This window comes from Mchenga conophoros, linkage group LG1 (genome assembly GCF_057382185.1).
Source record: "Mchenga conophoros isolate Kocher_MC1m ecotype Shallow Benthic linkage group LG1, M_conophoros_male_GT1.1, whole genome shotgun sequence".
Lineage (NCBI taxonomy): Eukaryota > Metazoa > Chordata > Actinopteri > Cichliformes > Cichlidae > Mchenga > Mchenga conophoros.
In genome coordinates this window covers 40,087,398-40,220,248 of record NC_140526.1, presented here as the reverse complement: position 1 = coordinate 40,220,248, position 132,851 = coordinate 40,087,398, and the positions used below count along the sequence as shown (strand labels likewise).

Here is a 132,851-nt window from a genome sequence, read left to right as displayed (position 1 = left end):
AGGATCCCATTTTGGAGCCAAGTTTCCAGGAAAAGTGATTTATTTTTCTATAAAATCTCTCTGTTGTTCCAGATGAGGTATTTGTGAGGTGAGAAGTTGTGTTTATAAATGAGGGTCCACGCTAAGAGGACCTGCTTATGGAAGGATGAAAGCTTTACAGGGAGTTTCTCAACATTGTAATTACAATTTGAAGTAAAATTAAAGCCACCAAAACGAGAGAAAATATGGTATAAAGTTCCAGACAGAGGTAGGGTTTTAAGAAAATGTTTGCGACGTCGAAAATAGCGACGTCCATCTGGGACTTTCTAGTGGACGACTTCATGGCTGTGCCTTCACCTGGAGACTGGCGCTCCATCACAGAGGGATTCCAGGAGCGCTGGAACTTCCCTCTGTGCTGTGCAGCTCTGGATGGGAAGCACGTCCAGACAAAGGCACCCCATATATCATATAGGAGACACACACTTTGATATACACTAAATTTATGCACCTGCTTGATTTTGTTTAAACAATTATTGCACACTTTCTGTAAATCCAGTAAACTTCTTTTCACTTCTCAAATATCACTGTGAGTCTCCTGTATGATATTTAACTGACATTTTTTATTGTAACAACCAACGATTTATACAGGAAAATAATGTCTATTAACAAGGTTGCCCAAAATTTTGCATCCCACTGTATTAGTATATTTTGTCATTAGTATAATATGAAATAACTTCTACATGTGTCAAGTCGTGTGCCAACATTTGCTGTGTAGTAGAACTGAGACATTAGTCATTATAAAAATTTATTTGAAATAATATTAAAATTCTCAAACAGAAAAACATTAAACATAAATATATAAAATATAAGAATTTACAGAGAGACAGGAATAAAAAGGACCAGCTGCTCTCCAGAGCAGGAACAAGGCTGAGGAGGAAATGCTCCATTGGAGACTGGTGTGGTCTCTTCAGGGACTCCAGGATGGCCAGCTCCACCGCCGATGGACCGTCCTGGGACCCGTCCCTCATCTGCCTCGGAGCCGTCCTCCTCTGTGGGCCTGTAAAACAGCACAAAACACAAAGAAATGAGAAGGCTGCTACTAGATTTTAATTTCAACAGTGAAAAAAAACAAAAACAGGATATAATCAGATTGGTTGTAGATATTTAGTAAAGGTGATCACAAGGCAATCCCACCGACTAAAAAGGTATCAGTGCTTGCTGTACATACCTGTGGGTGCAGCAGCAGGAGCTCAGGGACTGGGGAGCCAGGAGAAGCAACAGGGGATGCTCTGCTGCAGAATCAGTTGGTTCTATCAATACAGTATTAAATGCTAACAGGTTGAATATGATCAGAGAAAGTATATACAGTGGTCCCTCCTTTATTGCAGCAGGGGTTCTCAGAATAACTAGCCCCTGGCCACGCACTTTATACACTGTTTTCCCCACACACATGAACATTGGTCACAGTTCTCACAATTGATTCTCAAAGTGCAAACCTTTGTAGATTGCAAAACGTAAAAGTATTATTATGCCGCGTTTTGTCTTCATCTGCCCGCCACTTTCGTGCACCTTTTTCCCCTCGCGGTGCAGGTGTCTATTTCCGAATGAGGCTCATAGTTATGGGTGTTTTTGTGCTGTTTTTTCTATTGGACGTGATGGTTATCAAAACCAAACATGATAAATTTGGCAAGCGCAGGAGACACGACACGGAGCAGATTTGTCAATCAGGCTGCAGAATGCAATGCTGTACGGTGCAAAAAAAAGAAAAGAAAAAGAAAATCAGCGGAAAAGCGAAGCAGTGACAGCGGGACCACTGTGTGCTGCTTATTAATAAAGAAAATATATTCCTATATGACAACATGCATGAAAGCAGAACGGTATTTGTACGTCAGTGGGAAAATAGCGGTGGCTTGCTAGCTTTTGTGCGGCTTCCCCGGGTCAGCGAAAACTTAAGAGAAAACTTAAGAGAAATGAATGAACCAGGTTGCCCTTCACATATCTTCCTCCAAGCTCGTCCTTTATATTCCTGTCTCGGTCCAGAAAGCAGCTGGTGTCGTACAGCTCCAGGTTGTTTGCTACGGCGTTGATTAGCCTTCCTTCCATTGAAGAATGAAGGGGTTTGGCTGGATCTGCCCCTTTGACCTAGGTCACAGCCACGTCACCAGGCTCCTGATTGGTTGTCGCGGCACGATTTGACGCTGGAGTTCAGATTTTTCCAACTCCAGGTAGACGCGTAACGCGCGTATGCACAAAATGCAACACAAAAACTCACGCGCGTGGTTTTATTCGCGAGTCAAACGCTCCAAACGCGCTAGACTGACGCGCGTTTCAGGCGTTTTGGCGACACAAATCTGCTTCCGAATTTTCGCGGGAGCCGCAATCGCGGGTCATCGCGCTTTTCCATTGACTTTACATGTAAACCTGACGCTCTGTTCGCGTCTATCGCGTTCGGTGTGAACACACCGTAAGAGCTTTTTATAGAATAAATTGCATGACTGCAGTGAGAAAGCAGTAACATCACGACAATGTCAGTAGGGAGTGGGGAGAGGGTTTTAGGAAAGATTCGAGTGCCCGGTCTTACAACTGCAGCACAGATCATAATAAAATTGCTATTTGCTTGGGTATTACCTTCATGAATGACATCCATATTACTAGGAAGCAAATTCTGCATCTTCAAGTTAGGATTTTAAGGGGGATAAGGGGCGGGGACACCAACTGATGTGCAACTTCTACTAAAGCTTTAGCATCATACTAATGATTCTTGACGCCAGCGAGGCTGACAAAGTGGTGTGACAATTTGGGTTTTTTTAAAGATAGAATTTCCTATTACTGACATCATTTAGAAACTAGGGTTTGACTCCTGTGTGAGACCGTAATTTTCTTTATTTATGTAACTTTTGTTTTCACTGGCAGTTTAGTGTTAGGTTAGGACAAAAAACAAATTAGGAAGGTTAAAGACAGAACATTACTAGATTGTGGTTTTAATTAAAATGTAGCCTGTGACAATGCTGAACACATGACAAGCTACTTTAAGGCATATCACCCAGTTTGTAATATTGCTAAACATTTCTGAAGGCAGACGAGTCATGCTGGCTGGGTCAGTGTCATTTTTGTTGTAATTGATGTCTGGTTTGTTCTGTTCCCTAGTGATGGGTAGGGATGGGTACCAGTATCCGGTGCCATAATGGCACCGGTTCTGACATAATCCTTGAAATAGTAATAACACAGTATCCTCAGCAAAGATGAATTAAACAAGTTTTATTTTAATGGAAGTTTACTTCAAGTCTTCAGATTTTTACTGTTTTTTATTTGATTACTTTAAAGTATATGATTACATTTGAGTAATTAAATAAAGACAGTTTTGATGGAGCTCCTGAGCCAGCCCAAGCTCTCTATGAAGACGAGGAAAAACTCCCCTGGGGGGGCCAGATTGACGGGAAGAAACCTCGGGAAAGCCCATTCAAAGAGAGATCCCCTTTCCTGGGATGGCTGGGGGGGTTACAGGAATTCCAAAACACTGAAATTTAAAGTGGGCCAATTAAAAAAATTATTTCCTGAAAAAAAGAAAGGTAATTCATACATCACACATAAATGATAACGTCTGAATTGTGTGTGTTTGTGTGTGTGTGATAGGCTTATCTCAGCCAAGTGTGATGCTGTAGGTCCTCCAGCGTCGGCCGCGTCTCCGGGACTTTGGTTAAACACGCGTCCAAGAAATCCCGGCAGTCTGGAAAGAAAGGAAAGAGAAAAAACATGAAGATGATAGTTCCAGTGGTCCAAGCCATCAGTCAGTCTTGAAGTGTGACGTTTTCTTACTTTTGGACAGATGTCTTTTGAATTTCAGGCGCTTTTTGAGGAAGCTCGTGGTGTCAAAGTCCCCCGCATGAAACGCTTCGTACAGAACCACTCCCATTTGCCATACCGTGGTGGGTCCACACCTGTAGCAACTGCGCCCGTACCACTCGGGAGGGGAGTAAATTTCTGTACCTAATAAACAGACACAATTGCAATTTCTTCTAAAACAAAAGGCGAAAACTGTGACATCTGTGAAGAGCAAGAGCAGAATATGTTACCATAGAAGAGGCGGTACTGCGACCGCTCCTTAAAAAAGCAGCTGAGTCCAAAGTCGATGATACGAACACGCGGTACATCTGAGCCGGTCTCAATTAGAATGTTCTCACTCTTGATGTCCCGGTGAAAGATGTGTTTATCCTCCAGGTGCTTCGCAGCATCAACCAGCTGCTTCAGAATGACCTGGAAATAGAGCAGGGCGATATGACCAAAAATATTCATCACGATATACATTTGAAAAGTTGCGATAACGATATAACTGACGATATAACTGACACTAGACAAAATACTTTACAACTCCACAACTTTATTAGTGCAAAAAACCCCATCAATGTATTTTCACTTAAACAAGCAGCTGTTTTTTTTATGTCCATTAAAGTTATATAAAAATGCAAATTCCTCGCTGACAGTTTAACCAAAAGGCATTTCCAGTGGAAACTGGCCGACATATCCTCAGCATAACCATGTATAATATCCACAAAACTTAAAAAGAGGTTATACACACACAATACGGTAATATTATGTTGAGGTGCAGTACGTATCACTCCGCGAGGCGCCTGCCTACGATAGCCGTAATGCTCCGACAATCCATCGAGCGGTGCGGCTTTGTAGCTTAGCAAAGTCGCCGTGCACATAAAACCGTTTCGAGGTCAGTAAACACAACCAGAGTTCATACATAAGGCGCACGGGATTATAAGGGGCTCTGTCGAGTTTCAGAAAATTCAAAGGGTTGATTTTAAGTGTGCCGTATTTTCCATACAACACGGTAATAACGACGGCCTGCTAGCATGCGCTACCAAAAATAGTGCTTTGTTGTGTATCTGACGGACGAAAGCTAAACCAGTTCCACACCACTGAAGCTGCAGCATTTTTACAAACCAGAAACTTAAACAACTGAGTTAAATCAACACAACTTTTTCATATTCAATAAACCTGTGCATTTTGTGTTCATAAAATGCGATTGAAACATGTTCAGATGAAGTAAGTTGAGCTCTTGGAATATTTTAATCCTTCACAATTTTGTCATTTTATTTCAACAGTATTCAATAACTTTTACCCCAATACTACTTGGTCACTTAAATACTACATGCTGTCTTCATAATACATAATGTTCAACAAAGTCTAGATCCTGGTTACCATAAAAATTGAATGGGTCTTCAACAACTACCATCCTTCTATCTTTATCCTGGTTGCAGGAGGGCTGGGAAATAACCCTGAAGTGATAGGTTACAAGGCACGGTACACCCTGGACAGCTGACCAGTCTATCACATAGAAACAAACAACCATTTGCAACAGCACTAACCACCATGCCAACAATCTAGGAAATGTAGGAAAGCTATGATTTCCTGTATTTGATGCAGAATTGTTTTGTTTTGTAATAATACACAATAAATAGCAATAGCAATAGCATGCACGTGGTGCGTGTGTGGTGCCTCTTATAACTCCTGCAGTTTGAAATCTTGTGCGATCTTGTGAATTTCATGAGTTCAGCAACTAACCACTCTCACTAGATTGTATCAGCTCATCTCAACAAGAACAAATTAAGTTGTTGAATTTCGTACAGATTCTTCATGATTTAATTACGTTCATAGAAACATGAAATTATTGTGTTCAAATTACAAGTTAGACTTTTTTAATGTAACAACCACCCAACTTACTTTTTTTGGTAAAAAACAGTAGAGGTGGCTGCTCGACTTGACTGAGATGGATGCCTTCCTGAAACCACGATCTAAAGAGCGCGAGTCTGAAACCCGTGCAGTGTCGTGGGATTTAACATTGACATATTATTGACTTACTTCACTTGAACATGATATAAACAATTTAATCTAGCCTCTCTGCATATCATGTAGTTTCTACACTATGTAGTTACACTTAACTTTAAAGCATGAGGCAATTGTGTTAAATACACGCAAGATGCTTACGTAAATCCAAGAGCTGGCCAATCCCTTTTTTTCAGTGTACTTACCTGGATGATTGAGCATGTATCAAGACAATGAGTCATTTACTTTAGTAAAACTGTGTAATGCAACAAGAAAAGAAAAAATATCCGAACTATAGCACCGACTTTTAAATAGCAATCAAGCCCAATAAACAGTTTCTTTTGTTAAAAGAGGGGCCTAATGTCCTCCACAGTTATGTGAGATGATAAAGCCATACAGAAAATGATTACTTCAAGATATAGCTGCTAAAAGTCGTTCTACTACCGAATTATGTGTATGTATCCTCTCCTGATTTATTTCCAAAGTTTACTCACTTGATTTGGATTACTGAATGGAACCTAATCATTTTATTAATCTATACACACAGAAATAGCCACACAAACTAAATTAGTTGGTCAAATTTTATTCAGACACTTGGTGAAATAATCACACAATGTGGTCCTTCTAATGACAGCAACATAATCTTGTTAGGAGGTGGTGGGATTGTCACATGCAGTGAGCTAGCATGATTTACTTAAAGCTGATGTGATTCCCAGATTGGACGAACTATTTGCATTTTCCTCATCATTATTTTTATTTTTGTTTTCTGATTGCTGATTGGTAGTGGTTGCCAGAATTATGCTTTCGCTTAAAATACAGTGTTAGCTACTAGTGCCTCAATTTCTTGGTTGTCTAAGAAATTCATCCTATCAGAGCCTTCAAAAACAAAAAATAAAAACAAAAAATATATTTTACAAAACATAATTCCAATTAAAATAGTTAGCTGGGTAAAATGCCACATTTTTTATGTCACAGTTAGTGCGATTCTTGATTCTTATGATAAAATGTAATTATATTTTAATCCCACAAATTTCTTTTTTCTTTTTATGAGAGCTCACACACTTAAAGGATATCCCAAAGTCACACATTTTACAACAGCAACCTCATTTTATAAATGCAATACACTACAAAACAAGTGGAATAAAAGCAAAACATTAATAATATGCTTTAGTGGAATTACTACAGTATCTTGAAATTTGCCGTTTCCGTTCGTGCTTTTATTTTGAAGGCAGCCCATTGAAACGGAAATCGTTGCGCTGGGTCACCTGGCTACCGTTTAGCGTTTACTTTCCGTTAGCAAAGTTGTAGATTGCAAGAAGTTTTTTGCGAGTATACATTTGAGCACACCAGAACAAAGGGATTACACACATATAAAGCACGGTATGTACACCGAGTTGTTGTAAAGAAAACAAAAACAGGCTTGTAGGCTTGTGAAATGGGACGGTCTAGCCTCCCTCGCGCTGCCCAGGTTGCCTATCAACCGTTATACTAAAAGCGGGAAACGTTTCATACAGCTTTGTTTGACAGAAACGGAGTAGAACATATTTTGTTCATTTGTTTCTACATGAGCTTTGTGTGATGTGATAAGTATCTGAGGCTGAGACCACACGACTGTAAAACATGATTGTTGGGCTTCATTTTTGTACTGAACAGTCATTTTAAGATTAGCTAGTAAATAACAATTAGCTCATGTTGTTCATGAGACTAAAGTAGGGCTGAACGATATATCGCATTTGCGATAATATCGCGACATGATCAAGTGCAATTTTCTAACCGCAAAGGCTGCGATTATACTGCGATTATATTATACAATTCATGGGCTGCATCCTCCTGAGGCCGCATTTGTAGACCGATTACGTCACAGCGACGCGCCGAAGGCTGTCCAAATTACTACCATATCCCAGAATTCATAGCGCGGCCCAGCCAAACTCCAGTTTCCAACAATGGCGGCCGCTACTAAGTTTTAAAATTACTCATACTAATCTTTCTGGGTCACAAAATAAACTTTTAACATATTTTCAGGCGAGAAAGTAGCAGTGTAAACATCAAATATCTGCTCGGTTTATCAAGATATCCCATATTTGCAAAAGTGCTTCGACGTTTTCAGAGGCGTCTGCTACCCACCAGCTCGACAGCTAGCCGGGAGCTCGAGGGTTACTGATGCGGCCGAGAACGGCACAACTCCCGGCACATCATTTTCAGATCACCGCGGAGTTTCGCTGCTCGGGTTAAACGTAATATATAAGTCACTTAGACAACCTAAAAATGTTATTGTTGGGCTTTTTTCAGTGTTTTGTTTGTTCGTGAGTAAATCGGTTTGGCTGAGATTAAAGTTATTAGATTAGATAAAATAAAACTTTATTAATCCCCCGGGTGGGTTCCTCCTTGGTTTTCACACAGCTGACTAAACGTCAAACAGAAAACTTATTAAACAGAAGTATGAGACAGTCGAGAATTTACACCAGTGTCTGGTTATATTTTAGATAGCAAGAAGCAGACGGCCGAGTTTATTAAACTCCACCGAGACAGCGGTGACGCTAATCAGAACTAGACCGTCCAATTTCACGCCTTTAAACTTTAAAGGCGTGTTTGTGTGTGTGTTTATACAATTGCTATTATGTTTGCACTTTATGTGTAATGTTACTGACTGCAGAGATCAGTAAGATGTGTGTATTTTTTATTTATTAGTTTTATTTATTTAATATTATTTTTTAATTGAATGACTGTCTAGTAGTTCACAGATGTCGAAAAACTGAGTGTGGTAAAGCCACTGATTTTGTTTATGTATATTTCTGCAATCTGCACATTGTACTGACTTTCATTTTAATGTTTACACCAGGGTTCCTTGTCAGCACTTTATGCTCAGATGTTTGTAAGCTAAAAATAAACTATTGTGTATGTTCAAATATACTGTTGTGATTGAAGAAGTTAAATAAAAATGTCAGTCATCAGTTCATGCATCACCTCATGTCATCATAACAGAGGTCTGTCTTCCAGGAAAGAACAGTTTAAAATTTATGTAATATAGTATTGGCCATACTATATGATGTATTGCTTGTCTTTGTTTAATAATACAGAAGACAAATACCTTAAAAAATAATCGCATATCGCATCGCAATCGCAATATTGGGGCAAAAAATCGCAATTAGATTATTTTCCATAATCGTTCAGCCCTAGACTAAAGTCATCTTACTTTGGTAATGTAAATATAATATGGCCAATATGATAGTTATTATCTTAATCATTATTAGTTATCACAGCAGTGAGTTCGAACTCTGTGTCAAATACTGAGCTTCAGTAAAGATTCTATGGCGTTATTTTAGTGCCACTATGCTCAAATTCTTTTTACTTGCGCTCAGAATAGTGGCACAAAAATAACGCCATAAGATTCAAGTTACAATTATTTATATTTCCTATCTCCTTAAATCTTCACTCAAAGACAAGTATGTTTGACAGTGTGTATATAGATGTATCATATAGAAAAGACAAATATTGTTCGTTTAATATGCTGGCATTACTAAATTTGGCTCAATGCTTACATATATGTGTAAAAAGAAAATGTGCGAGCTGTGGTAACTGTGTCTGATAGAATGAAGAGTAGACTGATACATGAAATATTCCTTTATTGGGTGAGAAAATCAGACCATGTCATAACTGCTTTAAGTCATACAGAATAGATATCAGAGCCTTAAACAGGCTGACTTCTGCTAAATGGGTCAAACTGGGCAGAAAGTCTACAAACACATAACATCCTTATAGAATATGATGTAACACTATAGATCAACTTAGCTCAGAATATATAAAGCATATAAACAATTACAGCAATATGATGCAACAAACACAGCAGTGCTACTGATCCAAAATACTCAAAGCTTCATAGAACTGAAACAAACATTTATTTTAGCTCCATTCTGCTGCTGATACATACTTTAGGTTTCTGAACATTAAACTTGTTGCTGCCTTTCATAGTGTGTAACTTGAAGGCCCTGAGTACTTTCTCCCACACTGAAAACACTGGGATGATAACATTATTTGAACATTACCTAATAAGACTGATTCAGCACAGACAGTTATGTTAAACTTTCCTAGCAGTCCTTCACAAACAGGGAACAGTCTGTCTATTCTCTCCATCTGTCAGCTGCTGCTGGCTCTTCCTCCTCCTCTTCCTCACACACTGCTGAGTTTGTCCTGGTGGATCATCAGGGGTGCAAAGCCTCACAGATGATGTGCAGCAGTGGGTCCCTCAGTCTGTCCTCACTCTGGACACTTGCAGTTGTCACACATGGAAATGAAATGTGCGATAAGCTGCAGGATTCAGACACAAGTGTAACTTATAAACACACGTTCATACTTTTATTCCACAATCAGAGAGAAAGAAACAGAGAGAGAGTGCAGGACAGACAGACAGGTGACAGTCTCAGGTGTACACACTGCTACAAAACAGCACCAGAGAAGGAGGATTTAGTGCTTGTGTTATTACGAGTGCTACACAAGAAGAGTTCCCAGATGGTACAGTGGACACATGTGTGACTGCTGTGATTAAAGCATCTTTCTTTCAGCTTAACGAGTGAACAATAGTGTGTTTGGTCCTTTATTTTATATCAGTAGGCACCTTGTTTTTGTGTTATACTAATTTTCTTTGCTCATACTTTAAGTTAGTGTTTCGGTGTCACAAGACTTTTACTACCACAAACATAAGCACCCTGGGCGCAGCGCCCAGTCATGAGCTACACAAGCACCAGCTTTAATTTGACTGATTGTTGAATCTCTCTTTATGGATGTGCCTTCCTTTGCTGCACCAAATTTCACATTTGGGCTCTTCGTCAAAGAAACAGCGCCTTCCTCTTCTGGCCTATTTCAACATCATCTTCCTGTCGCTACTCTAACTGTGATCAACATAGGTGGTGCATTTTGTCCTAATCCAAACTTGGCCTCTCCTGAGACGACCTTCTTGGAACCTTGGGAAATTTTGATGCCATAAGAAGAGCCTGAGTAGGGCTGGGTATCGTCACTGATTTCTAGAATCGATTCAATTCCGATTCACAAGGTCCCGAATCGATTCGATCCACGATTCGATTTAATTCGATTCGATTTAAATCTGGGAAATTTTGACAGTCAGAAATATTATAATTCAGATCAGTACATTTACATATTTTTGTATCAATCAAAAGGAAGCTGACACACGCAAGACTTTATCACAGGTGTAAGCGTCACAGCAGATGCTTTTGTGTCAAAGTAGCTGAAGATAAAACACAGAAAAACATGAAGGTGATTTTCCTGGCCTGGGATTTTATAAAAATATTCTGCAGTACATCAAAAACGAAAGAAAACCATTAATCAACATATGAACATCACCTCTGACATTACAGCGGTTTTATTAGAGACACGGTTAAGCGTTTTACATTTTGAATAATTTTAAAAAGTTTTAATTTGTTCAGTATTGAACAGCAGAAATGAGGTTTTCTTTTCGGAAGAATGTAAAAGGGAAAAAAACAGCGGCCGACAGCCTGTAAACAGCGGTAGACTTGTGCGTAACAAGCAAGCGAATAATGAAGAAAGGGAAACTGTTCTTGAAGTACAGAGAGAGGGAGAGAGAGCTGTGCATCGCGGTGGAAGCAAAACAGTAAAAGTCAGAGTGAATTCATGATGATGTTTATGTGAAGCGTTTGGATCTTCTTTTGCTGCTGGTTCGGTCAATATTGTTTGGAGAGAGATCAAACTAACAGCTTTAGAATCGGCTCATAAAGGGCGTGAACACACAGCGCGGACCCGCCGACAGATCAAAATCAGCGAGCTGTCGGCTTTCAGCCCCGACCGTGAGAAAGGCGACATCTCACTGATTCTGATCCGCGGGTCGCGCTGTGTGTTTAAGTCTATGTGCAGAAGCCGTGTTCCTGCTCTCATTTACTGTCTTAACTGTTTGGTGGTTCTTGAAATTTTGTGAGATGTCACCTGAGATTCTGGCATTTTGGGCAAAATAAATTTATATTAAAAAATCGATTCAGGATTTTAATGAATCGATTTTACGTTATCCAAGCCAGAATCGATTTTAATCGATGAATCGATTATAAAAACCCACCCCTAAGCCTGAGAGTCCAGAATCCAGAGCCTAAGATGACCCTTTTGTTTTGGTTGTTTGTAGTCAGATGTTTGACTTGTGTTTTCCATATATACTAAATAATTTCATCTTTAAAATTGTATCCCAGGAGAGGTATAATGTGTCATGCTTATTTGTTCCTGTTTTGTTTTTGGCCCATGAAGGTTTCTAAGTGCAATCCAGGCTCCTGGCTAATGTTATAATGCTTCTCCGTTCAGTGAAGGACTAACTGTTAATATTTTAAGATTTTTTTTAAGGCCACTGCAAAGTTTAGTGACCTTTTTATCAGCAAGTGATGTCAATGACAAACATTGCTCCTGATAATAATGAATCTGGTCTAAATGTTTGTTTTTTGTTGTGACCACTAGGATTGGGTCTCCCACCAGAATACCAGCCTTCACATCGAGAACTGCAAACTTCTGCGAAAGCAGTCAGTCTTTCTTCTCTGTACTTCGTGATTATGAACCGATATCTTTGGGGCAGCGCAACCATGGTTGTGCCGAAATGATGTCGGGGTTGTAATGCTAGGATAGCTTCCTAAGAACTGTTCATTTGTATTTTTTCATTTTTCTTTGTCATATTTGTTGCGTTCCTGTAAAGCACCTTAATGATTTATTGTTAAAAGGCTGAATACATTTCTAAGTTTTTGAATTAATGAACAATAATATATTTTTAAGGACATTCTACCTGGCAACATCTGACAAAAATGTACCTGTGTTTTTCCACAGATACCCAGAGTGGAACGGTGAAATAGCATCACCGCGAGGGTAAATATCTTCATTTGAAGTCATTTGGCGAATAAAAAAACATGCCAGCATTGGAGCCTTTCATTTTCTTTCATTTAACTGTGCTTTTCTTTTTAATGCACTTGTTAGTGCGTCAGGTGCCAAGCCCTCTCCCGCAACGTCTGCTAAGACTTCCCAGAAGAAAACCAGACATGAGAGTCGTTCCCGTTCCTGCAGCCCCCGCAGTCATCGTGACTCGGAGCAAAGCAGCGACAGGCGAAGAAGGCTTTCCCGCTCTTGCAGACCCCGCACTCATCGTGACTCGGAGCGTAGCAGGGACAGGCGAAGCAGCCATTCCCGCTCCGGCAGCCCACGTCGCCACCGTAAGTAAGTAAGTAAGTAAGTAAAATTTATTTATATAGCGCTTTTCACAGATAAAAATCACAAAGTGCTTTACAACACAGAAAATGGGAATATAAAACAATATAACAGTAAATAAAACAATGTAAAACAATAAAACTATAAAAACAGCATAAGAAGAAATTAATCAAATGCTTTTCTAAATAAAAATGTCTTCAGCTGTTTCTTAAAACAATCAATGGAGTCCGTGCAGCGAAGAGACAGTGGGAGAGAATTCCACAACCGTGGTGCCACAGTCTGAAAGGCCCGATCACCACGAGTTTTAAAACGAGTGCGTGGTACCACCAACAGTCTCTGATCTAATGACCTTAAAGCCCGAGAAGATGTATGTGATTTCAGCAGGTCAGATAAATATTGAGGAGCCTGACCATGCAGGGCCCTAAAGGTTAGAACTAAAATTTTAAACTGAAACCTAAAATTTACAGGCAACCAGTGAAGGGAGGCCAAGACTGGAGTGATATGCGATCTTCTCTTGGTGCCTGTTAAGAGACGTGCTGCAGCATTCTGCACAGTCTGAAGACGATTTAAGGCTGATTTGTTAAAACAAGTAAAAAGGCCGTTACAATAGTCTAAACGAGAAGAAATAAAAGCATGAATAATCATCTCAAGTTCAAGCTTTGATACCATTAGTCTGAGTTTAGAAATATTCCGTAAATGATAAAAACAGTTTCGGACCAGCTGCTTAGAATGCTGCTCGAGCGACATCGAGCTGTCAAATAAGACACCGAGATTTCTAAGGCTTGATTTTACGTAAGGGTCTAAGAAGCTGATATGCTGTCTAATTTCTGGGACCATATGGTCTGGAGCAATAATTAGAGTTTCTGTTTTATCAGAGTTTAGTTGGAGAAAATTGTCATATAACCATTTGTTGATTTCTGTCAGACAATTACTTAAATTAGACAATTTATAAAACTCAGACATTTTGAAGGAACAGTATAGTTGGATGTCGTCAGCATAGAGATGATAGGAGATATATTTATAGCGCTTAATAATCTGGCCTAGGGGAAATACATAAAGTAAAAAGAGAATTGGACCCAGGACAGATCCCTGAGGTACCCCACACGGCAAAACTGTTGATTCTGATGTGACATGATTCATGCAAACAGTAAAAGATCTCTCAGACAGATATGATATAAACCATTTTAAAACAACACCAGTAATCCCAAACAAGTTCTCGAGTCTGTTTATCATGATACTGTGATCTACAGTGTCAAAAGCAGAGCTGAGATCCAGCAGGACCAGCACTGTGTATTCTCCGTGACTTGCAGAATAGGAGGAACAGTCATTCCTGTTCTCAATTACGCAGCCGCCGAAGGGAGAGACACAGAAGCCAATCACGATCTCTGTACAGGTCCAGACGCAATCGCAGGTCTGTCCAACAAACATTTTGAGAACTAGGATCAATCAAGAAGATTTAGCTCTCCAGTGGATTGTTAAAGGGTGAAATATAACATATATATAAAAATATCAACTTGAAAAAACTTAATTGGTGGACAGCATTTACCTTTTGTATCCATGCTGGGTGTGTGCTTTGAGATGTTTCTGAGTTATTAAGTTCTTTGATCCATACTTTTTTCAGGTCCCGGTCTCATTCTGACTCCTCGTGGTATGACCGTCCTTCCTCTTCACGATATCGATCACGCTCAAGGTGCCGCGAGAGACGATCCTCACTGAGAAGAAGAGATGAGAAACGTTCATCACCGAGGAAAAGCTGGGAGAGGCGATCGTCGACTGAGAGGTCATCTCCGAGGCGAAAGAAGTCAAGCAGCTCAAAGATCTTGGCAAAGAAACTGCTGGAAACATCAGGTTTGAAAATTGCTTCATGTTTTATTTTTTTGTATGTACTCATTAGTTTTTCTAAGATCAAAGTTCTCCTCCCCCCTCACAACCTTAACTTTACTAATGTAAAGGATAAATAAAGACCAGTGCCACCAGAAATGTCAGCATAGTTTTTTCTACTATTATAAAACTTTCAGAAACGGTAGATGATTTTCGAGACTTGGCACCCACCAAAGTGTGAATCTCTTTTGCACCTGTGGTCTTTTAGCTCTCCAGTCCTTATCAAACCAGTCTGACCTGGAGACTGTCGTCAAAACTTTGGCTCCTGCCCTGCTGGCTGAGCTAGTCAAGATGAAGTCGTCCCCATCAACATCATCATCATCGTCCTCACGTTCTGCATCTCCAGAAACAACTAAAGGGACGCCTAGCACAGAGAAGACAGAGGTGACTTCATATTATGCCTTTTTTCATGAATGCACAGTTTTGGACAATTTATAATGTGATCAGTGACAGATGACGTGATTGTTGATGCCACACAACCAAGATTAAATCTTTCAACACAGATTTATACAAGCAGATAGTTTGAGTCAAGTTGTCATGATGAAATCTGCATTTGGTTTGTTCATAATTTTCTTCCCTGTGTTTCCACAGGCTGGCAAATCTTCCCCTCCGACCATGGTGAGGCTACAAGGGACTGTAAGTAGTCTCTGTCACAGTGATGTGATTTCTGCTATGGAGAAAACATTTTGAAAAACTAAGTCAGTTGTTTTGTTTAGGTCAAAATTACAGGTATGTACACTGAAATTTGTTCACTGTTCAGGGGCGGATCTAGAGAAATTTTCTTAGGGTGGCAAAGAAATCAAATAGGGTGGCAAAATCGAAGCCTTTTTATTTTTCAAACACATATGCAGGTGGTTACATATGGTTAGAATAATTCAAATGCAGTAAGTATGCACGTTTTTCATATAAATATAGTCTAGAACTTAATTATTGTCTGTAGCCCACATAATTACACACTTTAGTTACATAAAACATGTGAGTTTCTGTATAGCCTGTATAATAAATAAATATGTAGCCCAACAAGTATAAAATCCAGACACACTGTTAGAAAACAGTCACATTGTTACAGCTTAAATGACACAAAATGTCAGAAATCTGCACTGTCATGAACAACAATTTAAACCTAATTTTTCATGATTTGTTGGATGAACCCACTGAGGTCTGAAATACAATCGGCCATTTTTGACTCCTTTTGAGTTTACGTTTGTATTTCACCCTCAGATTGTTTCATTTTATTTTGTTCCCCTTGCCTTGTTTGGTGTCATTCTTTTCAGCTCAACTGAATTTAGTTGTTTTTTTCACTGACATACTGCATTAGTATTACTGATCTGAAACCACACAAAGAACGTAAAATCCTAGTAGTATGTTTTTACTGTAAAAAAAAAACACCACAGTATATTTTTATAACTTGAAATGCAAATATAAATTGTACATTTTGTAAACATATACAACTATTTATCTAAAAATGCAGCCGATACACCTGCCGTTTTTTGTTTTTTTTCATTTTGTATAAGAATTTAAAAATATTACTACAACTAAAATGAGAGAACAATTAGGTGTCGCACTAAGATGCCCCACAAACTATGTGTGCCAGTAAAAAAAAAGTTTGTCCACCAAAAGACAGAACAGCACAGGGACAAACCTGCAGGCCTGATAACAGCAGCTGTATCACTCCGCTGGTTTTCTACTTAGTGACAGTGTTTACATTGCAAATGTGCCTTTGTGACATTCATTAGTGCCCTCACTGACACACAAAACAAAACGACTACACAACAGAACTACACAAGACAACACACTAAGTAAACACTCCACACTAAACGTCACAAATCTCCCACATCTAAAAACTCTCTCTCTCACTTGCTTGCTCTGTCTCGCTGCCGTTACCGTCACTCCTAAAACGTTTCCCTCTTCCTAAACAATCAAATCCCACGCGTTGACTGTTTTTTTAATTGGTCGACATGGTACATTTAGGAAGGTGGTGGCTTTTTTTCTTTCTTTACTGTTTTCGTGCTGTCCTTACAAAACGCTTAAAACACACACACACAAAAACGTGACGACAGTATTTAGAACAAAGCGTGGCTTATATATATTATCATAACTCTGGATTTACTGGCCTGTAATTAAAATTTAAAAACTTTGAAGTCCGAATTTTCAATGTGGGCTGAAATAGAAACTCAGCGTGGCTGCAGCTTGTTGCTGTGTCAGCTTACATCAGTCATGTGATTTGGAGGTGCAGCGTGTCCGTGGACCACAGAGGGTTAATAACACTCACCTTCCTTCCATTTCCAGAGTGTAACATCCACCCACCTGTGTAAAAAGCGAAATTCCCATGGTGTTGTTCAGAATGTGCTCTGGCACAATCATAAGCATCGCTTGCTACTGAAAACAAGAAAAAAGCCGGTCCTGCTATGGGCTGAACCATTTGTTAATGGTGGAGGGGGGAACACTATGCAATATTTTCAGTTTTAGCATTTATATTCACTGTTGACTGTAACTACGTTCAAACTGTTAATGCTGTCTTATTTTAATAAACAACACTGTCATATGCAAAACTGGGGTGGCACTTGGGGTGGCAAGGGATCATTTTAGGGTGGCACTTGCCACCCCATGCCACCCTTCTAGATCCGCCCCTGTCACTGTTATAGATGGATGAGTTCATTGACCTACTTGTGAATCGAGAGAAAGTTCCTCTCCTGTTTGTCTCCTGGTTTGCTTCTGCAATCTAAGATAGATATTTATGCACCGTAGCTACAATTCTCTATAAATATACTGTCCGTTCACGGTTGTAGTCCTGCATTCATTATGCGGTTTAAAGTCAGTTGGTTATCCTTACATTTCTTCTACAGTCTCGCACCCCTCAAATTCATAGTTACTTTGGATTATACTGAGCTTTTATATAGTCATCCCCATGTCAGGAAGCTTCCGCTCAAGTCTAATGCTATGAAAGCATACACACTGTACTTTGTTTTTATTTTGCTGTGTTGCATTATGCATTTTTTAAATCTATATATACACATTGCACTGAAAACATCCTTGGAATCGCACTGGTTGCTTGCAAGTTGCCACAGTTGCTTGTGGTTTGCATGGAAGACTCCAACTTGTCTGTAAATACTTGTAAGCTCATGACAAGTGCTCATGTATGATTCTTAGTGTGAATGTAGTAACTTAACAGTTTTGGTAGTAATACAAACTAATGTATGTTCGTTGTGTGTGTGTTTGTAAGGAAGCTGCGGTGGCACCTAAAAATACAGCCAAGGCTACGGAGGCTCAAGTAGGTGTAAATGTAGAAAAATGTTAAAAATTCACTAGGGATGTCGCAATACCAGAGATTTTGTAGTCAGTATAGACACCAATAGAATTGCACCATTCTTGGTTACCAATTTAGTATTGTAATAAAACAATTATCTCATGTACTAACACATACTAAAACTCCTTTATTGAAAAGCTAGTTTAACATGTTCAAATTATATGCACAGTCAACCAGGACATGGTGGTTTTGAGTGCTTAAAAAGGTTTTTCCTTCCCAAGTTTGACATGTGCAATAGTGCTGTTTACACATTGCCTTTTGGGAATCAGTTATCACTGTTTATGGATCCACCTTAAATGAAAAGTACTTTCATAGCTGACTCTTACTGCCTTTTTTGTCAGTGAGTCAAGGTAGAGCTGCACTACGTGAAACAAAGAAAGAAAAAAAGAAGTAAAGGAAAATTAGCATCAGAAACATTTTGTAATAGGTACCTGATTGTGTTCATAGTTGTAGACAGTGCTCAAAGTGAGGTTTATAAGTTAATGTTTGCATTTTTCAGATTTCTGTCTGGAATTTCTTCCATTGCAATTGTGAACTGATCCTGAAATTCTTTTCGTTTGCACAGCTTGTTTCGCTTGATTACAAGGTGCTGTTAATAAGCAACCTGCCAGAGTATCACGATGGCTGTTACGCAGAGGAGGACATCGCCGGTCTGCTCACTCGACACCGATTTGAGTATTACGACGACACGATCTACGTTATACCACAGGCACGCATGGTAAGCACCAGTTTGCATTGGGCTGGGTTATGACCTTCATTTTAATGGCGCTCTAAATCTCTTTTCTAAGACGACCTAACTAACATTTAGTTAGTTAATACATATTTTGTGAGTGCCTGTCTTCATGGTTATTCAGTAAAAATCAGTGTTTGGTTGTTTGTTTTTCCTTCAGGCTTTTGCCCTCATGCCGACAGCAGTGGCAGCTAAAAGCATCGTGCTAGCATCAGAAAATCACGATTTTATTCTCAGTGGTTCTAAACTTCGACTGCAGGTTGAGAAGGGCAACATTTTAATGACGCCGGTAAGCACTGTGTGTAGATAATGCAATCTACTGTTGTGACAGATGTTATTACAATTATTTGAAAATATTTGTTTCTGCTTGTTTATTTAAAGTGTGATTATAAATGTAAAAAATATTTCTTTTTGTAGAAAAAAATACCTTTAAGCTGAAATAAATCGAACCGAATCCGAAGTGATGTAATGATTTTGAACTGTTTTTTTTCTTTCAGCTTGAGTTTTATAAGTCTCTGATGAAACGGCTATGCTATGTAAGTAACGCACATATCTCAGAAACAAAGACTGCACTCGAATACCTTTAGATTTATTGGTCAGAGTATAAAGTCATAACTGGAAGCACTCACATCCAAGTCAAAACACCTTGAAAAATGGGGACATACCCGTTTTTTCAGATATTCACACAGGGCTAGGAAAGGTTTGGAGAACTCTTTTCCTGGAATAGATTAAATCCTCATTTAAAAATGCATTTTGTATTTTTTTTAAACATTTGTTTAACGATTTGAAACTTGTGCAAAAAATTAGGAAATTGGGAACGAGCCAAATGCGTTTTCCACGGCACTGTGTGTACATTAGTTTAAATACTTTTTCAACCAGTGTTATCAAAAACAGCGAGAGCTGCAATTATAAATTGTTTGGAAAATGAAGATAGCTGCCAGGGTGCATACCTGCTGTGTGAATATAAGTGCAAACTTATGGCCTTGATCTTGGAGCTGTAGTATAAGAATGTTTGGAATGTCATACTGTTTGTGGGGTTGTTGTTTTTTCACGTTAACCCGGTTTTCTCGAAGCAGCAAGTGACTGACAATGGAGCACGATTAATCTACATCAGGAACATCTCGCCAGGCGAGTCCCGGCATCTCAGAGAAGCTTTGAAAAAAATGGATTGTGTAAGAAACTACCTGCCTCTTCTCAACAAGGTATAAACACACTCATAAATGCCAACAAGTGCATGTGTTAGAAGTCTGTGAAAGGCTGTGTGAGATATGTGCTTGTGTAAGTGTAATCTTAACCATACAGAAAAATTGACAGATTAACCGCTTGCACACCAAACTAAAGGACGTGCACCAACCTTCATAAATCCATCCTTCAAAAGAGATAATGTGTCTAGATTTGGATGCTACTTATCTTGAGGAAAGCACAACTGCAAAACTATAGCGATAGTAAAGAGAGACTGCCGATAAGCTGCTCGCTGAGCAATTCTTCATATGCTCATGCGCACTAGTATTTATCACATTACAGCATTAGTGCAGGGGTCATGTTGAGCATGGCTCCAGTGCATCATTGAGCCAGGATTTCTGACTCTTGAATCCAGTGAACTCCACAATAAAGCTGTACTTAGTTCACTCTTTCCACGTGTGCTTAGCACTTGTTTTCTAACATTTACAATGTGAAGGTAAAATGTTCAGAATACATTTTCTTTCTTGTGTTTCAGGTGTTTATCGAATTTCAGTCTCTTCGTGATGCTGATCGCCTTGGCGTTTGGTACAGCCTTCTAAAACGGCCCACCGGCCACAAATTGTCAAGGCTGAAAATACCACAGTGTGGATGTACCTCACTGCGTAAGTGTTTTTTAAATGGGATTTTAAACAAATATGATTTAAACGGAAACAAAAAGATGGGTTAAGTTAATGGAAGGTCATCTGGTAAGACCTTTCTTTCGCTTTCTGTTTGTGAAACACTCATGAATAGATTTTTCGGGTCTCCCCTGGGCTGTGGATAAAGTGCAGACAAAACTGCTGATTTATTGTTGTTCACAATCAATCATTGTGACACATTCCCTCAACTTTTATCCACTAACACTGTGATTCTGGTTCCCACAAATCCTTTGATGCTCATTTGCCTTATTATCTCTCTGACCTCTTTTCTGGCCCCTCCAGAAATCTTTGCTCCATCAGTGGTCAATTTCCTTCTGCTTGTCTCTGCCCCAGACACATGAGCCAGAGCCATTACTTAAACTGCACTTTTTCAGTCTGGCATTTGATCTAACCCACTAATCGTTGTTTTTCTGATGTCTATGATACCTTGGGTATCTGTAAAGGTGCTTAAAGTTCAAATAAAAGTCAAAACATTGATATTACTGGATCATTGTAAACATTAAAAACCTGTTTTGCACCACTCGTTTTTCCTTTTCTTTCCCCCACAAAACTTTTAACAAAACTTATTTTTGCTTGTGCAGCACCAAGATTGCCAGACAAAGCTTTGCCAGACAGCGAGGTTGCTGTTGATGGTGCAACTGTCCCAACAGAAGATATTACCATCCCACAACGCAGCACTTCACCATATTGGATCACAATGACAACTAGTCCCTTTGTGTTCCCCACTGTCTCTCCTTGGTTCACAATCCCAGGTGAGAGAAACAGCTGGAAACTAAAATTAACCTCCAGATATAAAGTGTTGACTGTTACTAACTGTGTCTGTTTTACACTTCTAGAGTATTTAACTGTCAGTGAACCTGATGACATTGAGGTGAGTGCATCTTATAAACCCAGGTTTCATGTGTTAAACAGGAATCCTTGAGTAAATACCAAGAGGTGTCCATTTTTCCAAATACTCACCTCAAAAACCACATTTCTTTTTTTCTGCTAAACTTGGTTTCATTTTGTCTTCTCTATGTGCTCAGTAATAATAATATATTTTTTAAAAAGTACCGCAAAGTTTCTCTTCGAATAAACTTTGGTTCTTGAACCTTGTGTCTTGCAGAAAGCCCAATCTCAAGGTTCTACGTTCTCCACCATCATGTTGACCGGTTTGCCAGAAGGAAACTACAGACAGGAGGATGTCACCAAGCTGGTGTGGCGTTACGTCCCTGATCAGACTGTTCAGACTCTGTACTACAAAATAATCGTTTTATCACTGCAGAGGAGGGTGAGGAGTAGACCCAGCAGGCTGATACAGAGAAATTTGCATTTGCAAATTGAATTCAATTTAATGATTGATATTGAATGTTTCCTCTGCATCATTTTTCCCCTCCAGGCCTTTGTGTTTTTTAACAGCTGGGATGCGTGCTGCGATTTCGCCAGGGATTACCTCAAAAATCCAGTTACTGTTGGAGAGTGGACGCTCAGAATCCACATTGTTTTACAAGACATGCTTCCTGGTACAAGTGAGGTATGAAAATGGAGCAATCGGGGGCTGTTAAATCGGGGGCATGCTCCTGTTTCACTCAAACTATTCAGATCCCAATCAAAACAGATTTCTCCTCTAAGGAGTGAGCACAGCATCATCCTTCTCTGGGCTAATATTACTAGAATGAGAATACTCAGAGTACTTTATTGATCCCTGGGGGAAATATATTGGTTACAGTACAAACAATAACACAGACAGATACAAGAAGTAAGGAATAGCACAATATATACAATATATACATACATATAAGTCACTCATTGATAAATATCTGAATAAGAAATGGAAAAACTAAAAATATGCATGAATTTCAAATCAACTATTTATTGTTACTTCGTCTGTATTTGTTCTAGTGATGGGATTTCCGGCTCTTTTTAGAGATCCGGCTCTTTCGGTTCGGCTCACTAAAAAGAGCCGGCTCTTTCGGCTCCGAACCGGCTCTTCAGGTTGTTTTGTTGCTTTAATTAATTTATTATTAACAATAATATAAAATTATGCACAAAAGGAATTACTAACGTAAAAACAAGTGGTTTTATTTATATATGTTTATATATAAATATATGCGGTGGCCCCTAGAGACAAAACACGTACAAACTCCAAAACACATTTCTAGCATGAACTGAACTTCCAAAGCAGAGCTACTAGATCACTTAAATTACACAATTGAAAGCATGTGTGTATTGTTTGTGTATTTATACACAGGCACTCATATATATATTCAAATAATTTAAAAAAAAAGTTCATTTACCTGTTATTACCACACACCAAATCCGGTCGTTGGTACTTGCTGGCTTGTGTAGCCACAAGATAACAAAGGCTCAACACTGCGCCCAGCATCCTGGAGCACTTCTGTTGTCTTTTGTACGTGTTTTGAGTTTTTATGTGCTTCTGTTTTTATATGCTTCTGAGTTTTTACGTGCTTCGGAGTTTGTACGTGTTTTTACATGTTTTGGAGTTTTTACGTGTTTTGGAGTTTGTACGTGTTTTTACGTGTTTTGGAGTTTGTACATGCTTCAGAGTTCGTACGTGATTTGAAGTTTGTATGTGCTTTGTCTCTAGGGGCCACCGTAAATATACTTTTATTTATTCACTCCACATAAAATGTAATAAATAAATCATATAATACAAAAATCAACTATTCACATTTCAACTTTTAACTATTTAAATTTTCAGCTTTTTCCTTTTACAAATTTAAAGTGAAAACAACACAAAACACTGCAAACCACAACACAATTAAATATAAATTATAATATGAAAACTAAAAGAACATGCATATTCTCTGTCATATGGACCTGCATGAATAAACTTTCTCAATCCTTTATCATCTGCAACCGAAAATAGTTGTGGATGATTACTATACCTTTCTAATGTTGTTGTCCCTGCCTCTCTTTCTCTCTCTCTGGCTCTGTTCCTGTGCTACTGAGTGTAACTACCGCCCCTCCCCCCTCTGCCCAGCGTAAAGCACAAGGCCCGCGTGCAGAGTGAAGCGGGAAAAAAGTGCGAGAGAGAGGCTGAGAGAAAGAAAAAAAAAAAAAAAAAGCAGCAGGCTCGGGTCTCCCTGATCTTAACGCTGGTTGTTTTTCAGCATGTTCCAGAGTCGGAGTCTCTGGAGGACCGGCTGCTGAGTGTGGAGGTCTCCGAGGTGAATGTGGACCTTGTCATGATGATCATGGAAGTGGTGGCGTCCATCGCTGCTTTTGTCAGATTCTTGCCGCTTGCCAACAGGGTACGATTTCATAAACACGTGCAACTGTTTTATGTTTTACAGAAGGCTGCAAGGCTTGTCATGGTGTCTGCTGTTCTTTTCATATTGAGAAACATTTTAAATGAGTCTGAAGGAGACTTTGTGGTTTTTTAACACGAGTTGAGCAAGTTTAAATATTCCATGTACAGACAGTCCCTGCGGTAGGCAATCTGAATTACACATGCCTTTGCAAACACTGGTGAAGAAGGACTGCCTGAAATGCACCAAGTTCTCAACCAAGTAGTAATCTTATGACCTGTTCAGCCTTTTGTCCTGGCCCATCGAGCAGGAGAGATCCCTGCAGTTTGAGGCAGCGCTAAGTTATTCTTTTAGTGTTTCTTGCTCAGTGGTTTTATTGTTCAATCAAAACTTTGCAAAAGTATAGAAATATGTTTGCACTTATTTCCCATTTGCAAGTTTAAAACTCCAAGATTTTTTTTTCTTTGCCTTGTACTATCGTACAGGGCAGTAAAGAAACTCGCCAGGACAAATTCTTTATCGCCCTGTACAATACAAATCGTGCCTGTAGCACACCCATTGAGTACCACTGTGTTGCTCAAATATCCGTTCTGTTCTCTCAGATATGCATTGAGATGGCCGAACCTGGTGGATTAACACAGGTGATGGAGAGCAAAGTCACCAAGGACTATTTATCTGCTTGGTAAGTGTGTCCCACGATCAGAAGTGAGAAAAAGAGGAAATTTATTTTACACTGTGTTTCTTCATTTTCTTTAAAGTGTCTTCATGTCTGTCTGACCTTGTGCTTCTTTCTCTCCTCTTCATAGCAGTAAAGCTGGACGTATTGAGTCGTGAGTATCTTTCTTTTTCAGCTTTAGTGGCAGAGTCAAATATACCATACGCTCCTCAAGGTCGTCTGTAGTAAACAGTTCCCAAAGATGCAAAAAGAGCAGCATGTGATTTAGATATAAGCAACTCTAGATTAGGAATTTGAAATGGAATTTCTTATTTCACATGAACATTTTGTGACAACAAACCTCTTTTCGTGGTAACCTACTGGCATCTTTGCTTTCAAATTCAGTTTGAAGAGCCTGAAACAGCGTCTGCAAGACTCTGGTGACAACCTCAAAATGAAAACCAAGAAGACCGCAGAATCGACTGATGCAGTGACCAAAGGTGACTGCCAGGCGGAGAGCCAGAGGACCGAGGAGGAAGCAGGGACCCAGCCCGATGCTGCAGCCGCCCCTGCTGGACAGCAGCCAGAGCCCAAGTGTCCTGATGACGAGACACAGGAGGGAGAGGAGAATGATGGATGGAGCATGGCCGACATTAAAGGTACAAAGAGCTGCTTTAAATCAGCAAAATACACCGCTCTGACAGCCAAAACACAGTAAAGTGAATATAAAAAGACAAGTTGTGATATTTTGTGGCTCTGATCTCATATTTGTGCTCCTCACTGTGCTACAGACATTCAGCCTGGTGGTAGTAATATATTTTATATATGTGGTGTTTAAGAAATGCTCCGTTGGTGCGATGACTATGTCCCACACCATCACCAGCCTGAGATTTTGATACAAGGCAGGATGGATCCAAGATTTCTGACCCTACCATCCTAATGTCACAGCAGAAACTGAGATTCAACAGACCAGGCAGCGTTTTTATTTTACAGCGTTGCTGAGCCTGTGTGAATTGTACCCTCAGTTTTGCGTTCTTAGCTTAGAGAAGTCGAACCCAGTGTGGTCTTCTGCTGCTGTAGCTCATCTGCTTCAGTGTTGGATGTGCTGTGCGTTCAGAGATGCTCTTGTGCATTGTAATAAGTGGTTGTTTGGCTTGCTCTGGCCTTCCGGTCAGCGTGAAGCAGTTATTTCATTCTCCTCTAAACTCAAAAATGCATTTCCTCCAGGGAACTGCCACTCACTGGATATTTTCTGTTTCAGACGGTTTTATGTAAACCCTAGAGATGCTTCTGTGGGAAAATCCCAGCACATCAGCAGTTTTTGAAATGCTAAGCTCAGCAAACATGCCACGTTTAAGTGACTTAAATTATTTTTCTTCTTCATTCTGATGCTCAGTTTGAATTTCAGCAGGTCACCTGACCATGTCTACATACCTAAATCACTAAGTTGCTGCCATGTGATTGGCTGATTAGAGAGTCGCATTAATGAGCAGTCAAACAGGTGTACCTAATAAAGTGGCCGATGAACGTTTCAGCTTTTCAAGTAAATCGAAATCATTTGTTCAATTATTATTGAGTTATAATTGAATGTTTAAATATGTTATAAACCCAGTGGCTCCTGTAGCAGATTCGTTGATGATTAACGTGTCGCTCTTTTCATTTTCAGTTGTGGCTAAACGCAGGAGGGAGCTTGTCGGAGCTGAGGCAAAGCCATCTCGCTCTCAGTCTCCGTGTGTTGTAGCAGATTTCAGACTGCCTCAGTTCAACCCTAACAGCCCCATCGGTCAGACACACACACTCTAAATTCAAATGTGTTGTTAATACTTGTCTAATCTTCCTGTTTCTGCTTCTCTGCAGGTCAGGAGTTTGTGGTCCCTAAATCAGGATTTTTCTGTAACATCTGCTCTGTTTTCTGCCTGAATGAGAAGACCGCCAAGGAACTCCACTGCTGCAGCCAGAAACACTACGACAACCTGCAGGTACACACGCACATACATATACACGATTCAGCACACAAAATCACACTGTTGGCCTAACGATGTTTGTTTTCTCACTTTTCCCTTTTTTTAGAAATATTATGAGGAACGTCGACAAAGAGCTACAAAAGCTTTGTCTCAGACGTCTCCAGGCTCCGTTTCTGACTGATGGACCTGATCTACTGTATTTTTAACACATAACTGTGCAGAGTGTATATATATGTGTGTCCTGGATGACTGTGGATATGTTTGCGGTTTTGTGATTTGTTTCTTATTTCCTGTTTTACTTTGAAAGTTCATGTCTTATGTCAGTGTGTTCAGTTTTACCTCTCCCCTGTCTCGTTAGCCTGATTTCTCCCAGCTGTGTCTCCCTCCCTCCCGCCCATTCCCTAATTACTCCCCTGTGTATTTAAGCCCTGTGTTTTCCTGGGCTCCCTGTCGCGTCGTACCTTCAACCTGCTGTGTGTTTGTAATGTCCAGTCCTCCAGCACCTCGCTTTAGAGTCTTGTTTTCCTTTTGTAAGTTTTATTTTGTCAGTCATTCTTCCAGCAATAAAGCTGCGTTTTCAGTTTATTCCCGTCTCCAAGAGTCCTGCATTTTTGCGTCCACCGCTTCTGCTCGCCTGCCACACAGCCAACCATGACAATAGCAGAATCTAGTATAACATGGAAACACCTACCTGAAACACAGACTTTATGTATTTTAAGTACTTGAGTAAATGTTCCCACTACTATCTGCACTCACTTCTGAAGATATTTAGACTAGTGAGAGAACTCTGAGCTCCTCCGCTTCATGTGAGATTCACTTTCCACTGTTTCCTTTCTTTCTTTCTTTTTTTTTAAATCCCTTTCCATTGCATTAATGTCTTGAAATACCAGGAAACCAAGCATCTGCCTCTCGAGACTTTTGACTCAAAAGGCAATAAAAACCAAAACAAATGTAAAAAAATGAATACAGGGAAAAATTCCATTTTCACAAATGTCAAAAGATTTTTTAATTAAAATTAATCTTTTTTTCCTATTAAAAAGTTGTAAAAATGAGTCCAAGGCCATGATGCCATAGCAGAGGATGTACTTCCTGAGGGAGCTGAAGAAATTCAACCTGCCAACACGGGCGATGATGCAATTCTACACTGCAATCATCGAGTCCATCCTCAACTCCATCACCGTGTGGTACGCTGGAGCCACTATCAGGGACAGTGGCGGTCCTAGCCTGTTTGGCGCCACGGGCGAACACTCTCTCTGCCCAATGGTGTGCTTGGTTATCCTTTCATGAGTTATTTACAAGTTTCTCTTTGTTCACAGCCATTGATATGTCGAAGAGGTTAACATCTTAGGAGCGGATCGAAATTGTGTTGATATCTGGTGAACGCAGTAACCGGGTCATTGCAGCAGATTTCAATGCAAGACACCCTACGAGACCACCCATCTCCCATGCTACAGTCAGCAAACTGCTCGCTAAGTTTTGTGAAACTGCTTCAGTGTTTATTTTGCGAAGCAGCAGGCGCACCTCGCAAACGGAGGGCGCCCTTACTCCCAGCAAATGGGCGATAGAAAACCGATCGGTGCCTGTACCATTCCCAATATGCGCCGGCTGATGTCGGGGCAGCATGAGTACGAGCAATTTTTTTTTTTTTTTTTTTCGCCGATGCCCGTGATGCCGCCCCCCACCACGATGCCGCCCCGGGCAACCGTTGTGCGCTCTGCTGAGAAGGTGATTGGCTGCAAACTCCCATCTCTGCAGGACCTGTACACCTCCAGGACACTGGGGCGTGCAGCTCAGATCACAGCTGACCCTTCTCACCCTGGACACAGTCTGTTTCTGTTAAGAAAAAAATATACCATCTCAAAAGAAACACAACTCAAACATGCACACAACAAGACAACAAAGCCTGTTCCCCTACAGCACAGCAGATTTCAACATAAGCCACAGCACTATAACCCAGCTCAGTGTATTCATCAGCAGAAATATCTTATTTTAATAGTTTTTAAATAGAGTGTTTGACAGCTTCGCGTGTCATTTTTCTACAATGCCAATCCGATTACTCATATCATGTGAGGATGAAGACAGCACTGCTTGATAAGATTGTCAAGGTGTGCTGTGTTTTGGTGAATATGTGCCCCAGTGTGGTTGTCAAACCAGGGCCAAATGTAACTTGCTCTTGTTGAATATTCATAAAACTGCTGTGTTGCATGTACAGTTCATTGTAAACAATTGTACTTTGTGTGGCATGAGTGTAAGGTAATAAAGGGTAATAAGAGAGATGTAGAGCGGGCGGAGGACTTGGCTGGAAAAGGCAAAAAGGAAACGCGAGTGCGCTTCCCCGCCCCCCGCGCAGGGCCGTGGCATTGAGTTCGTGGGGGGTTCGAACTGGCGGAGTTCTGTAGCAGGGTGCTCCGCCACATGTCATGCGCCAAACGGCCGGCCGAGCCCATATGGAAAAGATATATATAAATCTTATAAAGTTTGTATCTGTCTTGTGTGAAACTTGTATGAAAAGCATATAAGTGTGAAAACAGATATACGATCCCTTGAAAAATTATATAATGAAACTTGTATGTTTTGGATACTTACTAAAACAATGTATGAAAGTAATGCGAAAGTGGCCACTTTCATGAGTAAATCATGTAAGCCTTATATGATTTACTTTCATGAGTAATCACATATAAGTTTTTACTATTTCTTTTCTGTATGGGAGTGAATGCTTAAAAAAAAGCACATTTATCATTTCTTCTTCAGACACCTTTTTTTCCCCATTGTTTTTACAAACTACACATTAAGCTTCTTCTGCAATAACACACTAATTACACATGCAAACCTACCTATTTCTTTCTTCATTGGAAACAATTACACTTTATGGAAAGTGCTTTCAATAAAACACAAAACAAAAGTACCTTTTCTTTTACATTTTTTATTCAACATCTCTTCACATGTACTTAGCAAGAGTCACTACACAGCGTTAAAAAATCCTACTTAGTGTAGTGAGGAAGGCCAAAAGCAAAGAGAGCGTATGAAGGAAGTGGTGAAAGGCAAAGGCATGAGTGTAAGCCTCATTGGGATTTTCGGCTAATAAAAGGTAATGAGAGAGATGTAGAGCAGGCGGAGTACGGTGGCCCCTAGAGACAAAGCACGTACAAACTCCAAAACACTTACAAAATCCAAAACACGTGCAAAATCCAAAACACATGCAAGCTCCAAAACACTTACAAAATAAAAAACACATGCAAAAGACAAAACACGTAGAAAATATAAAAAACATGCAAAATCCAAAACACGTACAAAATACAAAACACGTGCAAACTCCAAAGCACTTACAAAATCCAAAACACGTGCAAACTCCAAAACACTTACAAAATAAAAAACACATGCAAAAGACAAAACACGTACAAAATACAAAACACATGCAAAATACAAAACAAGTACAAAATACAAAACACATGCAAAATACAAAACACGTACAAAATACAAAACACGTACAATATACAAAACACGTGCAAAATACAAAACACGTGCAAACTCCAAAACACTTACAAAATACAAAACACATGCAAAATACAAAACACGTACAAAATACAAAACACGTACAAAATAGTGATGGGATTTCCGGCTCTTTTTAGAGATCCGGCTCTTTCGGTTCGGCTCACTAAAAAGAGCCGGCTCTTTCGGCTCCGAACCGGCTCTTCAGGTTGTTTTGTTGCTTTAATTAATTTATTATTAACAATAATATAAAATTATGCACAAAAAGAATTACTAACGTAAAACAAAGTGGTTTTATTTATATACCGGTATGTTTATATATAAATATATGCGGTGGCCCCTAGAGACAAAACACGTACAAACTCCGAAAAACATTTTTAGCATGAACTGAACTTCCAAAGCAGAGCTACTAGATCACTTAAATTACACAATTGAAAGCATGTGTGTATTGTTTGTGTATTTATACACAGGCACTCATATATATTCAAATAATTTAAAAAAAAGTTCATTTACCTGTTACTACCACACACCAAATCCGGTTGTTGGTACTTGCTGGCTTGTGTAGCCACAAGATACCAAAAGCTCCACACTGCGCCCAGCATCCTGGAGCACTTCTGTTGTCTTTTGTACGTGTTTTGAGTTTTTATGTGCTTCTGAGTTTTTACATGCTTCGGAGTTTGTACATGTTTTGGAGTTTGCACATGCATCAGAGTTCGTACGTGATTTGAAGTTTGTATGTGCTTTGTCTTTAGGGGCCACCGTAAATATACTTTTATTTATTCAGTCCACATAAAATGTAATAAATAAATCATATAATACAAAAATCAACTATTCACATTTCAACTTTTAACTATTTAAATTTTCAGCTTTTTCCTTTTACAAATTTAAAGTGAAAACAACACAAAACACTGCAAACCACAACCCAATTAAATATAAATTAAAATATCAAAACTAAAAGAACATGCATATTCTCTGTCATATGGGCCTGGATGAATAAACTTTCTGAATCCTTTATCATCTGCAACCGAATATAGTTGTGGATGATTACTATACCTTTCTAATGTCACGTTTTTGTCCCTGGCTCTCTTTGTCTCTCTCTCCATCTGGCTCTGTTCCTGCTACTGAGTGTAACTACCGCCCCTCCCCCCTCTGCCCAGCGTAAAGCACAAGGCTCACGTGCAGGCGAGAGAGAGGGTGAGAGAAAGAAAAAGAAAAAAAACCCCACGTGACGGCTCGCGATAAGGAGCCGGCTCGCGTCGTTCACGTCAAAGAGTCGGCTCTAAGAGCCATTTCGTTCGCGAACGACCCATCACTAGTACAAAATACAAAACACGTACAAAATACAAAACGCGTGCAAAATCCAAAACACGTACAAAATACAAAACACGTGCAAACTCCAAAACACATGCAAAATACAAAACACGTACAAAATACAAAACGCGTGCAAAATCCAAAACACGTACAAAATACAAAACACGTGCAAACTCCAAGACACATGCAAAATACAAAACACATGCAAAATACAAAACACGTGCAAAATACAAAACACATGCAAAATACAAAACACGTACAAAATACAAAACACGTGCAAAATCCAAAACACGTGCAAAATCCAAAACACGTGCAAACCCCAAAACGCGCGCAAACCCCAAAACACGCGCAAACTCCAAAACACAACGGAAGTGCTCCAGGACGCTAGGGGCAGTGTTGAGCTTTTGTTACCTAGTAACTACACAAGCCAGGAAGTACCAATGACCGGATTTGGGGTCTGCAGCCTTAAAGGCCGCATTTTAAGGCTGATTATGTCACAGCGACACGACAAAGACTGTCCCAATTCAAAGGCTGCTCGAAATGCGGCCCTCAAATGTGTCCTTAATTTCCCTGAATTTTAAGGATGGGTCTGTGTAGCCTTCATGGCCCAACATATCCCAGACTTCATAGCGCGGCGGTGGTTTGGATAATTTTGCCGAAAAAAAACGGCGGAAGCGGAGCGGACGAAGAGTAAACTTCCAGAAGTAAGTACTGAATATTATGTCACTTATTTATGCGCAAATGTTTTTATAATGAAGAACATTAAAACATTACTGTTGGCAACATGTCGGGAAAGTTATGTGACATTAGCGACGTTTGTACTAACTTGGTTTTAAAGCCTTCACTTCAAAATATTCGCCGTTCAATAGCTGACTTTAATCTTACAGAGAATGTGATGATTTTATGCGTAATTAAAGTCAGTCATGTCAGTCAGCTGACGGTTCACTCCTTAAGCTGAAAGAAAGATGCTTTAATCACAGGAGTCACACATGTGTCCACTGTACCATCTGGGAACTCTTCTTGTTTAGCACTCGTAATGACACAAACACTAAATCCTCCTTCTCTGGTGCTGTTTTGTAGCAGTGTGTACACCTGAGACTGTCACCTGTCTGCAGGCCCGGCCCTAACCAATCTGGTGCCCTAGGCAAGATTTTAGGTGGCGCCCCCCTACATCGGCAGTGTAGTGTATGTACTCACAAGAAACCGAATAGCTTTGTCTTTGACCTTTTTTTTTTTACTTAAAGAAAGCAAATTCACAATCAGAATAATTAACAAGATAAAAAAAGATATGAATAAATAAATGAATACAAAAAATAAAAAATGAATATATGAAATACAATAAATTTTACATACATAAACACAATAAAACGTGTCAACAAGTTGGATAAAATAAATTAAAAATACAATATAAATAAGGCAACAGGAAGACCGCTTGATGCTGCTGCATCATGGCTGGGTTGTGCTGCTGATGCTGCATCACTGGTGGGTTGTGCTGCTGAAGTGGAGGCAGCAGCGGTAGATGTGGTAGATGGCCCAGGGGTGGGATTTAGAAACTTCAACAGTGCATCTGAAGAGAGGAGTATGTGACACCACTGAGTATTAAAGTCTAATAATAAAAACATATGATTCCAGGAATAAAATGAAATGATATAATATAAATGAAAAACCAAAGAGATATATGTATGATGTTAACTGATATGCAAATTAGATTAGATTCAATTTATTGTCATCATTACAGTGAAATGCTGAATAGCAGAATGCAAAGTAACAGTATAATATCATATGAGAATGTTATGTTATGATTATCTTTGACCGAATCACAGCAGTGCTCATATTAAAAAACAGCATTCCCTCTCATGTGATATTGCTTAATTAACATTAATGATGTGCACTTTAACAACTAGGCTTACAACTATAATATATACAGGGGTGGAAAAGTGACTATTACCTGCAGGGTAAACGTTAGCTAACCAGAAGGCAATAACAATGTAAACAAAAAACACCTGCTTAAAAGATGAATACAAATGAGGAATGGTGGGAAAGATGGGAGTACTGTAATTATTTATTTTCCATAACAATTTAGCCCCCTCCACAATATTAACTGATGTTAAAACAGTTAACTAGCTATTTATTGATTAGCAATTAGCGAATCATGTAACATTAGCTTAATCCTAAAAATTTAGGTTACTATCACATTCAGACAAATAATTTCATGTAGGCTAACGTTACCTACCTCTGTCTTTTTCTCGTTTCTCCTCCTCTTCTTCTCTCTTTTTTCTTCCCTGGGCACCTGACAGTTTTGGCCTTTTTGACATCTTGTGTTGATTTTTTGATGTGGTGACGTCCAAAAGGAACCATGATACGGGAAGGGAGGGGGCGCACCGTGCGGGGAGGGGGGGCATAATGTTGTAACAAATAATGTTTCTATTAAATAAGCTTTACTTTGCATTTTAATTAACGTGGGATTATTTTTTGTATTTAGAAATAATAGTACCAACTTTTTTTTTTTTTTTCAACATTTATGGCACTGGCGTGGCGCCCCCTGATGGACGGCGCCCTTAGCATTTGCCTATACGGCCTATGCCACGGGCCGGCCCTGCCTGTCTGTCCTGCACTCTCTCTCTGTTTCTTTCTCTCTGATTGTGGAATAAAAGTATGAACATGTATTTATAAGTCACACTTGTGTTTGAATCCTGCAGCTTATCACACATTTGATTTCTATGTGTGACACCTGCAAGTGTCCAGAGTGAGGACAGACTGAGGGACCCACTGCTGCACATCATCTGTGAGGCTTTGCACCCCTGATGATCCACCAGGACAATCTCAGCAGTATGTGAGGAAGAGGAGGAGGAAGAGCCAGCAGCAGCTGACAGATGGAGAGAATAGACAGACTGTTCCCTGTTTGTGAAGGACTGCTAGAAAAGTTTAAAATAACTAATTGTCTGTCCTGAATCAGTCTTATTAGGTAATGTTCAAATAATTTTATCATTCCAGTGTTTCCAGTGTGGGAGAAAGTACTCAGGGCCTTCAGGTTACACACTATGAAAGGCAGCAACAAGTTTAATGTTCAGAAACCTAAAGTCTGTATCAGCAGCAGAATGGAGCTAAAAATAAATGTTTGTTTCAGTTCTATGAAGCTTTGAGTATTTTGGATCAGTAGCACTGCTGTGTTTGTTGCATCATATTGCTGTAATTGTTTATATGCTTTATATATTCTGAGCTAAGTTGATCTATAGTGTTACATCATATTCTATAAGGATGTTATGTGTTTGTATACTTTCTGCCCAGTTTGACCCATTTAGCAGACGTCAGCCTGTTTAAAGCTCTGATATCTATTCTGTATGACTTAAAGCAGTTATGACATGGTCTGATTTTCTCACCCAATAAAGGAATATTTCATGTATCAGTCTACTCTTCATTTTATCAGAAACATATATATACTATTATATATTGTACATATATTTATTAGTTTCAGATGTAGCCATTCTTGTATTTTGCTTGTTTACATTATTGTATTTTGCACAACTCTGTTGCTTGTGAAGCTCGCACACAAGAATTTCACTCACATGTGCTGTACCAATGTACCTGCACATGTGATGTGACAATAAAAGTGATTTGATTTGAAACAGCTCACAGCTTGTACATTTTCTTTTTACACATGTATGTAAGCATTTGAGCCAAATTTAGTAATGCCAACATACTGAAGGAACAACATTTGTCTCTTATATATGATACACCTATGCACTGTCAATATACATTTTGAACCAGCTGCAGATGTCAGAGTAACAACTGACTGACCCCCACATAAAGTGCGTTACAGTTAGGGTTGCCAACTCCCTGAAAAATAAATAAGGGACACCTCGTGGCCAGGGCCGGGCGACCCAATTGTCTTCACCCTTCCCAGTGTGGTGAATTTTCTAGCTCTTTTTTTGTGTGTGAAATTATTTTTTTAACCATTTGACTTGAATTTGATTTAAGTAGATGTGTATTCTTTGTGATATGAACACATGTGAAATAGTGATGGGTCGTTCGCGAACGAAATGGCTCTTAGAGCCGGCTCTTTGACGTGAACGACGCGAGCCGGCTCCTTATCGCGAGCCGTCACGTGGGTTTTTTTTTTTTTTTTTTCTTTCTCTCAGCCTCTCTCTCGCACTTTTTTTCCGCTTCACTCTGCACGCGAGCCTTGTGCTTTACGCTGGGCAGAGGGGGGAGGGGCGGTAGTTACACTCAGTAGCACAGGAACAGAGCCAGAGAGAGAGAAAGAGAGGCAGGGACAACAACATTAGAAAGGTATAGTAATCATCCACAACTATTTTCGGTTGCAGATGATAAAGGATTGAGAAAGTTTGTTCATGCAGGTCCATATGACAGAGAATATGCATGTTCTTTTAGTTTTCATATTATAATTTATATTTAATTGTGTTGTGGTTTGCAGTGTTTTGTGTTGTTTTCACTTTAAATTTGTGAAAGGAAAAAGCTGAAAATTTAAATAGTTAAAAGTTGAAATGTGAATAGTTGATTTTTGTATTATATGATTTATTTATTACATTTTATGTGGAGTGAATAAATAAAAGTATATTTACGGTGGCCCCTAGAGACAAAGCACATACAAACTTCAAATCACGTACGAACTCTGAAGCATGTACAAACTCCAAAACACGTAAAAACACGTACAAACTCCAAAACACGTAAAAACTCCAAAAACACGTAAAAACACGTACAAACTCCGAAGCACGTAAAAACTCAGAAGCATATAAAAACTCAGAAGCACATAAAAACTCAAAACACGTACAAAAGACAACAGAAGTGCTCCAGGATGCTGGGCGCAGTGTTGAGCCTTTGTTATCTTGTGGCTACACAAGCCAGCAAGTACCAACGACCAGATTTGGTGTGTGGTAATAACAGGTAAATGAACTTTTTTTTAAAATTATTTGAATATATATATGAGTGCCTGTGTATAAATACACAAACAATACACACATGCTTTCAATTGTGTAATTTAAGTGATCTAGTAGCTCTGCTTTGGAAGTTCAGTTCATGCTAGAAATGTGTTTTGGAGTTTGTACGTGTTTTGTCTCTAGGGGCCACCGCATATATTTATATATAAACATATATAAATAAAACCACTTGTTTTTACGTTAGTAATTCCTTTTGTGCATAATTTTATATTATTGTTAATAATAAATTAATTAAAGCAACAAAACAACCTGAAGAGCCGGTTCGGAGCCGAAAGAGCCGGCTCTTTTTAGTGAGCCGAACCGAAAGAGCCGGATCTCTAAAAAGAGCCGGAAATCCCATCACTAGAACAAATACAGACGAAGTAACAATAAATAGTTGATTTGAAATTCATGCATATTTTTAGTTTTTCCATTTCTTATTCAGATATTTATCAATGAGTGACTTATATGTATGTATATATTGTATATATTGTGCTATTCCTTACTTCTTGTATCTGTCTGTGTTACTGTTTGTACTGTAACCAATATATTTCCCCCAGGGATCAATAAAGTACTCTGAGTATTCTCAATCTAGTAATATTAGCCCAGAGAAGGATGATGCTGTGCTCACTCCTTAGAGGAGAAATCTGTTTTGATTGGGATCTGAATAGTTTGAGTGAAACAGGAGCATGCCCCCGATTTAACAGCCCCCGATTGCTCCATTTTCATACCTCACTTGTACCAGGAAGCATGTCTTGTAAAACAATGTGGATTCTGAGCGTCCACTCTCCAACAGTAACTGGATTTTTGAGGTAATCCCTGGCGAAATCGCAGCACGCATCCCAGCTGTTAAAAAACACAAAGGCCTGGAGGGGAAAAATGATGCAGAGGAAACATTCAATATCAATCATTAAATTGAATTCAATTTGCAAATGCAAATTTCTCTGTATCAGCCTGCTGGGTCTACTCCTCACCCTCCTCTGCAGTGATAAAACGATTATTTTGTAGTACAGAGTCTGAACAGTCTGATCAGGGACGTAACGCCACACCAGCTTGGTGACATCCTCCTGTCTGTAGTTTCCTTCTGGCAAACCGGTCAACATGATGGTGGAGAACGTAGAACCTTGAGATTGGGCTTTCTGCAAGACACAAGGTTCAAGAACCAAAGTTTATTCGAAGAGAAACTTTGCGGTACTTTTTAAAAAATATATTATTATTACTGAGCACATAGAGAAGACAAAATGAAACCAAGTTTAGCAGAAAAAAAGAGGTGAGTATTTGGAAAAATGGACACCTCTTGGTATTTACTCAAGGATTCCTGTTTAACACATGAAACCTGGGTTTATAAGATGCACTCACCTCAATGTCATCAGGTTCACTGACAGTTAAATACTCTAGAAGTGTAAAACAGACACAGTTAGTAACAGTCAACACTTTATATCTGGAGGTTAATTTTAGTTTCCAGCTGTTTCTCTCACCTGGGATTGTGAACCAAGGAGAGACAGTGGGGAACACAAAGGGACTAGTTGTCATTGTGATCCAATATGGTGAAGTGCTGCGTTGTGGGATGGTAATATCTTCTGTTGGGACAGTTGCACCATCAACAGCAACCTCGCTGTCTGGCAAAGCTTTGTCTGGCAATCTTGGTGCTGCACAAGCAAAAATAAGTTTTGTTAAAAGTTTTGTGGGGGAAAGAAAAGGAAAAACGAGTGGTGCAAAACAGGTTTTTAATGTTTACAATGATCCAGTAATATCAATGTTTTGACTTTTATTTGAACTTTAAGCACCTTTACAGATACCCAAGGTATCATAGACATCAGAAAAACAACGATTAGTGGGTTAGATCAAATGCCAGACTGAAAAAGTGCAGTTTAAGTAATGGCTCTGGCTCATGTGTCTGGGGCAGAGACAAGCAGAAGGAAATTGACCACTGATGGAGCAAAGATTTCTGGAGGGGCCAGAAAAGAGGTCAGAGAGATAATAAGGCAAATGAGCATCAAAGGATTTGTGGGAACCAGAATCACAGTGTTAGTGGATAAAAGTTGAGGGAATGTGTCACAATGATTGATTGTGAACAACCATAAATCAGCAGTTTTGTCTGCACTTTATCCACAGCCCAGGGGAGACCTGAAAAATCTATTCATGAGTGTTTCACAAACAGAAAGCGAAAGAAAGGTCTTACCAGATGACCTTCCATTAACTTAACCCATCTTTTTGTTTCCGTTTAAATCATATTTGTTTAAAATCCCATTTAAAAAACACTTACGCAGTGAGGTACATCCACACTGTGGTATTTTCAGCCTTGACAATTTGTGGCCGGTGGGCCGTTTTAGAAGGCTGTACCAAACGCCAAGGCGATCAGCATCACGAAGAGACTGAAATTCGATAAACACCTGAAACACAAGAAAGAAAATGTATTCTGAACATTTTACCTTCACATTGTAAATGTTAGAAAACAAGTGCTAAGCACACGTGGAAAGAGTGAACTAAGTACAGCTTTATTGTGGAGTTCACTGGATTCAAGAGTCAGAAATCCTGGCTCAATGATGCACTGGAGCCATGCTCAACATGACCCCTGCACTAATGCTGTAATGTGATAAATACTAGTGCGCATGAGCATATGAAGAATTGCTCAGCGAGCAGCTTATCGGCAGTCTCTCTTTACTATCGCTATAGTTTTGCAGTTGTGCTTTCCTCAAGATAAGTAGCATCCAAATCTAGACACATTATCTCTTTTGAAGGATGGATTTATGAAGGTTGGTGCACGTCCTTTAGTTTGGTGTGCAAGCGGTTAATCTGTCAATTTTTCTGTATGGTTAAGATTACACTTACACAAGCACATATCTCACACAGCCTTTCACAGACTTCTAACACATGCACTTGTTGGCATTTATGAGTGTGTTTATACCTTGTTGAGAAGAGGCAGGTAGTTTCTTACACAATCCATTTTTTTCAAAGCTTCTCTGAGATGCCGGGACTCGCCTGGCGAGATGTTCCTGATGTAGATTAATCGTGCTCCATTGTCAGTCACTTGCTGCTTCGAGAAAACCGGGTTAACGTGAAAAAACAACAACCCCACAAACAGTATGACATTCCAAACATTCTTATACTACAGCTCCAAGATCAAGGCCATAAGTTTGCACTTATATTCACACAGCAGGTATGCACCCTGGCAGCTATCTTCATTTTCCAAACAATTTATAATTGCAGCTCTTGCTGTTTTTGATAACACTGGTTGAAAAAGTATTTAAACTAATGTACACACAGTGCCGTGGAAAACGCATTTGGCTCGTTCCCAATTTCCTAATTTTTTGCACAAGTTTCAAATCGTTAAACAAATGTTTAAAAAAAATACAAAATGCATTTTTAAATGAGGATTTAATTTATTCCAGGAAAAGAGTTCTCCAAACCTTTCCTAGCCCTGTGTGAATATCTGAAAAAACGGGTATGTCCCCATTTTTCAAGGTGTTTTGACTTGGATGTGAGTGCTTCCAGTTATGACTTTATACTCTGACCAATAAATCTAAAGGTATTCGAGTGCAGTCTTTGTTTCTGAGATATGTGCGTTACTTACATAGCATAGCCGTTTCATCAGAGACTTATAAAACTCAAGCTGAAAGAAAAAAAACAGTTCAAAATCATTACATCACTTCGGATTCGGTTCGATTTATTTCAGCTTAAAGGTATTTTTTTCTACAAAAAGAAATACTTTTTACATTTATAATCACACTTTAAATAAACAAGCAGAAACAAATATTTTCAAATAATTGTAATAACATCTGTCACAACAGTAGATTGCATTATCTACACACAGTGCTTACCGGCGTCATTAAAATGTTGCCCTTCTCAACCTGCAGTCGAAGTTTAGAACCACTGAGAATAAAATCGTGATTTTCTGATGCTAGCACGATGTTTTTAGCTGCCACTGCTGTCGGCATGAGGGCAAAAGCCTGAAGGAAAAACAAACAACCAAACACTGATTTTTACTGAATAACCATGAAGACAGGCACTCACAAAATATGCATTAACTAACTAAATGTTAGTTAGGTCGTCTTAGAAAAGAGATTTAGAGCGCCATTAAAATGAAGGTCATAACCCAGCCCAATGCAAACTGGTGCTTACCATGCGTGCCTGTGGTATAACGTAGATCGTGTCGTCGTAATACTCAAATCGGTGTCGAGTGAGCAGACCGGCGATGTCCTCCTCTGCGTAACAGCCATCGTGATACTCTGGCAGGTTGCTTATTAACAGCACCTTGTAATCAAGCGAAACAAGCTGTGCAAACGAAAAAAATTTCAGGATCAGTTCACAATTGCAATGGAAGAAATTCCAGACAGAAATCTGAAAAATGCAAACATTAACTTATAAACCTCACTTTGAGCACTGTCTACAACTATGAACACAATCAGGTACCTATTACAAAATGTTTCTGATGCTAATTTTCCTTTACTTCTTTTTTTCTTTCTTTGTTTCACGTAGTGCAGCTCTACCTTGACTCACTGACAAAAAAGGCAGTAAGAGTCAGCTATGAAAGTACTTTTCATTTAAGGTGGATCCATAAACAGTGATAACTGATTCCCAAAAGGCAATGTGTAAACAGCACTATTGCACATGTCAAACTTGGGAAGGAAAAACCTTTTTAAGCACTCAAAACCACCATGTCCTGGATGACTGTGCATATAATTTGAACATGTTAAACTAGCTTTTCAATAAAGGAGTTTTAGTATGTGTTAGTACATGAGATAATTGTTTTATTACAATACTAAATTGGTAACCAAGAATGGTGCAATTCTATTGGTGTCTATACTGACTACAAAATCTCTGGTATTGCGACATCCCTAGTGAATTTTTAACATTTTTCTACATTTACACCTACTTGAGCGTCACCTGACAATGAGATATAACCCAACTACAAACTTGTAAAACAAACTGAACTATTTCAGATCAAAACTTAACCACTTTGATAAAGCATGTTTTTCTTACAGGTATAATTGAAGTGTTTTTTTAATGTTACCTTTGAATTGGGAAGTTTGACTGTCATGAGACAACCTGTGAAGTGCAGAGCAAAAGAAAAACCAAAAAATAATTATGAAATAGAAAATATCTTCACATTGAGAAATCTTTCATACAGATCTTTGGGGATTTCTTACGGATTCTTTCTGGACGCAGTTGCTCTTGTATCCGCTCCCAAAATGTTGGGTGGGTAACAGCGACCGGCTGATCCTTTGAGATCTTCTCTGCAGTCACAGAGTCTTGGAATAAAGGAAATGTAGTTAAGTTCAATAGTGGTAGTTTAGATAGGATGCAAATTACCCAGCTGATCTAAATACAAATCTGCGTGGTTGAGGCCGTTTCTGCTTTGGAAGCCAAGACTTTTGGCTCACCGTCAACTGCAGCACCTTTAATTGGTTCAACAGCCTCCGTAGCCTTGGCTGTATTTTTAGGTGCCACCGCAGCTTCCTTACAAACACACACACAACGAACATACATTAGTTTGTATTACTACCAAAACTGTTAAGTTACTACATTCACACTAAGAATCATACATGAGCACTTGTCATGAGCTTACAAGTATTTACAGACAAGTTGGAGTCTTCCATGCAAACCACAAGCAACTGTGGCAACTTGCAAGCAACCAGTGCGATTCCAAGGATGTTTTCAGTGCAATGTGTATATATAGATTTAAAAAATGCATAATGCAACACAGCAAAATAAAAACAAAGTACAGTGTGTATGCTTTCATAGCATTAGACTTGAGCGGAAGCTTCCTGACATGGGGATGACTATATAAAAGCTCAGTATAATCCAAAGTAACTATGAATTTGAGGGGTGCGAGACTGTAGAAGAAATGTAAGGATAACCAACTGACTTTAAACCGCATAATGAATGCAGGACTACAACCGTGAACGGACAGTATATTTATAGAGAATTGTAGCTACGGTGCATAAATATCTATCTTAGATTGCAGAAGCAAACCAGGAGACAAACAGGAGAGGAACTTTCTCTCGATTCACAAGTAGGTCAATGAACTCATCCATCCATTTGCGCAACATCTCTAAAATTAGAAATATCCTGTCTCAGAGTGACGCTGAAAAACTAGTTCATGCATTTATTACTTCCAGGCTGGACTACTGTAATTCATTATTATCAGGATGTCCAAAAAACTCACTGAAAAGCCTTCAGCTAATCCAAAATGCTGCAGCAAGAGTCCTGACAGGGACTAGAAAGAGAGAGCATATTTCTCCTGTTTTGGCTTCCCTTCATTGGCTTCCTGTTAAATCCAGAATTGAATTCAAAATCCTGCTCCTCACATACAAGGTCTTAAATAATCAGGCCCCATCTTATCTTAATGACCTTGTAGTACCATATCACCCTATTAGAGCGCTCCGCTCTCGCTCTGCAGGCCTACTTGTTGTTCCTAGAGTATTTAAAAGTAGAATGGGAGGGAGAGCCTTCAGTTTTCAGGCCCCTCTTCTGTGGAACCAGCTTCCAGTTTGGATTCGGGAGACAGACACTATCTCTACTTTTAAGATTAGGCTTAAAACTTTCCTTTTTTCTAAAGCATATAGTTAGGGCTGGACCAGGTGACCCTGAATCCTCCCTTTGTTATGCTGCAATAGATGTAGGCTGCCGGGGGATTCCCATGATGCATTGAGTTTTTCCTTTCCAGTCACCTTTCTCACTCACTATGTATTAATAGACCTCTCTGCATTGAATCATATCTGTTATTAACCTCTGTCTCTCTTCCACAGCATGTCTTTATCCTGTCTTCCTTCTCTCACCCCAACCGGTCGCAGCAGATGGCCGCCCCTCCCTGAGCCTGGTTCTGCCGGAGGTTTCTTCCTGTTAAAAGGGAGTTTTTCCTTCCCACTGTCGCCAAAGTGCTTGCTCATAGGGGGTCATATGATTGTTGGGTTTTTCTCTGTATCTATGAAGCGCCTTGAGGCGACTTTTGTTGTGATTTGGCGCTATATAAATAAAATTGAATTGAATTGAATTGAATCTATAACAGTGACAGGGGCGGATCTAGAAGGGTGGCATGGGGTGGCAAGTGCCACCCTAAAATGATCCCTTGCCACCCCAAGTGCCACCCCAGTTTTGCATATGACAGTGTTGTTTATTAAAATAAGACAGCATTAACAGTTTGAACGTAGTTACAGTCAACAGTGAATATAAATGCTAAAACTGAAAATATTGCATAGTGTTCCCCCCTCCACCATTAACAAATGGTTCAGCCCATAGCAGGACCGGCTTTTTTCTTGTTTTCAGTAGCAAGCGATGCTTATGATTGTGCCAGAGCACATTCTGAACAACACCATGGGAATTTCGCTTTTTACACAGGTGGGTGGATGTTACACTCTGGAAATGGAAGGAAGGTGAGTGTTATTAACCCTCTGTGGTCCACGGACACGCTGCACCTCCAAATCACATGACTGATGTAAGCTGACACAGCAACAAGCTGCAGCCACGCTGAGTTTCTATTTCAGCCCACATTGAAAATTCGGACTTCAAAGTTTTTAAATTTTAATTACAGGCCAGTAAATCCAGAGTTATGATAATATATATAAGCCACGCTTTGTTCTAAATACTGTCGTCACGTTTTTGTGTGTGTGTGTTTTAAGCGTTTTGTAAGGACAGCACGAAAACAGTAAAGAAAGAAAAAAAGCCACCACCTTCCTAAATGTACCATGTCGACCAATTAAAAAAACAGTCAACGCGTGGGATTTGATTGTTTAGGAAGAGGGAAACGTTTTAGGAGTGACGGTAACGGCAGCGAGACAGAGCAAGCAAGTGAGAGAGAGAGTTTTTAGATGTGGGAGATTTGTGACGTTTAGTGTGGAGTGTTTACTTAGTGTGTTGTCTTGTGTAGTTCTGTTGTGTAGTCGTTTTGTTTTGTGTGTCAGTGAGGGCACTAATGAATGTCACAAAGGCACATTTGCAATGTAAACACTGTCACTAAGTAGAAAACCAGCGGAGTGATACAGCTGCTGTTATCAGGCCTGCAGGTTTGTCCCTGTGCTGTTCTGTCTTTTGGTGGACAAACTTTTTTTTTACTGGCACACATAGTTTGTGGGGCATCTTAGTGCGACACCTAATTGTTCTCTCATTTTAGTTGTAGTAATATTTTTAAATTCTTATACAAAATGAAAAAAAACAAAAAACGGCAGGTGTATCGGCTGCATTTTTAGATAAATAGTTGTATATGTTTACAAAATGTACAATTTATATTTGCATTTCAAGTTATAAAAATATACTGTGGTGTTTTTTTTTTACAGTAAAAACATACTACTAGGATTTTACGTTCTTTGTGTGGTTTCAGATCAGTAATACTAATGCAGTATGTCAGTGAAAAAAACAACTAAATTCAGTTGAGCTGAAAAGAATGACACCAAACAAGGCAAGGGGAACAAAATAAAATGAAACAATCTGAGGGTGAAATACAAACGTAAACTCAAAAGGAGTCAAAAATGGCCGATTGTATTTCAGACCTCAGTGGGTTCATCCAACAAATCATGAAAAATTAGGTTTAAATTGTTGTTCATGACAGTGCAGATTTCTGACATTTTGTGTCATTTAAGCTGTAACAATGTGACTGTTTTCTAACAGTGTGTCTGGATTTTATACTTGTTGGGCTACATATTTATTTATTATACAGGCTATACAGAAACTCACATGTTTTATGTAACTAAAGTGTGTAATTATGTGGGCTACAGACAATAATTAAGTTCTAGACTATATTTATATGAAAAACGTGCATACTTACTGCATTTGAATTATTCTAACCATATGTAACCACCTGCATATGTGTTTGAAAAATAAAAAGGCTTCGATTTTGCCACCCTATTTGATTTCTTTGCCACCCTAAGAAAATTTCTCTAGATCCGCCCCTGAACAGTGAACAAATTTCAGTGTACATACCTGTAATTTTGACCTAAACAAAACAACTGACTTAGTTTTTCAAAATGTTTTCTCCATAGCAGAAATCACATCACTGTGACAGAGACTACTTACAGTCCCTTGTAGCCTCACCATGGTCGGAGGGGAAGATTTGCCAGCCTGTGGAAACACAGGGAAGAAAATTATGAACAAACCAAATGCAGATTTCATCATGACAACTTGACTCAAACTATCTGCTTGTATAAATCTGTGTTGAAAGATTTAATCTTGGTTGTGTGGCATCAACAATCACGTCATCTGTCACTGATCACATTATAAATTGTCCAAAACTGTGCATTCATGAAAAAAGGCATAATATGAAGTCACCTCTGTCTTCTCTGTGCTAGGCGTCCCTTTAGTTGTTTCTGGAGATGCAGAACGTGAGGACGATGATGATGATGTTGATGGGGACGACTTCATCTTGACTAGCTCAGCCAGCAGGGCAGGAGCCAAAGTTTTGACGACAGTCTCCAGGTCAGACTGGTTTGATAAGGACTGGAGAGCTAAAAGACCACAGGTGCAAAAGAGATTCACACTTTGGTGGGTGCCAAGTCTCGAAAATCATCTACCGTTTCTGAAAGTTTTATAATAGTAGAAAAAACTATGCTGACATTTCTGGTGGCACTGGTCTTTATTTATCCTTTACATTAGTAAAGTTAAGGTTGTGAGGGGGGAGGAGAACTTTGATCTTAGAAAAACTAATGAGTACATACAAAAAAATAAAACATGAAGCAATTTTCAAACCTGATGTTTCCAGCAGTTTCTTTGCCAAGATCTTTGAGCTGCTTGACTTCTTTCGCCTCGGAGATGACCTCTCAGTCGACGATCGCCTCTCCCAGCTTTTCCTCGGTGATGAACGTTTCTCATCTCTTCTTCTCAGTGAGGATCGTCTCTCGCGGCACCTTGAGCGTGATCGATATCGTGAAGAGGAAGGACGGTCATACCACGAGGAGTCAGAATGAGACCGGGACCTGAAAAAAGTATGGATCAAAGAACTTAATAACTCAGAAACATCTCAAAGCACACACCCAGCATGGATACAAAAGGTAAATGCTGTCCACCAATTAAGTTTTTTCAAGTTGATATTTTTATATATATGTTATATTTCACCCTTTAACAATCCACTGGAGAGCTAAATCTTCTTGATTGATCCTAGTTCTCAAAATGTTTGTTGGACAGACCTGCGATTGCGTCTGGACCTGTACAGAGATCGTGATTGGCTTCTGTGTCTCTCCCTTCGGCGGCTGCGTAATTGAGAACAGGAATGACTGTTCCTCCTATTCTGCAAGTCACGGAGAATACACAGTGCTGGTCCTGCTGGATCTCAGCTCTGCTTTTGACACTGTAGATCACAGTATCATGATAAACAGACTCGAGAACTTGTTTGGGATTACTGGTGTTGTTTTAAAATGGTTTATATCATATCTGTCTGAGAGATCTTTTACTGTTTGCATGAATCATGTCACATCAGAATCAACAGTTTTGCCGTGTGGGGTACCTCAGGGATCTGTCCTGGGTCCAATTCTCTTTTTACTTTATGTATTTCCCCTAGGCCAGATTATTAAGCGCTATAAATATATCTCCTATCATCTCTATGCTGACGACATCCAACTATACTGTTCCTTCAAAATGTCTGAGTTTTATAAATTGTCTAATTTAAGTAATTGTCTGACAGAAATCAACAAATGGTTATATGACAATTTTCTCCAACTAAACTCTGATAAAACAGAAACTCTAATTATTGCTCCAGACCATATGGTCCCAGAAATTAGACAGCATATCAGCTTCTTAGACCCTTACGTAAAATCAAGCCTTAGAAATCTCGGTGTCTTATTTGACAGCTCGATGTCGCTCGAGCAGCATTCTAAGCAGCTGGTCCGAAACTGTTTTTATCATTTACGGAATATTTCTAAACTCAGACTAATGGTATCAAAGCTTGAACTTGAGATGATTATTCATGCTTTTATTTCTTCTCGTTTAGACTATTGTAACGGCCTTTTTACTTGTTTTAACAAATCAGCCTTAAATCGTCTTCAGACTGTGCAGAATGCTGCAGCACGTCTCTTAACAGGCACCAAGAGAAGATCGCATATCACTCCAGTCTTGGCCTCCCTTCACTGGTTGCCTGTAAATTTTAGGTTTCAGTTTAAAATTTTAGTTCTAACCTTTAGGGCCCTGCATGGTCAGGCTCCTCAATATTTATCTGACCTGCTGAAATCACATACATCTTCTCGGGCTTTAAGGTCATTAGATCAGAGACTGTTGGTGGTACCACGCACTCGTTTTAAAACTCGTGGTGATCGGGCCTTTCAGACTGTGGCACCACGGTTGTGGAATTCTCTCCCACTGTCTCTTCGCTGCACGGACTCCATTGATTGTTTTAAGAAACAGCTGAAGACATTTTTATTTAGAAAAGCATTTGATTAATTTCTTCTTATGCTGTTTTTATAGTTTTATTGTTTTACATTGTTTTATTTACTGTTATATTGTTTTATATTCCCATTTTCTGTGTTGTAAAGCACTTTGTGATTTTTATCTGTGAAAAGCGCTATATAAATAAATTTTACTTACTTACTTACTTACGGTGGCGACGTGGGCTGCCGGAGCGGGAATGGCTGCTTCGCCTGTCCCTGCTACGCTCCGAGTCACGATGAGTGCGGGGTCTGCGAGAGCGGGAAAGCCTTCTTCGCCTGTCGCTGCTTTGCTCCGAGTCACGATGACTGCGGGGGCTGCAGGAACGGGAACGACTCTCATGTCTGGTTTTCTTCTGGGAAGTCTCAGCAGATGTTGCGGGAGAGGGCTTGGCACCTGACGCACTAACAAGTGCATTAAAAAGAAAAGCACAGTTAAATGAAAGAAAATGAAAGGCTCCAATGCTGGCATGTTTTTTTATTCGCCAAATGACTTCAAATGAAGATATTTACCCTCGCGGTGATGCTATTTCACCGTTCCACTCTGGGTATCTGTGGAAAAACACAGGTACATTTTTGTCAGATGTTGCCAGGTAGAATGTCCTTAAAAATATATTATTGTTCATTAATTCAAAAACTTAGAAATGTATTCAGCCTTTTAACAATAAATCATTAAGGTGCTTTACAGGAACACAACAAATATGACAAAGAAAAATGAAAAAATACAAATGAACAGTTCTTAGGAAGCTATCCTAGCATTACAACCCCGACATCATTTCGGCACAACCATGGTTGCGCTGCCCCAAAGATATCGGTTCATAATCACGAAGTACAGAGAAGAAAGACTGACTGCTTTCGCAGAAGTTTGCAGTTCTCGATGTGAAGGCTGGTATTCTGGTGGGAGACCCAATCCTAGTGGTCACAACAAAAAACAAACATTTAGACCAGATTCATTATTATCAGGAGCAATGTTTGTCATTGACATCACTTGCTGATAAAAAGGTCACTAAACTTTGCAGTGGCCTTAAAAAAAATCTTAAAATATTAACAGTTAGTCCTTCACTGAACGGAGAAGCATTATAACATTAGCCAGGAGCCTGGATTGCACTTAGAAACCTTCATGGGCCAAAAACAAAACAGGAACAAATAAGCATGACACATTATACCTCTCCTGGGATACAATTTTAAAGATGAAATTATTTAGTATATATGGAAAACACAAGTCAAACATCTGACTACAAACAACCAAAACAAAAGGGTCATCTTAGGCTCTGGATTCTGGACTCTCAGGCTTAGGGGTGGGTTTTTATAATCGATTCATCGATTAAAATCGATTCTGGCTTGGATAACGTAAAATCGATTCATTAAAATCCTGAATCGATTTTTTAATATAAATTTATTTTGCCCAAAATGCCAGAATCTCAGGTGACATCTCACAAAATTTCAAGAACCACCAAACAGTTAAGACAGTAAATGAGAGCAGGAACACGGCTTCTGCACATAGACTTAAACACACAGCGCGACCCGCGGATCAGAATCAGTGAGATGTCGCCTTTCTCACGGTCGGGGCTGAAAGCCGACAGCTCGCTGATTTTGATCTGTCGGCGGGTCCGCGCTGTGTGTTCACGCCCTTTATGAGCCGATTCTAAAGCTGTTAGTTTGATCTCTCTCCAAACAATATTGACCGAACCAGCAGCAAAAGAAGATCCAAACGCTTCACATAAACATCATCATGAATTCACTCTGACTTTTACTGTTTTGCTTCCACCGCGATGCACAGCTCTCTCTCCCTCTCTCTGTACTTCAAGAACAGTTTCCCTTTCTTCATTATTCGCTTGCTTGTTACGCACAAGTCTACCGCTGTTTACAGGCTGTCGGCCGCTGTTTTTTTCCCTTTTACATTCTTCCGAAAAGAAAACCTCATTTCTGCTGTTCAATACTGAACAAATTAAAACTTTTTAAAATTATTCAAAATGTAAAACGCTTAACCGTGTCTCTAATAAAACCGCTGTAATGTCAGAGGTGATGTTCATATGTTGATTAATGGTTTTCTTTCGTTTTTGATGTACTGCAGAATATTTTTATAAAATCCCAGGCCAGGAAAATCACCTTCATGTTTTTCTGTGTTTTATCTTCAGCTACTTTGACACAAAAGCATCTGCTGTGACGCTTACACCTGTGATAAAGTCTTGCGTGTGTCAGCTTCCTTTTGATTGATACAAAAATATGTAAATGTACTGATCTGAATTATAATATTTCTGACTGTCAAAATTTCCCAGATTTAAATCGAATCGAATTAAATCGAATCGTGGATCGAATCGATTCGGGACCTTGTGAATCGGAATTGAATCGATTCTAGAAATCAGTGACGATACCCAGCCCTACTCAGGCTCTTCTTATGGCATCAAAATTTCCCAAGGTTCCAAGAAGGTCGTCTCAGGAGAGGCCAAGTTTGGATTAGGACAAAATGCACCACCTATGTTGATCACAGTTAGAGTAGCGACAGGAAGATGATGTTGAAATAGGCCAGAAGAGGAAGGCGCTGTTTCTTTGACGAAGAGCCCAAATGTGAAATTTGGTGCAGCAAAGGAAGGCACATCCATAAAGAGAGATTCAACAATCAGTCAAATTAAAGCTGGTGCTTGTGTAGCTCATGACTGGGCGCTGCGCCCAGGGTGCTTATGTTTGTGGTAGTAAAAGTCTTGTGACACCGAAACACTAACTTAAAGTATGAGCAAAGAAAATTAGTATAACACAAAAACAAGGTGCCTACTGATATAAAATAAAGGACCAAACACACTATTGTTCACTCGTTAAGCTGAAAGAAAGATGCTTTAATCACAGCAGTCACACATGTGTCCACTGTACCATCTGGGAACTCTTCTTGTGTAGCACTCGTAATAACACAAGCACTAAATCCTCCTTCTCTGGTGCTGTTTTGTAGCAGTGTGTACACCTGAGACTGTCACCTGTCTGTCTGTCCTGCACTCTCTCTCTGTTTCTTTCTCTCTGATTGTGGAATAAAAGTATGAACGTGTGTTTATAAGTTACACTTGTGTCTGAATCCTGCAGCTTATCGCACATTTCATTTCCATGTGTGACAACTGCAAGTGTCCAGAGTGAGGACAGACTGAGGGACCCACTGCTGCACATCATCTGTGAGGCTTTGCACCCCTGATGATCCACCAGGACAAACTCAGCAGTGTGTGAGGAAGAGGAGGAGGAAGAGCCAGCAGCAGCTGACAGATGGAGAGAATAGACAGACTGTTCCCTGTTTGTGAAGGACTGCTAGGAAAGTTTAACATAACTGTCTGTGCTGAATCAGTCTTATTAGGTAATGTTCAAATAATGTTATCATCCCAGTGTTTTCAGTGTGGGAGAAAGTACTCAGGGCCTTCAAGTTACACACTATGAAAGGCAGCAACAAGTTCAATGTTCAGAAACCTAAAGTATGTATCAGCAGCAGAATGGAGCTAAAATAAATGTTTGTTTCAGTTCTATGAAGCTTTGAGTATTTTGGATCAGTAGCACTGCTGTGTTTGTTGCATCATATTGCTGTAATTGTTTATATGCTTTATATATTCTGAGCTAAGTTGATCTATAGTGTTACATCATATTCTATAAGGATGTTATGTGTTTGTAGACTTTCTGCCCAGTTTGACCCATTTAGCAGAAGTCAGCCTGTTTAAGGCTCTGATATCTATTCTGTATGACTTAAAGCAGTTATGACATGGTCTGATTTTCTCACCCAATAAAGGAATATTTCATGTATCAGTCTACTCTTCATTCTATCAGACACAGTTACCACAGCTCGCACATTTTCTTTTTACACATATATGTAAGCATTGAGCCAAATTTAGTAATGCCAGCATATTAAACGAACAATATTTGTCTTTTCTATATGATACATCTATATACACACTGTCAAACATACTTGTCTTTGAGTGAAGATTTAAGGAGATAGGAAATATAAATAATTGTAACTTGAATCTTATGGCGTTATTTTTGTGCCACTATTCTGAGCGCAAGTAAAAAGAATTTGAGCATAGTGGCACTAAAATAACGCCATAGAATCTTTACTGAAGCTCAGTATTTGACACAGAGTTCGAACTCACTGCTGTGATAACTAATAATGATTAATATAATAACTATCATATTGGCCATATTATATTTACATTACCAAAGTAAGATGACTTTAGTCTCATGAACAACATGAGCTAATTGTTATTTACTAGCTAATCTTAAAATGACTGTTCAGTACAAAAATGAAGCCCAACAATCATGTTTTACAGTCGTGTGGTCTCAGCCTCAGATACTTATCACATCACACAAAGCTCATGTAGAAACAAATGAACAAAATATGTTCTACTCCGTTTCTGTCAAACAAAGCTGTATGAAACGTTTCCCGCTTTTAGTATAACGGTTGATAGGCAACCTGGGCAGCGCGAGGGAGGCTAGACCGTCCCATTTCACAAGCCTACAAGCCTGTTTTTGTTTTCTTTACAACAACTCGGTGTACATACCGTGCTTTATATGTGTGTAATCCCTTTGTTCTGGTGTGCTCAAATGTATACTCGCAAAAAACTTCTTGCAATCTACAACTTTGCTAACGGAAAGTAAACGCTAAACGGTAGCCAGGTGACCCAGCGCAACGATTTCCGTTTCAATGGGCTGCCTTCAAAATAAAAGCACGAACGGAAACGGCAAATTTCAAGATACTGTAGTAATTCCACTAAAGCATATTATTAATGTTTTGCTTTTATTCCACTTGTTTTGTAGTGTATTGCATTTATAAAATGAGGTTGCTGTTGTAAAATGTGTGACTTTGGGATATCCTTTAAGTGTGTGAGCTCTCATAAAAAGAAAAAAGAAATTTGTGGGATTAAAATATAATTACATTTTATCATAAGAATCAAGAATCGCACTAACTGTGACATAAAAAATGTGGCATTTTACCCAGCTAACTATTTTAATTGGAATTATGTTTTGTAAAATATATTTTTTGTTTTTATTTTTTGTTTTTGAAGGCTCTGATAGGATGAATTTCTTAGACAACCAAGAAATTGAGGCACTAGTAGCTAACACTGTATTTTAAGCGAAAGCATAATTCTGGCAACCACTACCAATCAGCAATCAGAAAACAAAAATAAAAATAATGATGAGGAAAATGCAAATAGTTCGTCCAATCTGGGAATCACATCAGCTTTAAGTAAATCATGCTAGCTCACTGCATGTGACAATCCCACCACCTCCTAACAAGATTATGTTGCTGTCATTAGAAGGACCACATTGTGTGATTATTTCATCAAGTGTCTGAATAAAATTTGACCAACTAATTTAGTTTGTGTGGCTATTTCTGTGTGTATAGATTAATAAAATGATTAGGTTCCATTCAGTAATCCAAATCAAGTGAGTAAACTTTGGAAATAAATCAGGAGAGGATACATACACATAATTCGGTAGTAGAACGACTTTTAGCAGCTATATCTTGAAGTAATCATTTTCTGTATGGCTTTATCATCTCACATAACTGTGGAGGACATTAGGCCCCTCTTTTAACAAAAGAAACTGTTTATTGGGCTTGATTGCTATTTAAAAGTCGGTGCTATAGTTCGGATATTTTTTCTTTTCTTGTTGCATTACACAGTTTTACTAAAGTAAATGACTCATTGTCTTGATACATGCTCAATCATCCAGGTAAGTACACTGAAAAAAAGGGATTGGCCAGCTCTTGGATTTACGTAAGCATCTTGCGTGTATTTAACACAATTGCCTCATGCTTTAAAGTTAAGTGTAACTACATAGTGTAGAAACTACATGATATGCAGAGAGGCTAGATTAAATTGTTTATATCATGTTCAAGTGAAGTAAGTCAATAATATATCAATGTTAAATCCCACGACACTGCACGGGTTTCAGACTCGCGCTCTTTAGATCGTGGTTTCAGGAAGGCATCCATCTCAGTCAAGTCGAGCAGCCACCTCTACTGTTTTTTACCAAAAAAAGTAAGTTGGGTGGTTGTTACATTAAAAAAGTCTAACTTGTAATTTGAACACAATAATTTCATGTTTCTATGAACGTAATTAAATCATGAAGAATCTGTACGAAATTCAACAACTTAATTTGTTCTTGTTGAGATGAGCTGATACAATCTAGTGAGAGTGGTTAGTTGCTGAACTCATGAAATTCACAAGATCGCACAAGATTTCAAACTGCAGGAGTTATAAGAGGCACTACACACGCACCACGTGCATGCTATTGCTATTGCTATTTATTGTGTATTATTACAAAACAAAACAATTCTGCATCAAATACAGGAAATCATAGCTTTCCTACATTTCCTAGATTGTTGGCATGGTGGTTAGTGCTGTTGCAAATGGTTGTTTGTTTCTATGTGATAGACTGGTCAGCTGTCCAGGGTGTACCGTGCCTTGTAACCTATCACTTCAGGGTTATTTCCCAGCCCTCCTGCAACCAGGATAAAGATAGAAGGATGGTAGTTGTTGAAGACCCATTCAATTTTTATGGTAACCAGGATCTAGACTTTGTTGAACATTATGTATTATGAAGACAGCATGTAGTATTTAAGTGACCAAGTAGTATTGGGGTAAAAGTTATTGAATACTGTTGAAATAAAATGACAAAATTGTGAAGGATTAAAATATTCCAAGAGCTCAACTTACTTCATCTGAACATGTTTCAATCGCATTTTATGAACACAAAATGCACAGGTTTATTGAATATGAAAAAGTTGTGTTGATTTAACTCAGTTGTTTAAGTTTCTGCCAAAGCAAAACATTTGTGTGCAACCAATGTCCATTATTGAATCAAGTAAATCCAACATGGCCTTTTTTTCAGTGTACATCCCCAAAAGTGGATTTTGTTCATCTGGACATAGCGTTTTCAGTGGGAAGAACCTTTTTGTCACTCAGCCAAGTGACTCCTGCAGTGCAAAAAACCGACTCATTAAAACATACTAATTACAACAGCTAATATTCATGCTTTAACATTCCCACATCTTAACATATCTTAAAATATAAGTAAAGTTATTTTTATTTATAGCATTAAACATAACTGACATTTTGGTGCATAGCAAAACTGTCAGTCATACAGTCATAGAGTCATAGAGCATGGTTAGCACCCTCATGACTTACCATATTTGCAATGGGCAATTAAAAATGGTACACTCATACTTTTTTGAGGTATAGTAAATATGCTTCAATTGATAGTCATTAATTAAGAGCTGTTAGTGACACTGAGTTAGTCATGACTATGCTTTCTGTGTTTTTTCCCTCCCCTTTTGGTATCCTGTTCCTGCTGGATGAGCCACTTCATGATAATCCTCATCTGATGACTCCGCTGCCTGGTAGATTCTCCTTGCTGCAGGTGTATGCTTCTGCCAGCTGGATGCTGTTACTGGATAGTACACCGTTCCAATGGAGCGGTAGGAACAAATTGAAACACACTAAAAGAAAAGGGTTATTGTTTAAAATTGTGTTTTAATAAATGTGTTAATGTTAATTAAGTGTTCATTGTGTGCTGGAGGTCCTACTGGTCCTATGGTGGAGCAGCTACTACCTCTCCTTTAAGAAACTAGCCTCTGATGGGATACAGATATTTGGGACACATTTCAATTCTTGTAAGGGTTTAAAAAATACACAAACTTGGAAGAGCTGGCTGGATTTGTACAAAATGAGATGGCTGGCAATGGAAAGATGCAATTCGATTGTTACATGTTTAACCCTTTAAAGCCGGTCGGAGCAGGCACGCTCTGTTTTGCGTAACTATTTTTAAATCCCTGTAGAACCGGGAACCGCATAAGCTAGCGCAATAATATTTTTTGCATATGAAACCAGAGGAGTTGTACTTACATCTTATGCCATCAGCTTGTCCTAGGTCACGGTTTCCTTCCACATATAGCTTTGCAAAAATTGCATAAAAAGCACTTGCAGTAAACATAATATTCCAGAAACACGCTTTGCTGATCCGATCAGCTGTTCGTATTCCAGATGTATTTCATTTTCAATCAAGATGGCAGAGCTGTAATCTTGCTCTAAAATTATATATTGTAATATGAAAATTGTAAAGTTACTTAACCTGTGAGTCCTTGGTAAAGACATTCTCTTCAAAGTGAACGCTGCAAAGATGAGATGCAAGTTTCAAGTACAGTACAAAACATGTAGTTAAGATGATGGTTTTTAATTAGCTGCTGTAAAACAATGTAATAATAAATAAATGCAACATGACATTAACTGCTTTTTAGGTAAGTACTTTATGTACTTTTGGAGAACTGTTAGATCATCCATGTTTTCTACAGTCATTGGTTTGCTGGACAAAGTGGCCCACCCGAGGGGTCCCCTGCCATTGACCAGCAAGCCACCCTGGCTGAGGATCATCTGGTTGCCAGGGCAGAAGGAGCAGAGCATGCCAGGTAGTCATGGAGGTACAGCACTCTAATAAGGTGTCAAGGGGGTATACACCAGGCCTTGGTGGACACGGGCTGCACACAGCTCCTGGTTCACCAAACCCCGCTTTGCCCCGGGACATTATTGGTGTTGCAGTGGGTGGAGGTTACATGTGTACATGGGGGCATTCACAGACAAAACACATGGAATAAAGGCTGCAGTCAGTTTGTACCTGTGGCGTCCTCTAATTTTAGGAACACGTTGGCAGGGATTTAATAAACGTTTGAGGCAGTATGTGGGGTTCTGATCACCATATTAAGTAGTGTGTAGTGTCTGCGTGGCGCTCAGCGGTGATGCAGGGTTGTCCGACGCCGATTCCGATGATTCGCCCCACAGAAGATTTTCCACTGGTGACACCCTACGCTCAGCCTTTGACAAAGTGATAGAAATTGATGATCACTTCCTGCTGCGTGGACCTACCCTCGCTTTGTACTATTGAATGATCCTAACAGAAAAAAACAGAGTTAACACTGACTTAATAAAAAAGTGTTATATTTTATCTCAGATAAACTAGTCAGTGTTTATTAGTGTTTGCTCAACTAGAAGTCTTCATAGTAGCATCCACACATCAAGTCTTTAAACAAATAATGAAAGGATAATGAAAGAAAGTTTAATGTGAAATTACTGAATTATATGAAATATTATGGCTTTGTCTGCCAGAGTGTTTTTCTTTAAACTACTTGGGACACTGCCTTTTAGTGATGTCACTAAAAGGCAAGGTTCTAATGTTGTGTTGCCATAGTCTCCGGAGTTTACTTTTAAAGCTCACTTACAGAACTGACTTATACAGCTTAGTTAGAAAAGTCAAGCATCCAGACATTTGAAGGACTATTCACTCATTGAGGTGACATTTTCTATTTTAAAAGTTCTCAAAAAATTAAGATGAAAAAGGAAACAAGAAAAGTTACGACTGAGGCAGATAAGAAAGATCCAGGAGATCAAAGTAAGTTAAAAAAAAAAAAAATCCCCCAAATAACAGAATCTACATTTCTAACAATGTTGAGGCTCTGTGTATAAAATGATTCATTTTTAGAGGATTTAAATCCTGGTTTTGATTGAAACTAACCTGAGTGCAACATGTCTAATCAAAGAAAGGTTACTGGGGCACTTTGTCTTTTGGTAAAATAATGTGACAAGTTTATTCTTGGACTGAGCAGTGAAAACAGAGCAACAAGTGTCATCAGTATCTAGACTTAGTAGACCTAGTATGGACTCGTGTTGGTGTGTTTTTTATCAAAAGGATGAACTTGTTATTATATTGTAAGCAATACTAATTTAAAATTCAATGACATCAAAATCCTTCTAGTCCTGATGTCGAGCGCTCTTTTTCACTAATGTGTTGTTGTTGTTGTTGTTTATAGATTGTAAGAGCAGGATGGCTAAAAGAAAGGCCAGTCCTGAAAAAACGACCCCCATAAAAAGAAGGAGGGTCACTGAGCAGGCTGGTCCTTCCACCAGCTCAGATGCTCATGTGGTCAGGGGAGTCAAGCGAAAGGTCCAACAAGATGAAGCGGGGACAACCAATACAGCAAAAAAGCGTAAACTTCTTGACCATGTGAGCGGTGACAAGGGGCAGGCATCTTCCTGGTTGGACACTGGTAAAGGTAGGCTAATTAGTTGAGTGAAGGGTAGATTAAGTGTACATCTGGTTGCTAGTTTGAAGGTATTAGTGTTTGGGAGATATTTGTGTCTATTGTCTAATAAGCTGACGTGCTTTTGGTGTTTTCCACATCTGCAGACTGCAGCATAGAGATTTCAGAGAGCTGCAGTAAAAACAAAAAGGCTGGCAAAAGGAAAGCTGCGGGAGACACCAGGGACCCACCTAAGAAAAAGAACGTGGACCAGGACAAAACCAAAACTGTTGCCAAAAAGTCAGTGGCTGAACAGAAACGTAAGTAGCAAGCAGCTTAGCTTTTATATTCAGGTGAAGAGCAAAATGAACATTTAGGGTACAGCAGAGAGTAATTTGTGTGACAGCTGTAGTAAAACCCAATTTGTGTTTGTCTGTTTAGGAGACTTCCAAGCGAGATACGTGGAGGAGCACCGGCTTGGAGAAGGAGGATGCGGAGCAGTGTTTGCTGGCTACCGCATAAAGGATCATTTACCAGTAAGTGTTCAGATGGTGGTAGTGAGACAGGCAGTAATGCAGATAAGGGATAATATCGTAAGCTGAGACGTGTGCTGTTTTACACCTTTAATTATGTCATACTGAGGAAATGCTCATCAATGCCCTGTGTCTTTTAGGTGGCCATCAAACACATCCCAAAGGGGAAAGTGTACTGCAAAGTGAAGGTAAATGTGCAAGACTTGAATTGTTTTTACATTAGTGGATTGCATGCAGCGTTCACCTGTGGAGCGTCTGTGCCTCATCATCCACTTTGTTAAAATATTTCAGGATGACAACGGGAAGAATCTGTCGGTGGAAGTTGCCATCATGCTGAAGCTTGCAGCTGAAGCAGATGGATCAGTGGAAACATCAGCCCCAGTGTCTCTGTTGGAGTGGTTTGACTTTGGCAGAGAGCTGATCCTGGTGATGGAGAGACCTGTCCCCGCTGTGGACCTGGATAAATACATAGAAGAAAATGGAGGATTTTTGCCAGAGGACAAGGCCAAGGCAAGTTGACTTGCCTTAGAAGAGTCTTAGACTGCACATCATTCAATCAAAGCACAGAGTATTAGAGAAACATTAACCCATTGATTGGTTATTGTCTTTTTCATCGTTTCCAGGTAGGGCTGGGCTATATCACACCGTTCACGGTAATACCGGTGTAATTTTGGGCAACGATAGGAAAATGAAATATGGCGATAGAATATGGGTAAAATGCGCATGTGCAGTGCCTTTGTTTACATATGCACATGGCGGTGACGCAGAAAGAGAAGAGCAAAAGTGGATCGTTGAATGAAACGGATGAACCAGAACTGGTTTGTAAAATGCTGCAGCTTCAGTGGTGTGGAACTGGTTTAGCGTTTGTCCGTCAGATACACAACAAAGCACAATTTTTGGTAGCGCATGCTAGCAGGCCGTCGTTATTACCGTGTTGTATGGAAAATACGGCACACTTAAAATCAACCCTTTGAATTTTCTGAAACTCGACAGAGCCCCTTATAATCCCGTGCGCCTTATGTATGAACTCTGGTTGTGTTTACTGACCTCGAAACGGTTTTATGTGCACGGCGACTTTGCTAAGCTACAAAGCCGCACCGCTCGATGGATTGTCGGAGCATTACGGCTATCGTAGGCAGGCACCTCGCGGAGTGATACGTACTGCACCTCAACATAATATTACCGTATTGTGTGTGTATAACCTCTTTTTAAGTTTTGTGGATATTATACATGGTTATGCTGAGGATATGTCGGCCAGTTTCCACTGGAAATGCCTTTTGGTTAAACTGTCAGCGAGGAATTTGCATTTTTATATAACTTTAATGGACATAAAAAAAACAGCTGCTTGTTTAAGTGAAAATACATTGATGGGGTTTTTTGCACTAATAAAGTTGTGGAGTTGTAAAGTATTTTGTCTAGTGTCAGTTATATCGTCAGTTATATCGTTATCGCAACTTTTCAAATGTATATCGTGATGAATATTTTTGGTCATATCGCCCTGCTCTATTTCCAGGTCATTCTGAAGCAGCTGGTTGATGCTGCGAAGCACCTGGAGGATAAACACATCTTTCACCGGGACATCAAGAGTGAGAACATTCTAATTGAGACCGGCTCAGATGTACCGCGTGTTCGTATCATCGACTTTGGACTCAGCTGCTTTTTTAAGGAGCGGTCGCAGTACCGCCTCTTCTATGGTAACATATTCTGCTCTTGCTCTTCACAGATGTCACAGTTTTCGCCTTTTGTTTTAGAAGAAATTGCAATTGTGTCTGTTTATTAGGTACAGAAATTTACTCCCCTCCCGAGTGGTACGGGCGCAGTTGCTACAGGTGTGGACCCACCACGGTATGGCAAATGGGAGTGGTTCTGTACGAAGCGCTTCATGCGGGGGACTTTGACACCACGAGCTTCCTCAAAAAGCGCCTGAAATTCAAAAGACATCTGTCCAAAAGTAAGAAAACGTCACACTTCAAGACTGACTGATGGCTTGGACCACTGGAACTATCATCTTCATGTTTTTTCTCTTTCCTTTCTTTCCAGACTGCCGGGATTTCTTGGACGCGTGTTTAACCAAAGTCCCGGAGACGCGGCCGACGCTGGAGGACCTACAGCATCACACTTGGCTGAGATAAGCCTATCACACACACACACAAACACACACAATTCAGACGTTATCATTTATGTGTGATGTATGAATTACCTTTCTTTTTTTCAGGAAATAATTTTTTTAATTGGCCCACTTTAAATTTCAGTGTTTTGGAATTCCTGTAACCCCCCCAGCCATCCCAGGAAAGGGGATCTCTCTTTGAATGGGCTTTCCCGAGGTTTCTTCCCGTCAATCTGGCCCCCCCAGGGGAGTTTTTCCTCGTCTTCATAGAGAGCTTGGGCTGGCTCAGGAGCTCCATCAAAACTGTCTTTATTTAATTACTCAAATGTAATCATATACTTTAAAGTAATCAAATAAAAAACAGTAAAAATCTGAAGACTTGAAGTAAACTTCCATTAAAATAAAACTTGTTTAATTCATCTTTGCTGAGGATACTGTGTTATTACTATTTCAAGGATTATGTCAGAACCGGTGCCATTATGGCACCGGATACTGGTACCCATCCCTACCCATCACTAGGGAACAGAACAAACCAGACATCAATTACAACAAAAATGACACTGACCCAGCCAGCATGACTCGTCTGCCTTCAGAAATGTTTAGCAATATTACAAACTGGGTGATATGCCTTAAAGTAGCTTGTCATGTGTTCAGAATTGTCACAGGCTACATTTTAATTAAAACCACAATCTAGTAATGTTCTGTCTTTAACCTTCCTAATTTGTTTTTTGTCCTAACCTAACACTAAACTGCCAGTGAAAACAAAAGTTACATAAATAAAGAAAATTACGGTCTCACACAGGAGTCAAACCCTAGTTTCTAAATGATGTCAGTAATAGGAAATTCTATCTTTAAAAAAACCCAAATTGTCACACCACTTTGTCAGCCTCGCTGGCGTCAAGAATCATTAGTATGATGCTAAAGCTTTAGTAGAAGTTGCACATCAGTTGGTGTCCCCGCCCCTTATCCCCCTTAAAATCCTAACTTGAAGATGCAGAATTTGCTTCCTAGTAATATGGATGTCATTCATGAAGGTAATACCCAAGCAAATAGCAATTTTATTATGATCTGTGCTGCAGTTGTAAGACCGGGCACTCGAATCTTTCCTAAAACCCTCTCCCCACTCCCTACTGACATTGTCGTGATGTTACTGCTTTCTCACTGCAGTCATGCAATTTATTCTATAAAAAGCTCTTACGGTGTGTTCACACCGAACGCGATAGACGCGAACAGAGCGTCAGGTTTACATGTAAAGTCAATGGAAAAGCGCGATGACCCGCGATTGCGGCTCCCGCGAAAATTCGGAAGCAGATTTGTGTCGCCAAAACGCCTGAAACGCGCGTCAGTCTAGCGCGTTTGGAGCGTTTGACTCGTGAATAAAACCACGCGCGTGAGTTTTTGTGTTGCATTTTGTGCATACGCGCGTTACGCGTCTACCTGGAGTTGGAAAAATCTGAACTCCAGCGTCAAATCGTGCCGCGACAACCAATCAGGAGCCTGGTGACGTGGCTGTGACCTAGGTCAAAGGGGCAGATCCAGCCAAACCCCTTCATTCTTCAATGGAAGGAAGGCTAATCAACGCCGTAGCAAACAACCTGGAGCTGTACGACACCAGCTGCTTTCTGGACCGAGACAGGAATATAAAGGACGAGCTTGGAGGAAGATATGTGAAGGGCAACCTGGTAAGTTCATTCATTTCTCTTAAGTTTTCTCTTAAGTTTTCGCTGACCCGGGGAAGCCGCACAAAAGCTAGCAAGCCACCGCTATTTTCCCACTGACGTACAAATACCGTTCTGCTTTCATGCATGTTGTCATATAGGAATATATTTTCTTTATTAATAAGCAGCACACAGTGGTCCCGCTGTCACTGCTTCGCTTTTCCGCTGATTTTCTTTTTCTTTTCTTTTTTTTGCACCGTACAGCATTGCATTCTGCAGCCTGATTGACAAATCTGCTCCGTGTCGTGTCTCCTGCGCTTGCCAAATTTATCATGTTTGGTTTTGATAACCATCACGTCCAATAGAAAAAACAGCACAAAAACACCCATAACTATGAGCCTCATTCGGAAATAGACACCTGCACCGCGAGGGGAAAAAGGCGCACGAAAGTGGCGGGCAGATGAAGACAAAACGCGGCATAATAATACTTTTACGTTTTGCAATCTACAAAGGTTTGCACTTTGAGAATCAATTGTGAGAACTGTGACCAATGTTCATGTGTGTGGGGAAAACAGTGTATAAAGTGCGTGGCCAGGGGCTAGTTATTCTGAGAACCCCTGCTGCAATAAAGGAGGGACCACTGTATATACTTTCTCTGATTATATTCAACCTGTTAGCATTTAATACTGTATTGATAGAGCCAACTGATTCTGCAGCAGAGCATCCCCTGTTGCTTCTCCTGGCTCCCCAGTCCCTGAGCTCCTGCTGCTGCACCCACAGGTATGTACAGCAAGCACTGATACCTTTTTAGTCGGTGGGATTGCCTTGTGATCACCTTTACTAAATATCTACAACCAATCTGATTATATCCTGTTTTTGTTTTTTTTCACTGTTGAAATTAAAATCTAGTAGCAGCCTTCTCATTTCTTTGTGTTTTGTGCTGTTTTACAGGCCCACAGAGGAGGACGGCTCCGAGGCAGATGAGGGACGGGTCCCAGGACGGTCCATCGGCGGTGGAGCTGGCCATCCTGGAGTCCCTGAAGAGGCCACACCAGTCTCCAATGGAGCATTTCCTCCTCAGCCTTGTTCCTGCTCTGGAGAGCAGCTGGTCCTTTTTATTCCTGTCTCTCTGTAAATACTTATATTTTATATATTTATGTTTAATGTTTTTCTGTTTGAGAATTTTAATATTATTTCAAATACATTTTTATAATGACTAATGTCTCAGTTCTACTACACAGCAAATGTTGGCACACGACTTGACACATGTAGAAGTTATTTCATATTATACTAATGACAAAATATACTAATACAGTGGGATGCAAAATTTTGGGCAACCTTGTTAATAGACATTATTTTCCTGTATAAATCGTTGGTTGTTACAATAAAAAATGTCAGTTAAATATCATACAGGAGACTCACACAGTGATATTTGAGAAGTGAAAAGAAGTTTACTGGATTTACAGAAAGTGTGCAATAATTGTTTAAACAAAATCAAGCAGGTGCATAAATTTGGGCACCACAAAAAAGAAATGCAATAAATATTTAGTGTATATCAAAGTGTGTGTCTCCTATATGATATATGGGGTGCCTTTGTCTGGACGTGCTTCCCATCCAGAGCTGCACAGCACAGAGGGAAGTTCCAGCGCTCCTGGAATCCCTCTGTGATGGACCGCCAGTCTCCAGGTGAAGGCACAGCCATGAAGTCGTCCACTAGAAAGTCCCAGATGGCCGTCGCTATTTTCGACGTCGCAAACATTTTCTTAAAACCCTACCTCTGTCTGGAACTTTATACCATATTTTCTCTCGTTTTGGTGGCTTTAATTTTACTTCAAATTGTAATTACAATGTTGAGAAACTCCCTGTAAAGCTTTCATCCTTCCATAAGCAGGTCCTCTTAGCGTGGACCCTCATTTATAAACACAACTTCTCACCTCACAAATACCTCATCTGGAACAACAGAGAGATTTTATAGAAAAATAAATCACTTTTCCTGGAAACTTGGCTCCAAAATGGGATCCTATTGGTGGCTCAGCTGGTTAGTAAAGAGGGACAACTACTTACTTACAACGACTTTATTGCACTATATAATTTTCCAATCAGTGTTCAGGAATTCTCAATGGTGCTTGGTGCCATACCCTCAGGGACTTTAATGTTATATAAAAACACTGACAGCTCGATCTCTACCTCAGTCACTCTCCCTGATCCAGCTGAGTCACCAATAGGAAAAATCTGCTTTTCACAGGAACTTGGTAACAGCAATAAGAGAATACGTAGTTTATTCCAAGAAGATATCGTCTCTCTCCCATATATAATATCTTATTGGAACCGATATGTTCCAGATATCAAGTGGAAGACAGTCTGGATGGTCCCCCATAAATATTTGATTGTAAATAAGGTGAAAGAAGTCTCTTTTAAAATTCGACATAAATGTTATCCAGCCAGTCACTACATGGCCAAATTTAAAAGGGACATAAATACTAATTGTACTTTCTGTGGGGATCATCCAGAAACGGTGACACATCTTTTTTGGTACTGTTCTTTTACACAGAGATTCTGGAAGGAATTTAGCAGCTTTGTTATTGTCCATATTTTAAGGGAGTTTTCTTTACGATGGGAAAATGTTTTATTCTGTTTCTTTAAGTTCCCCAAGAAGTATGAGAAATGTTTTTTTATGATAAATTTCTTAATACTTTTAGCTAAATTTTTGATCCATAAATGTAAGTTTACTAACAAAACACCATATTTCTGTCATTATTTTAAGGATGTGCACATGCACATACAATCAATATCAGACTGCACCAACAAAAAGGCTCAAAACAATATATGTATGTGAATTTTTGCGTGTATTCTTATAATTGTTACCTTTTTCTTTTACCCTTGGCTTTTATATTTATTTACGTATTTAAATATGATTTTTTTAAAGTAATGCTGCGAGATGGACAGTTAAATAAAGGTTTCATTGAATAAAAAAAAGATTTAAAGATGACTGGTGGCGGAAGCAGAGCACAGACTGTCTGTGAGAATCTATCGCCATCGTGTGGTGCAGAGATATATTGCCATTGAATTTAGACAACGAAAGCTTGGCTCACAGAGCAGCTGCAACAAAAAACATTAAATAGCAACATGATATATTATATTATATTATATTATATTATATTATATTATATTATATTATATTACAGTGCAAACAGTGCAGGCTTCAGCTCTGGGGAAGAAGCTGTTCCTCAGTTTGGGTGGATTCCGTCACTCACAGCGTTGTTAGCCCTCTTGTGCGTGCAGACTGCAACCCCCCCACTGTGCTTTGCCCTGATATCTGCAGTGTGAGGTTGGATCGCTCATTTTCATCCTCACACTGATGCCACTTATTTCGGTCTTTGTTTGACATAAAAGGGCATATTTGTCACTTTATTGCAACTATATTTGCACTCTTGAGCTCCTTCATTCACTGACTGATCATAAAGTTATTACTTGCGTTATGTATTCATCCTTTTGAACATAATTAATGAAGCCACATGTAATCACTAAAATTTGTATTTTGGGTACAATAAGAGAGTTTCAGATGTGACGCTGTTTTGTTTTGTTTAAATTTCACCAACTTGCTGATGCCCACGGTTGTGAGTGCGGCTTCTTACTGTACATGAGTGGATGGTTGTAAATCACATCACAGATGCCAAAAACCTCTCAAACCAAGCCCTCTTGCCGGTGATGCTGTGCGCAACCTCGTAACAACCACATCACTGATACTAACTCCTGAGCTGACCGTATGTTAACATGCGCCACAAATAAGGGTCATATTTGGATTTAAAACAGTCACCGAGAAGCTTCCACTGAATGCTGCTTTCCCCTGCATGACACTGAAATCATTAACACATACTAACCCTCCATACCCTGTAGGAAACTCACTTCCTTGGAATAACATTTCAACAGGGAAAGAGTTGAGAGCAAATGTCCTTCTCTTGAACCTTCTGTCAGTCAGACAAGTGTAGCTTGAGCTTTTGTTTGCACAGGACAGGATTAACAATGGCGACATAAACGTGCTAAGGAAGCATAGAAACTGCAGAAAGGGCGTATGGCTCCTGTGTCAGTGAATCCAAACTACCTCTATGTTTGAACAATCCAGTTACACAGCTCAAGAAAATATTACTCTGACAGAAGGAAAAGGCAGTATGTGTCTCAGTAGTACTAAAAAGCTATTATATCAAAACGTAAAGGGAAAACAGTTTGATGAGCTGTATAGTGAACTGAAACTGAAACAAAACGAAGCCTATCATTAGGAATACTGACTTTTTACAGCTTCAGTTCTTTTTTCACTCAGTAGGTGGCAGCAAACTACAAACAATGGTTGCATTTTACACTCATCCGTTTTCATTAGAGGCAGAAGCCAGAAGCACATCCAGGTTTAGGTCTGCTGCTTGGTGCTACACAGAAACAGGCTGAACAGACTGAAACTCACATGAATTTGGACGAATCGAAGTAAGAATGTCACTTCTGCTCAATTGAATTGATTATCATGACCCTCACTAAGAGCCACTTAATAAGTTAGGAGTAATGTGCCAAAGTAGTATAAATATTTGAACTTTTGGCAAATCCAGCAGGTTAATGAAGTGATTTCACATCATGTGTTCAAACGGCTTGTCAGTTTTTAATATATCCCATGTGTGCATACTTAAGCTTTAAAAAAAATACAGTCCAATGACCTGATAGATGTTTGCTGAACATTGTGGTTTACATCAGCACTTAAACTAAAACATAAAGAACCTGTTTTGTGCGGGCTGTTCGATACCATGAAGCAAGACCTCTGAACATCTCAGTTTTTACACACACACACACACACACACACACACACACACACACAACAGGAGTTATAAGGTTAATGGGCATCCAGTCAGTTAGCTAGTAAGTACTTTGGGTTTAATATTGACTCCAAATCTCCCGAACACTATGTCGATTTGAGAATGCAAGACCGAAACAGCGAGACCAAGACCGAGACCAAAGTCAGTCGAGACCAAGACCACGTAAAAGTGGTCTCGAGACCAAGACCAGTCTCGAGACATCCAACTCTAGATAATATCTCTTGGGTGGTATGGGAACTCCTTGGTGTTCCCCTGGACAAGCTGGAGGAGGCAGCTAGGGCAGGGGTGGGCATTCTCAGTCCACGAGGGCCGGTGTCCCTGCAGGTTTTAGATCTCACCTTGGGTCAACACACCTGAATCACATGATTAGTTCGTTACCAGGCCTCTGAAGAACTTCAGGACAGGTTGAGGAGCTAATTTAGCCGTTTAAATCAGCTGTGTTGGTTCGAGGACACATCTAAAACCTGCAGGGACACCGGCCCTCGAAGCCTGGAGTTGCCCACCCCTGAGCTAGGGAGAGGGAGGTCTGGGCTTTTCTGCTTAGGTTGCTACCCGGCCCCAGAGAATCTGAAGAAAATGGATGGATGTATAGATGTTCCAGGTGTGTCGCCATGTGGGGAAAAATGCTTCAACACATGGTTGGGTTGGTAGTGTACCGGGGGCTTCTATTTAGGACTACGCTTCCTCCTCACCATCACTCAGCAATCATGTTTTCCCAACTGCTCGGGAAAATCCGATGGAAGAGAACTGACGGGGCCTCCGGAGCTACAAACAAGCTACATTTATAACAAGTATAGTTATTAGTAAAGTAGGCCAAGGGGTAACTAAACATCTGAGCAGGAAAGAGTAGGAGAGACAGGTGAAGAGCTAATGCTAAGCTAGCGAATCCCTAAAGACACAGTGACTGAACACTGTAAATATAATTAGTGGGTGATTCAACAGAGTGTGCTTTGGATAAAGCGCAGGAAGATTACACTATGAAATAAGACGTTATCTATAAGTTTTTAATTAAATTGGCTACACAGATAAGCAATGCAAAAATACCACTGTAAGATAGAACAGGAAGTGATACTCCAGACTGAGACAACACCAAGAAGTATTTTGAAATGACCTTGAGCAAGATACTGAACTCTGAGTCGCTATTGATAAATTTGTGCAAATGTGTGTCTGGTACTTAAGTATAAGAAAGAGCATTTACATGAATGTTTGTGCGACTGGCTAATAAGAATTTTGAGTGCTCAATTAGAGCACAAAAACACTGTATAAGTGCCAGTCTACTTGCCGTTTTTCTGCACCACCTTTAGTTTCCAAACCTACTACTGCACCCATTTGTGCTTAAAGGTTGAGAGGTTTTCAAAATTCAAACAAAATGTAACTGTACTATGAAGCTGTCTCCTCCTCAAATAATAATTATATAAATAGAAAAAGTTGGGACAAGCACAAAAACCTGGAATCCTGTTAACAAACAAGCAGAAAAACCAACGTCACTGGGGTAAAACGTGTTTGAAGATCAAATATGTACACAAAACTGACATTGGGTGATGCAAAATGGAGGGAAGAGGAAGCAATTTCTGTTTGGTATTATTGTCTATAGATAATAATATGCTTCAGAATATCATAACCATGAGAGCATGCTTATTTAATTATCTGCTTTGTGTGCTGAAGACCTTAAATTCTTTCAACCTATCTGCTCAGCCCCCGGCTTACTTTTCTACCTCCACTAGTTTCACAGAACAATCATGGAGACTAGTAAACACCAACATAGATATAGTACATCAAACTGTTCATCAAACTCAGATGTTCATGTGGTGTCTTAAAGAAATGCAGCAGCGTTTAAAGATTTCTCTCTGTTTGTTGTTTGACAGGCTCAAATGTGCCCATACCTGTGCAAAGGAACAAGTTGTTCTAGAAAAAGTAAGTAAATAAGCTCGGATGTTTTCGAATTTTGTTTACTTCATTATAATAGAAAATCATGTTCCTATACATTTATTTTACCAATTAAAGCTTTGTCAGGATAACTTTAGTGGAAACATTTGGTTTAAAACAAAAAACAATGAAATGTCATATATTTTAATTGATCAGGGTCAGAAGCATGTAGCTGGGATGAGTGAAAGGCATATAAACCAGAACACCAGACGAACACATCTCCTCAATTTACAGCCTGTGTTTGTGATTTTTTTGTGCAGATACTACATATGTGTAACATCTTCTTTCTGTTTCCACAGACAACCAAGAGATGGGAGAGATTGATGCAGCTTGAATTTTATGCTTTTCAAATTTGCCTGAAATAGCTTTGTTTAAAATGAGAAATGAAAATGTATCATTGTCTATACTTTTCACCTGTCCGTTGACTTAATCCCAATCACGCTTGTGTAATTGCTAGTCAGCTGTATGAAATACTAAAAAATGAACAAAAATAAACATTCATTTTCATTTCTAGTAAGTTTGTTTCTTTATTCCACAAATCCTACAAGTCTACAGGTCAAAAATACACATTTAACAAGTAAAGATATGAACTCAGTCTTGTACTAGTATTTTCCTGACAAAAAGATATAAAACCAAAGGTTAATCTACTTAAGTAACAGTCAAACAGAGTGGAAATGGCTTTCAGTGAGAAAAACAATATTATTTTCCCAGTATTACTCTCCTCAAAGTAAGAGTAAGGCCAGTCAAAAGAGTAAGTGAAATGCACACCGCCTTCGCTCCATGTTGCTTTACTGTTGACTGAACTGCTAACTTGGGGTTTGCTCTCTCTGTTAGTACAAGAATTAATAATTGATCAACAAATTGATTTACTCTGACTTACAGAAACCTGGTTGCAGCAGGATGATTATATTAGTTTAAATAAATCAACCACCAATCATCAATCAAATGTGTTATGTACTGCTGTACTTTATTCACAATGAGTAAATAAGAATTTCATTAAAATGACTTTATTTTGGACTGTCACTTTAATTTTGTTTATACAGTACCAAATCCAAACAACAGTCGCCTCATGGTGCTTTATGTTTAAGATAAAGACCCTACAATAAACCCCAACAGTAAGATGAGCCCCTGTTAACAAGCACCTGGAGTCAGTGTGGAGGAAGAACTCCATTTTAACAGGAAGAAACCTCCAGCAGACCACGGCTTAGGGAGTGACAGCCGGTTTGAGGGGAGGACAAAGGGCAGAGAGGCAAATATTAACTTCATGTGGCCTACAGATTAGCTCGACAACAGTGCATAGAGGGCTTCATGGAATGGGTTTATATGGCCAAGCAGCTGCATCCAAGCCTTACAACATCAAGTGCAACACAAAACATCAGATGCAGTGTTGTAAAGCATCATTGTGAGGGGCGCTTTTTGTTAGGAGCTGGGCTCTGTCTTAGATCCAGTGAACTAGTGTTGGTGTGAGGGTCTTGGGGTTTGGGGTCTGGGATGCAGGGGGCCTGCAAGGAGTATGGAGCACCAGTGCCCGGAGTCGCCAGTTTCATGGTTTGGTCTCTCCATGCGCAGGGGGGGTCCACGCCTCCGCAGGGGGGTCCACGCCTCCTCGGATGCACTATCATGTGGAGCGAGCTGGCCCATGTTGGGAGGTACGATCTGCGCTTTAGGGAATCTCAGGAACCTCAAGGACCTTTGGGGGAAGCAAAATCCCACACCTAAGCAGCAGGCGTGGGGCATTTTGGGTAGGTTAGGGGCAGCTTGTCTTGTCCTTTCTTTGTGTGTGGATAACTGGCATGGGATGCAGCACATGGAAATCTGCAGCAGTGCAAGGCTGTTGTTACAGCCCTTCTAGGTAAACACAGTTCAAGTGCTGCAGTAGAGAAAACCTGACAAAATTGCACGGCAAAAAAAAAAAGAAATAAATAGAGAGCAACTTTCCCCTGGCTGCTACACACCTATCTTTCATTAAAAAATGTAAACCATTATGTGACTCACAATTCAAATCATGTAATTTTATTTATAGAAAATAACATTTTTATTTCTTTAAATAAAGAAAGTTTTAACAAAGCTAACACAATAGCTCGATGATAAGCATAAACTTGTTGCCGTCACATTACGCAGCACATTTTAGGAGAGCTGGTCTGGGAGTTTGCCTTCTGTCGGATGAACTCTGGATAACAAACCAGAAGAGGAAAACAGAGAAAAGAAAAAAAAGTAGACACATTCCAGTGAACAAACAGAAAAACAGTCTTACGGCATTATTGGTCTTTCTGTGGAGAAATATTGTTAACTAATATTGTATGACTGTTAAAACTGACAAATAGTCTGACCAGTGAAAGGAAGTGACCTCCCTGATTAGCTCACCTGCCAAATCTGTCCGGGAGATTTCCACCAACCCCTCATAGAGGCCTTTGGTAGGGTTTTCTCCAGCTACGAGCACTCCATGAAGCCAGATTAACAGCATCCGGTGACCATGATCTTTGAAGCTTTTCTTACCTTCAATTTAGATTTATATCAAGCATTATCCATCTGAACTTTTAGTTAAACACAGTCACTGTAGACAGTTCTTATACCATCAGAACATTTATAGAATCACAGTAACTAACTAGTTCATATAGTCCACTGGGTCTGTATTGTAACCACAGACCAGCGTTAAGCAAGCGAGGTACTTGGCCAGTAAGCAAAGCTGAATGACATCCTGATATCTTACATTTTAAGTGCTCCAACAAAATGAAACAATATTTTATTTTATATAATTTAATATTTTATTTAAAGTTCAACTTTAAATTAAAAAAAAGGTTCAACAGGTTAAAAGTCAAATAGAGTTTAAAAGCAAGGTGTCAAAGATCTGGCATTTGGAATTAAAGAAAAAAGCTGTGCCCAGAATGTAACTCTTGCAACAGTGTACAAAAGCTGAAAAACTTATTACAATCCATGTTGCAAACTGCTGTCATCTTGGAGAGACTGCTCTTGGTTGGAGGACCAATCTACCCAAAGAGAAAGATTAGCAATTATATCCAACTATGTCCAACAAGGACAAGTGTGGGTTTGGATGGACGGAGGTACAGTATCTACCATTCAGGAGGAGGGCAATCTGGTGGGCAGTTTAGCCAAGTTATTGGCCAGTAGTTGGATGGGACCGGCCCCTTCTTGGGATCCTTGGGGATCAGGACAGCCTTCGGTTAGACATTCCGGGTGGGTCTCAACCATTAGCACCTGGTTCATTTGTGCTGCAGGATGCTAATGGAGTTAGCTTGTTAGCTTCCCTATCCAGTAGGTGTTAAACATGGCAGGGAATGGTGCTGTCCAATCCCTCTGCTTGACATGTCTGCCACTGTGATGGTTACTGGATCCTTTCAGGGAGGTTGTTGCAGTCTGCTCTTAGATCCACTAGGCACTGAGCATTTCTGTTATGTGTTGCATCCTTCTTACATATACTCTTCAGTATTGCTCTGTCTCCAGCGTTGGCGGGGCTGTTCTCATTTTGTTCTGCTGCCATTCAGACTATACTTTGGGTAGTTCAGTGGAGAACATCTGGTTTATTCTCCTGGCTTTTATCTCTCTGGTTAACCAAGATTCAGGTATCAGGTATAGGCAGTTGTAGTTGTGCTTCAGGTCATCATTATAAGACAAGATATTGTATGATAATAGACGTTTTTCTACAAAAAAGTGATGTTGTAAAAAAACCAAAAGAAAAACAACACCATCTGCTCTCTGAAATATTAAGGATTAAGCATCCATTTACTCATGTCAGACTATCCATATATTCTAAATAGATCTGTAGTTCATTTGTTGTAGTAGAATTGTAGAAAGAATTCTTGATCTGGGTTAAAATTGACCTAGACCAGAGTTAATCACCTCAGGTACTCAGAATGCTGTAGAGTGAATCAGTCAGTGCCAAATTTGAGAATTTATTTTCAATAAAATCACTGGACCCATGAAACAGTGCTTCTATGGTTCTGGACATTACAGGCCTTATATTACAGTTTTTCAAACTTGTATGATTTCCTGTGTAAAGATTTATATATATATATATATGAAAAAACCCAACAAGTACAAAAAAGGTAATAAAAATAGCAATAAAACTGTCAATAATTTTTTTAGGAACTCAGCACTGCTCACCTGTCCACTGTTGTTCTATAGCTTGTATATGTGCTTCACTAAAGTCCCAATGCTGAGCGAGAATCTTCCACTCCCCATAACACAGATGCTTTGTGGCGAGGGTCCATAAGACAGAACGGAAGTGCTGTGTCTCTGGCTGATGGTCCTGTTTGAAGCTCAGAGGTCTTCTTACCTGCTCACATCCCCCGTGATCCTGAATTCAACAGGGAGAAAGTTTTGTGAGTCGTTCGAAGTTAAAAGGATGTTATCACGTTTTATGCATATGATGTACAAAGAAAACAAACTCTCAGTACCTCTTGCTTTTAAAACTAGCACAAAGAATTTACAAGATACTTAGCTGGTTTGTTAAATACCTTCTCCAGGAACAAAAGGCAGTACACAGCTGTTTTACACCTTAAGCTTCACACTCCCTTGCTACCTCCAAAAGTCATTTCCTTCTAAACCTAATACGTGGTTTTGTCATCTAGCAAGAACTGCAATCAAGCATTTGCAATAACTAATAAAAAAAGCACTTGTGACAATTGTGTTGGTGACAGCTTTTGTTATAATATCAATAATATTCATATGAATATGGGATACTGTTACATGTTTGCATAGACTTTTGTGGAATATGGAGACACTCCTGGCATTATATGAGCAAAGTGAGACTCATTTTTTAGGGTTGGTGGAGATGAGTGTGAAGATCCAAACAATCCCTGTCAGTGATGGAGAAGCTTTGATGAAAATATTTGGTAAAAAGTTCACCAGCATGAAGGAAATGAAGTTTCAAACTTTCCTTAGGAGGAGCCCAGCACGCCTGCTTAAAGAAAAGTGAGTGTGGCGATGTGGATGCTTGCAGCGACTGCTGTATAGAGGCCATCCTGCTACACATGAAACACATCAGAGTCATAACTGTTATTTTAGTCACGTGTTTGTTTATTATCCTTATTGTTTTATCTGGGACTGTTTGCAGACATCTCAGAGAGAGGAGACACCAGCATCTGAACAGAGACTCAAACCAGCAACCTGCAGCTCCCTGCTTGGCTGCTCCAGTTTTCTCCTCACTCATGTTGCCCACCAGTGATTTCTAGCTGCCCACCCACACAGCAGGCTAGAATATGTGCTGAGCCTCAGCACCCAATACTTGGACATGTTTTCTTTATTAAATAATGAACCAGACCCCAAAAGTAAACAGCTGTTATTGCTAGGCAACGGGAGCAGCCTTTGGCGATGCAGCACCTGACATTCCTGACCATGTGGGCGGAGCATGCATGAAATGGAATGTTCAGTAGAACTGTGCAACACAAGCACTTAGTTCCAGCATGTTTCATTGTATCCAGACACAGCTAGAGACACATCTACAGCAGCATCTCTGTGCAGGACAAACGACAGTTGACGAAGAAACATCGAAAACTTCTGCCTTCAAAGATGAGGCAGAAAATGAGATTGAAAATTTGAAGAAAGAATTGTTGGAAGCTCAAAAAGTGTTGGAGGAAGAGAAAATGAAAATACAGGAAGCAAAGAAAGAAATGGAAGATACAAAGAGTCACAATGAAAACATGAAGAAGGAACTGATGAAAGTGCAAGAAGAACTTGCAGAAGAGAAAATTGAGGTGAAGGTATTCAAGAAAGAAATGACGGTGACCAAGAAAGACTGCAAAGACGCACTGAAAGAAATGCGAAAGCACAAAAAGGAAGCTAAAGAGCTCCTCAAACACAAAGGGAAACTGGCCAAACAGCAGCTGAAAGAAAAATTTAAAGATGCCGAGGAGCAGCTCAACAAGACCTTAAACGAACTGAAGGCAAAAGAAAAAGAAAAGCAAGCTGAGGACAGGAGGGGATTCTGGAGCAGACTGCTGAGAAAGAACTGACTCAGCAGCATCAATAGTTTCTTCCTCCTAATGTTAAAATCTCCACCTTTCTTTCACCCCATCCTTCTTCTTGGGACGTTTGCTTGTTTTTTAAAAACTGAAATGCACAAATAAAATTGCCATAACTTGACCTCATGTTGCCTGCTTCTTTTCTTGTGTGTCTGTGGATGTAAAACAGTAACACACTTTCTGCTCTGTGTCTTTAATTGTAAATAAATGCAATATGTTTTCATTTTAAAATGCAGTGCAAAAAACTTCTGCTCTGAATCTTTTTTTTAGCAAAAAGCTTTTTGTTGGCTGTTGTGGAAGTTTTCCATTTAAATAAAGCCTGCAGACGAGCGGTGAGCGGTAGCTAACATTCTTTAATCAAACACACAAAGAACAGACAACCAAGCTTGATGAAGTCCCTGCATGACCGCGGGACAGACGGTCAGCAGAGTCTGAGCCCAGCATGGCTCTCAGTTAAATATCTCCAGGAACAAAAGGCAGTACACAGCTGTTTCACACCTTAAGGTTCACACTCCCTTGCTGCCTCCCAGAGTCCTCAAAGACACAAAAGACTCTTCCTGTGGAGTTTTCTGCTTCCCCCAACTTCCTTACTACACCCCCACCATTTGTCTTACTGTATGAGTGTGAGACATGTTAAAATCCAGTGGCACCAAGGTATCATACAATAAAATAATGTGATTAATACATAAGTAAAAGAAATTCCTTTACATGCCCCTTCCTGATTTCTTATGTTTTAACATGTTTGTTACACTTACATGTTTCCAATTTCAAATGTTAACACAGATGTTCAGAGTAAATACAGATTGTAGTTTTTCAAATGATGATTTCATTTAGTTTGGGGAAACAGCTCCAACTTTACCTCATGTAGAAAAAGTCATTTCCTTCTAAACCTAATACGTGGTTTTGTCATCTAGCAAGAACTGCAATCAAGCATTTGCAATAACTAATAAAAAAAGCACTTGTGACAATTGTGTTGGTGACAGCTTTTGTTATAATATCAATAATATTCATATGAATATGGGATACTGTTACATGTTTGCATAGACTTTTGTGGAATATGGAGACACTCCTGGCATTATATGAGCAAAGTGAGACTCATTTTTTAGGGTTGGTGGAGATGAGTGTGAAGATCCAAACAATCCCTGTCAGTGATGGAGAAGCTTTGATGAAAATATTTGGTAAAAAGTTCACCAGCATGAAGGAAATGAAGTTTCAAACTTTGCTTAGGAGGAGCCCAGCACGCCTGCTTAAAGAAAAGTGAGTGTGGCGATGTGGATGCTTGCAGCGACTGCTGTATAGAGGCCATCCTGCTACACATGAAACACATCAGAGTCATAACTGTTATTTTAGTCACGTGTTTGTTTATTATCCTTATTGTTTTATCTGGGACTGTTTGCAGACATCTCAGAGAGAGGAGACACCAGCATCTGAACAGAGACTCAAACCAGCAACCTGCAGCTCCCTGCTTGGCTGCTCCAGTTTTCTCCTCACTCATGTTGCCCACCAGTGATTTCTAGCTGCCCACCCACACAGCAGGCTAGAATATGTGCTGAGCCTCAGCACCCAATACTTGGACATGTTTTCTTTATTAAATAATGAACCAGACCCCAAAAGTAAACAGCTGTTATTGCTAGGCAACGGGAGCAGCCTTTGGCGATGCAGCACCTGACATTCCTGACCATGTGGGCGGAGCATGCATGAAATGGAATGTTCAGTAGAACTGTGCAACACAAGCACTTAGTTCCAGCATGTTTCATTGTATCCAGACACAGCTAGAGACACATCTACAGCAGCATCTCTGTGCAGGACAAACGACAGTTGACGAAGAAACATCGAAAACTTCACTTCACTCCTCTACAAAACGTTGGCTCCTTTGTTTAAAAGGCCAAAATGAATCAGGGGAGAACGAGAAGAGGATCGGCGAGTGCTTCACCTCACAATTCAGTACAGCTGATTAACCTGCAAGAAGAACTTCAAATGATACAGGCTGAAAATATCAAATTAAAAGAAGAGGCAGAAAAATCAAGAGGAGAAGCTAAAGATTCAAAGTTTGAAACTGATGTAGTATTGCAGGAATTACTGCATGTGGGTCTCAAACTTAAAGGAGAGAAAATGGGAAAACAACAGGCAGAAAAGGAGAATGAAAAGATGAAGAAAGAACTGTTGGAAGCTCAAAAAGCATTGGAGGAAGAGAAAAGCACAGCACAAGAAGCCAACAATAAATATCAAACTGCAAAGAAGGAGGCAGGAAATGTGATGCAGGAATTACAGGAGGTGCAGGAAGCTTTTGAAGAGGGAAAAAAGAAAATGCAGTTGGCAACTCAAGAAGCTGCAAATGTAACAGCTGAAGCTGAAACACTAAGAAAGGAATTACTGCATGTAAAGCAACAACTTGAAGAGGAGAAAAGACGTAAAGATGAGGCAGAAAATGAGATTGAAAATTTGAAGAAAGAATTGTTGGAAGCTCAAAAAGTGTTGGAGGAAGAGAAAATTAAAATACAGGAAGCAAAGAAAGAAATGGAAGATACAAAGAGTCACACTGAAAACATGAAGAAGGAACTGATGAAAGTGCAAGAAGAACTTGCAGAAGAGAAAATTGAGGTGAAGGTATTCAAGAAAGAAATGACGGTGACCAAGAAAGACTGCAAAGACGCACTGAAAGAAATGCGAAAGCACAAAAAGGAAGCTAAAGAGCTCCTCAAACACAAAGGGAAACTGGCCAAACAGCAGCTGAAAGAAAAATTTAAAGATGCCGAGGAGCAGCTCAACAAGACCTTAAACGAACTGAAGGCAAAAGAAAAAGAAAAGCAAGCTGAGGACAGGAGGGGATTCTGGAGCAGACTGCTGAGAAAGAACTGACCCAGCAGCATCAATAGTTTCTTCCTCCTAATGTTAAAATCTCCACCTTTCTTTCACCCCATCCTTCTTCTTGGGACGTTTGCTTGTTTTTTAAAAACTGAAATGCACAAATAAAATTGCCATAACTTGACCTCATGTTGCCTGCTTCTTTTCTTGTGTGTCTGTGGATGTAAAACAGTAACACACTTTCTGCTCTGTGTCTTTAATTGTAAATAAATGCAATATGTTTTCATTTTAAAATGCAGTGCAAAAAACTTCTGCTCTGAATCTTTTTTTTAGCAAAAAGCTTTTTGTTGGCTGTTGTGGAAGTTTTCCATTTAAATAAAGCCTGCAGACGAGCGGTGAGCGGTAGCTAACATTCTTTAATCAAACACACAAAGAACAGACAACCAAGCTTGATGAAGTCCCTGCATGACCGCGGGACAGACGGTCAGCAGAGTCTGAGCCCAGCATGGCTCTCAGTTAAATATCTCCAGGAACAAAAGGCAGTACACAGCTGTTTCACACCTTAAGGTTCACACTCCCTTGCTGCCTCCCAGAGTCCTCAAAGAGACAAAAGACTCTTCCTGTGGAGTCGTCTGCTTCCCCCAACTTCCTTACTACACCCCCACCATTTGTCTTACTGTATGAGTGTGAGACATGTTAAAATCCAGTGGCACCAAGGCATCATACAATAAAATAATCTGATTAATACATAAGTAAAAGAAATTCCTTTACATGCCCCTTCCTGATTTCTTATGTTTTAAGCATCTTGGAGACCTAGTCATAGTGTATGCTCTGAGTTGTTCTCGTTCTTTATAACTATGCCTGTATGCCAGGATTTTTTTTTTATTACAAAATCCAAAACAATTAATATGTATATAATGTGAAAAACTCAACAGGACATGGGTGCTGATACGCTGGAAAAGAGTGAAAATGTATTTATCGAATATGAGCACAGATTTCATATAAGGAGAGTGTATTTAGTATTAATATAGCGTTAGCAACACTTACCTTCTCCCATTTAGAAAAACGGTCAGCTTTAATTATCATGTCCACCAGGACGACATGGTTTCCTCTTGCTGCCACTTCCAGACATGTTTTTCCCTGCTGTGTACATTAGATGGCCAGAAAAGCATTGCTTTGTTAGAAGACACAGCTATGAGTGTCATAGATCTGAATCTATACTAAAACAGTTATCATGATGCTGTGCTACAAGATTAACTTTGTCCGGACAAAGAAAAAGTGAACTACGCATCAAGGTTTCAAATGGTGTGAAAAAAGATAAATATTCTACTTAAGACTAGCGTAACAAAGATCTTAATTAATATGATATAGAAGGATCAATGCACCAACTGAAAACTGTTTTTATTTGTTAGTGTACAATGTGAAATACACAGCTCAAAAAAGTAAAGGAACACTTGATCATCAACCACAAGTTAAACTTTACGGATATCAAGCTGTCGTCTTCGGAAGTGTAAGTGAAGCAATTAATTTCACCTTTTTTTGGTGCAAATCAAACAGGTGTACTGAAGACGTTCCAAGACAAACCTTACTGTGTTATAGCACCACTAGAGGGGGTTGCCCTACTTTACTAAGGAGGTGGCAGATGACATCAACAGGATGTACAGCGTTGGTAGGGAGGCATTACAGTATTCACATGCAGGTAAAGGGGGTGTGAGTGTGTATATGGGTGTGTGTGGTCATACAGGAATGCAAGTAAATACGTTATCCTCCGACACACCTCTCATCTGTGCAGAACTGCGCTGAACACGTTCCCAACCGGAAGTACAGATACCGAGGTGCATCATGGGTAACGTAGTATAAACAGTTACAATGAACAAGCGGACTTTTAACAACTGTAGTAGTTGGGGGAGTCTCGTAGTGGGTGTGTGAGTATAGTGTGGCAGCCATTACATGCTTGTGTGTCTGTTCTGAGAGAAACCATACCTTTGTAACGGGCTGGCGCCGGTGACTACCCATCTCCGCACATGTACGTACGGACAGAGTAGAGCCGTGGAGACTTGGCTTGTATGGTCTTATGTTGCTAACATCAAATAAATGTGTTGTTCGATTTAACTGACTGACTTTGAGTTATCCAGCTAACCTCCACACCACATGCTCGCTGGACCTGCTAGCTGTTCTTCCTCGCCAAACTGCTCTTACAGTTCCAAGACAATCTCCATAAAGTAAATGATTCTGCAGGTGATGGGACAGACCATTATTCTCTCCTAGAATTGCTTTTTGATATCCTCGTCAGTACTGGTTTGATGAGAGAGTACCTGCAGCACATCCAGGTTACACTGTGGCCATGTCCACACTGAGACGCCGTTTTCGGTGAAGGAAAACGCAGCGTTTTGAAAACGCTATCCAAAGCCGTTTTCGTGTTGCAGTGTGGACAGCGAATCCCGAGCCTTTTCAAAAACGATGACACATTTTAGTGATGTGATGCAGTCATGTGACCAATCAAACTAAGATAGCGGAGGGCATTATACAGCGTTTGTTTTGTTTGCTCTCAGTTTTGACAGCGCTATTAAAGATTAATATCAGTCTGTACGTGCTCCAGAGCTTTTCTTCAAATTCTTTAACTCTCACTCGCTTTTGCAACTTTGTACTTTTGTGTTACTCGCAGCAACAACTCCAGCTCATTGTTAGTCCATTTAAAAAACTCGGTGCTTTTCCTCAACATTTGCCGCGACGTTTCAAAGAGCCGGAAAAGTAAATAAATGGCAGACGGAAATGAGGCAGGCCGAATCTTCTTGCGTTTCACGCATGCGCAGGACTGGAACGGAAGCGTTTTCGGCTGTTTCAATGTGGACGCACAACTCTGTGAAAACGACTGAAAACGATAGTGTGGACGCGGAACGTTTTCAGACAAAAACGCCATTTTCAAATTTTAGTGTGGACGTAGCCTGTGTTTCCCAGCACAGTCTGAAGAGTGAGGAGCAGATAGTAGGAGACAGGCCAGAGCTGAAAGTTCATCGCAGTGTGAATGCTAGATAGAATTGTGTGTATGCAGGTTTGAATTGGTAAATTATGTTGTGTAAAGCTCCTTTATCATTAACCATGCTAGCCAACAGTACCCTGTACTGCTGGGATGAAATCCTCAGAGCTTGTCTTAATGCACTCGGTCCTGGGTTTGTGTTGCAGGGCAATACCCAGTGACCTGGCAATTATATAATGATGAAGACACTGATGTCACTGCCTGGCCCTCATGTTTCACACACCTGAATCCCTCATCCAAATCTGGGAGGAGATCCCCCCACCACCATCCACCATCTCATCCAGCCTTCAAAAGGCTGATGATTATGGTTTTCACTGACCTTTGTGACCCCTGACCCCTTCTTGTTTTCAATGAATTTCAAAACGTACGTCAAAGTAACATGAATATTTTTTAAGGTCTGATGTGTGACTTTAGTACTCCATTTATTGTTTTGAGCAGTGTACATAATATTCTGTGTGAAGCTGTGTGTGGTACCTTATCAGTTAGACTGAGACTAACTCTAGAAATCAGCATCATCTCAGCCAGGTCATGCCAGCCATGTTCTGAGGCAATGTGTAGTGCGGTCTGCTGCCTCTGTCGCCCACATGACAGACAACCATTAAGTAAAATTACTGTATTATAGGACATTTTATTATGCATTGTGTTCATGTGGCTGTGGAACTTTGTACTTACAATGTCAGTGGCATTCAGGTTGCTGCCAGCATCGATAAGCAATCGTACAACTTTTGTGTGATTGTTGAAAACAGCCAGGTGGAGTGGTGTGCAGTGTTGCTGTTTCAAAGAGAAACAGGTATTAAAAAGCTGCTCTCTATGATATTAACTTTTAAAACGTTTACAAGTGTTTACTGCCTAATTTTAGATTTCTTCTTCATTTTATGCACCAAAATGCTAACATGCTAACATACCACTGTGTAAGAATACCCATATGGAAAAGATATATATAAATCTTATAAAGCTTTGTGTTATGTGAAACTTGTGTGAAAAGCATACAAGAGTGAAAACAGATATAAGATCCTTTGATAAATTATATAAATGAAACTTGTTTTGGATACTTACTAAAACAATATATGAAAGTAATGAGAAAGTGGCCACTTTCATGAGTAAATCATATAAGCCTTATATGAAGTAAGCCAAATCTTATGCAAGTCTTTTATAAATTTCTTCTATTTCTTTTGCATATGGGTACTTTAAAAGAATTATCATAATTATTTTTTTCCAGAGATAGCTAACAGTGCTTACATTGTTTATAGCATCTACATTGATTCCTGCCTTCAGCAGCAAGCTGGCCTCTCTGTCATGACCATGCTGTGCCACATAATGGAGAGCATTCATTTTTCTCTACAGACAGAAGATAAATATTAATTCATGAAAATAACACTGCCAACCCACTCTTGAATTGCATATTTAAGTAAACAAGCATACATTAGTTTGTGCATTGACATTACAGCCAGAATCCAGCAGAAGTCTAACGCATTCATAGTGACCTCCGTCAGCTGCCGTGTGCAATGGTGTGAGATCATCCTACAACAACACAATACAACAGGTACAATCAAGGTCAAAGGTTTTTACAGTTTAAAGCTTATTATTCACAAGCATGAAGAAATGTGTTTTTTCAGGTTCAAAATGCTTGAGTGATCCCAAGAGTTTGGTGAGTAGGAATCATTTTTGCTTAGAAGGGTCTTGCAAGGCCAACAGGTCCTGGGTCAAAGGGCCAGGCTACTTGAAACTAGAGAAATCGCTGTGATTAGGAGTCAGCTACCTCACCCAGTTTACTGAGGAAACCACATAAACTAACATTACTAATAGTTTTTCCCCATGCTGTGAAAGTTCTTTTATTTTTTGGCAAATTCAAATCTGGTCTTCCTGTTCTTGAGCGTAACCAGTGGTGTACACCTTGTTGTAAACTGTCTGAGCTGGCTAGTATATTCCTTCTGGTTGAAAATGTCCCAAATGTTATTTTGGCTCCTCATAAAACTTTTTAATCTCTCTCTGATATGTTTATTTAGTTTTTCATTTAATGATGGCTTCTGTTGCTTCATCAACATCTCCTTAAAACTCATATTAAGTGTTCCAGTAAACAGCTACCCAATGCCAAGTGTAAATGGTTGTCTGCCTCTCTGTGTTAGCACTGTAACAGATTGGCAGACTGTTCAAGGTATACCCTGCATCTCTCCCCATGGAGGTGAGATAGGCTCCAGCCCATCAATGACCCTGAATGGGTGAGTGGATGGCTAAAAAGAAAACAAGAAAAATGCTTCAGTGGCAGGACCCACTGATTGATAGGATTCACCCTTCTTTAAGGTTCTGGACATCATAAGGCTGCTCTGGTCTGCAACACAACACACAGTTAGGTACACAAGTGTTTTGGCAATTACAATTCCTGTAATTTGTTCAATCTTAGCCTTCGCTTGTGTCAGCATCTCTTTGGACCTCATACAAAGGGTTTCACTGGACATCTACTAAATGTAAGTTCAACACTTATCTCTATATCTCTGCTTAATTACTGATAGAATAATTATGGGAAAAGTCTTAAATGGCCACAAAACTGCTTGGCAGCCATGTATCCAAATGCTTTTGAGCCTCAAAGGTTTAAAAGAGTATAAAAATTTCTATAATTCCTAAACAATTAATGCAACACTTCTGTTAAACCCTTTATAACAACCCTGTTTCCTGCACCCTGTCCAGAGGTGCTGGATCTGGGGGGCATCCGTTCATCTGGGTCTATGGCTTGCAAAGCCTTGCTCCCTGTGGGACGCTGTTCTTGATGGTGGGATTGGTTTGGGATGGCAGAATGGGTGGCTTCAGGGGTGGGCACACGGTTGTCATAGAGATGTATGGGCTCTTTACGCTTTACTAGTCCCTAAGGACCCCAAAGCGCTTTACATATCCTGTCACACACACATTCACACACTGGTAATGGCAGCTACGGTGTAGCCACAGCCACCCTGGGGCGCACTGACAGAGGCGAGGCTGCCGGACACTGGCGCCACCGGGCCCTCTGACCATCACCAGTAGGCAACGGGTGAAGTGTCTTGCCCAAGGACACAACGACCGAGACTGTCCAAGCCGGGGCTCGAACCGGCAACCTTCTGATTACAAGGCGAACTCCCAACTCTTGAGCCACGATCGCCCCAATTGTTCTGATACTCCTGATACATACGGGATCACTAAGGGTTTTTGCTTAGACGGCAGTTTCACCTTCTTTCCTGGATCGGCTGGAGCTTTTTTAGGTGCCTTGGATGAGTGACAAAACATTTCTTCCACTGAAAACACTACATCCAGATGAACAGAATCAACTTTTTGAAATTTCCTTACCTGGATGCTGGCCTTCCTCATGAGTTTATCCAACCTCTTCCTCTCAGCTGCAGATAAACTGCTGCTCCAACAAACCACACTGTAAAAAATGACAGATGCCACCACAGAGTCATAGAAGGTCTTTAAAAGCGCTCCCTGGACTCCAAATGACCTCAGCCGCCTCAGCAGGCAGCGTCTGCTCTGACCCTTCCTGTAAAGAGCATCAGTGTTGTGACTCCAGTCCAGTTTATTACTCAGGTGAACACCCAGGTACCTATAAGAGTCCACTATCTCAATGTCCACTCCCTGGATGTTCACATACTGTGGACGTCCTGTGAGGTAGTCCAGTATCCACTGGGACATGTGGTGGTCCACTCCCAATAGCTCCAGCCTGTCTCTCAGAAGTCGTGGCTGGATGGTGTTGAAAGCACTGGAGAAATCAAAGAACATGATCCTCACAGAGCTTCCAGGCTTCTCCAGGTGAGTCAGAGCTCGGTGCAGGAGGTAGATGATGGCGTCCTCCACCCCGATGCCAGGCTGGTAAGCAAACTGCAGCGGATCCAATGAAGACCTCACCAGGGAGCGCAGATGGTTTAGAACCAACCTCTCGAGGGTCTTCATCAGATGCGATGTCAGGGCTACCGGCCTGTAGCTGCTGAGGTCCTTGGGACGGGAGGTCTTTGGTAGCGGTACCACAGGAGGTCTTCCACAGCTGTGGTACTTTCCCCAGTGACAGGCTCAGGTTGAACAGATATCCTAGGATGCCACACAGTTCATCTGCACAGCATCTCAGGAGCCTGGAGCTGACGCCATCTGGACCTGCAGCCTTCTGCACCTTGATCTTGCGAAGCTCATTCCTCACTTGAAGTGCTGAGATAGAAAGAGTGGATTTTGGGGGAGGGGTGTGTATGTTGGAGTCCACAGAAGCCTGGGGTGGGTGTGATGGCTGGGAGCTGAGAGGTGTGAAGTCCTGAGATGAAGGACAGGCGGTCCCTGAAGATGAAGGAGATTGCAGCAGGGGGGACGATGCTGTGGTGGGCGTTTGATCAAACCTATTAAAATATTTATTTAGGTCATTCACCCACCCCAAGTCTCCTGCAGCCTGGGAGGTTGGTTTTTGTCCTGAGATTGTCTTCAGGCTGTTCCAATTTCATCTTCAGAAAATGAACAGCATGCTCTGGTTAGTCACTAGGAGAGTTTTGAAGCAGTTGGCTAAATGTTAGCAGAGTATAAGGCTGTAAACTTAAGAATTCACCCTATAACTTCTATCAGCAACCACATCTTCAGTGAACACTGACCCCGTGCCACTAACAGCCGCACATACATGCCTGTGCCATAACACTCCTCCACCATGTTTGACAGATTTAAATACATTGATGGTAACTATAATATTTGGACTGTGACATAATATAAAGACAGCAACAGCCTTTTTGTCTAATTTCATAATATGTTGAAACAGACGTGTTTAAGTAACAACTGTCATTTTCAGTTGAGTAATGAGTACTGGTTGAACAGCATGCCATATTAGGACAGAATTCAGCTGGCCTTTCTAACTATATAAGCCGAACACTTGTGTTTTCAGCAGGTATTTTCTCAGTCGGCTGCTCTTCTTCAGTAACCAGCCATGATCCTCCAGGCGGCTGTGCTCAGCGTGTTCTTGTGCTTCGCCCACACTTTTGTTATAGAGGTAAGCGTTGTAGTTAAGTATGCAGACGTAGATTTCCTCTCTGATTTGACCAAGATGTTTTATTTTGTTAAAATGGAATACAAGCTTTCTTCAAAACAAAACATAAGAACACAAAGAGAATACTTCTGTTTTTCATTTTATTAATTTATTGTATAAATTGGAATTTGCAATTTTAATCTTCAAGCATTTTTGAACTTGCAAACAAATCAAATACTAGTCCTTATAAACCCTTTTATCTTATTACAGGCACCTTTTTAAAAAAGTGTTGAAAACTCCGGTAAGACTTTGCTATTTTTTACATTTAGCACTTGTATGTCATCACACTATGAGATATGCTCTTATTCATGTTGATTTGTATTCATTTATTTATTTATTATAATTGGTCCATATTGGATTTGCCTGACTCCTTGACATGTCTTTGTGATGTTGTAACATGTGACCTTGTCCTTATAGAACAGTCAAACATATGTGCTTCATATTGAACAGGAAACAACACTGAGGGTGATGATTTCAGTATCTCGACACTGCTGGAGAAGGCTAATGCTAATCTTGGTATGTTCAACTTCACTTCAGTTCCTATTCATCAGTAGTAAATATACAGCTTTAGTAACAACATCCAGGGGCTAACCTTAAAAACTGAGTTGATGTGTTAATGAAACCATCGAAAGTACACGGAAAATATGTTTTTCTTTCCATACTTTACAGGAAAGAACTTGGATGAACCTCTGGTCATATTTGGAGACATAGCAGTGCCAACAGGTCTACAGAACGCTGATCCGTGTACGGCTCGAGGCTGTTTGTGGCCTAAAAACAATGGCAGAGTTGTTGTACCTTATCTAATCTCCAACGAGTACTGTAAGTCTAGATACATGGAAACATTCCTTTTTATTGAGCTTTCTGCTAATTTTTCAGGTTTAACTGAAAACTATTAGAATGATTTTCTCCGTCTGTAGGGTTTGTTTTGGGGTTTGTTTTTTTTTCCATTAGTGGGCAAAGCTGCTTCCCAAACCTTTTCCCTCTGAGATTCCACATTTTAGTGTCCTCTAAATACAAAGAGAAATCAACGGGTTCTCATCTCAGGGCTTCAAATACAGCTGTTTGGTCAAAAGACTAAACACTAAACAAGTATTTTAATGACATACAGAAAGGTTTTTGTGTACAGAGAATACAAAGAGTTTAAAAATACTACCAAGGAAACTGAAAAGGACAGTTTATTAAAAAAGGAATTAGTCAGTTACACATAAATTTCCTCCGATATATAAAAAAAAACAACCTAAATATACATCAATCTGTATCAGATAGATGTAATATAAAATTATATATAAAGCTTTGCCAAAGCTTAGCATGGAGACTGATACAAGATATTCAGTCGCAATTTTGAAGACCTTAATGTTGCAGATAAAATTGCTGTTTTCTCGGTTCTAATGCCTTTTTCCTTCCATTGTGCTTTTGGCTCAATCCAACCCAAGAGGCGCTCTTTAATTCAAAAGTGCAGGAACTAGTTAGAGGAAACTACAAATAAAATTTACACCTTCTTCCAGTGTCACAATCAAAAAAATTTTTTTTATTTTTTTTGGCAAGTTTGACAAGTTTTCTCCAGGGAATTACCTGACAAAGCATCCAGAGTGCCACAGACATTACACTGGGGGTGTCTTGTTATTGAACCTATGATATATCCCAATATAATAACACTCAAAGTTAGTTATAGTTAAGATATGTAGATAAAATGGGACAGATGTATTTTACCCTGAAAATTTCTGTTAGCTATGCCACATCAAAGATACTGGGGGGGAGCAGTTCAATGTTATGACCAATCTTTACAAGCTTCAAGCCAACATAATGAAGAATATTTTATGCTTTCTATAAATTCATTAAAGTTGTACAAAAACATCAGCTGATTTTGAGGCAGTAACATAGATTTGATTGATTTATAGGCCAGTGTAAGTAGTAAGCAGTTACTCAGGAGTAGCAGCATTGTGCTCAGTCTTAGTTGAATATAATGCCACAACAAACTAGAACCACAATACATGTTTTTCTGTGAAGCCCGCAGGGAACGTAACGTCATCGAGCAAGGTCTGAGGTCATTTGAAGCAGCCACGTGCGTCAGCTTTAGGCCCCAGAGCAGAGAAAGAGACTTTCTGGACATTCAGTCTCGTGATGGGTAAGTCCAACACAAAGTAGGCATTTATACTTGAATTCTACAGGCAAACTTTTCATCTAACGCAGGATGTTCTGAGTGAGGAAGCTGTTTTACTGGTTTGTCATAAAATTTTTATTTACCGCTCTTTTTCAGGTGTTACTCTTTTGTTGGGCGTCGTGGGGGTGGCCAGATAGTGTCACTGAGTCGCCAGGGCTGTGTTTTCCACCAGATAGTCCAACACGAGGTGCTCCATGCCCTGGGCTTCGACCATGAACAGACGCGTTCAGACAGAGACCAACATGTACGCATCTTGCTAGAGAACGTCATCCCAGGTGGGTCACATGACAAACAACAGCCAGAAACAACAGTCAGAAAAAATCTTTAAGTGGTCAGGATGACAAAAAAAACTTCTACATAAATGACAGTTCATTTACCAACAGTAGAGCAATAATCATGTTTTTTTAGAATATTTCAAACAACCCAAAGTACAAACAATGTAGGGCAAAATGTGAAACATTCACAATAATCAAATCTGTCTGTGGAATTCTTTTATTTATTTATTCAATTTATTTATAAGTTTGAGACTAATCTATTTGAATTGGAAGAATGTTTTGTTCCTCTGTGCTTTTCAAAAAAAGATGTATGTATATGTGTGTGCAGCACGGTGGCACGATGGTTAGCACTGCTGCCGCACAGCAAGAAGGTCCTGAGTTCAATTCCACCATCAGGCCGGGGTCTTTCTGTGTGGAGTTTGCATGTTCTCCCCGTGTTTGCGTGGGTTCTCTCCGGGTACTCCGGCTTCCTCCCACCGTCCAAAGACATGCAGCTTGTGGGGATAGGTTAATTGGTTAATCCAAATTGCCCATAGGTGTGAATGTGAGTGCGAATGGTTGTCTGTCCCTGTGTGTTGGCCCTGCGACAGACTGGCGACCTGTCCAGGGTGTACCCCGCCTCTCGCCCTATGAAAGCTGGGATAGGCTCCAGCGCCCCCCGCGACCCTGAAAAGGATAAGTGGACGCGAATGGATGGATGGATATGTGTTGTATATTAGTCTTTTGACCTGCATTCCTTCACTCACCCCAACCTGTCACGGCGGATGGCGCCCCTCCCTGAGCCACTGTCGCCAGAGTGCTTGCTCAAAGGGGGTCATATGATTGTTGGGTTTTTCTCTGTATGTATTATTGGAGGGTCTACCTTTCAATATAAAGTGCCTTGTTATGCTTTGGTGCTGTATAAATAAAATTGAATTGAATATTAACAAAAAGTATTAAAGTTAACCAAGTAATTTTATTGTCCAAACCTGAGTAGTTTTTGTATATTAACCCTGTCATGCATGAATTATGACAAACTCAATCAGGATTTATTTTCTTAAGTATTTGTATTCATCTTTAGGCATGAAAAGATGAACACAAATAAATCCTGATTGAGTTTGTCATAATTCATGCATGACAGGGTTAAATAATAAAATTACAATGAAACATTTCATACATCTATTGTAACATTAAACGACCAGTGGGTGTGACACATCAGTGTGTAATGGTTTATTTTGCAAGTATACCATCAGCAGTGACACAAATACAAGAACACAGCCTTTAAATAGCTGTAAACTGTAGCAACCACCATGCGTGAAAGGGTTAACATAGGCAAACATTATTCAAAATGGAAGTCAGCAGCAAAAGAAGTCACACCTCTTAAGTGTAAAAGTAGCATCAAAATAAATGCACAAGTCACTATGTGGAAGCGCAAGGTGAAATGACTTACAACTGTCCCAGCCCTCCCATGTCCATATGGAGAGCTCTCTCTTTAAAGCTGGAAAGCTCTTGTGTCCATGGACACAAATCAATAGATTTCTTTGTTTTTGTGCAAAGGAAAAAAGTTACCCAGGTGCTCTCACACAGCTGTAGGGTGAACTGAACTTTTGTGACATTTTAATGCTCAGCCTGGAGTAAGAGACAAACATTGACTGAGTTGTTTGAACCCCCACAGGGATGGAGCATAACTTTAGGAAAATCAACACAAGGAACCTTGATACTCCCTATGACTACAACTCTGTTATGCACTATGGAAGGTAAGATATCAGTTCACTCCCTGAACATGCTTCAAATGTATATTTATTTAAAAATTATGTCATAATAACACAGTTTTATTTGACACAGTTTTATCTGTTTTCAGTCCTTTCATTTTCAAGATTTTAATTTTCTACATCCTGTGTACATGTGTGTTGTAATCAACTTCTCTTACCACACTGGCCATTGAGAAAACCAGTAATTCAAACCAGTATAAAGCTGTGGTAACCAATGAAACAGTTTACACATTGAGTGCTATAACAATAATAATAATAACAATAATAATGATGATAATTTTATTATCAGTAATAATATTGCAGCTGCCTACAACGCACACATTTATAGACAAAAGCCACATTAGCTCGTCACAGAGTGCTAGCTTGCTGCCTAACGAGCAAATGCTACATGATGGACAATAATGGCGTGCAGGACTTTGCCTTTGGGCTCTTTTTGGGCAGATGATAAACCTTGAAACATTTATATCCCATTCTGTTAAATGTTTGAAATGGCAATAAGGACTCTGTTTGGCAGAGTCAATTAGGTAATAATTAGGTAGATAATCCTCTTGACTGACCTTTCCCTGCTGCATTGCTCAAGCTGAAGCCCATATTATAATTTCATGTTTTTAGCCTTCTCTTTGTAGTTGTTATAATGACACTTGTTTGAGACTACAATCACAATTTGCCTTACTACTGTGTGTTTGCACCCCAGGTTTGCCTTCTCAAGAGACAGGGAGCCAACCATCGTTCCCATACCCGATGAGAATGTAGCCATTGGCAGAGCTACAGAGATGAGTGCCAATGACATCCTTCGAGTGAATCGCCTTTATACCTGCAGTATGTACCTCGTTTCTTTTCGTTTCTTTTTCTTTCCTTTTTTATAAAGAAAAAAGGAAGCTGGATTAACAGTTGGAAGGTCAGTGGTTCAGTTCTTGGCTACTCCACTCTAAATTCAATTAGTTTAATTCAATTTTATTTTTATAGCGTCAAATCACAACAACAGTTGCCTCAAAGCACTTTATATTGTAAGGTAAAGACCTCCCTCCTGTCTTATAAACAAGTAAACAGAGGTCATGGCAGCCATCTGCTTCGACCGGATGGAGGTTGCAGGAAGTGAGTTTTAGTTTCTGCAGCACTTGGACAGTATTGGACAGTATTTACATATAAATAGTTATTGCACAGTGGTGGTTTATAGAGGGAATCCTTGGAATGTGGGTGGGACTGTGTTTATCAGTGCATGTGTGAGTTCTCTAAAAACTTTAGATAATATCTTTAAAATGATAGCGGCACAAACGAAAATTTTTGTAGCACAAACCAGCAGAAATGTAGCACAATTGATTGACACCAATTTTGTTTGATTTTGTTTGGAGTGGTTAGCACCAGAGTGTGAACAGACAGGAAGTCAGAACATCCAAGTCTGAGGCTCTCGATTTACTGGTGGATTTATGTCCCTGCTCTCACCTGTGGTCACGAGCTTTGGGTAGTGACCGAAAGAATGAGATTGTGGATACAAGCGTCAGAAATGAGCTTCCTCCAAAGAGTGGCTGCCCTCTACCCTAGAGATAGGGTGAGGATTTCAGCCATCCGGGAGGGGTTCAGAGTAGAGCCGCTGCTCCTCCACATCGGACGAAGCCAGTTGAGGTTGTTCGGGCATCTGACAAGGATGCCTCCTGGGTGAGGTGTTCTGGGCATGTCCCACTGGGACAAGCCCTGGAGTAGACCCACTGGTGAGATAATATTACACTTGTAGTCAAGACCGCCTAATCCGAGACCAAGAAATAACCAAGTTAAGATGAGACAAAGACCGAGACAAAAAAAGTCTTTAAACTGCAGCCAGATGCTGTTTCGTTTACGGGTGTCAGGCATATTTATGTGTTTTTGCTTTCACACAGCCCTCCTCACCGCTGTCCACTATCTTACTCACTGAGAGGACAGACGCACGCTCCACGTGACTGTCGCGTCTCTCACCCTCTCTTTTTTTCACATAATGATATTATCCTATATCCTCGCATGTGATTGGCCGCAGTATGGAGGGATTGGAGCATAGCTGAGCCCCTGTGTGAGAGCCGAGCAGCTCTCACACAGGAATTTAAGGAAATTAGGTGAGGGTAGAAATGACTGAAAGATTATCAGGCTCTATTTTGAGTTTTGTTCAAAAAAGAATGACTTCATATAGGAAAAAAAAATCACATATGCAGGACACCTTAAACTATTTTTTTAATTAAGCAGCAAGGCAGAACAAAGTCGGGGCTGCATCAAACTGTCTGTATTTCTTAATTGCAAATGGCACCAAATTGTATTCAAACTGAGCCACACTTATGGAGCTCCACAGTTCTGTTCCTGGTGTTTTGGTTGACATCTCCTGATGTTCCCATGTCACAGAAACAGGCTCTGTGTTTTGCCTTATATGCATCCACAGCTGTGCCACCAGTTTACTCACATGGACTCTACGAACCAATCAGAAGCTTCTTCAGCTCAGAATGGAATCGTCTGGAGTTTTATTATTAATTAACAATAAACTTAGTGTACATGTACTCCTACATTTGATGAAAGTGATAAAAATAGAAGCTCTGTCTCTCTTTATTCTGACATTTAACTAATTCGAAAGATATTTCAATATTTATTTATCTAAAACAGAAGTTTACTCTAAACTGATGTTTAACAGTAAAAAAAAAGTTTTTATGTTTTTTCCATAAAGTGTAAACATCTGGTTTCAACTGTGAATATCCTGCTGTGTATTGAAATCCCTCTTGTTTTGCATAGATATACTGAACAACATCCAAAGCATAATATATAAAATAACATCTACCAGAGTTTTTTCTTTGAAAGAAGCTCCTTATGTCCATTGTTGTGTTCATCAGTACACAACTGAAACCGATTGAGAGGGTTTGTTTAGCCGTGGAGGGAAACAACTGAAAATATGAAATGAAAGCTAAGACTCTAAAAAATCAGCGTTGCTGTTCGGCTTTTTATTTGTCTATTTGTTGATTCACTCGAAGAGCAAGTAACGCAACCAAGTGATCAGTTTGATATCAATCTTTTGTGATACACCGTCATATTTACATTATTAGTTCAGTATGAATGATTTGCTTTGGTACCTGGTCAAACTTAAGCTCTCCTCTGTCTGCAGCAAACTCGCAGGCAGCAGCTTCTCGCTCACATGTGTGCTGTGCTCAGTCGCCTAGTGCCTGAGCTCGGATCATATCAAAATTAGGGGGAATTTACGACGGTGCGCTCTGTGCTTCGTGTAGAGATGGCACGATACCACTTTTTTATGTCCGATACCGATACCGATATCATAAATTTGGATATCTGCCGATACCGATATGAATCCGATATAGTGTTTTTTAATCAACAAAACTGTTTTTTAAAATATCTTGCTGCATTTTGCAAGTCTGCAAGTTCATACTCAAGTTTAAAACAACAACTACACTAAAGCTATTCTGTTATACCTGTATACAAAAAAAATATTTCATAGTTCAGCAATACTGATCAATCTAATAAACTTAGACCTACACCATCCTCCCTATTCTGGTATTTTAAAGAGTACTTAGCGTAAATATTAAGCAACCTAACTAATAGGGTTCCAACTCCCAGCAACAACAAAAATAAATAAATAAAAAATAGGGAACCACCCCTCACGCTCCACCTCATGATGCTTAATCAACGTAATCAACCTTAATTTGATGTAGTGTGAAAAAAAATGCACAGAAATCAATTATTTTTCAAGAAATATTAAATAGATTCAACATCTTTCTTCAACAAAATTGCAGACTGCACAGATGGTACCTTCCCAAAGTAAAAAGTACTATAGCTTACTAGGGTATATATTAGACTTAATAGTTACTATATACAGTAATTGACTTCTATTCCTTTTACATCAAATTAAAACTTTGGGTGTCAGATAATTATTTATTAAAAGCTAGACATTTTAAATGAGAATAAGAAAGAAAAGTATGTCTTTGTGCCCCCTTTTCCCTGTTCATGCCCTATCGGCCCCCCTGGCTAAACTTTGCTAGATCCGCCCCTGCACAGTTACATCAGCAGTAGAAAAAGATCCTCGAGTAGAAAGTAATAATAAATAAATTCTAACAACAGCTTATCAGAATCAGAATCAGAATCAGAAACTTTATTGTCATTGTCATGAGAACAACGAAATTAAGAATGGTCCCCGATCATTGCATCATCCCTAGCAATATCAAAATATAAATAAAACAATAAAATTCAATAAATAAAATAGATAGAATACTTAAAATACTAATAAGATATAACAGTAAAACATTCACATACATTCCCACACACATGCTTCAGACCGTGCATATCAAGCTTAAACGTGCTGCTGTTGTTCAGCCGCTGGTTTCCTCTTTCTGGTGCAAAGTGGGCCAAAAACAAACAAGAGAGACGGACTCGCGACAGAAAAGCCGATCAGCTGATCATTAAGCAGTTTCATGATTGAAGTAGCAGCCGGAGAGCGAGAGGCAGTCGCTTGTTAAGCTTAACGTGGGAATGCTTTACAAACATTCAGAGATGGACTTACACACTTGCTTTACTTCTCTCGGGGATAACTTTGTCGGAGATGAAATGCCAGGTTGCTAGCGAAGCTCCACATGCTATCCAGACCACCGACAGGTCCGGCATGCCACAGCCGCTCTATCACGTGATGCATACTGCTCCGAGTGCTAACGTTCTGAGGTGAGTTACGGCGTGTTGCAAGTTCTGCGAGGTGCTTTCGTGATATTTAATGGATCGGATTACATTTTTTATTTTTCTCCGATATCTGATCCAGTAATTTAGGTCAGTATCGGACCGATACCGATACGTAATATCGGATCGGTCCATCTCTAGCTTCGTGTGTTGTTTTTGTTTTATACAGTTGTCAGTCAGGCATCTAACTAACAAATTACACTCCAAAAGACCCCATGCTTCTGAAAAAATGACCCGGGCTTAAGCCCAGTAAGCCACCCCCCCGCTCCGCTGATGGTTGACTCCAAATCTCCCGAACACTATGTCGATTTGAGAATGCAAGACCGAAACAGCGAGACCAAGACCGAGACCAAAGTCAGTCGAGACCAAGACCACGTAAAAGTGGTCTCGAGACCAAGACCAGTCTCGAGACATCCAACTCTAGATAATATCTCTTGGGTGGTATGGGAACTCCTTGGTGTTCCCCTGGACAAGCTGGAGGAGGCAGCTAGGGCAGGGGTGGGCATTCTCAGTCCACGAGGGCCGGTGTCCCTGCAGGTTTTAGATCTCACCTTGGGTCAACACACCTGAATCACATGATTAGTTCGTTACCAGGCCTCTGAAGAACTTCAGGACAGGTTGAGGAGCTAATTTAGCCGTTTAAATCAGCTGTGTTGGTTCGAGGACACATCTAAAACCTGCAGGGACACCGGCCCTCGAAGCCTGGAGTTGCCCACCCCTGAGCTAGGGAGAGGGAGGTCTGGGCTTTTCTGCTTAGGTTGCTACCCGGCCCCAGAGAATCTGAAGAAAATGGATGGATGTATAAATGTTCCAGGTGTGTCGCCATGTGGGGAAAAATGCTTCAACACATGGTTGGGTTGGTAGTGTACCGGGGGCTTCTATTTAGGACTACGCTTCCTCCTCACCATCACTCAGCAATCATGTTTTCCCAACTGCTCGGGAAAATCCGATGGAAGAGAACTGACGGGGCCTCCGGAGCTACAAACAAGCTACATTTATAACAAGTATAGTTATTAGTAAAGTAGGCCAAGGGGTAACTAAACATCTGAGCAGGAAAGAGTAGGAGAGACAGGTGAAGAGCTAATGCTAAGCTAGCGAATCCCTAAAGACACAGTGACTGAACACTGTAAATATAATTAGTGGGTGATTCAACAGAGTGTGCTTTGGATAAAGCGCAGGAAGATTACACTATGAAATAAGACGTTATCTATAAGTTTTTAATTAAATTGGCTACACAGATAAGCAATGCAAAAATACCACTGTAAGATAGAACAGGAAGTGATACTCCAGACTGAGACAACACCAAGAAGTATTTTGAAATGACCTTGAGCAAGATACTGAACTCTGAGTCGCTATTGATAAATTTGTGCAAATGTGTGTCTGGTACTTAAGTATAAGAAAGAGCATTTACATGAATGTTTGTGCGACTGGCTAATAAGAATTTTGAGTGCTCAATTAGAGCACAAAAACACTGTATAAGTGCCAGTCTACTTGCCGTTTTTCTGCACCACCTTTAGTTTCCAAACCTACTACTGCACCCATTTGTGCTTAAAGGTTGAGAGGTTTTCAAAATTCAAACAAAATGTAACTGTACTATGAAGCTGTCTCCTCCTCAAATAATAATTATATAAATAGAAAAAGTTGGGACAAGCACAAAAACCTGGAATCCTGTTAACAAACAAGCAGAAAAACCAACGTCACTGGGGTAAAACGTGTTTGAAGATCAAATATGTACACAAAACTGACATTGGGTGATGCAAAATGGAGGGAAGAGGAAGCAATTTCTGTTTGGTATTATTGTCTATAGATAATAATATGCTTCAGAATATCATAACCATGAGAGCATGCTTATTTAATTATCTGCTTTGTGTGCTGAAGACCTTAAATTCTTTCAACCTATCTGCTCAGCCCCCGGCTTACTTTTCTACCTCCACTAGTTTCACAGAACAATCATGGAGACTAGTAAACACCAACATAGATATAGTACATCAAACTGTTCATCAAACTCAGATGTTCATGTGGTGTCTTAAAGAAATGCAGCAGCGTTTAAAGATTTCTCTCTGTTTGTTGTTTGACAGGCTCAAATGTGCCCATACCTGTGCAAAGGAACAAGTTGTTCTAGAAAAAGTAAGTAAATAAGCTCGGATGTTTTCGAATTTTGTTTACTTCATTATAATAGAAAATCATGTTCCTATACATTTATTTTACCAATTAAAGCTTTGTCAGGATAACTTTAGTGGAAACATTTGGTTTAAAACAAAAAACAATGAAATGTCATATATTTTAATTGATCAGGGTCAGAAGCATGTAGCTGGGATGAGTGAAAGGCATATAAACCAGAACACCAGACGAACACATCTCCTCAATTTACAGCCTGTGTTTGTGATTTTTTTGTGCAGATACTACATATGTGTAACATCTTCTTTCTGTTTCCACAGACAACCAAGAGATGGGAGAGATTGATGCAGCTTGAATTTTATGCTTTTCAAATTTGCCTGAAATAGCTTTGTTTAAAATGAGAAATGAAAATGTATCATTGTCTATACTTTTCACCTGTCCGTTGACTTAATCCCAATCACGCTTGTGTAATTGCTAGTCAGCTGTATGAAATACTAAAAAATGAACAAAAATAAACATTCATTTTCATTTCTAGTAAGTTTGTTTCTTTATTCCACAAATCCTACAAGTCTACAGGTCAAAAATACACATTTAACAAGTAAAGATATGAACTCAGTCTTGTACTAGTATTTTCCTGACAAAAAGATATAAAACCAAAGGTTAATCTACTTAAGTAACAGTCAAACAGAGTGGAAATGGCTTTCAGTGAGAAAAACAATATTATTTTCCCAGTATTACTCTCCTCAAAGTAAGAGTAAGGCCAGTCAAAAGAGTAAGTGAAATGCACACCGCCTTCGGTCCATGTTGCTTTACTGTTGACTGAACTGCTAACTTGGGGTTTGCTCTCTCTGTTAGTACAAGAATTAATAATTGATCAACAAATTGATTTACTCTGACTTACAGAAACCTGGTTGCAGCAGGATGATTATATTAGTTTAAATAAATCAACCACCAATCATCAATCAAATGTGTTATGTACTGCTGTACTTTATTCACAATGAGTAAATAAGAATTTCATTAAAATGACTTTATTTTGGACTGTCACTTTAATTTTGTTTATACAGTACCAAATCCAAACAACAGTCGCCTCATGGTGCTTTATGTTTAAGATAAAGACCCTACAATAAACCCCAACAGTAAGATGAGCCCCTGTTAACAAGCACCTGGAGTCAGTGTGGAGGAAGAACTCCATTTTAACAGGAAGAAACCTCCAGCAGACCACGGCTTAGGGAGTGACAGCCGGTTTGAGGGGAGGACAAAGGGCAGAGAGGCAAATATTAACTTCATGTGGCCTACAGATTAGCTCGACAACAGTGCATAGAGGGCTTCATGGAATGGGTTTATATGGCCAAGCAGCTGCATCCAAGCCTTACAACATCAAGTGCAACACAAAACATCAGATGCAGTGTTGTAAAGCATCATTGTGAGGGGCGCTTTTTGTTAGGAGCTGGGCTCTGTCTTAGATCCAGTGAACTAGTGTTGGTGTGAGGGTCTTGGGGTTTGGGGTCTGGGATGCAGGGGGCCTGCAAGGAGTATGGAGCACCAGTGCCCGGAGTCGCCAGTTTCATGGTTTGGTCTCTCCATGCGCAGGGGGGGTCCACGCCTCCGCAGGGGGGTCCACGCCTCCTCGGATGCACTATCATGTGGAGCGAGCTGGCCCATGTTGGGAGGTACGATCTGCGCTTTAGGGAATCTCAGGAACCTCAAGGACCTTTGGGGGAAGCAAAATCCCACACCTAAGCAGCAGGCGTGGGGCATTTTGGGTAGGTTAGGGGCAGCTTGTCTTGTCCTTTCTTTGTGTGTGGATAACTGGCATGGGATGCAGCACATGGAAATCTGCAGCAGTGCAAGGCTGTTGTTACAGCCCTTCTAGGTAAACACAGTTCAAGTGCTGCAGTAGAGAAAACCTGACAAAATTGCACGGCAAAAAAAAAAGAAATAAATAGAGAGCAACTTTCCCCTGGCTGCTACACACCTATCTTTCATTAAAAAATGTAAACCATTATGTGACTCACAATTCAAATCATGTAATTTTATTTATAGAAAATAACATTTTTATTTCTTTAAATAAAGAAAGTTTTAACAAAGCTAACACAATAGCTCGATGATAAGCATAAACTTGTTGCCGTCACATTACGCAGCACATTTTAGGAGAGCTGGTCTGGGAGTTTGCCTTCTGTCGGATGAACTCTGGATAACAAACCAGAAGAGGAAAACAGAGAAAAGAAAAAAAAAGTAGACACATTCCAGTGAACAAACAGAAAAACAGTCTTACGGCATTATTGGTCTTTCTGTGGAGAAATATTGTTAACTAATATTGTATGACTGTTAAAACTGACAAATAGTCTGACCAGTGAAAGGAAGTGACCTCCCTGATTAGCTCACCTGCCAAATCTGTCCGGGAGATTTCCACCAACCCCTCATAGAGGCCTTTGGTAGGGTTTTCTCCAGCTACGAGCACTCCATGAAGCCAGATTAACAGCATCCGGTGACCATGATCTTTGAAGCTTTTCTTACCTTCAATTTAGATTTATATCAAGCATTATCCATCTGAACTTTTAGTTAAACACAGTCACTGTAGACAGTTCTTATACCATCAGAACATTTATAGAATCACAGTAACTAACTAGTTCATATAGTCCACTGGGTCTGTATTGTAACCACAGACCAGCGTTAAGCAAGCGAGGTACTTGGCCAGTAAGCAAAGCTGAATGACATCCTGATATCTTACATTTTAAGTGCTCCAACAAAATGAAACAATATTTTATTTTATATAATTTAATATTTTATTTAAAGTTCAACTTTAAATTAAAAAAAAGGTTCAACAGGTTAAAAGTCAAATAGAGTTTAAAAGCAAGGTGTCAAAGATCTGGCATTTGGAATTAAAGAAAAAAGCTGTGCCCAGAATGTAACTCTTGCAACAGTGTACAAAAGCTGAAAAACTTATTACAATCCATGTTGCAAACTGCTGTCATCTTGGAGAGACTGCTCTTGGTTGGAGGACCAATCTACCCAAAGAGAAAGATTAGCAATTATATCCAACTATGTCCAACAAGGACAAGTGTGGGTTTGGATGGACGGAGGTACAGTATCTACCATTCAGGAGGAGGGCAATCTGGTGGGCAGTTTAGCCAAGTTATTGGCCAGTAGTTGGATGGGACCGGCCCCTTCTTGGGATCCTTGGGGATCAGGACAGCCTTCGGTTAGACATTCCGGGTGGGTCTCAACCATTAGCACCTGGTTCATTTGTGCTGCAGGATGCTAATGGAGTTAGCTTGTTAGCTTCCCTATCCAGTAGGTGTTAAACATGGCAGGGAATGGTGCTGTCCAATCCCTCTGCTTGACATGTCTGCCACTGTGATGGTTACTGGATCCTTTCAGGGAGGTTGTTGCAGTCTGCTCTTAGATCCACTAGGCACTGAGCATTTCTGTTATGTGTTGCATCCTTCTTACATATACTCTTCAGTATTGCTCTGTCTCCAGCGTTGGCGGGGCTGTTCTCATTTTGTTCTGCTGCCATTCAGACTATACTTTGGGTAGTTCAGTGGAGAACATCTGGTTTATTCTCCTGGCTTTTATCTCTCTGGTTAACCAAGATTCAGGTATCAGGTATAGGCAGTTGTAGTTGTGCTTCAGGTCATCATTATAAGACAAGATATTGTATGATAATAGACGTTTTTCTACAAAAAAGTGATGTTGTAAAAAAACCAAAAGAAAAACAACACCATCTGCTCTCTGAAATATTAAGGATTAAGCATCCATTTACTCATGTCAGACTATCCATATATTCTAAATAGATCTGTAGTTCATTTGTTGTAGTAGAATTGTAGAAAGAATTCTTGATCTGGGTTAAAATTGACCTAGACCAGAGTTAATCACCTCAGGTACTCAGAATGCTGTAGAGTGAATCAGTCAGTGCCAAATTTGAGAATTTATTTTCAATAAAATCACTGGACCCATGAAACAGTGCTTCTATGGTTCTGGACATTACAGGCCTTATATTACAGTTTTTCAAACTTGTATGATTTCCTGTGTAAAGATTTATATATATATATATATGAAAAAACCCAACAAGTACAAAAAAGGTAATAAAAATAGCAATAAAACTGTCAATAATTTTTTTAGGAACTCAGCACTGCTCACCTGTCCACTGTTGTTCTATAGCTTGTATATGTGCTTCACTAAAGTCCCAATGCTGAGCGAGAATCTTCCACTCCCCATAACACAGATGCTTTGTGGCGAGGGTCCATAAGACAGAACGGAAGTGCTGTGTCTCTGGCTGATGGTCCTGTTTGAAGCTCAGAGGTCTTCTTACCTGCTCACATCCCCCGTGATCCTGAATTCAACAGGGAGAAAGTTTTGTGAGTCGTTCGAAGTTAAAAGGATGTTATCACGTTTTATACATATGATGTACAAAGAAAACAAACTCTCAGTACCTCTTGCTTTTAAAACTAGCACAAAGAATTTACAAGATACTTAGCTGGTTTGTTAAATACCTTCTCCAGGAACAAAAGGCAGTACACAGCTGTTTTACACCTTAAGCTTCACACTCCCTTGCTACCTCCAAAAGTCATTTCCTTCTAAACCTAATACGTGGTTTTGTCATCTAGCAAGAACTGCAATCAAGCATTTGCAATAACTAATAAAAAAGCACTTGTGACAATTGTGTTGGTGACAGCTTTTGTTATAATATCAATAATATTCATATGAATATGGGATACTGTTACATGTTTGCACAGACTTTTGTGGAATATGGAGACACTCCTGGCATTGGCTCCTTTGTTTAAAAGGCCAAAATGAATCGAGGGAGAACGAGAAGAGGATCGGCGAGTGCTTCACCTCACAATTCAGTACAGCTGATTAACCTGCAAGAAGAACTTCAAATGATACAGGCTGAAAATATCAAATTAAAAGAAGAGGCAGAAAAATCAAGAGGAGAAGCTAAAGATTCAAAGTTTGAAACTGATGTAGTATTGCAGGAATTACTGCATGTGGGTCTCAAACTTAAAGGAGAGAAAATGGGAAAACAACAGGCAGAAAAGGAGAATGAAAAGATGAAGAAAGAACTGTTGGAAGCTCAAAAAGCATTGGAGGAAGAGAAAAGCACAGCACAAGAAGCCAACAATAAATATCAAACTGCAAAGAAGGAGGCAGGAAATGTGATGCAGGAATTACAGGAGGTGCAGGAAGCTTTTGAAGAGGGAAAAAGGAAAATGCAGTTGGCAACTCAAGAAGCTGCAAATGTAACAGCTGAAGCTGAAACACTAAGGAAGGAATTACTGCATGTAAAGCAACAACTTGAAGAGGAGAAAAGACGTAAAGATGAGGCAGAAAATGAGATTGAAAATTTGAAGAAAGAATTGTTGGAAGCTCAAAAAGTGTTGGAGGAAGAGAAAATGAAAATACAGGAAGCAAAGAAAGAAATGGAACATACAAAGAGTCACAATGAAAACATGAAGAAGGAACTGATGACAGTGCAAGAAGAACTTGCAGAAGAGAAAATTGAGGTGAAGGTATTCAAGAAAGAAATGACGGTGACCAAGAAAGACTGCAAAGACGCACTGAAAGAAATGCGAAAGCACAAAAAGGAAGCTAAAGAGCTCCTCAAACACAAAGGGAAACTGGCCAAACAGCAGCTGAAAGAAAAATTTAAAGATGCCGAGGAGCAGCTCAACAAGACCTTAAACGAACTGAAGGCAAAAGAAAAAGAAAAGCAAGCTGAGGACAGGAGGGGATTCTGGAGCAGACTGCTGAGGAAGAACTGACTCAGCAGCATCAATAGTTTCTTCCTCCTAATGTTAAAATCTCCACCTTTCTTTCACCCCATCCTTCTTCTTGGGACGTTTGCTTGTTTTTTAAAAACTGAAATGCACAAATAAAATTGCCATAACTTGACCTCATGTTGCCTGCTTCTTTTCTTGTGTGTCTGTGGATGTAAAACAGTAACACACTTTCTGCTCTGTGTCTTTAATTGTAAATAAATGCAATATGTTTTCATTTTAAAATGCAGTGCAAAAAACTTCTGCTCTGAATCTTTTTTTTAGCAAAAAGCTTTTTGTTGGCTGTTGTGGAAGTTTTCCATTTAAATAAAGCCTGCAGACGAGCGGTGAGCGGTAGCTAACATTCTTTAATCAAACACACAAAGAACAGACAACCAAGCTTGATGAAGTCCCTGCATGACCGCGGGACAGACGGTCAGCAGAGTCTGAGCCCAGCATGGCTCTCAGTTAAATATCTCCAGGAACAAAAGGCAGTACACAGCTGTTTTACACTCCCTTGCTGCCTCCCAGAGTCCTCAAAGACACAAAAGACTCTTCCTGTGGAGTCGTCTGCTTCCCCCAACTTCCTTACTACACCCCCACCATTTGTCTTACTGTATGAGTGTGAGACATGTTAAAATCCAGTGGCACCAAGGCATCATACAATAAAATAATGTGATTAATACATAAGTAAAAGAAATTCCTTTACATGCCCCTTCCTGATTTCTTATGTTTTAACATGTTTGTTACACTTACATGTTTCCAATTTCAAATGTTAACACAGATGTTCAGAGTAAATACAGATTGTAGTTTTTCAAATGATGATTTAATTTAGTTTGGGGAAACAGCTCCAACTTTACCTCATGTAGAAAAAGTCATTTCCTTCTAAACCTAATACGTGGTTTTGTCATCTAGCAAGAACTGCAATCAAGCATTTGCAATAACTAATAAAAAAGCACTTGTGACAATTGTGTTGGTGACAGCTTTTGTTATAATATCAATAATATTCATATGAATATGGGATACTGTTACATGTTTGCACAGACTTTTGTGGAATATGGAGACACTCCTGGCATTATATGAGCAAAGTGAGACTCATTTTTTAGGGTTGGTGGAGATGAGTGTGAAGATCCAAACAATCCCTGTCAGTGATGGAGAAGCTTTGATGGAAATATTTGGTAAAAAGTTCACCAGCAGGAAGGAAATGAAGTTTCAAACTTTCCTTAGGAGGAGCCCAGCACGCCTGCTTAAAGAAAAGTGAGTGTGGCGATGTGGATGCTTGCAGCGACTGCTGTATAGAGGCCATCCTGCTACACATGAAACACATCAGAGTCATAACTGTTATTTTAGTCACGTGTTTGTTTATTATCCTTATTGTTTTATCTGGGACTGTTTGCAGACATCTCAGAGAGAGGAGACACCAGCATCTGAACAGAGACTCAAACCAGCAACCTGCAGCTCCCTGCTTGGCTGCTCCAGTTTTCTCCTCACTCATGTTGCCCACCAGTGATTTCTAGCTGCCCACCCACACAGCAGGCTAGAATATGCGCTGAGCCTCAGCACCCAATACTTGGACATGTTTTCTTTATTAAATAATGAACCAGACCCCAAAAGTAAACAGCTGTTATTGCTAGGCAACGGGAGCAGCCTTTGGCGATGCAGCACCTGACATTCCTGACCATGTGGGCGGAGCATGCATGAAATGGAATGTTCAGTAGAACTGTGCAACACAAGCACTTAGTTCCAGCATGTTTCATTGTATCCAGACACAGCTAGAGACACATCTACAGCAGCATCTCTGTGCAGGACAAACGACAGCTGACGAAGAAACATCGAAAACTTCACTTCACTCCTCTACAAAACGTTGGCTCCTTTGTTTAAAAGGCCAAAATGAATCGAGGGAGAACGAGAAGAGGATCGGCGAGTGCTTCACCTCACAATTCAGTACAGCTGATTAACCTGCAAGAAGAACTTCAAATGATACAGGCTGAAAATATCAAATTAAAAGAAGAGGCAGAAAAATCAAGAGGAGAAGCTAAAGATTCAAAGTTTGAAACTGATGTAGTATTGCAGGAATTACTGCATGTGGGTCTCAAACTTAAAGGAGAGAAAATGGGAAAACAACAGGCAGAAAAGGAGAATGAAAAGATGAAGAAAGAACTGTTGGAAGCTCAAAAAGCATTGGAGGAAGAGAAAAGCACAGCACAAGAAGCCAACAATAAATATCAAACTGCAAAGAAGGAGGCAGGAAATGTGATGCAGGAATTACAGGAGGTGCAGGAAGCTTTTGAAGAGGGAAAAAAGAAAATGCAGTTGGCAACTCAAGAAGCTGAAAATGTAACAGCTGAAGCTGAAACACTAAGGAAGGAATTACTGCATGTAAAGCAACAACTTGAAGAGGAGAAAAGACGTAAAGATGAGGCAGAAAATGAGATTGAAAATTTGAAGAAAGAATTGTTGGAAGCTCAAAAAGTGTTGGAGGAAGAGAAAATGAAAATAGAGGAAAGAAAGAAAGAAATGGAAGATACAAAGAGTCACAATGAAAACATGAAGAAGGTACGGTGGCCCCTAGAGACAAAGCACGTACAAACTCCAAAACACTTACAAAATCCAAAACACGTGCAAAATCCAAAACACATGCAAGCTCCAAAACACTTACAAAATAAAAAACACATGCAAAAGACAAAACACGTACAAAATATAAAAAACATGCAAAATCCAAAACACGTACAAAATACAAAACACGTGCAAACTCCCAAGCACTTACAAAATCCAAAACACGTGCAAACTCCAAAACACTTACAAAATAAAAAACACATGCAAAAGACAAAACACGTACAAAATACAAAACACATGCAAAATACAAAACACGTACAAAATACAAAACACGTGCAAAATACAAAACACGTGCAAACTCCAAAACACTTACAAAATACAAAACACATGCAAAATACAAAACACGTACAAAATACAAAACACATACAAAATAGTGATGGGATTTCCGGCTCTTCGGTTCGGCTCACTAAAAAGAGCCGGCTCTTTCGGCTCCGAACCGGCTCTTCAGGTTGTTTTGTTGCTTTAATTAATTTATTATTAACAATAATATAAAATTATGCACAAAAAGAATTACTAACGTAAAACAAAGTGTTTTTATTTATATACCGGTATGTTTATATATAAATATATGCGGTGGCCCCTAGAGACAAAACACGTACAAACTCCGAAAAACATTTCTAGCATGAACTGAACTTCCAAAGCAGAGCTACTAGATCACTTAAATTACACAATTGAAAGCATGTGTGTATTGTTTGTGTATTTATACACAGGCACTCATATATATTCAAATAATTTAAAAAAAAGCTCATTTACCTGTTACCATCACACACCAAATCCGGTTGTTGGTACTTGCTGGCTTGTGTAGCCACAAGATACCAAAAGCTCCACACTGCGCCCAGCATCCTGGAGCACTTCTGTTGTCTTTTGTACGTGTTTTGAGTTTTTATGTGCTTCTGAGTTTTTACATGCTTCGGAGTTTGTACGTGTTTTGGAGTTTGCACATGCATCAGAGTTCGTACGTGATTTGAAGTTTGTATGTGCTTTGTCTGTAGGGGCCACCGTAAATATACTTTTATTTATTCACTCCACATAAAATGTAATAAATAAATCATATAATACAAAAATCAACTATTCACATTTCAACTTTTAACTATTTAAATTTTCAGCTTTTTCCTTTCACAAATTTAAAGTGAAAACAACACAAAACACTGCAAACCACAACACAATTAAATATAAATTAAAATATCAAAACAAAAAGAACATGCATATTCTCTGTCATATGGGCCTGGATGAATAAACTTTCTGAATCCTTTATCATCTGCAACCGAAAATAGTTGTGGATGATTACTATACCTTTCTAATGTCACGTTTTTGTCCCTGGCTCTCTTTGTCTCTCTCTCCATCTGGCTCTGTTCCTGCTACTGAGTGTAACTACCGCCCCTCCCCCCTCTGCCCAGCGTAAAGCACAAGGCTCACGTGCAGGCGAGAGAGAGGGTGAGAGAAAGAAAAAGAAAAAAAACCCCACGTGACGGCTCGCGATAAGGAGCCGGCTCGTGTCGTTCACGTCAAAGAGTCGGCTCTAAGAGCCATTTCGTTCGCGAACGACCCATCACTAGTACAAAATACAAAACACGTACAAAATACAAAACGCGTGCAAAATCCAAAACACGTACAAAATACAAAACACGTGCAAACTCCAAAACACATGCAAAATACAAAACACATGCAAAATACAAAACACGTGCAAAATACAAAACACATGCAAAATACAAAACACGTACAAAATACAAAACACGTGCAAAATCCAAAACACGTGCAAAATCCAAAACACGTGCAAACCCCAAAACACGCGCAAACCCCAAAACACGCGCAAACTACAAAACACAACGGAAGTGCTCCAGGACGCTAGGGGCAGTGTTGAGCTTTTGTTACCTAGTAACTACACAAGCCAGGAAGTACCAATGACCGGATTTGGGGTCTGCAGCCTTAAAGGCCGCATTTTAAGGCTGATTATGTCACAGCGACACGACAAAGACTGTCCCAATTCAAAGGCTGCTCGAAATGCGGCCCTCAAATGTGTCCTTAATTTCCCTGAATTTTAAGGATGGGTCTGTGTAGCCTTCATGGCCCAACATATCCCAGACTTCATAGCGCGGCGGTGGTTTGGATAATTTTGCCGAAAAAAAACGGCGGAAGCGGAGCGGACGAAGAGTAAACTTCCAGAAGTAAGTACTGAATATTATGTCACTTATTTATGCGCAAATGTTTTTATAATGAAGAACATTAAAACATTACTGTTGGCAACATGTCGGGAAAGTTATGTGACATTAGCGACGTTTGTACTAACTTGGTTTTAAAGCCTTCACTTCAAAATATTCGCCGTTCAATAGCTGACTTTAATCTTACAGAGAATGTGATGATTTTATGCGTAATTAAAGTCAGTCATGTCAGTCAGCTGACGGTTCACTCCTTAAGCTGAAAGAAAGATGCTTTAATCACAGGAGTCACACATGTGTCCACTGTACCATCTGGGAACTCTTCTTGTTTAGCACTCGTAATGACACAAACACTAAATCCTCCTTCTCTGGTGCTGTTTTGTAGCAGTGTGTACACCTGAGACTGTCACCTGTCTGCAGGCCCGGCCCTAACCAATCTGGCGTCCTAGGCAAGATTTTAGGTGGCGCCCCCCTACATCGGCAGTGTAGTGTATGTACTCACAAGAAACCGAATAGCTTTGTCTTTGACCTTTTTTTTTTTACTTAAAGAAAGCAAATTCACAATCAGAATAATTAACAAGATAAAAAAAGATATGAATAAATAAATGAATACAAAAAATAAAAAATGAATATATGAAATACAATAAATTTTACATACATAAACACAATAAAACGTGTCAACAAGTTGGATAAAATAAATTAAAAATACAATATAAATAAGGCAACAGGAAGACCGCTTGATGCTGCTGCATCATGGCTGGGTTGTGCTGCTGATGCTGCATCACTGGTGGGTTGTGCTGCTGAAGTGGAGGCAGCAGCGGTAGATGTGGTAGATGGCCCAGGGGTGGGATTTAGAAACTTCAACAGTGCATCTGAAGAGAGGAGTATGTGACACCACTGAGTATTAAAGTCTAATAATAAAAACATATGATTCCAGGAATAAAATGAAATGATATAATATAAATGAAAAACCAAAGAGATATATGTATGATGTTAACTCTTATGCAAATTAGATTAGATTCAATTTATTGTCATCATTACAGTGAAATGCTGAATAGCAGAATGCAAAGTAACAGTATAATATCATATGAGAATGTTATGTTATGATTATCTTTGACCGAATCACAGCAGTGCTCATATTAAAAAACAGCATTCCCTCTCATGTGATATTGCTTAATTAACATTAATGATGTGCACTTTAACAACTAGGCTTACAACTATAATATATACAGGGGTGGAAAAGTGACTATTACCTGCAGGGTAAACGTTAGCTAACCAGAAGGCAATAACAATGTAAACAAAAAACACCTGCTTAAAAGATGAATACAAATGAGGAATGGTGGGAAAGGTGGGAGTACTGTAATTACCTAACGTTACATTATTATTTTCCATAACAATTTAGCCCCCTCCACAATATTAACTGACGTTAAAACAGTTAACTAGCTATTTATTGATTAGCAATTAGCAAATCATGTAACATTAGCTTAATCCTAAAAATTTAGGTTACTATCACATTCAGACAAATAATTTCATGTAGGCTAACGTTACCTACCTCTGTCTTTTTCTCGTTTCTCCTCCTCTTCTTCTCTCTTTTTTCTTCCCTGGGCACCTGACAGTTTTGGCCGTTTTGACATCTTGTGTTGATTTTTTGATGTGGTGACGTCCAAAAGGAACCATGATACGGGAAGGGAGGGGGCGCACCGTGCGGGGAGGGGGGGCATAATGTTGTAACAAATAATGTTTCTATTAAATAAGCTTTACTTTGCATTTTAATTAACGTGGGATTATTTTTTGTATTTAGAAATAATAGTACCAACTTTTTTTTTTTTTTTTTCAACATTTATGGCACTGGCGTGGCGCCCCCTGATGGACGGCGCCCTTAGCATTTGCCTATACGGCCTATGCCACGGGCCGGCCCTGCCTGTCTGTCCTGCACTCTCTCTCTGTTTCTTTCTCTCTGATTGTGGAATAAAAGTATGAACATGTATTTATAAGTCACACTTGTGTTTGAATCCTGCAGCTTATCACACATTTGATTTCTATGTGTGACACCTGCAAGTGTCCAGAGTGAGGACAGACTGAGGGACCCACTGCTGCACATCATCTGTGAGGCTTTGCACCCCTGATGATCCACCAGGACAATCTCAGCAGTATGTGAGGAAGAGGAGGAGGAAGAGCCAGCAGCAGCTGACAGATGGAGAGAATAGACAGACTGTTCCCTGTTTGTGAAGGACTGCTAGAAAAGTTTAAAATAACTAATTGTCTGTCCTGAATCAGTCTTATTAGGTAATGTTCAAATAATTTTATCATTCCAGTGTTTCCAGTGTGGGAGAAAGTACTCAGGGCCTTCAGGTTACACACTATGAAAGGCAGCAACAAGTTCAATGTTCAGAAACCTAAAGTCTGTATCAGCAGCAGAATGGAGCTAAAAATAAATGTTTGTTTCAGTTCTATGAAGCTTTGAGTATTTTGGATCAGTAGCACTGCTGTGTTTGTTGCATCATATTGCTGTAATTGTTTATATGCTTTATATATTCTGAGCTAAGTTGATCTATAGTGTTACATCATATTCTATAAGGATGTTATGTGTTTGTATACTTTCTGCCCAGTTTGACCCATTTAGCAGACGTCAGCCTGTTTAAAGCTCTGATATCTATTCTGTGTGACTTAAAGCAGTTATGACATGGTCTGATTTTCTCACCCAATAAAGGAATATTTCATGTATCAGTCTACTCTTCATTTTATCAGAAACATATATATACTATTATATATTGTACATATATTTATTAGTTTCAGATGTAGCCATTCTTGTATTTTGCTTGTTTACATTATTGTATTTTGCACAACTCTGTTGCTTGTGAAGCTCGCACACAAGAATTTCACTCACATGTGCTGTACCAATGTACCTGCACATGTGATGTGACAATAAAAGTGATTTGATTTGAAACAGCTCACAGCTTGTACATTTTCTTTTTACACATGTATGTAAGCATTTGAGCCAAATTTAGTAATGCCAACATACTGAAGGAACATTTGTCTCTTATATATGATACACCTATGCACTGTCAATATACATTTTGAACCAGCTGCAGATGTCAGAGTAACAACTGACTGACCCCCACATAAAGTGCGTTACAGTTAGGGTTGCCAACTCCCTGAAAAATAAATAAGGGACACCTCGTGGCCAGGGCCGGGCGACCCAATTGTCTTCACCCTTCCCAGTGTGGTGAATTTTCTAGCTCTTTTTTTGTGTGTGAAATTATTTTTTTAACCATTTGACTTGAATTTGATTTAAGTAGATGTGTATTCTTTGTGATATGAACACATGTGAAATAGTGATGGGTCGTTCGCGAACGAAATGGCTCTTAGAGCCGGCTCTTTGACGTGAACGACGCGAGCCGGCTCCTTATCGCGAGCCGTCACGTGGGTTTTTTTTTTTTTTTTTCTTTCTCTCAGCCTCTCTCTCGCACTTTTTTTCCGCTTCACTCTGCACGCGAGCCTTGTGCTTTACGCTGGGCAGAGGGGGGAGGGGCGGTAGTTACACTCAGTAGCACAGGAACAGAGCCAGAGAGAGAGAAAGAGAGGCAGGGACAACAACATTAGAAAGGTATAGTAATCATCCACAACTATTTTCGGTTGCAGATGATAAAGGATTGAGAAAGTTTGTTCATGCAGGTCCATATGACAGAGAATATGCATGTTCTTTTAGTTTTCATATTATAATTTATATTTAATTGTGTTGTGGTTTGCAGTGTTTTGTGTTGTTTTCACTTTAAATTTGTGAAAGGAAAAAGCTGAAAATTTAAATAGTTAAAAGTTGAAATGTGAATAGTTGATTTTTGTATTATATGATTTATTTATTACATTTTATGTGGAGTGAATAAATAAAAGTATATTTACGGTGGCCCCTAGAGACAAAGCACATACAAACTTCAAATCACGTACGAACTCTGAAGCATGTACAAACTCCAAAACACGTAAAAACACGTACAAACTCCAAAACACGTAAAAACTCCAAAAACACGTACAAACTCCGAAGCACGTAAAAACTCAGAAGCATATAAAAACTCAGAAGCACATAAAACTCAAAACACGTACAAAAGACAACAGAAGTGCTCCAGGATGCTGGGCGCAGTGTTGAGCCTTTGTTATCTTGTGGCTACACAAGCCAGCAAGTACCAACGACCGGATTTGGTGTGTGGTAATAACAGGTAAATGAACTTTTTTTTAAATTATTTGAATATATATATGAGTGCCTGTGTATAAATACACAAACAATACACACATGCTTTCAATTGTGTAATTTAAGTGATCTAGTAGCTCTGCTTTGGAAGTTCAGTTCATGCTAGAAATGTGTTTTGGAGTTTGTACGTGTTTTGTCTCTAGGGGCCACCGCATATATTTATATATAAACATATATAAATAAAACCACTTGTTTTTACGTTAGTAATTCCTTTTGTGCATAATTTTATATTATTGTTAATAATAAATTAATTAAAGCAACAAAACAACCTGAAGAGCCGGTTCGGAGCCGAAAGAGCCGGCTCTTTTTAGTGAGCCGAACCGAAAGAGCCGGATCTCTAAAAAGAGCCGGAAATCCCATCACTAGAGAGCAGGAAAAAGCAAAAAGGAAACGCCAGTGCACGTCTCCCCGCCCCCCAAGCGAGGCACTGAAACAGCCGGCCAGAGAGGGCTTGAAAAAAAAGGACATTTATCATTTCTTCTTCAGACACCTTTTTTCCCCATTGTTTTTACAAAGTACACATTAAGCTTCTTCTGCAATGACACACTAATTACACATGCAAACCTACCTATTTCTTTCTTCATTGGAAACAATTACACTTTATGGAAAGTGCTTTCAATAAAACACAAAACAAAAGTACCTTTTCTTTTACTTTTTTTATTCAACATCTCTTCACATGTACTTAGCAAGAGTGAGTACATACAGCCCTGGTTTGACAACCACACTGGGGCACATATTCACCAAAACACAGCACACCTTGACAATCTTATCAAGCAGTGCTGTCTTCATCCTCACATGATATGAGTAATCGGATTGGCATTGTAGAAAAATGACACGCGAAGCTGTCAAACACTCTATTTAAAAACTATTAAAATAAGATATTTCTGCTGATGAATACACTGAGCTGGGTTATAGTGCTGTGGCTTATGTTGAAATCTGCTGTGCTGTAGGGGAACAGGCTGTGTTGTCTTGTTGTGTGCATGTTTGAGTTGTGTTTCTTTTGAGATGGTATATTTTTTTCTTAACAGAAACAGACTGTGTCCAGGGTGAGAAGGGTCAGCTGTGATCTGAGCTGCACGCCCCAGTGTCCTGGAGGTGCACAGGTCCTGCAGAGATGGGAGTTTGCAGCCAATCACCTTCTCAGCAGAGCGCACAACGGTTGCCCGGGGCGGCATCGTGGTGGGGGGCGGCATCACGGGCATCGGCGAAAAAAAAAAAAATTGCTCGTACTCATGCTGCCCCGACATCAGCCGGCGCATATTGGGAATGGTACAGGCACCGATCGGTTTTCTATCGCCCATTTGCTGGGAGTAAGGGCGCCCTCCGTTTGCGAGGTGCGCCTGCTGCTTCGCAAAATAAACACTGAAGCAGTTTCACAAAACTTAGCGAGCAGTTTGCTGACTGTAGCATGGGAGATGGGTGGTCTCGTAGGGTGTCTTGCATTGAAATCTGCTGCAATGACCCGGTTACTGCGTTCACCAGATATCAACACAATTTCGATCCGCTCCTAACATGTTAACCTCTTCGACATATCAATGGCTGTGAACAAAGAGAAACTTGTAAATAACTCATGAAAGGATAACCAAGCACACCATTGGGCAGAGAGAGTGTTCGCCCGTGGCGCCAAACAGGCTAGGACCGCCACTGTCCCTGATAGTGGCTCCAGCGTACCACACGGTGATGGAGTTGAGGATGGACTCGATGATTGCAGTGTAGAATTGCATCATCGCCCGTGTTGGCAGGTTGAATTTCTTCAACTCCCTCAGGAAGTACATCCTCTGCTATGGCATCATGGCCTTGGACTCATTTTTACAACTTTTTAATAGGAAAAAAAGATTAATTTTAATTGAAAAATGTTTTGACATTTGTGAAAATGGAATTTTTCCTGTATTCATTTTTTTTACATTTGTTTTGGTTTTTATTGCCTTTTGAGTCAAAAGTCTCCAGAGGCAGATGCTTGGTTTCCTGGTATTTCAAGACATTAATGCAATGGAAAGGGATTTAAAAAAAAGAAAGAAAGAAAGGAAACAGTGGAAAGTGAATCTCACATGAAGCGGAGGAGCTCAGAGTTCTCTCACTAGTCTAAATATCTTCAGAAGTGAGTGCAGATAGTAGTGGGAACATTTACTCAAGTACTTAAAATACATAAAGTCTGTGTTTCAGGTAGGTGTTTCCATGTTATACTAGATTCTGCTATTGTCATGGTTGGCTGTGTGGCAGGCGAGCAGAAGCGGTGGACGCAAAAATGCAGGACTCTTGGAGACGGGAATAAACTGAAAACGCAGCTTTATTGCTGGAAGAATGACTGACAAAATAAAACTTACAAAAGGAAAACAAGACTCTAAAGCGAGGTGCTGGAGGACTGGACATTACAAACACACAGCAGGTTGAAGGTACGACACGACAGGGAGCCCAGGAAAACACAGGGCTTAAATACACAGGGGAGTAATTAGGGAATGGGCGGGAGGGAGGGAGACACAGCTGGGAGAAATCAGGCTAACGAGACAGGGGAGAGGTAAAACTGAACACACTGACATAAGACATGAACTTTCAAAGTAAAACAGGAAATAAGAAACAAATCACAAAACCGCAAACATATCCACAGTCATCCAGGACACACATACACACACATATACATATATATACACTCTGCACAGTTATGTGTTAAAAATACAGTAGATCAGGTCCATCAGTCAGAAACGGAGCCTGGAGACGTCTGAGACAAAGCTTTTGTAGCTCTTTGTCGACGTTCCTCATAATATTTCTAAAAAAAGGGAAAAGTGAGAAAACAAACATCGTTAGGCCAACAGTGTGATTTTGTGTGCTGAATCGTGTATATGTATGTGCGTGCGTACCTGCAGGTTGTCGTAGTGTTTCTGGCTGCAGCAGTGGAGTTCCTTGGCGGTCTTCTCATTCAGGCAGAAAACAGAGCAGATGTTACAGAAAAATCCTGATTTAGGGACCACAAACTCCTGACCTGCAGAGAAGCAGAAACAGGAAGATTAGACAAGTATTAACAACACATTTGAATTTAGAGTGTGTGTGTCTGACCGATGGGGCTGTTAGGGTTGAACTGAGGCAGTCTGAAATCTGCTACAACACACGGAGACTGAGAGCGAGATGGCTTTGCCTCAGCTCCGACAAGCTCCCTCCTGCGTTTAGCCACAACTGAAAATGAAAAGAGCGACACGTTAATCATCAACGAATCTGCTACAGGAGCCACTGGGTTTATAACATATTTAAACATTCAATTATAACTCAATAATAATTGAACAAATGATTTCGATTTACTTGAAAAGCTGAAACGTTCATCGGCCACTTTATTAGGTACACCTGTTTGACTGCTCATTAATGCGACTCTCTAATCAGTCAATCACATGGCAGCAACTTAGTGATTTAGGTATGTAGACATGGTCAGGTGACCTGCTGAAATTTAAACTGAGCATCAGAATGAAGAAGAAAAATAATTTAAGTCACTTAAACGTGGCATGTTTGCTGAGCTTAGCATTTCAAAAACTGCTGATGTGCTGGGATTTTCCCACAGAAGCATCTCTAGGGTTTACATAAAACCGTCTGAAACAGAAAATATCCAGTGAGTGGCAGTTCCCTGGAGGAAATGCATTTTTGAGTTTAGAGGAGAATGAAATAACTGCTTCACGCTGACCGGAAGGCCAGAGCAAGCCAAACAACCACTTATTACAATGCACAAGAGCATCTCTGAACGCACAGCACATCCAACACTGAAGCAGATGAGCTACAGCAGCAGAAGACCACACTGGGTTCGACTTCTCTAAGCTAAGAACGCAAAACTGAGGGTACAATTCACACAGGCTCAGCAACGCTGTAAAATAAAAACGCTGCCTGGTCTGTTGAATCTCAGTTTCTGCTGTGACATTAGGATGGTAGGGTCAGAAATCTTGGATCCATCCTGCCTTGTATCAAAATCTCAGGCTGGTGATGGTGTGGGACATAGTCATCGCACCAACGGAGCATTTCTTAAACACCACATATATAAAATATATTACTACCACCAGGCTGAATGTCTGTAGCACAGTGAGGAGCACAAATATGAGATCAGAGCCACAAAATATCACAACTTGTCTTTTTATATTCACTTTACTGTGTTTTGGCTGTCAGAGCGGTGTATTTTGCTGATTTAAAGCAGCTCTTTGTACCTTTAATGTCGGCCATGCTCCATCCATCATTCTCCTCTCCCTCCTGTGTCTCGTCATCAGGACACTTGGGCTCTGGCTGCTGTCCAGCAGGGGCGGCTGCAGCATCGGGCTGGGTCCCTGCTTCCTCCTCGGTCCTCTGGCTCTCCGCCTGGCAGTCACCTTTGGTCACTGCATCAGTCGATTCTGCGGTCTTCTTGGTTTTCATTTTGAGGTTGTCACCAGAGTCTTGCAGACGCTGTTTCAGGCTCTTCAAACTGAATTTGAAAGCAAAGATGCCAGTAGGTTACCACGAAAAGAGGTTTGTTGTCACAAAATGTTCATGTGAAATAAGAAATTCCATTTCAAATTCCTAATCTAGAGTTGCTTATATCTAAATCACATGCTGCTCTTTTTGCATCTTTGGGAACTGTTTACTACAGACGACCTTGAGGAGCGTATGGTATATTTGACTCTGCCACTAAAGCTGAAAAAGAAAGATACTCACGACTCAATACGTCCAGCTTTACTGCTATGAAGAGGAGAGAAAGAAGCACAAGGTCAGACAGACATGAAGACACTTTAAAGAAAATGAAGAAACACAGTGTAAAATAAATTTCCTCTTTTTCTCACTTCTGATCGTGGGACACACTTACCAAGCAGATAAATAGTCCTTGGTGACTTTGCTCTCCATCACCTGTGTTAATCCACCAGGTTCGGCCATCTCAATGCATATCTGAGAGAACAGAACGGATATTTGAGCAACACAGTGGTACTCAATGGGTGTGCTACAGGCACGATTTGTATTGTACAGGGCGATAAAGAATTTGTCCTGGCGAGTTTCTTTACTGCCCTGTACGATAGTACAAGGCAAAGAAAAAAAAATCTTGGAGTTTTAAACTTGCAAATGGGAAATAAGTGCAAACATATTTCTATACTTTTGCAAAGTTTTGATTGAACAATAAAACCACTGAGCAAGAAACACTAAAAGAATAACTTAGCGCTGCCTCAAACTGCAGGGATCTCCCCTGCTCGATGGGCCAGGACAAAAGGCTGAACAGGTCATAAGATTACTACTTGGTTGAGAACTTGGTGCATTTCAGGCAGTCCTTCTTCACCAGTGTTTGCAAAGGCATGTGTAATTCAGATTGCCTGCCGCAGGGACTGTCTGTACATGGAATATTTAAACTTGCTCAACTCGTGTTAAAAAACCACAAAGTCTCCTTCAGACTCATTTAAAATGTTTCTCAATATGAAAAGAACAGCAGACACCATGACAAGCCTTGCAGCCTTCTGTAAAACATAAAACAGTTGCACGTGTTTATGAAATCGTACCCTGTTGGCAAGCGGCAAGAATCTGACAAAAGCAGCGATGGACGCCACCACTTCCATGATCATCATGACAAGGTCCACATTCACCTCGGAGACCTCCACACTCAGCAGCCGGTCCTCCAGAGACTCCGACTCTGGAACATGCTGAAAAACAACCAGCGTTAAGATCAGGGAGACCCGAGCCTGCTGCTTTTTTTTTTTTTTTTTCTTTCTCTCAGCCTCTCTCTCGCACTTTTTTCCCGCTTCACTCTGCACGCGGGCCTTGTGCTTTACGCTGGGCAGAGGGGGGAGGGGCGGTAGTTACACTCAGTAGCACAGGAACAGAGCCAGAGAGAGAGAAAGAGAGGCAGGGACAACAACATTAGAAAGGTATAGTAATCATCCACAACTATTTTCGGTTGCAGATGATAAAGGATTGAGAAAGTTTATTCATGCAGGTCCATATGACAGAGAATATGCATGTTCTTTTAGTTTTCATATTATAATTTATATTTAATTGTGTTGTGGTTTGCAGTGTTTTGTGTTGTTTTCACTTTAAATTTGTGAAAGGAAAAAGCTGAAAATTTAAATAGTTAAAAGTTGAAATGTGAATAGTTGATTTTTGTATTATATGATTTATTTATTACATTTTATGTGGAGTGAATAAATAAAAGTATATTTACGGTGGCCCCTAGAGACAAAGCACATACAAACTTCAAATCACGTACGAACTCTGAAGCATGTACAAACTCCAAAACACGTAAAAACACGTACAAACTCCAAAACACGTAAAAACTCCAAAACATGTAAAAACACGTACAAACTCCGAAGCACGTAAAAACTCCAAAACATGTAAAAACACGTACAAACTCCGAAGCACGTAAAAACTCAGAAGCATATAAAAACTCAGAAGCACATAAAAACTCAAAACACGTACAAAAGACAACAGAAGTGCTCCAGGATGCTGGGCGCAGTGTTGAGCCTTTGTTATCTTGTGGCTACACAAGCCAGCAAGTACCAACGACCGGATTTGGTGTGTGGTAATAACAGGTAAATTAACTTTTTTTTAAAATTATTTGAATATATATATGAGTGCCTGTGTATAAATACACAAACAATACACACATGCTTTCAATTGTGTAATTTAAGTGATCTAGTAGCTCTGCTTTGGAAGTTCAGTTCATGCTAGAAATGTGTTTTGGAGTTTGTACGTGTTTTGTCTCTAGGGGCCACCGCATATATTTATATATAAACATATATAAATAAAACCACTTGTTTTTACGTTAGTAATTCCTTTTGTGCATAATTTTATATTATTGTTAATAATAAATTAATTAAAGCAACAAAACAACCTGAAGAGCCGGTTCGGAGCCGAAAGAGCCGGCTCTTTTTAGTGAGCCGAACCGAAAGAGCCGGATCTCTAAAAAGAGCCGGAAATCCCATCACTAGAACAAATACAGACGAAGTAACAATAAATAGTTGATTTGAAATTCATGCATATTTTTAGTTTTTCCATTTCTTATTCAGATATTTATCAATGAGTGACTTATATGTATGTATATATTGTATATATTGTGCTATTCCTTACTTCTTGTATCTGTCTGTGTTACTGTTTGTACTGTAACCAATATATTTCCCCCAGGGATCAATAAAGTACTCTGAGTATTCTCATTCTAGTAATATTAGCCCAGAGAAGGATGATGCTGTGCTCACTCCTTAGAGGAGAAATCTGTTTTGATTGGGATCTGAATAGTTTGAGTGAAACAGGAGCATGCCCCCGATTTAACAGCCCCCGATTGCTCCATTTTCATACCTCACTTGTACCAGGAAGCATGTCTTGTAAAACAATGTGGATTCTGAGCGTCCACTCTCCAACAGTAACTGGATTTTTGAGGTAATCCCTGGCGAAATCGCAGCACGCATCCCAGCTGTTAAAAAACACAAAGGCCTGGAGGGGAAAAATGATGCAGAGGAAACATTCAATATCAATCATTAAATTGAATTCAATTTGCAAATGCAAATTTCTCTGTATCAGCCTGCTGGGTCTACTCCTCACCCTCCTCTGCAGTGATAAAACGATTATTTTGTAGTACAGAGTCTGAACAGTCTGATCAGGGACGTAACGCCACACCAGCTTGGTGACATCCTCCTGTCTGTAGTTTCCTTCTGGCAAACCGGTCAACATGATGGTGGAGAACGTAGAACCTTGAGATTGGGCTTTCTGCAAGACACAAGGTTCAAGAACCAAAGTTTATTCGAAGAGAAACTTTGCGGTACTTTTTAAAAAATATATTATTATTACTGAGCACATAGAGAAGACAAAATGAAACCAAGTTTAGCAGAAAAAAAGAAATGTGGTTTTTGAGGTGAGTATTTGGAAAAATGGACACCTCTTGGTATTTACTCAAGGATTCCTGTTTAACACATGAAACCTGGGTTTATAAGATGCACTCACCTCAATGTCATCAGGTTCACTGACAGTTAAATACTCTAGAAGTGTAAAACAGACACAGTTAGTAACAGTCAACACTTTATATCTGGAGGTTAATTTTAGTTTCCAGCTGTTTCTCTCACCTGGGATTGTGAACCAAGGAGAGACAGTGGGGAACACAAAGGGACTAGTTGTCATTGTGATCCAATATGGTGAAGTGCTGCGTTGTGGGATGGTAATATCTTCTGTTGGGACAGTTGCACCATCAACAGCAACCTCGCTGTCTGGCAAAGCTTTGTCTGGCAATCTTGGTGCTGCACAAGCAAAAATAAGTTTTGTTAAAAGTTTTGTGGGGGAAAGAAAAGGAAAAACGAGTGGTGCAAAACAGGTTTTTAATGTTTACAATGATCCAGTAATATCAATGTTTTGACTTTTATTTGAACTTTAAGCACCTTTACAGATACCCAAGGTATCATAGACATCAGAAAAACAACGATTAGTGGGTTAGATCAAATGCCAGACTGAAAAAGTGCAGTTTAAGTAATGGCTCTGGCTCATGTGTCTGGGGCAGAGACAAGCAGAAGGAAATTGACCACTGATGGAGCAAAGATTTCTGGAGGGGCCAGAAAAGAGGTCAGAGAGATAATAAGGCAAATGAGCATCAAAGGATTTGTGGGAACCAGAATCACAGTGTTAGTGGATAAAAGTTGAGGGAATGTGTCACAATGATTGATTGTGAACAACAATAAATCAGCAGTTTTGTCTGCACTTTATCCACAGCCCAGGGGAGACCTGAAAAATCTATTCATGAGTGTTTCACAAACAGAAAGCGAAAGAAAGGTCTTACCAGATGACCTTCCATTAACTTAACCCATCTTTTTGTTTCCGTTTAAATCATATTTGTTTAAAATCCCATTTAAAAAACACTTACGCAGTGAGGTACATCCACACTGTGGTATTTTCAGCCTTGACAATTTGTGGCCGGTGGGCCGTTTTAGAAGGCTGTACCAAACGCCAAGGCGATCAGCATCACGAAGAGACTGAAATTCGATAAACACCTGAAACACAAGAAAGAAAATGTATTCTGAACATTTTACCTTCACATTGTAAATGTTAGAAAACAAGTGCTAAGCACACGTGGAAAGAGTGAACTAAGTACAGCTTTATTGTGGAGTTCACTGGATTCAAGAGTCAGAAATCCTGGCTCAATGATGCACTGGAGCCATGCTCAACATGACCCCTGCACTAATGCTGTAATGTGATAAATACTAGTGCGCATGAGCATATGAAGAATTGCTCAGCGAGCAACTTATCGGCAGTCTCTCTTTACTATCGCTATAGTTTTGCAGTTGTGCTTTCCTCAAGATAAGTAGCATCCAAATCTAGACACATTATCTCTTTTGAAGGATGGATTTATGAAGGTTGGTGCACGTCCTTTAGTTTGGTGTGCAAGCGGTTAATCTGTCAATTTTTCTGTATGGTTAAGATTACACTTACACAAGCACATATCTCACACAGCCTTTCACAGACTTCTAACACATGCACTTGTTGGCATTTATGAGTGTGTTTATACCTTGTTGAGAAGAGGCAGGTAGTTTCTTACACAATCCATTTTTTTCAAAGCTTCTCTGAGATGCCGGGACTCGCCTGGCGAGATGTTCCTGATGTAGATTAATCGTGCTCCATTGTCAGTCACTTGCTGCTTCGAGAAAACCGGGTTAACGTGAAAAAACAACAACCCCACAAACAGTATGACATTCCAAACATTCTTATACTACAGCTCCAAGATCAAGGCCATAAGTTTGCACTTATATTCACACAGCAGGTATGCACCCTGGCAGCTATCTTCATTTTCCAAACAATTTATAATTGCAGCTCTCGCTGTTTTTGATAACACTGGTTGAAAAAGTATTTAAACTAATGTACACACAGTGCCGTGGAAAACGCATTTGGCTCGTTCCCAATTTCCTAATTTTTTGCACAAGTTTCAAATCGTTAAACAAATGTTTAAAAAAAATACAAAATGCATTTTTAAATGAGGATTTCATTTATTCCAGGAAAAGAGTTCTCCAAACCTTTCCTAGCCCTGTGTGAATATCTGAAAAAACGGGTATGTCCCCATTTTTCAAGGTGTTTTGACTTGGATGTGAGTGCTTCCAGTTATGACTTTATACTCTGACCAATAAATCTAAAGGTATTCGAGTGCAGTCTTTGTTTCTGAGATATGTGCGTTACTTACATAGCATAGCCGTTTCATCAGAGACTTATAAAACTCAAGCTGAAAGAAAAAAAACAGTTCAAAATCATTACATCACTTCGGATTCGGTTCGATTTATTTCAGCTTAAAGGTATTTTTTTCTACAAAAAGAAATATTTTTTACATTTATAATCACACTTTAAATAAACAAGCAGAAACAAATATTTTCAAATAATTGTAATAACATCTGTCACAACAGTAGATTGCATTATCTACACACAGTGCTTACCGGCGTCATTAAAATGTTGCCCTTCTCAACCTGCAGTCGAAGTTTAGAACCACTGAGAATAAAATCGTGATTTTCTGATGCTAGCACGATGTTTTTAGCTGCCACTGCTGTCGGCATGAGGGCAAAAGCCTGAAGGAAAAACAAACAACCAAACACTGATTTTTACTGAATAACCATGAAGACAGGCACTCACAAAATACGCATTAACTAACTAAATGTTAGTTAGGTCGTCTTAGAAAAGAGATTTAGAGCGCCATTAAAATGAAGGTCATAACCCAGCCCAATGCAAACTGGTGCTTACCATGCGTGCCTGTGGTATAACGTAGATCGTGTCGTCGTAATACTCAAATCGGTGTCGAGTGAGCAGACCGGCGATGTCCTCCTCTGCGTAACAGCCATCGTGATACTCTGGCAGGTTGCTTATTAACAGCACCTTGTAATCAAGCGAAACAAGCTGTGCAAACGAAAAGAATTTCAGGATCAGTTCACAATTGCAATGGAAGAAATTCCAGACAGAAATCTGAAAAATGCAAACATTAACTTATAAACCTCACTTTGAGCACTGTCTACAACTATGAACACAATCAGGTACCTATTACAAAATGTTTCTGATGCTAATTTTCCTTTACTTCTTTTTTTCTTTCTTTGTTTCACGTAGTGCAGCTCTACCTTGACTCACTGACAAAAAAGGCAGTAAGAGTCAGCTATGAAAGTACTTTTCATTTAAGGTGGATCCATAAACAGTGATAACTGATTCCCAAAAGGCAATGTGTAAACAGCACTATTGCACATGTCAAACTTGGGAAGGAAAAACCTTTTTAAGCACTCAAAACCACCATGTCCTGGATGACTGTGCATATAATTTGAACATGTTAAACTAGCTTTTCAATAAAGGAGTTTTAGTATGTGTTAGTACATGAGATAATTGTTTTATTACAATACTAAATTGGTAACCAAGAATGGTGCAATTCTATTGGTGTCTATACTGACTACAAAATCTCTGGTATTGCGACATCCCTAGTGAATTTTTAACATTTTTCTACATTTACACCTACTTGAGCGTCACCTGACAATGAGATATAACCCAACTACAAACTTGTAAAACAAACTGAACTATTTCAGATCAAAACTTAACCACTTTGATAAAGCATGTTTTTCTTACAGGTATAATTGAAGTGTTTTTTTAATGTTACCTTTGAATTGGGAAGTTTGACTGTCTTGAGACAACCTGTGAAGTGCAGAGCAAAAGAAAAACCAAAAAATAATTATGAAATAGAAAATATCTTCACATTGAGAAATCTTTCATACAGATCTTTGGGGATTTCTTACGGATTCTTTCTGGACGCAGTTGCTCTTGTATCCGCTCCCAAAATGTTGGGTGGGTAACAGCGACCGGCTGATCCTTTGAGATCTTCTCTGCAGTCACAGAGTCTTGGAATAAAGGAAATGTAGTTAAGTTCAATAGTGGTAGTTTAGATAGGATGCAAATCACCCAGCTGATCTAAATACAAATCTGCGTGGTTGAGGCCGTTTCTGCTTTGGAAGCCAAGACTTTTGGCTCACCGTCAACTGCAGCACCTTTAATTGGTTCAACAGCCTCCGTAGCCTTGGCTGTATTTTTAGGTGCCACCGCAGCTTCCTTACAAACACACACACAACGAACATACATTAGTTTGTATTACTACCAAAACTGTTAAGTTACTACATTCACACTAAGAATCATACATGAGCACTTGTCATGAGCTTACAAGTATTTACAGACAAGTTGGAGTCTTCCATGCAAACCACAAGCAACTGTGGCAACTTGCAAGCAACCAGTGCGATTCCAAGGATGTTTTCAGTGCAATGTGTATATATAGATTTAAAAAATGCATAATGCAACACAGCAAAATAAAAACAAAGTACAGTGTGTATGCTTTCATAGCATTAGACTTGAGCGGAAGCTTCCTGACATGGGGATGACTATATAAAAGCTCAGTATAATCCAAAGTAACTATGAATTTGAGGGGTGCGAGACTGTAGAAGAAATGTAAGGATAACCAACTGACTTTAAACCGCATAATGAATGCAGGACTACAACCGTGAACGGACAGTATATTTATAGAGAATTGTAGCTACGGTGCATAAATATCTATCTTAGATTGCAGAAGCAAACCAGGAGACAAACAGGAGAGGAACTTTCTCTCGATTCACAAGTAGGTCAATGATCTCATCCATCTATAACAGTGACAGGGGCGGATCTAGAAGGGTGGCATGGGGTGGCAAGTGCCACCCTAAAATGATCCCTTGCCACCCCAAGTGCCACCCCAGTTTTGCATATGACAGTGTTGTTTATTAAAATAAGACAGCATTAACAGTTTGAACGTAGTTACAGTCAACAGTGAATATAAATGCTAAAACTGAAAATATTGCATAGTGTTCCCCCCTCCACCATTAACAAATGGTTCAGCCCATAGCAGGACCGGCTTTTTTCTTGTTTTCAGTAGCAAGCGATGCTTATGATTGTGCCAGAGCACATTCTGAACAACACCATGGGAATTTCGCTTTTTACACAGGTGGGTGGATGTTACACTCTGGAAATGGAAGGAAGGTGAGTGTTATTAACCCTCTGTGGTCCACGGACACGCTGCACCTCCAAATCACATGACTGATGTAAGCTGACACAGCAACAAGCTGCAGCCACGCTGAGTTTCTATTTCAGCCCACATTGAAAATTCGGACTTCAAAGTTTTTAAATTTTAATTACAGGCCAGTAAATCCAGAGTTATGATAATATATATAAGCCACGCTTTGTTCTAAATACTGTCGTCACGTTTTTGTGTGTGTGTGTTTTAAGCGTTTTGTAAGGACAGCACGAAAACAGTAAAGAAAGAAAAAAAGCCACCACCTTCCTAAATGTACCATGTCGACCAATTAAAAAAACAGTCAACGCGTGGGATTTGATTGTTTAGGAAGAGGGAAACGTTTTAGGAGTGACGGTAACGGCAGCGAGACAGAGCAAGCAAGTGAGAGAGAGAGTTTTTAGATGTGGGAGATTTGTGACGTTTAGTGTGGAGTGTTTACTTAGTGTGTTGTCTTGTGTAGTTCTGTTGTGTAGTCGTTTTGTTTTGTGTGTCAGTGAGGGCACTAATGAATGTCACAAAGGCACATTTGCAATGTAAACACTGTCACTAAGTAGAAAACCAGCGGAGTGATACAGCTGCTGTTATCAGGCCTGCAGGTTTGTCCCTGTGCTGTTCTGTCTTTTGGTGGACAAACTTTTTTTTTACTGGCACACATAGTTTGTGGGGCATCTTAGTGCGACACCTAATTGTTCTCTCATTTTAGTTGTAGTAATATTTTTAAATTCTTATACAAAATGAAAAAAAAAAAAAAAAACGGCAGGTGTATCGGCTGCATTTTTAGATAAATAGTTGTATATGTTTACAAAATGTACAATTTATATTTGCATTTCAAGTTATAAAAATATACTGTGGTGTTTTTTTTTTACAGTAAAAACATACTACTAGGATTTTAAGTTCTTTGTGTGGTTTCAGATCAGTAATACTAATGCAGTATGTCAGTGAAAAAAACAACTAAATTCAGTTGAGCTGAAAAGAATGACACCAAACAAGGCAAGGGGAACAAAATAAAATGAAACAATCTGAGGGTGAAATACAAACGTAAACTCAAAAGGAGTCAAAAATGGCCGATTGTATTTCAGACCTCAGTGGGTTCATCCAACAAATCATGAAAAATTAGGTTTAAATTGTTGTTCATGACAGTGCAGATTTCTGACATTTTGTGTCATTTAAGCTGTAACAATGTGACTGTTTTCTAACAGTGTGTCTGGATTTTATACTTGTTGGGCTACATATTTATTTATTATACAGGCTATACAGAAACTCACATGTTTTATGTAACTAAAGTGTGTAATTATGTGGGCTACAGACAATAATTAAGTTCTAGACTATATTTATATGAAAAACGTGTATACTTACTGCATTTGAATTATTCTAACCATATGTAACCACCTGCATATGTGTTTGAAAAATAAGAAGGCTTCGATTTTGCCACCCTATTTGATTTCTTTGCCACCCTAAGAAAATTTCTCTAGATCCGCCCCTGAACAGTGAACAAATTTCAGTGTACATACCTGTAATTTTGACCTAAACAAAACAACTGACTTAGTTTTTCAAAATGTTTTCTCCATAGCAGAAATCACATCACTGTGACAGAGACTACTTACAGTCCCTTGTAGCCTCACCATGGTCGGAGGGGAAGATTTGCCAGCCTGTGGAAACACAGGGAAGAAAATTATGAACAAACCAAATGCAGATTTCATCATGACAACTTGACTCAAACTATCTGCTTGTATAAATCTGTGTTGAAAGATTTAATCTTGGTTGTGTGGCATCAACAATCACGTCATCTGTCACTGATCACATTATAAATTGTCCAAAACTGTGCATTCATGAAAAAAGGCATAATATGAAGTCACCTCTGTCTTCTCTGTGCTAGGCGTCCCTTTAGTTGTTTCTGGAGATGCAGAACGTGAGGACGATGATGATGATGTTGATGGGGACGACTTCATCTTGACTAGCTCAGCCAGCAGGGCAGGAGCCAAAGTTTTGACGACAGTCTCCAGGTCAGACTGGTTTGATAAGGACTGGAGAGCTAAAAGACCACAGGTGCAAAAGAGATTCACACTTTGGTGGGTGCCAAGTCTCGAAAATCATCTACCGTTTCTGAAAGTTTTATAATAGTAGAAAAAACTATGCTGACATTTCTGGTGGCACTGGTCTTTATTTATCCTTTACATTAGTAAAGTTAAGGTTGTGAGGGGGGAGGAGAACTTTGATCTTAGAAAAACTAATGAGTACATACAAAAAAATAAAACATGAAGCAATTTTCAAACCTGATGTTTCCAGCAGTTTCTTTGCCAAGATCTTTGAGCTGCTTGACTTCTTTCGCCTCGGAGATGACCTCTCAGTCGACGATCGCCTCTCCCAGCTTTTCCTCGTTGATGAACGTTTCTCATCTCTCTCGCGGCACCTTGAGCGTGATCGATATCGTGAAGAGGAAGGACGGTCATACCACGAGGAGTCAGAATGAGACCGGGACCTGAAAAAAGTATGGATCAAAGAACTTAATAACTCAGAAACATCTCAAAGCACACACCCAGCATGGATACAAAAGGTAAATGCTGTCCACCAATTAAGTTTTTTCAAGTTGATATTTTTATATATATGTTATATTTCACCCTTTAACAATCCACTGGAGAGCTAAATCTTCTTGATTGATCCTAGTTCTCAAAATGTTTGTTGGACAGACCTGCGATTGCGTCTGGACCTGTACAGAGATCGTGATTGGCTTCTGTGTCTCTCCCTTCGGCGGCTGCGTAATTGAGAACAGGAATGACTGTTCCTCCTATTCTGCAAGTCACGGAGAATACACAGTGCTGGTCCTGCTGGATCTCAGCTCTGCTTTTGACACTGTAGATCACAGTATCATGATAAACAGACTCGAGAACTTGTTTGGGATTACTGGTGTTGTTTTAAAATGGTTTATATCATATCTGTCTGAGAGATCTTTTACTGTTTGCATGAATCATGTCACATCAGAATCAACAGTTTTGCCGTGTGGGGTACCTCAGGGATCTGTCCTGGGTCCAATTCTCTTTTTACTTTATGTATTTCCCCTAGGCCAGATTATTAAGCGCTATAAATATATCTCCTATCATCTCTATGCTGACGACATCCAACTATACTGTTCCTTCAAAATGTCTGAGTTTTATAAATTGTCTAATTTAAGTAATTGTCTGACAGAAATCAACAAATGGTTATATGACAATTTTCTCCAACTAAACTCTGATAAAACAGAAACTCTAATTATTGCTCCAGACCATATGGTCCCAGAAATTAGACAGCATATCAGCTTCTTAGACCCTTACGTAAAATCAAGCCTTAGAAATCTCGGTGTCTTATTTGACAGCTCGATGTCGCTCGAGCAGCATTCTAAGCAGCTGGTCCGAAACTGTTTTTATCATTTACGGAATATTTCTAAACTCAGACTAATGGTATCAAAGCTTGAACTTGAGATGATTATTCATGCTTTTATTTCTTCTCGTTTAGACTATTGTAATGGCCTTTTTACTTGTTTTAACAAATCAGCCTTAAATCGTCTTCAGACTGTGCAGAATGCTGCAGCACGTCTCTTAACAGGCACCAAGAGAAGATCGCATATCACTCCAGTCTTGGCCTCCCTTCACTGGTTGCCTGTAAATTTTAGGTTTCAGTTTAAAATTTTAGTTCTAACCTTTAGGGCCCTGCATGGTCAGGCTCCTCAATATTTATCTGACCTGCTGAAATCACATACATCTTCTCGGGCTTTAAGGTCATTAGATCAGAGACTGTTGGTGGTACCACGCACTCGTTTTAAAACTCGTGGTGATCGGGCCTTTCAGACTGTGGCACCACGGTTGTGGAATTCTCTCCCACTGTCTCTTCGCTGCACGGACTCCATTGATTGTTTTAAGAAACAGCTGAAGACATTTTTATTTAGAAAAGCATTTGATTAATTTCTTCTTATGCTGTTTTTATAGTTTTATTGTTTTACATTGTTTTATTTACTGTTATATTGTTTTATATTCCCATTTTCTGTGTTGTAAAGCACTTTGTGATTTTTATCTGTGAAAAGCGCTATATAAATAAATTTTACTTACTTACTTACTTACGGTGGCAACGTGGGCTGCCGGAGCGGGAATGGCTGCTTCGCCTGTCCCTGCTACGCTCCGAGTCACGATGAGTGCGGGGTCTGCGAGAGCGGGAAAGCCTTCTTCGCCTGTCGCTGCTTTGCTCCGAGTCACGATGACTGCGGGGGCTGCAGGAACGGGAACGACTCTCATGTCTGGTTTTCTTCTGGGAAGTCTCAGCAGACGTTGCGGGAGAGGGCTTGGCACCTGACGCACTAACAAGTGCATTAAAAAGAAAAGCACAGTTAAATGAAAGAAAATGAAAGGCTCCAATGCTGGCATGTTTTTTTATTCGCCAAATGACTTCAAATGAAGATATTTACCCTCGCAGTGATGCTATTTCACCGTTCCACTCTGGGTATCTGTGGAAAAACACAGGTACATTTTTGTCAGATGTTGCCAGGTAGAATGTCCTTAAAATATATTATTGTTCATTAATTCAAAAACTTAGAAATGTATTCAGCCTTTTAACAATAAATCATTAAGGTGCTTTACAGGAACGCAACAAATATGACAAAGAAAAATGAAAAAATACAAATGAACAGTTCTTAGGAAGCTATCCTAGCATTACAACCCCGACATCATTTCGGCACAACCATGGTTGCGCTGCCCCAAAGATATCGGTTCATAATCACGAAGTACAGAGAAGAAAGACTGACTGCTTTCGCAGAAGTTTGCAGTTCTCGATGTGAAGGCTGGTATTCTGGTGGGAGACCCAATCCTAGTGGTCACAACAAAAAACAAACATTTAGACCAGATTCATTATTATCAGGAGCAATGTTTGTCATTGACATCACTTGCTGATAAAAAGGTCACTAAACTTTGCAGTGGCCTTAAAAAAAATCTTAAAATATTAACAGTTAGTCCTTCACTGAACGGAGAAGCATTATAACATTAGCCAGGAGCCTGGATTGCACTTAGAAACCTTCATGGGCCAAAAACAAAACAGGAACAAATAAGCATGACACATTATACCTCTCCTGGGATACAATTTTAAAGATGAAATTATTTAGTATATATGGAAAACACAAGTCAAACATCTGACTACAAACAACCAAAACAAAAGGGTCATCTTAGGCTCTGGATTCTGGACTCTCAGGCTTAGGGGTGGGTTTTTATAATCGATTCATCGATTAAAATCGATTCTGGCTTGGATAACGTAAAATCGATTCATTAAAATCCTGAATCGATTTTTTAATATAAATTTATTTTGCCCAAAATGCCAGAATCTCAGGTGACATCTCACAAAATTTCAAGAACCACCAAACAGTTAAGACAGTAAATGAGAGCAGGAACACGGCTTCTGCACATAGACTTAAACACACAGCGCGACCCGCGGATCAGAATCAGTGAGATGTCGCCTTTCTCACGGTCGGGGCTGAAAGCCGACAGCTCGCTGATTCTGATCTGTCGGCGGGTCCGCGCTGTGTGTTCACGCCCTTTATGAGCCGATTCTAAAGCTGTTAGTTTGATCTCTCTCCAAACAATATTGACCGAACCAGCAGCAAAAGAAGATCCAAACGCTTCACATAAACATCATCATGAATTCACTCTGACTTTTACTGTTTTGCTTCCACCGTGATGCACAGCTCTCTCTCCCTCTCTCTGTACTTCAAGAACAGTTTCCCTTTCTTCATTATTCGCTTGCTTGTTACGCACAAGTCTACCGCTGTTTACAGGCTGTCAGCCGCTGTTTTTTTCCCTTTTACATTCTTCCGAAAAGAAAACCTCATTTCTGCTGTTCAATACTGAACAAATTTAAACTTTTTAAAATTATTCAAAATGTAAAACGCTTAACCGTGTCTCTAATAAAACCGCTGTAACGTCAGAGGTGATGTTCATATGTTGATTAATGGTTTTCTTTCATTTTTGATGTACTGCAGAACATTTTTATAAAATCCCAGGCCAGGAAAATCACCTTCATGTTTTTCTGTGTTTTATCTTCAGCTACTTTGACACAAAAGCATCTGCTGTGACGCTTACACCTGTGATAAAGTCTTGCGTGTGTCAGCTTCCTTTTGATTGATACAAAAATATGTAAATGTACTGATCTGAATTATAATATTTCTGACTGTCAAAATTTCCCAGATTTAAATCGAATCGAATTAAATCGAATCGTGGATCGAATCGATTCGGGACCTTGTGAATCGGAATTGAATCGATTCTAGAAATCAGTGACGATACCCAGCCCTACTCAGGCTCTTCTTATGGCATCAAAATTTCCCAAGGTTCCAAGAAGGTCGTCTCAGGAGAGGCCAAGTTTGGATTAGGACAAAATGCACCACCTATGTTGATCACAGTTAGAGTAGCGACAGGAAGATGATGTTGAAATAGGCCAGAAGAGGAAGGCGCTGTTTCTTTGACGAGGAGCCCAAATGTGAAATTTGGTGCAGCAAAGGAAGGCACATCCATAAAGAGAGATTCAACAATCAGTCAAATTAAAGCTGGTGCTTGTGTAGCTCATGACTGGGCGCTGCGCCCAGGGTGCTTATGTTTGTGGTAGTAAAAGTCTTGTGACACCGAAACACTAACTTAAAGTATGAGCAAAGAAAATTAGTATAACACAAAAACAAGGTGCCTACTGATATAAAATAAAGGACCAAACACACTATTGTTCACTCTAGTGACAAAAGACAAAAAGGGGAACTTTTACATTCAGCAACAGTTCCAGGAAAAGCAAAGCTGAATGAGCACTGTGGAACAGTAGCCCAAGGACAGAGACAAATGAAAAAACAGCCATCTTCCAACATTTTCTGATGCACAGGTTCTTCATGCTTGCAGATTCTTCCTCATCACGTCATCTGAGGCCTTGGCTCCATTGTTAGCAAATGCCTTGAATGTCTTCGCATGGGTTTACATCAAGTCAAAAGACATTAAATCTATCAATTGCAAGTACAGACCACTGAAGTTTCTGAAGGTCTCTTTGAAGTAGTTTTTTAAATTACAACATCTGGTAGACATATAGTTAAGTTTAGTCTGGACTGTAATCCTTCAAAAGTTCTGTTACAGAATACTGAATTGCAGAAATATGGGAAAATGTGTCCAAATGTTTGCAGTCCAAGTTGGTAGTCTTCCTACAGTCATCATTATGCAGTAATAGTGAATAAAACAAACCAAATAAACTTTAAAGTAGCATCCATGAAGCTTTTTCAAAACCAAAATCCTATAATGGCATTCAAAGTCAAATAATTAAAAACAATCCCAAAACAAAACAAAAAACATTGCGTTTCAAATAAATAAAAACTGACTGAAAGCAAAAACATCGAACAATCTTCGACTTACCTTCATCTGATTACATTCCTTGTTACATAGAGAGCAGGTATGCGGAAAGACCCTAGGTGAAGTGGCAGTGTAGTCTTGCATCTGGGCCAGCACTGGGATATCCTCTGTCACTTGTAAGGTAAAAGGCAGGTTGTCAGGAGTGATCTGATCTTCAGAGTATGAGATTGGATGTTCCAGGTCCTCTTTTTCAAGTCCAAATTGCATAAGGATGTTCACAGCTGTTTCTGAAGTAGACTCTGCAGAGCCCACAGGTTTGGACTTCTTTATGTCCTCTTCCATTGAAGTCTTACTCCCTTCTGGCCTGCAGCTCATTGGCATAGTTAGCAGTGATGGGATTGTTCCTCCAGATTTTGCAGGAGACGCAGATGAAACTCCAGAAGAGCTAAAGCTGGACCCAGGCCCAAGATGAGGAGGTGTCTTATGAGAGTCTCTCTCTGCCTGCATACTCGACTGTCCATAGCGCCCCTGGGCTGAACTTTGTTTCCCAGAGGCATAGGGGTTATATAAGGGATGGGACATGGTGTTAGCAACCTTCAGAAGGTTTAGTAGACTGATGGCTGCAGCTGTCAGGAAAGGGGGGTGTTGTAGATATAAATGGGGCGCGTGTATTGGTTCGGCCACCAATAGCAATGGCGTTATTTATCTGTGTCAACGCAAGGCGGGCTTTCAGCTGAGCCAGCCGCAAGCATGCAGCTTGCTGTCCGATCAGTAAAGAGCTCCCTGGGAGCCTACCATGTAGGGGGCTCTGTTTGTACCCTGGTGCAGGAGAAGGGGTGTAACGCTTCGATGGCAATGGAAAGCTGGAAAGTTAAAAATAAAGAAAACAAAGAAAACAGGTTAATGAGTTGTACTGGGCCTCAGAATCTTGGAAAGATGAAATCCACACAGATGGACCTGGACTGGTGCAAACTGCCATAAGTCATGAACACATCCTCCTACCCCCTAAACATGATCGCAACAAGCAGGATTCAC

At 39.8% G+C, this 132,851-nt stretch overlaps 10 protein-coding genes, 1 long non-coding RNA gene and 1 pseudogene across 12 annotated transcripts; 5 read left to right on the top strand and 7 right to left on the bottom strand.

The window, feature by feature from the left end:
* Window positions 1-771: 771 nt before the first annotated feature.
* LOC146583840 (uncharacterized) lies at window positions 772-1,565 on the bottom strand. The gene is made up of 2 exons (XR_014893257.1): window positions 1,208-1,565; window positions 772-1,036 (listed from the first exon to the last, which is right to left on the bottom strand). It is a non-coding gene; the product is annotated as an uncharacterized LOC146583840 (long non-coding RNA).
* A 938-nt stretch (window positions 1,566-2,503) lies between these two features.
* Window positions 2,504-4,336, bottom strand: LOC146583839 (serine/threonine-protein kinase pim-2-like). The gene is made up of 3 exons (XM_085281357.1): window positions 4,053-4,336; window positions 3,796-3,966; window positions 2,504-3,706 (listed from the first exon to the last, which is right to left on the bottom strand). The coding sequence occupies exons 1-3, from the start codon at window positions 4,282-4,284 to the stop codon at window positions 3,615-3,617; spliced, it is 495 nt and encodes a 164-aa protein (XP_085137483.1). The 5' UTR covers window positions 4,285-4,336; the 3' UTR covers window positions 2,504-3,614.
* A 7,730-nt stretch (window positions 4,337-12,066) lies between these two features.
* Window positions 12,067-22,204, top strand: LOC146583838 (uncharacterized). The gene is made up of 16 exons (XM_085267656.1): window positions 12,067-12,072; window positions 12,277-12,338; window positions 12,637-12,675; window positions 12,784-13,020; window positions 14,633-14,859; window positions 15,101-15,276; window positions 15,484-15,528; window positions 18,765-18,917; window positions 19,090-19,218; window positions 19,427-19,465; window positions 20,006-20,131; window positions 20,647-20,773; window positions 21,391-21,561; window positions 21,646-21,680; window positions 21,915-22,086; window positions 22,188-22,204. Exons 1-16 carry the CDS (start codon window positions 12,067-12,069, stop codon window positions 22,202-22,204), a joined length of 1,761 nt encoding a protein of 586 aa, XP_085123782.1.
* Window positions 22,196-27,188, top strand: LOC146583837 (uncharacterized). The gene is made up of 8 exons (XM_085278231.1): window positions 22,196-22,322; window positions 23,923-24,063; window positions 24,663-24,742; window positions 24,867-24,890; window positions 25,121-25,374; window positions 26,382-26,498; window positions 26,573-26,694; window positions 26,786-27,188. The coding sequence occupies exons 1-8, from the start codon at window positions 22,302-22,304 to the stop codon at window positions 26,858-26,860; spliced, it is 834 nt and encodes a 277-aa protein (XP_085134357.1). The 5' UTR covers window positions 22,196-22,301; the 3' UTR covers window positions 26,861-27,188.
* Window positions 27,189-37,141: 9,953 nt separating this feature from the next.
* Window positions 37,142-48,886, bottom strand: LOC146583836 (uncharacterized). The gene is made up of 19 exons (XM_085267586.1): window positions 48,881-48,886; window positions 48,615-48,676; window positions 48,278-48,316; window positions 47,933-48,169; window positions 46,098-46,324; window positions 45,681-45,856; window positions 45,429-45,473; window positions 41,801-41,876; window positions 41,567-41,668; window positions 41,431-41,465; window positions 40,539-40,691; window positions 40,238-40,366; window positions 39,991-40,029; window positions 39,325-39,450; window positions 38,683-38,809; window positions 37,895-38,065; window positions 37,776-37,810; window positions 37,391-37,555; window positions 37,142-37,282 (listed from the first exon to the last, which is right to left on the bottom strand). Exons 1-19 carry the CDS (start codon window positions 48,884-48,886, stop codon window positions 37,142-37,144), a joined length of 2,091 nt encoding a protein of 696 aa, XP_085123712.1.
* Window positions 48,887-57,118: 8,232 nt separating this feature from the next.
* On the top strand, window positions 57,119-61,173 carry LOC146583835 (serine/threonine-protein kinase pim-1-like). Its single transcript, XM_085281350.1, has 9 exons — window positions 57,119-57,172; window positions 57,591-57,833; window positions 57,968-58,120; window positions 58,242-58,336; window positions 58,474-58,521; window positions 58,625-58,843; window positions 59,847-60,027; window positions 60,114-60,284; window positions 60,374-61,173. Exons 2-9 carry the CDS (start codon window positions 57,605-57,607, stop codon window positions 60,463-60,465), a joined length of 1,188 nt encoding a protein of 395 aa, XP_085137476.1. The 5' UTR covers window positions 57,119-57,172; window positions 57,591-57,604; the 3' UTR covers window positions 60,466-61,173.
* Window positions 61,174-69,381: 8,208 nt separating this feature from the next.
* Window positions 69,382-82,909, bottom strand: LOC146583833 (ankyrin repeat and death domain-containing protein 1A-like). 2 transcript variants are annotated; one of them, XM_085278208.1, is made up of 8 exons: window positions 82,126-82,909; window positions 81,943-82,041; window positions 81,376-81,474; window positions 81,178-81,276; window positions 78,714-78,809; window positions 73,003-73,195; window positions 71,245-71,376; window positions 69,382-70,595 (listed from the first exon to the last, which is right to left on the bottom strand). In XM_085278208.1, exons 2-8 carry the CDS (start codon window positions 82,033-82,035, stop codon window positions 70,333-70,335), a joined length of 975 nt encoding a protein of 324 aa, XP_085134334.1. In that variant the 5' UTR covers window positions 82,036-82,041; window positions 82,126-82,909; the 3' UTR covers window positions 69,382-70,332. The 2 variants fall into 2 exon arrangements, with proteins under 2 accessions (XP_085134334.1, XP_085134342.1); XM_085278216.1 differs by having other exon boundaries at window positions 70,454-71,050; window positions 82,126-82,899.
* Window positions 74,218-77,759, top strand: LOC146583834 (uncharacterized). The gene is made up of 2 exons (XM_085279480.1): window positions 74,218-74,849; window positions 76,746-77,759. The coding sequence occupies exons 1-2, from the start codon at window positions 74,304-74,306 to the stop codon at window positions 77,718-77,720; spliced, it is 1,521 nt and encodes a 506-aa protein (XP_085135606.1). The 5' UTR covers window positions 74,218-74,303; the 3' UTR covers window positions 77,721-77,759.
* Window positions 82,910-85,599: 2,690 nt separating the features above from the next.
* LOC146583832 (hatching enzyme 1.2-like) lies at window positions 85,600-97,495 on the top strand (annotated as a pseudogene).
* Window positions 97,496-97,673: 178 nt separating this feature from the next.
* On the bottom strand, window positions 97,674-101,285 carry LOC146583831 (ankyrin repeat and death domain-containing protein 1A-like). Its single transcript, XM_085267477.1, has 4 exons — window positions 101,262-101,285; window positions 100,855-101,047; window positions 99,097-99,228; window positions 97,674-98,447 (listed from the first exon to the last, which is right to left on the bottom strand). The coding sequence occupies exons 1-4, from the start codon at window positions 101,283-101,285 to the stop codon at window positions 98,185-98,187; spliced, it is 612 nt and encodes a 203-aa protein (XP_085123603.1). The 3' UTR covers window positions 97,674-98,184.
* A 12,509-nt stretch (window positions 101,286-113,794) lies between these two features.
* Window positions 113,795-118,887, bottom strand: LOC146583830 (uncharacterized). The gene is made up of 8 exons (XM_085278181.1): window positions 118,761-118,887; window positions 116,972-117,112; window positions 116,293-116,372; window positions 116,145-116,168; window positions 115,661-115,914; window positions 114,537-114,653; window positions 114,341-114,462; window positions 113,795-114,249 (listed from the first exon to the last, which is right to left on the bottom strand). The coding sequence occupies exons 1-8, from the start codon at window positions 118,779-118,781 to the stop codon at window positions 114,175-114,177; spliced, it is 834 nt and encodes a 277-aa protein (XP_085134307.1). The 5' UTR covers window positions 118,782-118,887; the 3' UTR covers window positions 113,795-114,174.
* Window positions 118,888-119,058: 171 nt separating this feature from the next.
* Window positions 119,059-132,398, bottom strand: LOC146583829 (uncharacterized). Its single transcript, XM_085278169.1, has 16 exons — window positions 131,880-132,398; window positions 129,257-129,318; window positions 128,921-128,959; window positions 128,576-128,812; window positions 126,762-126,967; window positions 126,345-126,520; window positions 126,093-126,137; window positions 123,428-123,503; window positions 123,194-123,295; window positions 123,058-123,092; window positions 122,166-122,318; window positions 121,865-121,993; window positions 121,618-121,656; window positions 120,952-121,077; window positions 120,310-120,436; window positions 119,059-119,168 (listed from the first exon to the last, which is right to left on the bottom strand). The coding sequence occupies exons 1-16, from the start codon at window positions 132,396-132,398 to the stop codon at window positions 119,059-119,061; spliced, it is 2,181 nt and encodes a 726-aa protein (XP_085134295.1).
* Window positions 132,399-132,851: the final 453 nt, after the last annotated feature.

What these genes read in the sequence shown, in the direction of transcription:
- LOC146583834 (XM_085279480.1), top strand. Translation starts at nt 74,304, where the DNA reads ATGTTTCATTGTATCCAGACACAGCTAGAGACACATCTACAGCAGCAT. An exon ending in GCAGACTGCTGAGAAAGAAC is followed by an intron (nt 74,850 to 76,745) that starts TGACTCAGCAGC and finishes TTTGTTTAAAAG; the next exon opens with GCCAAAATGAATCAGGGGAG.
- LOC146583837 (XM_085278231.1), top strand. Translation starts at nt 22,302, where the DNA reads ATGCTTCCTGGTACAAGTGAG. An exon ending in TCTTGCCGCTTGCCAACAGG is followed by an intron (nt 24,064 to 24,662) that starts GTACGATTTCAT and finishes CTGTTCTCTCAG; the next exon opens with ATATGCATTGAGATGGCCGA. An exon ending in AACACTACGACAACCTGCAG is followed by an intron (nt 26,695 to 26,785) that starts GTACACACGCAC and finishes CCCTTTTTTTAG; the next exon opens with AAATATTATGAGGAACGTCG.
- LOC146583838 (XM_085267656.1), top strand. An exon ending in GAAATAGCATCACCGCGAGG is followed by an intron (nt 12,676 to 12,783) that starts GTAAATATCTTC and finishes TGCACTTGTTAG; the next exon opens with TGCGTCAGGTGCCAAGCCCT. An exon ending in AGCCCACGTCGCCACCGTAA is followed by an intron (nt 13,021 to 14,632) that starts GTAAGTAAGTAA and finishes TACTTTTTTCAG; the next exon opens with GTCCCGGTCTCATTCTGACT.
- LOC146583831 (XM_085267477.1), bottom strand. Translation starts at nt 101,285, where the DNA reads ATGACTTTTGGAGGTAGCAAGGGA. An exon ending in CTTTTGGAGGTAGCAAGGGA is followed by an intron (nt 101,048 to 101,261) that starts GTGTGAAGCTTA and finishes TGTTGAATTCAG; the next exon opens with GATCACGGGGGATGTGAGCA. An exon ending in CTCCCGGACAGATTTGGCAG is followed by an intron (nt 98,448 to 99,096) that starts GTGAGCTAATCA and finishes CCTGCTGCTTAG; the next exon opens with GTGTGGGATTTTGCTTCCCC.
- LOC146583833 (XM_085278208.1), bottom strand. Translation starts at nt 82,035, where the DNA reads ATGAATGCTCTCCATTATGTGGCACAGCATGGTCATGACAGAGAGGCC. An exon ending in ACCTGAATGCCACTGACATT is followed by an intron (nt 81,277 to 81,375) that starts GTAAGTACAAAG and finishes TGTGGGCGACAG; the next exon opens with AGGCAGCAGACCGCACTACA. An exon ending in CTCCCGGACAGATTTGGCAG is followed by an intron (nt 70,596 to 71,244) that starts GTGAGCTAATCA and finishes CCTGCTGCTTAG; the next exon opens with GTGTGGGATTTTGCTTCCCC.
- LOC146583830 (XM_085278181.1), bottom strand. Translation starts at nt 118,781, where the DNA reads ATGCTTCCTGGTACAAGTGAG. An exon ending in TCTTGCCGCTTGCCAACAGG is followed by an intron (nt 116,373 to 116,971) that starts GTACGATTTCAT and finishes CTGTTCTCTCAG; the next exon opens with ATATGCATTGAGATGGCCGA. An exon ending in AACACTACGACAACCTGCAG is followed by an intron (nt 114,250 to 114,340) that starts GTACGCACGCAC and finishes CCCTTTTTTTAG; the next exon opens with AAATATTATGAGGAACGTCG.
- LOC146583836 (XM_085267586.1), bottom strand. An exon ending in GAAATAGCATCACCGCGAGG is followed by an intron (nt 48,170 to 48,277) that starts GTAAATATCTTC and finishes TGCACTTGTTAG; the next exon opens with TGCGTCAGGTGCCAAGCCCT. An exon ending in TCAAACTTCCCAATTCAAAG is followed by an intron (nt 40,692 to 41,430) that starts GTAACATTAAAA and finishes TCGTTTGCACAG; the next exon opens with CTTGTTTCGCTTGATTACAA.
- LOC146583829 (XM_085278169.1), bottom strand. Translation starts at nt 132,398, where the DNA reads ATGTCCCATCCCTTATATAACCCCTATGCCTCTGGGAAACAAAGTTCA. An exon ending in TGCAAACTTCTGCGAAAGCA is followed by an intron (nt 128,960 to 129,256) that starts GTCAGTCTTTCT and finishes GTTTTTCCACAG; the next exon opens with ATACCCAGAGTGGAACGGTG. An exon ending in TTATACCACAGGCACGCATG is followed by an intron (nt 121,994 to 122,165) that starts GTAAGCACCAGT and finishes TTTTTCCTTCAG; the next exon opens with GCTTTTGCCCTCATGCCGAC.
- LOC146583835 (XM_085281350.1), top strand. Translation starts at nt 57,605, where the DNA reads ATGGCTAAAAGAAAGGCCAGTCCTGAAAAAACGACCCCCATAAAAAGA. An exon ending in GCATAAAGGATCATTTACCA is followed by an intron (nt 58,337 to 58,473) that starts GTAAGTGTTCAG and finishes TGTGTCTTTTAG; the next exon opens with GTGGCCATCAAACACATCCC. An exon ending in GCAGTACCGCCTCTTCTATG is followed by an intron (nt 60,028 to 60,113) that starts GTAACATATTCT and finishes TCTGTTTATTAG; the next exon opens with GTACAGAAATTTACTCCCCT.
- LOC146583839 (XM_085281357.1), bottom strand. Translation starts at nt 4,284, where the DNA reads ATGTATATCGTGATGAATATTTTTGGTCATATCGCCCTGCTCTATTTC. An exon ending in GCAGTACCGCCTCTTCTATG is followed by an intron (nt 3,967 to 4,052) that starts GTAACATATTCT and finishes TCTGTTTATTAG; the next exon opens with GTACAGAAATTTACTCCCCT. An exon ending in CAAAAGACATCTGTCCAAAA is followed by an intron (nt 3,707 to 3,795) that starts GTAAGAAAACGT and finishes CTTTCTTTCCAG; the next exon opens with ACTGCCGGGATTTCTTGGAC.